The 144,179-nt window shown below is 39.5% G+C and overlaps 1 long non-coding RNA gene across 7 annotated transcripts; it reads right to left on the bottom strand.

Moving 5' to 3' along the window:
• Positions 1-49,812: 49,812 nt before the first annotated feature.
• LOC119534607 lies at positions 49,813-125,564 on the bottom strand. 7 transcript variants are annotated; one of them, XR_005217070.1, is made up of 10 exons: positions 125,504-125,564; positions 100,101-100,245; positions 97,858-97,966; positions 91,367-91,941; positions 89,561-89,662; positions 55,809-56,017; positions 55,070-55,171; positions 54,772-54,856; positions 50,970-51,065; positions 49,813-49,884 (listed from the first exon to the last, which is right to left on the bottom strand). It is a non-coding gene; the product is annotated as an uncharacterized LOC119534607 (long non-coding RNA). The 7 variants fall into 7 exon arrangements; XR_005217073.1 differs by lacking the exon at positions 49,813-49,884 and having other exon boundaries at positions 50,735-51,065; positions 55,809-55,877; positions 55,972-56,017; XR_005217072.1 differs by lacking the exon at positions 49,813-49,884 and having other exon boundaries at positions 50,735-51,065; positions 54,772-54,859.
• Positions 125,565-144,179: the final 18,615 nt, after the last annotated feature.

Here is a 144,179-nt window from a genome sequence, read left to right as displayed (position 1 = left end):
AAAGAGATGCTTACTCGCCCCACCTTGATTTAACAACATTCCAAAATAAAATTATAAATATTGGAAAGGAGAAGATAAATGCACTCTTACTCTCGGATAGTATGCTGTCTAGCTAGAAAAAAACATAATAGAAAAACCCAAAACAACCAAAGTAAACATTAGCCTGCATGTGATAGGTAAACAAGATGGCCAGTTATTTTGTCTGTTAGACTCTTTCAGGAAAAAGAAAGAACCTCACCACCACTGCCACCGTGTTCAGACCATGGCAATGATTTTAGTGGTTCAAAAGCTACTCTGCCAACTCAATGGCTCTTTCAGTGGATGCCTCCTCATAGGCTTTTAGCCAGTCTATGGATTTCTCTCTAACTCCTGGGTCAATGAACAGTATAGTCGGGGTGGGGCGGGGGTAGGGTGGGGAGGAGACAGTCTCAGTCTCATCGGTAATAGTAACAAAACATGGAAAACCAAAGCCTAAACTTGAGATATATGAAGGACTTTGATATTTAAAATTTCAGTAGATACAGAGAAATGTTTTATTCTAACAGGGGGCTTTCTTATTTGGAGAAAACAAATGTAAGAAAACACAGAACATTTTGGAATGCAACAATGTAAGTAACTGAGTTCTTAAGTACTGAAATCAGGTCTTTTCATCTGAGATCTTGACAAATGGAACACACAATGAGATTACCACTTCTGAAAATGACATGCAGCTCATACCTTGTGTCAAGGCTGCAATGGATACACTAGACAGCTATGTGGGTAGAACGAGAGGGGAAGATAAGCTTTAAGATGGGCAAATGGAAAGAAATGCATTTAGAGAAAAGTCTTCTAAACATGGCTCAAATACTGGATACCAAACTATCCGTTACAAAGCTGGGAAAGATTATAAGAAAAATTGACATATTTCCTAAATTCCCGGGCTTGTGTTTTGAAGCCACCCACAAATCAGCACAATTTTGGGCATCACCAGAAGGCACAGGAAATAAACAGAAAGTGCTCATAAATAAACAGAAATAGTCATTCAGCAAACACCTAGTGAATGTCTATTCTCTACAATTTAGCAATCAATAGAGACAGGCCATTAGAGTAAGAAACTGTAATAAAAGGGACACCAAAACAAATTAGGACTAGTGAGGGAGAAAGCCTGTAAATAAAATAAATGTGTTGCATGCTTTGTGAGAAGGTGTTAAATGCTAAGGAGAAAAAAGAAAAAAAGCAAGGAAAGGAAAGGGGGTAAAAGAGGGGAAGATATGAAGAGATCAAATTCTGGGATCTTTTAAAAAGCAGACTCAAAGAGGAGTGCTGAGGCTTTTGATGTAGGATGTTAAAAAAAAAAAGAGAGGAATCAAGAATAGCTAAACATTTTGGCCTAAGGAAGTGAAGAATGGAGTTGTCTTCTATTGGCATGGCTAGGTCTAAGGAAAGAGAAGGTTTGGGAGAGGATCAGGAGTTCACTTTGGGATATGTTGAGTTTAAAATGTCATTAAATAACCAGAGAAGATGTCAGGTGGGCAGTTGCATATGAATCTAGAATTCAGGAGAGAGGTCTGGGCCAAAAATATAAATTTTGGAGTAATCAACACCTAGGTGATATTACAGAGTGTGGGTACATGTACAGAAGTATAGAATAGAAGCTGGGAAGATGAGGAGCCAGCAAAGACTTGGAAGAGGGGACCAGAGAGGGAGAGAAAAACCAGACAAATGCTGTATTTTGGAAGCCAAGCACACAGAATTTCAAGTAGAGTGATCAACTGTGTCAAATGCTGCTTATAGTTCAGGTAAGATAGGGATGGTACAGGTCCAGTGATTGGATTTAACAAAGTAGAAGTTATCGCTCACCTTGATAAGAGAAGTTTCACAGAAGCCACTGGGGTGACAGTCTGATTGGACCAGGTTTAAAAGATGATAGGAGAGAAATTGGAGACAGCAGTAGAACATTCTTTCAAGGAGTTTCTCTGTGAAAGAGAGAAAATGGGGCAGTCAATGGAGGTTGAAGTGGGGTCAAGAGAGCATTTTTCTTAAGATGTAGAGAAATTCCAGCTTGTTTGTATGCTCTGGAATAGTCTGGTAGAGAGGGAACATTTACTGATGCAGGAAGAGACAGGAGAAAAATGCCAAAGAAGTTCCTCTGAGTATAGGAGAGAGAATAGTTCCCAGTGCACAAATGGGGAGGATGGTCTAATTCAGGAACATGGATGGTTCATCTGTGGAAACAGGAGGGGAATGGAGAATAAGGTTACAAATACTGTAGGTGAGCAGATATGGAGGGGGGTGGAGCTCGTAGAAGTTCTCTCCCCATTGTTTCTATTTCCCCAGTGAAGTAGAAAGCAAGGTTGTCAGCTAAGAGTGAAGACAGAGGAGGACGGTTTAGAAGTTTGAGGTGAGAGGAGAAATTGCAAAATGGTAGTCTAGCAGAGTGGGGAAGTCAGTGTTCTTGGGAGTGTGGTATGAGAGGCAGGAAGTTATGTCTTCACTTGGGGTTCATGGTCATAAAATACAGATGAGACCCAATGCCATGGCTATGTGCTACTCATGCTGCTCAGAATGCCATAATGTCTCCATTGCCTTCAGAAAACTACGAATGGTCTGCAATATGATTGGCAAGCTTCTTTAAGACCAGACTCTTCAATATCGTCTCCCAAACTCAACAGCTCACAGCCGTTAATCTCCAGCAGTTTCCTCAATTGCTGCTGCTTCAGCACCTGCAGTTCTTTCTCCCTGGATCACCCTTCTCCCTTAACTACTTCAAGATTTGGTTATGGTGTTGCCTCCTCAGGGAGCCGTTTCTAGAAAGCCCTAAAAGGCATCCATTGTATACATTTAGTAATCATGCTGAATTCCTCCACCTTAACATTTGTCACACAGAGACCCTATGAGATAGGTTATCATCATCATCCTTAGTCTATGGAAGAGAACAGGAGGGACAGAGGCACCGAATACCTCGCTGGGCTCCTCGGAGTAGCCACGGTCAATTGAGTGACAAGAGGTCAGGTCCACGTCTTAACCAGATGACTATCTCTTTATATCAGTTTAGATCAGATAAAGAGACTATTATTGCAATAAAATGAGACTGAGTTGGCTGAATCTATAATTCATAGCTAATGCAGATGATCTACAAAATATTCTGAATATTATGGGTCTAAATGACAACACCAATACATTTGGGACTCTTCCATGTTTTTTTTTAGATTGTGAGTGTCGCCCTCCCTGAAGGTAATCAGGCCCATGAGATCTTAATTTAAGATCTATTCTATTTAAAACCAAGAATTTTGCTGTTAATATCCTATTGTGATGTGGGACATGACTCCTGGGGATGAGACTGGACATGGCATCGTGGGAGTGAGAACATCTTCTTGACCAAAAGGGGGAAGAGAAATGAAACAAAATAAAGTTTCAGTGGCTGAGAGATCTCAAATGGAGTTGAGAAGTCATTCTGGAGGGTATTTTTATGTGTTATATAGATATCCTTTTTTAGTTTTTGGTGTATTAGAATAGCTAGAAGGAAATACCTGAAACTATTAAACTGCAACTCAGTAGTCTTGATTCTTGAAGATGATTGTATAACTACATAGCTTACACTGTGTGACCATGTGTTTGTGAAAACCTTGTGGCTCACACTCCCTTTATCCAGTGTATGGATGGATGAGTAGAATAATGGGGACAAACAAGTAAATGAATAATAGGGTGAGATGGGGGGATGGGTTGTTTTGGGTGTTCTTTCTTACTTTCATTTTTATTCTTATTTTTAATTTTTATTATTTTTTGGAGTAATGAAAATGTCCAAAAATTTACTGTGGTAACTAATGCACAACTCTAAGATGATACTATGAACAATTGATTGTACACTTTGGATGATTATATGGTATGTGACTATATCTCAATAAAATTGCAAGGAAAAAATAGCCTATTGTGAGGGCAGTAAAGAAATATATATTCCGTCTCCATGCTTTAACCAAGAAATAAATATTTGAAGCCTGAATTTTTAATATTTTCCCCATGAAAATTCTTGCGGCTGGATATTCAAAGTCCTTCTGCCAGCAGCTGCCTCATTTCCTAAGCTTTCAGAGAAAGAAAAACTTTAAGGGCAAATAATATTGTCTCATACTTAGTTAAAATAACTGCATACAAAAGATCCAGCATATTTGACACTAGTGCTTACAGGGTTTGCTTTCTGGAAAGGAATAAGCTTTTCTTAAAAGCTTTATCCAAAGACATGTCTGAGGACAGCGAATATAAAATATTTGGCTTCCTTAGGCAATTTATTCTTTACATATTACCTAATGACATCCAACTCTGTCTGCCCAGCCCCTGTATTCTCAGCACAGTAAAAGCTGTATACACCATTAACTTGTTTTTCACAGCTGTGTCCTATTAGTCTGTTCACCTACAGAACTGCCATGTCTCCCCACAAGCCACAAGCCCACTAGAACATGTGTGAATCTAAAGTCACCAGGATCCCAAGGATGTGAAACCAAAGGAATCAAAGGACTGACTTCTAATTGAAGCCACCAGAAAGAGAAGAGCCTGATGTTTGAATCCATATGGCTGCTGCGTGGGAGAGGAGGGGTAGGCAAGCGCCAATGCCGTGTGTTTTTTAGACACCATTTCTTTGTTTGCTTCTTGCCCTATCCTGGGCTCAGCACTTTACATCTATTATTCCATTTAAACTTCACATCAAGATGCAACCTCAGAGATTCAGTCTAAGAAATACATACTGAAATCAAATACATCCAAATGCTCTGCTCTGAGCTGGAATGGATATGAACCCCAGGAAAATGTGGCCCCTACTTTCACAATGCTTACAGTCTAGATGGGGTGTAGAGTGTATTTTGTCAAGGAATGCCTAATAGAGAGAAGTCTTGAAGGACCAGAATTGGTGGTGCGTAGAATAGAGAAACAGTAAGGAATCCTGAATGTAGCTCTCAGGGAAGAAAATATATAAGATTAGTCAATGACAACTGAAAAAAAAAAAAAAAAAAGGCATAAAAAGAAGAAAAGGAAAGGAGACAAAATTCAAAAAATAGACATCTAGTGATGCCAACGTCAGGTTGAAAGTCGAGAAAGCCAGAAGGTGACCATGCCACACATCGCAGATGAGCTCCTGGTGATATTCTGGTTGACCGGGTTAGATCCAATGGGGTTTTCTGTCCTTGGGATACTGAATATTCAGACTTGTTCTAGAAATGAGTGAACAGACCACCTTGTTGTGTGACCAAAATAGGTCTTGAAGAGAACCAAAGTCAGTTCTTCAGTGGAGTCCAACAGAGTGCTGCTCCTGGAATCTCAGGGCTATGTGAATCTCCAGGTTTTGTAAATAAGTGTGATGAATACATCTGATAAACCTGAGTATCTGGGTAGGTGGTATATTGGTATAATTCTCCATATTGATTTTGTATTATTTTTGCAACTCATCCAAAAGTTTGAAATTATTTCAAACTAAAAAGTTAAAAATTAAAAAAAAGGCTGGGCCACTTTATACAGTGTGTCCTTAATGTTTGATGTGTGTGTTATATACTATTTTCTGTCAACTGAATCTCTTCATGTTAACTTGGTGGAAGGTATACTTATTCCACATTTCAGATATTCCCAGATATGCTGGGAAAAGGGAACAAGTCACCCAGTGATATTACTTTTAAGTGCTTGCTATTCTAACAACATATGCAAAGGGGACACAGATAGGCAAGGTTGCAGTCTGATGTGGATATAAGTAGCAAAATAATAAAAATAAGGCATCACGAAGTGTTCACAGACATGGGGGCTGGTGGTTTGATGGGCTGGGCCCTCTACCATGGGACTTACCCTTGGCTAGACTGTTGCTGCAAAGGAGAAGCTAGGCCTGCCTATAATTGTGCCTAAGAGCCTCCTCCCGAATGCCTCTTTGTTGCTCAGATGTGGCCCTCTCTCTCTAGCTAAGCCAACTTGAAAGGTGAAATCACTGCCTTCCCCGCTACGTGGGATCTGACACCCAGGGGAGTAAATATCCCTGGCAATGTGGAATATGACTCCAGGGAGGAATCTAGACCCGGCATCGTGGGATGGAGAACATCTTCTTGACCAAAAGGGCAATGTGAAAGGAAATGAAATAAGCTTCAGTGGCAGAGAGATTCCAAAAGGAGCCGAGAGGTCACTCTGGTGGGCACTCTTACGCACAATATAGACAACCCTTTTTAGGTTCTAATGAATTGGAATAGCTATCAGTAAATACCTGAAACTATCAAACTACAACCCAGAACCCATGAATCTTGAAGACGATTGTTTAAAAATGTAGCTTATGAGGGGTGACAATTGGATTGGGAAAGCCATATGGACCACACTCCCCTTTGTCTCATATATGGATGGATGAGTAGAAAAACAGGGGAAGAAAAAAAAAAGGCACCCAGTGTTCTTTTTAACTTTAACTGTTTTTTTTTTTCACTTTAATTTTTATTCTTATTATTTTTGTGTGTGTGGTAATGAAAATGTCAGAAATTAATTTTGGTGATGAATGCACAACTATATGGTACTGTGAACAATTGAATGTACGCTTTGTATGACTGCATGGTAAGTGAATATATCTCAATAAAAATGAAATAATAAAAAAAGCTAAAACAAAAACAAAACAACAACAACAACAAAAAACAAAAACAAACAAAAAATAAGTCATCAAATTTAGGTTGGGATCATATAAAAGAGGGCCCTGAAAGTCAGTTTAATGGTTTTGTCCTTCATTCAGTGGGTTGGTGCAGTAGGGATGAGCTACTGAAAGTTTATGAGAAAGGGAAAGCCATGATTGGAGGGAGTAGCCCTCTAGGAAGATTAACTCAACACATGCCATGATTACAAGAGAATTGGAGACAGGACACCAGTGAGAGCTGTGCAGGTGGAAGGATTGAGGGTCTGAATTAGGTTTGTGACAATGAGAATGAAAAGGAGGAGATGGAAATGAGAGATTCTGCACAGTCTTGGAACTTACCCCACTCACTGAGTTCACATGTTCTCATCTTTAAAGGGAGGTGGTTAGACTAGACCATTTTATGGTTGCTTCTCTGATTCTGTGGTCCCATGAGTTATATTCTACATGAAGATACCTTTCAGGATTAGAGGGAGTTTTATGTGTGATCTTGTCTGTCTGCACTTTCAAATGTCCAAGCTCCTTGGTACCGTCCCTGGCAGGGTGGCTGTCTGCCTCCAGTGTACCCTTTGGGTATCGGGGACACAGTCTTCCTGGGGAGCTGGCCCCGTCTCGGTCCAGCCCTCTGTAGCTGGTTTCACTTACACAAAGCTGGAATGTGTGTGTGTGTTGACTCTCAAACTTCAGCGCTTAGCGTGCCTGAGATATTGTTGTCTGATCTTCAAGGATTTATGATCTCAGCAAACTTTCCCCCATGGTTTTAAATGAAAAAAATAATAACTTCTGGACAAGTTCTGGGAAGACTGGCCTGGAGGGAACAGTTGAGGACTAACCTGAGGGAGGGGGGGTTTAAGTTTTTTCAGTGATGGACCACATGAACAGAAAACAGTGATGAAAGGGCCATGTCAATAGGTTATTAACAAAAAGGATAAGCTAAGAAAGCCATGCTGGTGTCAGAATATTGAATGGGTCAAGACATATATGTGTAATTCTTTTAACTTTTGTGGCTATCCTTTATAATAGTCCAATTTCATGATGTGATTTATGTGTTTATTTCTTATTATAAGGCAAGAGGAGCTCAATATAGAAACTTCAGAAAATATAGACTATTAAAAAGTAGAAAATTTACTTATATCCTTCAAAACAGGGATAGCTACTTGAGAGTATACTCTTCTATTCATTTGTCTCCCTCTTTGTGTATGAGTATGTGTGTGTGTGAGAATGTGTGTGCATGTGCAAGAATATATATGTGTATCTGTGTGTGTGGTTTTTATTTAAATGGCCCAATTCCATAGATGCTAAGTAAATATATGTATATTTACTTATTTTTAATGATGGTCTTGAATTCCTTCTTATAACTATATCACAATATACATGTATGGTATATAACAACATACATTCTATTCTCCTGATTTTAGTGGAGTTAATTTTAAGTGGCACATATTACATAAAGACTACACTTTGGCTTCAGTTTCAGCTGCTTGATCAAGCCTATCTGCAAAGACCCTCCTAACCACAACCGAGTAGTGGGCAGTCCCTCCCGACCTTGTCCATGTGAACCAGACAATTGACATCCTCATGTTTTGCTGGATCATCTCAGGTGAGCCACAATGGACCCACAGATGTCATGTTGGCTGCATGCAGTGTGTTATGCAATTTCCCCTGGGCATTGAACAAGGGTGGTGCTGGCCGAGTTTAGCTTTATTCCAACTGCCCGTGTCAACAGAGATGGACTTCCTGACATTACTTGATCCCAGGACACGTGGACTATAGCAGTTCTTTGGATTCCTAATAGTAACAAGCTTTTGTCCAAATCAAGCAGCTTAAACCTGTCTTTTTGTTTTTGTGAATCATAGTCATGCAAACTCTAAAACCACAGGACAAGACCTCTGCATGAACAGTTCCACTCGGAGCTGAGGGAAAGTTGAGCTCTTTTAATTCCAAAGAACCACTCGTGGGCTTCTCTACACATGCATTTATGGCTCCTGCCTCTCCAGCTGAGCCAGGGATTCTAGATCATAACCACCTTTGCATGTTTTGAACATCTCATGACCAGTATGGGGCTCCAGCCCTTATGGAGAAGCTCTTTGTGTTTAACCGTTTCAAAAGCATGCTTGTAAACCTTTCCATTACAACCAGGCCAGACTCGCTGACATCTTGCTGAAGAGTACATACCTGGCTAAAAAACATTTTTAATAACTTTAACTAAACTGTAGTAATATAAACAATGGCCAGCTGTAAGTACCACATCATACGGAAAGAGAGTAAGGCCAAGCAGAGCCATCTTGGCACTGGTCTGGACCATTTACAAGAAGCAAGTGTGTTTTGCTCACCATCTCCCATATCCATTGAGCTACAGAGCCCTATGGATTCTCCCTCTACAACAAACTCATTCTTGTCCGTTTTATCTCCATTGCTACAACCCTAATCCAAGCTACTACCTTATCTTGTCTATGTTATTTTTATAGCCCCCAAATTGATCTCTCTGAATTTCCTTCTGCGGTCTTTAGCCTTCCTATCCATTCCCCAAGCAACAGTCAGGGCAAATTTTTTTTTTTTTTTAAACAGTTTTATTATGTTTTCAATAGGTATATATTTTTTCATCATCCGTTTATTTACTTTTAAATGTTTAAGCCCTTAGGAGTTTATTTTATATTTTCACCCAGCTTCCCTTATGTTAAAATTATACATAACCACAGAACAATTTTCAATACTAGGAAATTAACTTTGATAAAATACTGTTAACTAACCTACAGAATTTAATCAGATTTTAACCAGTTTTTGTTTTTGTTTTCAGATCCAGGACCTAATCTAGTATTCTCTACTTTAAAGTTACAGTTTTTTCCCTTTATAATTACTATTTGGGAGAGATACATTTGATACAATGCAGTGTCCTGTTTCTGCTTACATTTTCACCCACTAATTTTGGCATCCATTGATCTTTGTTTATTCAGATATGTGCATGGGTGTATGCATTTTTTTAATTTTAAATTTAGTTTTATTGAGATATATTCACATACCATGCAATCATCCATGGTGTACAATCAACTGTTCACAGTACCATCATATAGTTGTGCATTTATCACCCCAATCTACTTTTGAACATTTTCCTTGTACCAGAAAGAATCAGAATCAGAATAAAAAATAAAAATAAAAAAGAACACACAAATCATCTCCCCATCCCACCCTATTTTTCATTTATTTTTTGTCCCCATTTGTGTACTCATCCATCCATACACTGGATAAAGGGAGTGCGATCCACAAGGTTTTCACAATCGCACTGTCACAGGGCAATCTTTTAAAAATGTAAATCTTATTATATCACAACACATATTTATAAGGAATATTTCTATAGCATTCCTGAAAAGGAGGTGGATTCATTACAAACAAAAAAGTTTTGTAAGTAGCTATGTTGGGACTGGAATGGAAGGAAGCATTTTCTCCAATCCCCTTCTCTGCCACATATCCTAAGTTAAATATGCTGCTTAAATTCTTCTATTATGCTGTACTTCTCTTTTTATAGCTTTTATCAGAATTACACTTAAAGAATATTTTGTGATTATCTCCTTTCCCAATAGACTAGAAACTTCAATAGGGTAGGGATCACATTTGTTTTGCTCAGAAACAATGAATGAATGAATGAATGAATGAATGAAGTGACTCTTTTCAAGCAGCTAAAAGAAAAGGGGCTGGAAGATTTCAGCCTGGAAAGCAGAAGGCTAAGAGGTTATGTGGCAGGTCTCATAGGCTTCTGTTCTTGTTTTATCCTCAAGGCAGGAAAAAAAAAATTAGTGATTAAGAAGAGTCTAAAAATGGCCTTTCTCATTGAGAAGTATTAGAGCTGTAGCTTCTGGGAGAAGCAACAAAATTTGCTACCATGACCTCTTCCCCAAATTGCTGAGATTCCCATGTGCTGGGTCTTGCTTGCATGAAAATGGGGACACCCTTGCAAGAGTAATTAATCCCCAGCCCTGAGCTGCTGTTCTTTTGAGGTTGAGGAGAGACTAAATAATTACAAGAGTCTTCACTTGTATTTTTACAAACTCTTCAGAATTTATTGGACAACATTTAAGAATCTGATATAGGAACTAGAATCAAAAACTGAACTGAAATCAAAGAAAAGCTGGGTTCCCCTTGCATGAAAATAAGACATACTCCTTTGGAGGTTTTTCCACTGATCTTGGGCTGGTTGGGGGAAATTTTGTTTTTTGCTTTTTTTTCCTAATTGTTCAATTTTTACTCTAATATCAGGATGAAAGTGTTTGCATTCTACACTACTGACTGCCAGATGGTAGAAACTTATGAGGAAGAAAGTATTTGTGAATAATCATGCAGTCTTTTGATTGCCAGCTTTCATAGTTACCAACTAAACTTCTTGCCTAAACTTCTTGCCTTCCTCCCCACCTACCACAGCATGGCTGTTGTCACTAGTGGGAGGGATACAGGAACTGCAGTCAGTGGTGGAATTCTCCCTCCATGGAAATTTGCCCAGGCCAGGATGGGCTGCAATGCAAAGTATAGGATCATTTTCAGGTGGTTGAAAACACAAAATTGAGGAGGACGGGGCCTATGCAATTTTCTTAGCAAGGAACTGCCACAGAATCCTCAAGCACCATTAGCTAGAGTGGATTATGCTGACATTTTCCTTTCCACTGTTTTCATGAGTTTTGAATATTGAAACAGATTTTGCTGGGGATAATGGAAAGCAGACTTGGGAAACAGTAAAAAAAAAACTAGATCAGATCTAGCTTTTGATGTAGTACTAACAACAGGAATATAATGAAACAGGTAAGTGGGATTATACAAATTGGTTTTGTTGACAGTATGTAAAAACATTTTCACTTCAAACCATTTCCTTAAATATAATGTTTTCCTTTTAAAGGTATAGCCTCTGCCAAATGTTTCCCAATAAAGAGTGTGCCCATTATTTACAGTATGGTTGCATTTTGATTTTTTGGTCATTTGAAAAATGCTGCATGGAGATCTATTGTGTGCTCATTTTTGTTATTGCAACCACATATCTGAACAAAATGAACAAGAATCACTGGAATGATAGTCAGACTTCGGTAAAAAAGTGTGTTCAGGTTACTTAAACCAGAAAAGTGTCCTAGTTCAGAAAGAAAGACCATGGGAATAAAAGCAATATCTAATATTTATTGAGCACTTATTGTTTGCCGGGAATTGTTCTCAGCACTCTATATCTGCCAACCCAGTTAACTGGAGCAACAACTCTCTGAAGCAGGGGCTATTATTATCAATCACATTTTAAAGATGAGGAAATTGAGGCTCATTGGTTAAGTAACTTGGTCTGGGTTCTATAACTACCAAGAGGTTGAGCTGAGATTTGAAACCAGGCAGCCTCAACCCAGAATTCCCATCCTTAACCCCTGCCCCATACCATTTGCCTGATCACATATCCCAAAATATACACCAGAAGCACAATTTTCTTCAGAGGAATACTAAATGATGGAGTGATTTCCTATCTTTATGCTCTTCCTCAAATCTCTTACCTTGGAAACACAAGAATACTAGTTATCCTCTATGTGATTTATGTGAGCATTTTAAATCTAAATGCCTCCAGTTTCTCATTTATGAAATGAAGTTAATGCAGTAATAATTTTCATGGACCCCTCTGACTTTATGCTGCCATTTGTTTGATGTGCACCTGCCTAAAGTGTGGGCATATGTGGTGGAGGTATGTGCTACACTAGGAGGGTGGGCATGGAATGAAGAGGATGCTTGAAGAACAGAGTTTTCAAAGAAAGGAAAAATGGAATCTACTAACATTAAAATGCCTCTTAAAACACATATACATCCCTTGTGTGCAGTGGGTCCTTCATAACTTATATAAGGCTTCGTCATTTGTAAGTTTTACGCCATATATTTACCAGTGGGAATCATGTATTATACCCTTGACCATTAGCGAGTGGTTTGGAAACATGAATGTTTTTTTTCACCTCATCAGACCTACAGATGGAAGTAATTAGAGTCTTTTAGTCACAAGAAATCCTGTTTGATATCATCATCTAGTATTTTCCCAAGATGATTGCAGAGGCTAATCTGCTTCCTACAGGAAATAAAGGTATCTTGAAAACTGCAGACACCCACTCTCTATCAGGATACCTAGAGATGATTTTCACATGTGTTAGGGATTGAATCATGTCCCCCACAAAATGCATATTCAGATCCCAACGCCTGGTCCTGTGAGTGTGAACCCATTTGTAAATAGAAGATTTACAATAGAACATCTTTGAAGATGTTATTAGTTAAGGTGTCCCCAAACCAAATGAGGGTGGACCTGAATCCAATATGGGCTGAAGTCTGTGTAAGAAAAAACAATTGGACCAGGAAGAGAAGCCATGGGAGCAGCCAGAAGCTGGAAGTCAACAGAACCTGGAAAAGGAAGGTGAAGATACCACCATGTGCATTTCCAAGAGAGCGAAAAGTCAAGGAACCTCAAAGATTGCAGGTCAGACAGAAGACAGTGGCCCCCGGGGGAAGCAAGCCTTCGAAACTCTGAAACCATGAGCCGATAAATTCCTGTTGTTAAGCCAACCCATGGTGTAGTATTTGTTTTAGCAGCTGTTCAAACTAAAACGCTCTAAATCTGCCAACCCAGTTAACTGGAGCAACAACTTTGAAGTTTGATAAATGACAACGACAGCAACAGTATTATTTGGTAGGACACTGACTGAACACCAGCCCATGTGCTACACATTTCATATAAGTCGTTATAATCATTTCAACAGCCATACAATGATAAAATTGTTAGCTCAGTTACAGATAAGAAAAATGAGAAGCTCTAAGCTAGGAAATGGCAGAAACAGGATTCCAACACTGCTCTAAGTGGCTTCAACTACATACCTCACAACACATGTTCACTCCACAAAAACATAACAAACTGCTAAACTAGGAAAACAAACTATTATCACTGCTAGTAATACTGAGGTTTTCATTCTCCCGTCCTTTCAAATTTTCCTCCCTTTCCACTGACATTGTTAATTTAAGAGCATTCCAGGTTCTGCAACAATGATCTAAATTCTAGCCATGTGAAATGTCCAAGGGCCAGTGGCATGGGAAGCTTATTAGAAATGCAGAGCTTTGGCTCCACCCAGAGCTACTGAATCAGAATTTGCATTTTAACAATATCTCCAGGTGACTCATAAGTACATTATAACTTGAGAATCAGTGGTTTGAATCCTTCCACCAAGGCTGATATTTGGTAGAGCTCCTTCAGGTTAACCTTTTGTAATTTAGGCCATGTCTCATCTTCCAACCTTTATTATTTCCCAACATCAGTGTGTCCCTTTAGTTGAAGAAACCTCTGCTCACACTTAAGACTGCTTTTGCAAAAGTGGCTTTTCTCTTGCTGTTTCACCCTGCCTGATGTTCCCTACAACTCTTTGTTACCTATACAAATCCTGATCTTCAAGGACTGTGTCATGATCCAAAATAAATCCCAACATTGTAACTCTTCTGATACATATTGTCTGCACCACACACTGATACTTGTTTGGTGTTTTTCACTAGTGGCCTCTCTTGTGCAAATTTTGCTTCACAAATATAGTTGCCACTTCACCAAGGAAAGGCAATTTAAGACCTTAAGCACTGACAAGAATGCTTTGAAAACTACCAGATGAATTTCTCTCTGTTGGTCTTTTCCCCCTGTTAGAGTTTATGAGTCTACATTTGAAATTCACCCATCCTCTAATCATTTATCTGTCTTGTAATAATCACTATCCTGTACTTCATTGTGCTTAGTGTGTTGTAGAATAAATCAGATTAGAACTGTGTTTTTAATGAAAGTAGCAATTTAATGAACAAAAACTTACATGCACCCCCTTCCCCAAATCTCCACCACTATTTTAAATGTCTGTCTTAACTGAGGGTCAAAAAGCAAGTAGCAGTAGATCCTGGAAAACTGAGAATATTTGAAAATGTGGTTTAAAGGAAAGGTGTAGAAAATGGCAGGAGGGATTAAACCACTTAATTATCATTGTAACTAATTTAATACACTTTATACAATTCAACTTATTTCACCAATTACTTGATAATGAGTTATAGCAGTGGGATTCTAGTTCAGGAAACAGTAGGTATCAAGGAATTTTGTACTTTTGATTGGTCTTTGTTACACAATTTTCCTTATTTACAAAACACAAAAACAGAAACTGAACACATGAAAATGAGAACAGGTTTAACACACACATACTTCTCCACTGTTTATTTATGATTGATTTTTAATTCCCCCCAAATCTCATAAAGCTGCTAACCGAAAAAAAATGCAAAAACTCAAGTTTTTCCAGAATGAACAATTTCATGAGTGAACAATTTCACATCAAGTGGGCTGTAAATTTCTTTATACCAATCCAGAATTTCTAAAATCATAATCTAGATGCTGTATTTAATTGCAATGTATTTAGCAGTAAGTAATGGACTATTCAATTAAACATGGCTTAAATAATATAGGATTTGCCATTTCACCTGGGCAAGATGTCTAGAGGTAGTTTAGTTGCAGGATTGGTACATTCAGAATCTCAGCAAAGTCAAGGCTCCAAATTGGCTTCTCTGTTCTTTTCATGGTTGCGTGATGCTACAGCAGGTCCAAGAACCTTGTCTTCGTAGGCAACGTCCAAAGGCAAGAAGAGTTGCATGCTTGTAATGGATCATTTCTTTAAGAGTGAAGAAAATGCTGCTAGAAGCCCCTCATGAGCCTGTCAAGGAGAACTCGCAGGTCAGAAGATCACAGGCCCATGCTGAAGGGAATCAGGAGCAAGAGGAAGGGCATATCCATACTTCATTAGCCTAACAAATACCCCTGAGGCTGGCCTGGACTGTTAGGAAGGAAGAATGGGGGCTACCAGGTAGGCAGTCAACATAACCTGCTCCAGAGATCACTGGTAAAATGCAACTTTATAGTTATACAATAAAAAATTATGCATACAAAACTCTCACAATAGCTCTTACTAAAGAGCATGCTGAAGATCTGTGTGGATGACATGAGAGGCACAGATATTAAATTTCCCCTAGAGTGTATGGGGGTTTAGATTGGGGGTGGGGTGGGGATGTTCTTGGGAAAACATGTTCTGAGTTTTACCAAACCCAAATTTGGGGGGTGGGGGAAGGGAGTTATCTCAGACAGTTGACAACAAACAACAGAGTGAGAGTTAACCGTCCAGAATTCATCCCAAGGAGGGTTTGTTGAAAGTTCTGAAACCCCTGTGGTATGGCTGGGAATGAGTCAATGCTTCTGGCCACCTACAGCTTATTGAGATTGCATTAACCTATAACAAGATCTCAGAAAGGTAAAGCCAGTTTGCAAAAGGATTAGGTGAGCTCAAGTTGATTTACCAAGTAATTAACCCATGCATCCATTCATCCATACAATAAACATTTATTGCTCTCCTCACGTGTAGCAGGCACTGTATTGTGTGCTCCATGGCAAAGATAACAAGTCAGAGCCCTTGCCCTTGAGAAGCCAGTGTTTCTTGGAGTAAAAAAAAAGCAAACCAGTTAATTGTGTAAGCAATAAACAGATTGCTATAATGAAGTATCTCCAGGCATAATGGAAGCTGAGGAGAACCTGGTGCACTGTTTAAAACTATAATTCAAACACACAAGACTGGATAAAACCCCAAATGCAGGATTCCAAGACATTTTCCCCTTTAAAATTTGAACCCATTTGTATGTGAAAGAAAATTTAATCCATATGTTTCTGAATCGTTCTTACTTAAATCATCATAATTTGTTTTGTAAGAGTTGTTAAGGTCCAAGAAGCCTTTGGGGATTTTGATTTTATTTATTTATTTTTATTTTTTTGTCAACAAGAAGTTGAACAAGAGGGGGTGACCTCCAGTAGCAAAAGAGTCACCGAAGGTTAGATACTATGAATCCATGAAATACAAATGCCTTCTGAGTTTGGCAAACCCTGTACAAACTCAAACACATTGACTCTGTGAAATCGCATGCCCCTCCTTTCTAGGTTACGGTCCTTCATCAAAAATTGTGCCAGGAGGTATCTGGATGATGTAGGCCCCAATTCCAACCTCTTTGTGTACTCAGATGATGCAAGAGTCCAAAGTCCAAAGGAACCAAAATGCAAGTTCAATGAGGCCTTTTTGAAGAGTGAAAAATGGTCTTTCCCTGCTTATAAACTTTACCCCTAATACCCCCAAACAACTGTTACACAGTTTTCTTTGGGATTTAACTAAGATTCCTGGGGATTTAAGATACTGGCTGCCAGACTGTTAAAATGCATTATTGTTTATAGTGATTATGATTACGAGAACTAATAATAAATACTTGCATATACCTGGAATGAAGCCCAGTTCCTACTGTTTCACAAGAAAGACAGTATAAAACCACGGGTCTTCAGAAAGCTGTATGCAGGAAAATCTGAGACCAATGTAGACCCACAGAGTAACTCACTGCTGGCAAATGCCAGAAGCAGGCTAATCAAAATCTCCCCAAACCTCATCTATGGTAAGAATGCTTTATAAAATTGAAAAAGAAAAATGGCTCTCTCAATTGTGTCTTTTCATTACTACTAATTTGAATAGGCTGACAGTAGAAAGATATTGGATTTCCGATTACATCAAGCCCAGTATAAGTAAAATGAATAATTATAGTCAGAAATCTTCTATAAATGCTACTGTTAATGGCACGATGAATTCTTATCTGCTATTATTATTCATAAAGGTTGAGATTTAGTCAGTCTCATCACTCTTTAGTCTGTCCATAGATGGTTAGCTCAAGGGCTTAAAGCCTCTTCTTCCTGGCGAATAAGGCCAAGGCCCAAGTTCTGATTCATTGTGGTACAGTTAGCTCTCGTACGTAAACCACAGCAGTCATATCCCCGAGTGGGGTCACCAGTCAAGGTCACAAGGAGCCAATTCTAGGTGTATCGTTCTAATTGTGAGCCAGTTGCACTATTGTAATGAGCAAGGAGCAGCGTGATCACCATTTTAATTCCAGAGCTTTCCTATCACTCTTGAACCCAATAGCACATAACACTCATCTACCCAGGCAACAGCAGAGGATGCTGATTTCTTTGTGTCCAGTAAGGGGGAAAAATGTTTTCACACCTTCTGATAGCAATCTTAATACTCAGGTACCATTTAGGGTATCATTTTTCCTTTCATGGTGATGGAAAAGGCTTTCATTGTAAAATATATCTCACCAGGGTAGATGATAAGGAGAGCGAAAATCACATGAAAAAAGGAAAACATATTTTTCAGATTCAGCAGAGGGTAAAAATCAAACTCACCCTAAGGAAACATTTGATATACTTTAAACAAAGAAGATTAACAACTGAGAAACTGATGAACTTTTAAAGCTATTCTAATCTCGGTGGTGTTATATGTCCTTTTATTGTGTGTTTCTTTTATGGGACAAAGGAGTAATCTCTACTCCATGCATAATATCAGGGACTATATAAGGCAAATGTTTACAAACTGTACTGGGTTGTTTAATCCAAAATGTTTCCCTCCTGTCTCAGGATTGTGTGTCTACATGAAATTTAAAAGGCGTTTAAAGATAAGGAAGGCCAGCAAACACTTCAGAGCCAATGAGGAGGCTTTTTGCTCGTTCACCTGATATGGACTGATTTACTGATAGCCAATCCACAGCTTGAAAAGGGATGAAAGAAACTCCAGTAGTGCAAAAGTGCCAGTGCAACCCCAGAAAAGCCCATTGGCAGTAGGATAAAGAAAGAGCCTACTTTATAATTTTATAGTGTATCTACCACTTACAAACCGTTTTTAGAGAAGCCAGCCTCTCACTGGTCTTGGAGTCAGAAGATCTTGTTCAGAGTTTGGGCACTTAATGGCCGAGTAACGTGGGGCAGGCCTCCCCCATTCTCTGGTTTTCACTTATTTGTATGAGTCTTGTGTGGCCTACTTCAGTCCTGGGGATGGCCAACTGTTCTTGGGTAAGATTTCTTCACAAACCCTTATATCGGATTTGCCTCTGAAGCGGATAGAATATTGTTTTGCTTTGTTTTTATTTATTTGTATTGTTTAAAAGCTTTATTTGAGGTTCACATTTAAAGTGAGCAATTTCACAAGTTTTAACATGCATATTCACCTGTGAAACTATCACCATGATTAAGATAAGGAACACATACATCACTCTCCAAAAAGTTGTCTCACTGCGTTTATTATATGCTCCCTTCCCACCTCTCCTGGCCACCCTCTCCTCTAGGCTACCATGGATCTGTTTTCTGTCACTACAGATAAGTTTGTGTTTTCTAGAATTTTATACAAATGGATTCATACAGTATATGCTACTTTTTGTCTGGCATCTTTTGCTGGGTATGATTAATTTAAGACTCATTCCCACTCTTGTATGTATCAGTAGTTCATTCCTTTTTAGTGCTGAGTAGTATTCCCTTGAATGGACATACCACAATTTGTTTATCCATTCATCTGTGGATGAACATTTGGGTTATTTTCAGTTTTGGGCTATCTCAGATAAAGCTGCTGTAAACATTCATGCACAAGTTTTTGAAGAGGCATATGCTTTCATTTCTCTTGACTAAATTCCTGGGAGTTGAATAATAGGTGTATGCCTAACTTTAAAAACAAAACAAAACAAAAAAACAGTTTTATTCACGAACTGTACACTCTATCCAAATGTCTACCTTTTTAAGCAATATCCAAACCACATCTTCCCAACTGGATTGGTTAGTCTTTTTAATTTTAGCCATTCTAATAAGTATGTAGCAGCATCTCATTTTGCTTTACATTTGCATTTCCTAAATGAATAGTGATGTTGAGCTTTTATCATGTGCTTATTTGCTATTGTGTAGGCTTTTTGGTGACATATCTGTTCAAATCTTTTGCTCATTTTTTGATTGTTTCTCATTATTGATAAAAGTCCCTTATCAGATATTTGATTTTCAAATATTTTCTGCCAGTCTGTGGCTTGTTTTTTTCATTCTCATAACAGAGAATGCTCTTTTGAAGAGCAGATGTTTTTAATTTTAATGAAGTTCAATTTACCGATTTTTTCTTTTATGAATTGTGATTTTGGTATTATAGCTAAGAAACCTTTGCCTAACTCAAGGTCACAAAGATTTTCTCCTATTTTTTCTTGTAGAATTTTAATAGTTTTATGTTTCGGGTCTATGATCCAGTTTGAATGAATTTTTTAATGTGATGGAAAGTATGAATTGAAGTTTTTCTTTCTTTCTTATGGATATATGCAAATAGAGTTTTTAAACCAGAGGGATGCAGTTTTTAAACCAGCTGGACATACCTAAGATGTATGCTTCCAAAGTGATTTTGGGATTTATAAATACTTTAATTAATTGGCTGTAATTTGTAACACAAGTCAAGGACTAGTTATATCAATGCTAAAAAATTCAGCAAGTCAGATCCTATTAGAAGTGTTGGCTTTCATTGAATCAGAGTGTGGGTGACAAATGGGGGAAAGAAAATTCTAAGAGATGGTTTGAATCACAAGTGAAAAAAAGTGCTATTTCAGGAAAGAAGAGTGTCCAAAGCCTGGGACAAGACATCACTTCTGATAGTACTTGTAGTTTGGGGTATTGAATCAGCAGTAAGACCCTGATCTAGCCCTTGCAAAGTATAAGATTCAAAAGAGCAAAAGAGGCCCTTGGAAACATATAAGGAGCTCCAGAGCAGGCAGAACAGGGCCTCCCCTATTGTTTGGACACTGCCCTTCCCAGGGAGGAAAGGAGCAGGGCAAATTTTGACAAAGACAAAATCAAAGCTTTGTCTTTGAAGACAATATGATTTGTTTAAGGCTAACCAACAAATAAAATCACCCAATAGCATATGACTGATATTAAGTACTGCAAGGCATTATAATAGGGCTCAATTTGCTCTCCTGCCTGAAGATCCACAAAGGGTCCTTAGAATGCTCTCTGACTTGAACTTTGTTATATCACTTCTGCAACAAAATAATGAAGTTTTTTTTCCTTTCCTTTTAGCTTCAGGTTTTTATTTATCTCTCGGGTTGAACATGGGAAAATACAAAAGAGCAGAGGAAAAAAGCCTCAGAGTAAGCCATTCTTGAGCCTCTCGCCCCTGGTCTTCATTCTGTTCTTGGGTGGGGTGTGCTACTGCCTAATTGTAGAGTTTGGGGAAGATGGTACTCATTCTAAATTTGAGCACATGTGCTTACCTTGTTTGTGTTTGCGTGTGTGTGCGTTTGTGTGTGTCTGTGTACAGAAGGGCACAAAAATGGCTAATATATGACAAATTGATCAAAGCTAGAAATCTCTTGGGTCAGAGCTTGCCACTTTGCAAGTATATCTTGAATTTCTCCTGGGGATGGAAAGGAACCAACAATTGTTGAGGACCTAAATCCACTAGTATTTTTCCAGGCTGTTCATTTATGTCATCTCTATTCTTCCTAACAGCCTGGGGTGCAGGTGATATTAATAGTCTCATTTTACAGAGAAATCCACAGAAATGCCAAGCAATTAAATAACTCAATCAAGATCACATCATTTACAAATGACAGAGCAGAGGTTTGGATCCAGGATTGCCTGACTTCAAAGCACTGACTTTCAAGCATAAATACTGTTTTCCAGAGCCCAGTACAAGCCAAATTCGACAATTCACATCACAGGCAGTTCACACTACTTTAGAGTAATGGAACTAAGTACATTTTTAACATTATGCAAACTACATTGACAAATGAGAATATTTTTATTATACAAAAATGCATCTATGTTATTTCATTTTATAAGGATTAAGAGCTGTTCATAAAAGAAGCAAAAAGCCAAAGAGAAAAAGAAGTCCCAAAGATATTAAAACAAAATCTACCAATTTAACAATCCAAACATAGATATAAAAAATTATGATTGTAACAAAGGAGCTGTTACATCCAAACCTGAGAATGAGATTGATCAATTATGGGCTAGTATTTAGGCATTTAAAAAATTCCTTGTGTACAGATTATTGGAAAGAATGTAGAACTATGACTCAAGAGACCATGGTTCTTTGCTCCGCCCCAACTCTCCATAACTTCTTATGGGTCACTTGTCATCTGTGGGGTTCTATTTCCCATCCGTAAAATGGGGGTTATAACTCTCTGATTTTTAGAATCCTTTCTGGCTAGGACATTCCATAACCAGGGACAGGCTCATGTTTATGTCTACTATCTGTGGTTTATTGTTTGTATCTTTGCAGGAGGAAGGAGAAATTTTGCACGTAGTTTCCCAACCCCCAACAACATAAGAGCTAATTCAAACGCTCTAAAGAAAGAAAAGGCTGTACCTGAAGGGCTCATTTATCCTCACCTACAGATGTCTGGTTTCCCAGAGAGCCTCAGCTGACACTTTCAAGATGCCTGACTTTGCTTCTTTGCAGCAAGTCCCTTTCGCATACATGGAGAAGTCAAAGGATGCTTACGTTGAAGGCCAAAGCACTTGGCAGGACTAAGACACAGAAATAGTGGTCAGTGGTCAGTGCTTGAATCTTTGCTGACAAATCTCAACTTAAAAAGAGGATCGCCTGTGGCAGGCCCAGTTTATCTTTATAATAGCATTTTTGTTTAGCAACGGTAGATTCATTTATCTGGTGCATTATATTGAAAGAGTATTGTGAAAGGACATTTATTTATTTTCCTCTGCCCATTTCAATGATGGTTTCATTAGAAAGGCAATGCTGAACGTATTGACTGCCCTAACGACACTCTGGGAGGCCACCCCTGGCTCAGCAGCACACACACTGCCCGACAGTTCAGGGAGATAAATACACATATTAACCTTAATCCCTCCCTTGGCACTGGTACTGGGCTTTACTTGTCAGATGCATGCATGTATATCTAACAGAAAAAATTAGAGCAACTAAAGGTACATTGAGAATTAAGCAACATGACATTTACATAACAACTGTATATGACTTTGGGGATATAAAACAATGGAGAAGATTCTCAGCACAGGGCTGAGGTTTCCACTCCAGGATTCCCAGGATCATTAATGAGAATCGTTTGGCCGAATCCTGTCACATCTGCTGAGAACTTAGCCTGAAGTGTTTCCATTATGCACCCTTTGGAAGCCCACGGTGGATTGAGTTGGCATGCTTTTCTCTAGGTGCTGTAGGGTTGTCCATTTTCTTTTAGTCCCATCCATTCCTGCATGCATTTTTCCTTTTTCCTTTGCTTTTTTCTCCTCAGGATCTTGCTGGGCCACACGTGGGACGAGCAAGGGGCAGGAAGGAAAATGAGTTAATGATGATTATCAGCTTCATCGGATCCATTGCCTCTTGTATGATGTCTTTCGTAGGAAGCCCCATTTAAATCAGGCCTCACCTGGTATCACATGGTTAAATTGGTATCATATTCAGAGTCTGAACTAGATTGGTCAGAAGAACACAGTCCATGTCAAAGAGTTCATCCTAAGGAGGTGTCCCGGGGAGTTCAGGGGTGTGGCTCTATGCCCAGGATAAACCACACTACCTACCTCTGAGTCTTTGCTCGCAGTTTGGGGACAAAGCATTGAACTGTTCGTTCCTCTGCCAAGGCCCAGAGAAAGCCTATAGGATAATGCTTATAAAATAGCTTATCTTGGTACCATGTGCTCTGAAAACAAAGAACACCTTTTAGCTCTTTCTCCTTCCCTTGAAGTCGGTATCTCTCATCGTTCCGATGCCTCATGTTGCATTTCTCAGGTGGGCACACCCAGGTGAGTAACAATGGGGAAAGGCCCTGCTCAATAGCACACCAAGTTTCAGAGAATTTAATCGGATCGCTGATGCTGAGACCTGGCTCAAAAATAGTGTCTGAAGTGCTTTTCTTTGCCCCATCAAGTTCACCTCGGTTTCAGAAGTTATAGCCAAGGTTTTCTTTGGTTTTGTTTAGTTTTTAGCATAAGTTCAGTTAATGGTAAGAAGACACATTATTCAAATGCAAAAATGCCCTGTGATATAGAGCTCAGTTTGTTTCCAAACCCATCGTTCTGGGTCAGATGCATGAAATTTGATTAAGAAATAAAAGGTCCAGTTGCTACTTCCTTCTTCTCTGTAAAAATTTCTCCAATTCACAATCTATCTCAAAAAGAAAAAAAAAAAAAAAAAAAAAAAATAGCACATGTAGGAAAGATCCAAGGTTCCAAAAAAGAATAAATGACAGGCCAAAATTTAAAAGAAATCCTTTTAAACTGCCCTAGGGACACAATGAAACTTATGACTCGCTCAGTAAAGTGAGTCATGAGAATTAAATCTCAGGTTCCAGAACTTTATCTCTAACTTTCTAGGGAAGGGTTTTCTAAATGCCCAGCTGGTGGTTCACAGTATTAAAAAATAAAATAAAAGATTCGATTAGATTAGATTAGATTTTAAAGGTGGATCTACTAGACATATAGTAGCAAAGGTCCTTAATTTTTTCCTTTAAAAATTTCCATTTTAACCATTATTAAGTGTTCAACTCAGCGGCACTGATTATATCACGATGTGCTACATTCACCACCACCCAGTACCAAAATTTTTTCATCATCCCAAGGTCCTTATTATTTAAAACCTCCAGGAAGCTATTTGAATATAATTTCTTAATTGGTGTTTTATTGCAGTGGAAAAGAATTGAAAGAAATGGATTCTTACCTTTACTTGATGAGGGTTTGGTTCTTCTTATTTTTTTAGTAATAGAACATTCAGTTCACTTGCCAGTGGTACCATGTTCTTTGAAAACAAATGCCATGTATTGCTGGAATATCTGATGTAAGTAAGGGAAACATAATTCAGATTTACATCAGGCTCCTAACTGCTCAGCTACCTACTATCTCCCTCCTGTTTCATCCTTCACAACCCTCCTAGAGACACTCTTCTATAGTAAAAATCCTGATCTGGCCGCTTTTCTGAATAACTATCTCTACTGCTCCTTCTCGATTTATAATCCTTAATGTAGCAGACATTCTTCACTCTTGGACCTCCTGTGACTTCTCTTTCATAGCCCTCTGCTCTAACTGCACTGACGCTGTCACTACTTCTGGAGACAAGCATCCCTCCTGTGCCTCTACATGTGCTCTTTCCACAGAGCACAATACTCATTCTCATTGCCCCACCTGGAAAAATGCCTTCTTTCCTATCTGAGCCCAGACTAATTCCCTCTGTAAAGCCTATCTTGATTCCCTAAGCAGAATTAGCCACTCTTTCCTCCATATTGTAGTGAAGTTCCCATCTTAATAGGAATTATCATTATGTATTTTCTTTTTAAAAAATTTTCCTTTGGAATATATGCCCTCCAATTTTGGGAACCATGACTTCATCTGGTATCTCTGGTCTAGCAAATAGTAAGTGCTCAATAATATTTGTTGACATAGTAAATGAATGAATGGACATCAGTATTTTGGAACCCTAAATGCTGAGGGCAGAATTAACCATTTATCATGCTTGTAACCCTTTATTAATACCTTTAAATAGTCTTCTAAATCATGATTTTAATGAATTGTAGTAGGCATGGTGTAACTCTTTCAGCACAGCTGTCTCAATGAATTACAGTCATTTTTAGAAGTAAGGAGAAGGAGATGGATAATTTTCATTTAAGTGAGGTTTTTCTTGACTCTGAACCTAGAAGCTGCTATATTCCTGTCATGATGACTAGTGGAATGAACCCTGGCACAAGCATATAAAAATAAGAGTTTTACTCTGCAAGGTTTTAGAAATACCAAGGCCATTGGAACATGGTGCCTCGTAACTGTGTGAACAGCTATAAAATATTTTCACTGATAAATGAACTGGTATGCATTTACATAAGAAGTAACTTGCAAAATTATTAATGAATTCACATTATTTTAAATGGAGAAACTACCTACCAGGCCTCAGCAGGGAGCAAGACTTACAAGAGTCCAAAGCATGTGGTATTGGATCCAGCAGGAGACTGTGCTAAGTGTGTGGTTCCTCTTGGTGGTGGTTTAGGCAAGTTAACAAACTAAACTATGGTTCCTCCTTTTTTTTTCCCCCTTCTTCAGCAAAATGATGAGAACAACTTGTAGCATATGGAAGCATTTCCACTCTGCAAGTTCTTCTGAGGGGGAAAAATGTGATTTGCAAATTCTGTCAAATGAAACAGGCATTTCCAAATGCTACTATGATGTTCAAACACATCCTTATGTGTCAAAAGTGTCCTGCAGATGTTAAAAAAAAAACAAAAAACAAAAATCTCCATGGCCACAAATGTGAAGGATGAAAAAAAGTGCAAGAAGCTGTTCCCAGAGTCCTTGCTCCAGACAGATGGGAAAGCCTTTTTCAGCTGTTGCTTCTGTATCATCAGCCTCATCACAAAGGGTTGCTCAATTATCCTGAAATAACCACATGTTGCAAGCAGCTGTATACAAGGGAAAAAGGACTGTGATAACTACATTTGTCAACAAGATGATACCTGAAGATCAGGACAAAACAAACGACTTCTTGCATGTGTTCCTGCTTTCTTGGGTTCATCCTTGTCGAGGCTGCCAGGGCAGGCTCACAGGGAGCATTTCAGAAATGAGGCAAGGAAGCAGTATTCCCATGGAGCATTTTGAGTGGGTCTCTTTGAGTTTTTGAACATTAGTGGGTGGTTATTTAGTAATAATAAGAATAAAAAAAGCATCGTTGTAAATGTCAGATTTATGGTTAGCGTGAAAATGTTGCAAAGGAACAGAATTACAAAATGTATAACTCATTTTTTTAATAGAAGAATTAAAAAGGGCAGGGAAAACCCATTACAGGGTATATTTTTCCTCCAACAGAAGATGGAGAGCAGAAAAACTCTGGGTTTTTTTCTGATGGTGGAGGAGAATTAAGTCACATAGGAGACAGTAGTGGACAGGGAACCATATGTTATTGTAAATCAATAGAGTATTCTCCAGGATATTACAGGGGGCTTGTTCCCAATGGAGCTACAGAACAGGGAAAGATGAAATCTATTCATGTCTTAACAGCTATTGCCTTTCTGAAGCAATAAAAGTATAATACAAAACTACAACGAATGAAAGTAAAATGACGTCTATCATCAGAACATCAGATAGTCCTCTTTAGGTGACATTCTTTAGTAATGAACCTAATAAAATGAACTGGTCATTTTGACTGCCTGTTTGATTCTTTGAAACTTAAACTATATTTTAATTTATGAGTGAAGAAGTAACTGAGGCAAAAGATTTTATTAATAACTGGCAAGAAATTTGCTGCGAGCTATCTTACGCTGCTAAATAGATGCAAAAGCAGACATGTAATGAAAGATAACATTTTTCTACACTTAGTTGATTGCAAAGGAAGATTTAAAGACTACATTGGAAACATTATTTCTATGTTACAGAACAGAGTTACCAGGTCTGGAATTGAACACAATCTGGTGTTCTCCTGAGCACATAACTACAGCCAAAAAAAATGTGTCAGGCTCTGTGCCAGGGGTTTACGTGGCTTATCTCAATTAATTCTCATAACAGCCCTATGTAATATGCATGGTATGGTATTCTTATTTGACAGTCGAGGAAACTGTGGCTTAGAAAGATTAAAATCACAAAGCCGAGAGGTAAGGGGTACAGAATTTTTACCCAGGCTGCCAGAATCCAGGCCCCCCCACTCTTAGCCAGCATCCCATGACAATTAAAGACTTGGGCTCCCCAAACTCAGTGGTGAGTTATGCCCAACCAAGCTTCTTGGTTCTCCCAGCTGATGGATTCCTTCATTTCTTATAGCAGATAACAGAACTTATCTATGTCTAGAAATATTCACAACAAACTAAGAAATAAGCTAACATAGAGATGAGAACGAATATCTAAGTGAACATCGCCTTTTCAGCAAGTTTATAAAAATGAAGCATCAGAAGAAACAGGCACTGATGATAGTGATTGCTGAACAATACTCATTAGACAAAGTTCCACATGTCCTAAGTTTTATTAGTCTGGTTCTTTGTTAACCTTCCTTTTTTATCCTAGATTTTTTTTTTCTGAAACCCAGTGAATTCTGTATCTGCTTGAAAGAGTGAGGAACACAAAAACCAGAAAACAAAATAATTTTCCTTGTGTTACTAATAATGTGGATAGTTTGTTCTGTTCAATGTATGTCTGTTTTCCATAAACTGGTTTAGAAGAAATGAGTCTAGCAGCATGCATGTCCATTTGTAAAACAATAAAAAGCATATAAAATCAAATTAATGGAGTGTATTTTAAAATAGCTTCTGAATAAAAAAAATGCTTTCAGATGTGACATGCAACAAATGATCATTTATAAGCAAACTAAGTCATGTCATCTACACTGTTTTACTAAAATAAAAGAGTGAGTTCAAATTTACAGAGCTCCTAGTTTTATCCAATTACACATGGTGTTATAGTCTCCTACTTTTTATAATTTAAAAATTTCTAGAATTTAATTTTTATCTTTAATTAAAATCTTACATCTAGCTTATCAAGTTAGGGGCTTGGGGAGTTTTTCTTTCATTCATATTCCATCTTGATTCTCCACTTTATTCTCCTTCTTCAGCCAGTTTCTACAGGGCTCTCTCTTCCCTATTAATGCAAGTCCCAATGATCCTACCTTACCATTGTACTGGAAGTAAAATCAAACTTCCCTTCCCAGACCTTTCAGTATACTTCCTAACATCAACTTTTAACTTAAGCCATGCCAGTATCCTCATTGTTGCCTAAACAAACCTTTTTAGGGTGTTTTTCAATGTTGTGATTCCCCACCTAAGATACATTTTTTTTCTTTCTCTGTTGGCAAACTCTACTCATTCTGTACCACTCCCCAGTCGAAGCCTGCTTTCTCCTGAAAAATGTTTCCAACAACTCTTACCCATTGTCACTTCCCCTCTTCCTGACATTTGTTGCAGTATTTGTTGTTTATGCTGGCATTTCTCTTTGGCTGATTGGTAGACCAGAAGGCCAGATCTTTACTGACTCACATTAACAGCTCTGTCTCTTACCCCAAGGACAGTAATTAAGGCTTATCTCATCTCTCTCTACATCTCTTGCCTTCACCTTCACATTATGATTTTATGGTCAAGAATTTAGATATTTTACCAATCTCTTGTGAAATTTAAGTGGTAAATGTTTATAGCACATATTTTGTAATAAATTATATACTAATTTGTAGTAATTTCATATTTTATTTATGAGTGATAGATATGTCATCTCAAAGATCCTTGATGGCTGGGACTTCATTTGATATTCACCAAGAAGGACTTGCTGGTTCAATGAAAGCTATGTTGTAAGAGAGAGCTGTTTTCTTTCTCAGGCAATTTCTGATGGCTCTTAAAGAGGCATAGCTTGTTCTTTTGACTATCAGAATTTGGAAGAAATCATTCATCTGTATTTCTGCTTTTAAAAATAAGAATAAGGGTTGGCAGAGTTCAGGAAAGTGATACTTTATCTATAAATCCTGTGGGAAACCATAAAAATCAAAGTGAGAAAGGAAAACATACATAAAATTATGAATTCCTTTCAATGTGATTATCTATTATTTAATAGCTTTGAGGGCTTTATTCAATCAACATGTAACACATATTTATTGTGCATGTATTATGTGTTCCATACTGTCTTCTGGGCAGTGGGTATGATAGTGTGATAGTTAATTTCATGTGTCAACTTGGCTAAGTTATGGCATCCAGTTGTTTGGCCAAACAAGCACAAGCCTGACTGTTACCATGAGGGTATTTTGTAGATGGATTTAAATTATTAGTCAGTTGATTGCATCTAGGGCTGATTACATCTACAAAGGAGATTGTCTTCAGCAATTAGAGGAGTCTCCTCACCCAACTAAGTGGAGGTCTTAAAGGGAGAAGTGATGTTTCAGCAGTCAGAAAGATTTTCTGGGTCTACTTCAGCCAGCCAACTTCTTCTGGGGAATTCAAAGGAAGCCAATGTCACCTTCATCTAACTAGTGGTCTACCCTATGGAATTCAGACTTTTCAGACTTGCCAATCCCCACTTTCGCATGAGCCAATTCCTATCATAAATCTTTTTATACACATATAAGTATATATCCTGTTAGTTTTGTTTCTCTGGAGAACCCTGAATACTACACTGGTTTTTAGAGCAATGAAAAGAAACAACCAAAAACCCCTTTCCACATGGAGTTTATATTCTAGAGAGTGCAAATACATAATAAACACATCCGATGGTGATAAGTGCCATAGAGAAAAAGCAGGGAAGGGGGATGATATTGGGGGAAGAAGCTTATATTTTTAAAAAGAATGGTCAGGAAAGACTCCACTGGGAAGGTAACACTGAATGAAGGCCCAAAGGAAGTGAAGAAGCAAAGTCAACTTTGGGAGAAGAGCTTTTCAGCAGGAAGGCAAGGGGAGTGCCAACACCATCATGCAGGTGTGTGTTTACTGAGCAAGGAGTGGCAATGAGACCTGTATGGCTGAAGCGGAAACAGTGATAGGTAGATGAGTACAAAATGAAAACAGTTAAGAGGGGCCAAAATACGGAAGGCTTAATAAGCCATTGACGGACTTCAGCTTTCACCAGAAAGAGATGGCATGCCATTAGAATGTTAGTAGAGGGAGGACATAACTTAGCTTAGGTTTTATCAACAGCAATCATCCTACCTACTGTACTTAGAATATTAAAGACCACATTGCGGAAAGCAATGGGGGAGGGATTGGGGGAAGAAAACCTATTGTAAGGGATTGAGGAATGAATGGAAAGGGAGCAGAAACCAACAAATTGTGCCCATATCCTAAGTATACAAATGGGCATTCACCTCTACCCCTCCTTCCCAAAATGTTATTGTACTGGTCAAACCAGGAATTAGATTGCTTAGAACCCTGGATACTTAAAATATGATGCAGACTGGATTGGTTTAAGTATATATTTTACCCTTTGCTCTTTGGTTAAGCATAGAAGGGTTTACAGAGCTTAAAAATTGTTTATCTCAGTTTCATTAAATCTCTAATGTCAACATTCAGCTTACAGGTATAAATTTGGGAATTGTTCTTTTGAAAAATGTTAAGATTTAAAATAAAAACAAAGTGATTAGTTTTATCCCAGTATGTGATGGGAGATATAACTACAAAATAATTGAAGAATGGACCAAACAACCATTTCTCTCCTCTATCAGTCATAGATTTTTAAAAAATCTGTTTCATAGACTACAAGTTAATTATACTACAGCAAGGCCTCTTTAGTAAAGGGATCAATCATTTAAAAAGAAACCAAAGAGAATACAAACTCACCAGTCTAGAAATTCTAAAGAAGAGGTTTTGGCAAAATTATCACTAATCCATGCATTTAAAACCTCTGAAAATTTGATGCGAGTTACCACATATAAAGGTGGCTGAGTCAGTTTAGGGGTTTAGCAAGTTAAATAAAGGTGTTTGCAGACTTATTATGACTTAAGGGTTGTGGTGCCAGCTAGCTCACTAACTCCCCCTCAAACCTCCATCAACATATCCATGAAACCAATGGGTAGATGCAGAGTTGCCAAAGTAAAGACTCTGAGAAAATTCATTTACAATTTTCCTTCATCTGAAAGAAATATGCGGACTTTCATGAGTCGGATAGCATTGAGAAACTTTCTGAAGCTTCCACATGTTCCTTTTGAAAGAGAGAACATAAGAAGACATGATGTGGGACAGAAGGGGGGCACACATCCCTTATCCCTACATGTCCTCATCTCTTGGACATGAATCATGGCCCAACCCAAGAGCCACAGAAACACAATCGTGAGTGAGCTGCTTTCTGAAGTAGCCAGTGACAAATCCCTCTTCCCAGTCCACATCCACCAGTACATTTCCATTCCTTCCCATTATCCACCAGTGCCAGATGGCAGAAGGAAGGGCATAAGCAACTGCACATCGATGCTTAGATGAGATCACTGGGTGGTAGGTGGAAACTGGAAGAGCCAGAGAGAAACGCACTGAGGAGATTGCAGGTTTTATCTGCCTTTTATAGCAAAGGCTCTTGCACGACTCCTGGTATGAAGGGATAAATTCCTTTAATCAAAGTGAGAAGGCCAGGCTGTAGGAGCAGAGGAATATTGTTATTTTATAGAGTCACATGGAGCATGACTTTATAGCTTTTAAATCAGAGCAGGGGAGGGGAGGAAACAGGTTGCTTAATAAGGAATCAACACCAGGTTTGCCTTGGACTGTCCCACAGTATCGATTTTCAAGAAGTTATGGGGAAGGGTCTGTAGAGTTGAGGGGGGGGGAGGGGAAAAAGGTTTTATTTTTTAAATTAAAATATAATCATCATAATAGTATAATTAATAACAGTTTTAACATCTTGAGTAGAATTACCTACTATTCAGAAAACAATGAAAATAAAAGCTTGCAAATTGGATGAAGAAAACAATGAATAAAAATAAATTAATATAACAGATAATAGGAAAACAGATGACTGATAAATCTAAGAACTAGCTCTTCAAAAGAGGAAAGCAAAAAAGCCCCACTTCATACTATTTTAATGGAGGAAAAAGAAAGAAAGAAACTTAAGCATCCATAACATAGTATCAAAAAGAGTATGTTACAATAACTTTGAAAACTTTATTGAAAAGATAATTTTCTGGGAATATGTAAATCACCAAACAGAACATGAAAAAAGAGGACATCTAATAGGGCCAATAATCATGGATGGTGGTGACAGTGAAAGAGCTTGCCATGAAATTATCTCCAACAATAATTCTAGATCCAGAAGGTTTTATAGGGATATTCTATCTGACTTCCAAGGAAGAGAGGATTCTCACACTTTTTAATTGTTCCATGAAAAAATGTGAAGATGCTTTACAATTCTTTATGAGCTTAACTTATACTGAAAGCTGAGAATACCCACATCCCAAAAATAACAGAACAACTTCAACATGAATATAGATAACAGAATTTTAGAAAATGATAAGAAATAAAATTTAGTAAGAAAATAAATGAGTAACCCCATATAATCAAGTGGGGTTTACGCCAGAATGTTTGGGTATCATTTAATCAATTAATAAAATGTATTGCATTAAGAGGTTGTTCCAGTTTGCTAATGCTGCCATTTCACAAACCACCAGAAATGGACTGGCTTTTATAAAGGGGGTTTATTTGGTTACAAAGTTACAGTCTTAAGGTCATAAAGTATCCAAGGTAAGTTATCAACAATAGGGTACCTTCACTGGAGAAAGGCCATTGGCATCCGGAAAACCTCTGTTAGCTGGCAAGGCACATGGCTGGTGTCTGCTTGCTCCCAGGTTGCATTTCAAAATGGCGTTTTCCAAAATATCTCTGTCAGCTTCCAATGGCCATATTCAAAATGTCTCTGTAAGCTACAGCACTTTCTTCTGTCTGTGAATACTTTTATTGGACTCCAGTGATTAAATTAAGACCCACCCTGAATGGGTGGGGAAACACCTCCATGGAAATTATGCAATCAAGTTCTTGCCCACAGTTGATTGAGTCATGTCACCATGGAAACACTCAATCAAAGGATTCCAACCTAATCAACACTAATACATCTGCCCCCATAAGACTGCATCAAAGAACTTGGTGTTTTGGGGGACATAATACATCCAAACTGGTACAGAGGTCAAAGGGAAAAACCTCATAATCATTTCAATAAAGGCTATCAAAATCATACATATATATTCAACAAGAGAGATTAAATATGTTAATAGCACTTGAAGGTGACAGAGAGGTGCTGATCAAGAATTTCAAGACTTTGCTTGTTAGGGTAATAAGCTTAAGTCAAATCCACTAATAATAGATTTGGCCAGCACTTTGAGGAAGTAAATCAAGAGATTATCTTCAAAGATGTGAATAAAGGTTGTGATGACATCACTGACCCTCAATGGTCAATGTAAAGGATTTTTTCCAGAGGGGATCAAGGGGATCCTACGGGACTCCTCCACTGTCTTATTTTTGAGCCCACTGATTCCATTACTAGACAGGAGAGAGGTACCTACCTCTGGAAGGAATGCAGACCTTTTTTTTTTTTTTTTTTTAAATGGAACTTTCAATATTTTAAAGCCATTTGGAATACAGTTTGCATGAACAATTTTTTACAATGTACAGATCTATGAAGAGATGATGACCCCAGAGAATTTGCACTGACAGCCTTGGGAGGAAGGCATGCAGGAGTAACTTTTAATTGCATATTTAATTGACCTTGGAATGCAGACCTTTTAAGAGGCTGAGTGAATGACATGGATAAAATCCAGTGGTTTTGCGACTGTATTTCACAGCTATAGAATTCCTCACAGTGCTACCTGGCAAGCATGAGGGAGGTGAGGGGGAAAAGACATAGAATTTGGGGAGGGGAGTCAAAAGGATTGTGGTACCAGATCCCCATCCCCCTACCCTCCTCCAGGATGGTGGTGCAGCTTTATCTGTTTTATATATTGGGACACAATTTAAGATTTTGATTAAAAATTGAGGTCTCAATGCCAATATCAAACAAGCAACTTTGAAACTCCTCAACTAACTCAGTACAAACATCAGAAAAAGAAGAAAATAAGAACAACAACCTCTCTTTACAGCATTTGGAAAGAATACAAGCTTTTGAGGATATTAGCAATAACACATCCTTAAAAAAAACAAAAATGTTAAACATACGAATTATTTTGGTGACTCTCATTTCAACTGTCCATAGTCTCAGTTTGTCTCTCTCTTTGTGTGTCTATTGCTTAGTCTTATTCTCACACACACACAGACTGACATAATCTCAAATTGTCTGTGAAACACCACGCTCTCCACCAGGACATCTGCAATAATATTAAGAATTAATGAGTTGTTGACTGCAAATAGTCATGAGGGAAGTTTTGGGGGTGATGGAAATGTTCTGAAACTGGATTGTGGTAACTGCTGCACAACTGTGTAAATTTACTATTCATTGAACTGTACATATAAGACAGTTGAACTTTACGGTATATAAATTATACCTCATATAGCTACTAAAAAATAGAATTGATGAACATATAACAGTGCTCCAAAAATGATGTGTAATGAAATATTTTTGCAAACCTTTCATGCTCTCTAAGTGACATGAAAACTTAATAGAACCTTCTCATCTCTTCCTCTTTCTAAGATATTTTATAGCACTCAATGGATACTTTGAACATTTGATGGGATGATATAGCCTCTCGGAAGTACATAGATGATTTCAAAGACTTAAAAGTCTTCTCAGGTAATCCCACATTTGAACTAGACACAGAAATCTGACAAAACCAAGCTACCAGGCTTCAACAAACTCTCTCTTTCCATCAGACCTTTCTAGTAGTCTTTCTAAATGCAAATCCTATTTTATCTTCCCTGATCTTCAATGGCTTTCTACTGCTTAAAATTGTCTTCTATTCAAAGTCTTCAATAGCTTTTTCTTGCTTAAATGTATAACATAAGCCATTTTATTCTGTCCCCCATTTACATGTTTAGCCTTTATTTTGTTTTTACTACTCCATTTATTTATCTTATGTTCTGCATAAACTAAATAATTTACAATTTCCTTTACAAGTCCTGCACACTAAGAGAGATCTTAGAAAGAAACACAGAATCTTAAAAGTCAGAAGCAACAATTAGGACCAATTAGCCCAATTTCGGTGGAATGCAAGATCCTTAACACCCTCAGCTCTTCTGGAGAATGCTTTTGGTTACATGGAGCTCACTGCTTTTCAGGGAATCCATGGGCCTACCCTTGTAAAAGTCAAGGAAAGGCAGGCAGATGAAATGGAGTAAAATATTGGTGCCTCACTATCAAATGAAAGAACCAATTCTCCTACTTGCCCAATGCAGCATTTGCAAACTGGAAGGTGGGATTTAAAAATCTCTCAAAAATCTGGGAGTGGGCAAAGCATCAAGTGGTAAAATGCCATGTAAAGAGTAAATTCTACTGTTCCTGATAAGTCCATTGAGTTTACCCTCAAGTAATAATAATCTAAAGCTTAATACATATATGAATCAAGGGGTCACCGATGCTTTCATTATTTCATCCAAAACCATGGCCTTAAATGATTATGATGGCGTTTTCTATTGAATATAAGAAGGTAGTTAGGCAATGTGGTGAGATCGTGTTGGGTACAGATCACTGGCAGACACGAATTAAATTCTTGTTCTACTCAATTATATAATGTAAATTTTCTGAGCCTCAGTTTCCCCATCTGAGAAGTGGGAGTTGCCATTTCACCTGTGGCGAGGATTGGTGATGATCTATGGAAAGCATCTCCCACAATGCCTGGTTCACTCGCATCCAATGGTTAATGGCTATTATTGTAGACAACGCAGCCCCTGCGTGGCTGTTCTACCTAAACTCACACTTCTTGCATGCCGTTCTCCTGTTCAGGAAACTATGATTTTCATGGCCCTCTGTCACCTGGAAATCCCTAACCCAGGCAGCGTGATTTCTTGCATCTTCTCAAGTTGAACCCCAGGTTCCCGTATGGCAAAGGTCTCCATTCCAAGACAACTCTGCCTTCTTTGTACATATGTTACACAGTGCAGCTTCAAAGCACACCAGAATGTCCTCCTACCAAGCTCTTTCCTTCTTCCAAGGTCCACTTCAGGTGGCTCCCCCTGAGCAGATATCTACACACTCTTAGAATAATAGGAGCTCAGAATGGGTGCAACAAGCAGAAGTCTGAGGTGGGGGTGGGAGCCAGCCTTCACCCATCCATTCATTCAACACATCTTTGCTGAACCTTTGCTATTTTCCAAACTGCTACAGGCAATACAAAAGTGGGGAAAACAGGCAATAAACCCTGGAATTATGGAATTACTTTCTTTATCTACTATTCTATTGTGAGGAGAACAACAAAAGAATGAGATCACAAAGTAAGATACATACTTTTCCAATGGTTATGACCAACAAGAGAAATAAGGTTATGAAGGAGTATAGGGAATAGTGAGGGTGGCAGTGCAATTTTTTGTTAGGGGAGTCAGGAAAGATCTTATTGAGAAGGTGATGCTTGAATAAAGATTTAAAGGAGATGAGGAAGGAAGTCATAGAAATATCTGGAAGTAAAGTGCAGAGAAAACATCAAGAAGAAAGCCCCAGAGGCAGTGCCTGGACAATTTTAGAGAGGGCAAGAGTGCAGTGAAGGCTAGAGAAGAGTGAGAGAGAAGAGTGGGAAGTCACAAGGCCAGGGAGGTAAGGGGGGCAGGGGTGGGTCAAAGAGGTTTTGGAGGACATCATTAAGAATTTGGTTTTTTCTCTGAGTGACATGAGAGGCCATTGGAGAGCACTGAGCACTATTGAGTGTAGAGCCGACTGTAGGTGTAGGTGTGCTCTCTAAAACCCAACGATGGCCCCAATGAACGTGTTCCCTCAATATTTATATCCTTTCATTGTCTCCTCCCACACTGAACCTGCCTATCTCTGTGACTGGTTTTAACCCAAGAATTTGGTGAAAGAACTCTTGTGCATAGGAAGGCCTGGTTGTTTTCACTTTCGCAGTTTTAGGCTCCCTGAGCTTCTTATGTGAGGTTTGGCTACCTGTTTGAGAGATCATATGAAGAGTCCATGTAAAGAGGGAGGGGCTCTGAGATTATATGAAGAGAAACAGAGGCCTAGATATCCCAGCTGAGCCCTGCTCAGCCCAGACGAGCTGAGCCTGCTGGGGAGCCACATGTATGAGTGAAGCCGTCTTGGCTGTTCCTTCCTGACCTGCCTGTGAGGCAGCCACCTGAAAGGCCTGAACAGAGGCCAACAGGGAAACCATCCAGCTGAGCACCAGTCAACTCCACAGACTCATGAGAGGTTATAAAATGGCTGCAGCTTTAAGCTAGAACAGGGTTCAGAGCCTCCGTAACAATGGAGAAAATGTCTCAGATTCCCATACATTTTGAAGGCAGAGACTCTTCTGAAGGATTGGATGTGCAGTGTAAAAGAGGAGTCGAGGATGACGGGAAGGCATCCATAAAAGGGAACCTTAGGGCCTGACAGCCCTCAGACAGGCCCCCAGGCAGAGGGCATGGGCAGGGAAGCAGTATCCTGGTACAGTGCACCCAGAGGTTAAGAAAAAGATCAGAGAATAAAGCAGAATGTGGGAGTCAAATTCTGCAGGAATTCTCTGAGCCAAAAAAGTCAGGGTTCCAGACTTTTATAAGACACAGGCCTGGAAGGAGCCCTGAAAGCTACCACCTCCTACTCTCACCTTTGTATCAGCTCCCAGTTTAAAACACAAACTTTTATTTATGCCCTTTCTAGAAGCCTAATCTCTTTAAGCATGGCCAGGGGGCCTTTGCTTTTTCTTTAAATCTGTACAATACTTACAAGGCCGTGTGTATGTAAAAGGGGTTAAACACGTTCTTCTCCAATTTATACACAATATCTTTTTACCACAAAAGCTTTGTGGATCCCTGGTGATTTTTCCTTTCATAGATTCATGGATTGTTGAGAGATAAAAGACACCATTTTTTAGGTGTGAAAAACCGCCTGACTAAATGTCCCACTTCCTCGGGAAGCAGTGCATTATTTTCTCCATCTGGCATATGCTAAATGGTTGTGAAAATACAGGAAGTTCCTGTGAATTTCCTCAAAAAATCTTGACAGCCTTCACACTATTTTGGAGTATTCTGATTAGTATTATGACATTCAAAATGCAATAAAATAATAAAATAAAAGTAAAACCTGGTCATGCAGTATGATGGTTTCTTTACCTTTCTGTAGTAACAAGTGGGAACTTTTAGATAAACTGGAAAAAAAACCATGAAAAAAAAAGTGAGGAAAGATCTTGTTTTTGAAATGCATGGAGTGGAAATTAGCACAGACAATTTAAGCTGTTTTATCAACATTTTAAGAACATTTGCTAAAATATTTCATTTTTTATATCATAGAATCATAGAGTATCTGAACTGTAAGGAAACTTAGCATTATTCTAGTCCAGTCTCGGATTTTTACAGGGGAAGAAACAAAGCCCAAAGAGGTTATGATTTTCCAAAGGTCATACTGCTGGTTGGAGGCAGAGTAGATGCTAGGATTCAATTTTCATAATTCTTAATCCATTTTCTTCCTTGAGTATTCCTGAAATATTTCTGATGTAAGTGTTTACACATTTGTACTTAAAAAGCTGCACCTTCCAGCCAATAAGGGAAGAGAGCCCAGTGAGGAGGTAATGAGGACGTGGGGTACAGTGTCCAGGCAAAGCATTTTGGGGAAAAGATGACAACAATTAGCTGGGGTGGGGAATTGAAACAACAGTGTCAGGAGAGAAGTTTGAAAGTTTTACCTCCTGGGCTTAGTTGTCCCTCGTCCCTTCAACCAAACCTGGCACTTTACTAGGACAAGGTATTGGTTAAGCACCCATACTGCACGGCTCCTTTCCTGGTTCTACCAATTAGAGCTGTGTGACCTTCAGCAAGTTACATACCTCTCTGTTTTTCCATCTCCTCATTTGTAAAATGAGAATAATATTAACACCTATCCCACAGAGATGCTGTGATGATTAAGGTTAATATTTTTAAGATCTTAAATTCAGGAAACAATGAGTCGGATCTTATAGTAATTATATCCATCTTCCTTGCAAATTTCCTATCATTTTTGGACTCTTCCTAAGACAGCTTCTATCTGTGAGCTTCTTTTTCTTGGCCAGCGCTACTCTCTCACCACACTGTGATAAACTGCACAATCGGAACAAATAGGGTAGGACACGTAGAATGGCAAGACAGTGGTTCTGTAGCTGCCACTGCTATCACCACCATTGTCCCTGGAGTCCGAGGCTTCGAGGGAGATTCAGTGGCCCTCCCAAATGCAGTGGCTTCCTACATGGCCTGGAATCCCATGGCTTCCAGGTCAGAAGACTGCCAAGGGTGCAGCACCTGCAGAGCACAGAGTCCTATCAGCCACACCTATTAGCATTAGCATCTTTACTCTGCATTGCTCTTGTTTTAGGGATCTATGGAAAAGTCCTTTACTCTCCATTATTAGGCTTCTTTTTTTTTTTTTACTTAGAATCTTTTTCCACCCTTGAGTTGCTTGGCTCCTTTCTACTGGATCTCTAGGAAGCATCAGAAATAGCATGATGATTTGATTATTTTTTTTTTATTCTGACTCCTGGTAGTATTAGAGAATGAAGACATTTTGTTGTTTGATGGATCTGTGTATGTATAGAGATATAGATAAATCGACTTACCCTAAAGGAATAAAAGTCCTTTTCATTCCTGGATTCAGTCAATACTAATTAATATCCATTGATTACTTTCTGCGTCTTAAACACTGCATTCTTTCATTGGCTTAAATTTATTATGCTAACTAGTAGGATCTCAGAGTAGGATATAAGCCATGGTTGGAAATGGAATGCCTCCAAGGGCCAGAAAAGCGGGGTCAATGAGAAGAGGTGTAAAGAGTCGGGGCTTCCTTTTCTCATCAAGTCGACACCCCTTTTCAACATGAACAGGGTAGGGTGGTCACTGCCTAGACATCACTGAAGACTGGGAAATTGATTGAACTAGAGGAAGCGTAGGCAACAGACAAGACGGAATTTAACAAAGGATTATGAATAATGAATCTGTATATAATTTTCTTTTTAGTTGCTAGGGTATTAGAAACATTAGAAGGAAAGAACTGAAATGGTGAAATTGTAACCCATAGCATCCTTTGAAATTTGTTCTATAGCTACTCGTTAAACTGCAATTTGAAAGCTAAACTTTTTGTATATATGTTATATTTCACAATAAGAAAATAACTGAAACTATGGTACTATAACTCATAACAACTTTGGAAATTTCCTATATATCAACTTGCCAAATCATATTTTGAAAGATATTACCTTTTTGTATATATGTTATATTTCATAATAAGGAAATAACTGAAACTGTGGAACTTAACCTATAATATTCTTTGAAATATTTAGAGTTTTTAGAGAACACTTGTTAACTGCACTTGGAAAGTTATTACTTCTATGTATATATGTTATATTCCACAACTAAAAAATACGATTAAAAAAAAAAGAACAGGGGCTAGTGGCTCCTGTGCCAAACTGGCGAGGCATAGCTCAGCTAATTCAGATACAATGGAAAGACATTCAAAAATACTTTATTTAATTAAAAAAAAAAAAACATTATTCGTGCCTAAGAAAATATGTTGGGTGGACACAATTCAGACGGGGAGCCAGTCTGAGTTGTCTATGTTCTGACCGTCTATATTTAGGTCTAATCTGTGTAGATCTGTCAACCATCCTCATGGGGAAGACTAATTGGTGCTCACATACAGGGGAAATAGCAGCTCTGATCTCTCACAGCATTCCTAAAAGGGAAGAATCTTACCCGCAATAAAGAGAGGTTCAGTGGTTGACTATGGGAGGGAAGAGACAATTAGATGCTGCAGAACACAGTGAAAGGTTGATTGACTTCCATGCCTGCTCTGTAAAAAGACCAAGTCTCCACGAAATAGTTTCAGTGGCTGAGAGATTTCAAGTGGAGTCGAGAGGTCACTCTGGTGGACATTCTTATGCACTATATAGATAACACCTCTTAGGCTTTAATGTATTGGAATAGCTAGAAGTAAATACCTGAAACTACCAAACTTCAACCCAGTGGTCTGGACTCCTGAAGATGATTATATAATAATGTAGATTACAAGGGGTGACAGTGTGATTGTGAAGACCTTGTGGATCACACTCCCTTTATCTAGTGTATGGATGGATGAGTAGAAAAATGGGGATAAAAACTAAATGACAAATAGAGTGGGATGGGGGAGATGGTTTGGGTGTTCTTTTTTTTTACTTTTATTTTTTATTCTTATTCTGCTTTTCTGATGTAAGGAAAATGTTCAGAAATAGATTGTGGTGATGAATGCATAAGTATATGATCGTACTGTGAACAGTTGATTGTATACCATGGATGAGTGCATGGTATGTGAATATATTTCAATAAAACGGAATTAAAAGAAAAAAAAAAGACCAAGTCTCTGTACAAAAGGGAAATGGGGTGGGAGGTGGGGGCAGAAAACTCTACCATTTTGTATTGCTACTAGAGCACATTATAGCAGCAAGGTTCTTCCCCATTTCATGGTTGTGGCATTTGTAGCAGAGCAAAATAGCAGCTCCACCAAAGGCACAGAAGAAATGGGATGAATTCATCCTCAGAGAGCCCCAAGACCCCAGAATCCCAAGGGAATGATAAATCAGATGCCACAAAGGACGGATCTGAAGAGGCCCTGAGCTAAAGAACTTCTGCTGGAGGAGACTGAGCTTCTGTAACCCGACCCTGACTTTTGCACCCCAGGGCATGGAAAAGCTCAGGCTAGAAGTGTGTCTGCTTGGGAGAAGGCTGCAGAGGAGCCCATTTGGTCTTGTGTCTCAGTTTCAGGTCAGCTTTGATTTTAAAATATTCACACCTGTAACATAAGGTTGAAAAAGACTAGACATTTTCTAACGTAGCATGAGGGTTCTTCCTCTTGCAGCCTGATAGCTCATGCAGAAGCCAATGGCACAAAGGGGAATTTTAAGGGGAGTCCCTGGGTGTCCCAGCTATAGCATACGCTTCATAGTTTCAGTATGACATTTCTATAAATGTAAGTAGGCATGAAATCAGATATTTCTAACCATGACATTTGTTGATTTATGATTTCCACAGGGTCCCCCCCTTCAGACAAGAACATGCTTAAGAACATCAGAACGTGGCCTAAAGGCCCTTCTGCCTACCCTTGTAAAGAACCAGATAATTGGTTATTTTTCTCAATGAGACACAACTGGTTTAGATTTCACTGCAGATTGGGAATGGGTTTTGTCATCTGACTGATGATTGGCTCCTCTTTCACATTTCTCTCTTTTATCAGTGGGCACTTGTCCCTCTTGGTTGCCATCTCTTCTGCAAAATTTTCAGGCATACCCATTTGTAGGTCTCCCACGTGCCATGTACTCCCACTGAAAGCCCCCAGTGATGGCAGCCACTGCATCTAACAGGGAGCACTACCACAGAGTCAGTGTCCCCCCTCACTCAGCTATCTTTACATGAAAAAAAGAAAAGGGAAATTCAGAGAAAACAGAATAAACTGATTTCTTTTTTAGAATAAACTGATTTTTAAAAATGAGAGAAACATACAGATGCCCACAAAACTTCGACCTCCCACTCTAAATCATTCCCCAAAGTATATTAAATAAGTGTGCATTGTGCTGAAGAACTGGGCATTCCATTTTTGTGCATTGACTAGCTCTCCCTTCAAGATCTTTTCAATTTTTAGAAGCTATGATTCCATGACTTTTAATTTTCATGAACCCTTTTGGGTTGCAACCCTTGAAAAGGCAAAAAAAAAAGAGAAGATTATATTTCAAATTTTGAGCATTTGGTTTTATGGGCAATTGAATCCCACCAAAGAGGTGAGATAAATGGAGAGAGAGGCAGAGTGCTGAAGAGATTACTCTAAATTGTCAATATAGGATGGTCCTCCTCTCTTCAACTCAAGGCCTCTGCTTTTGAACTCTCTATCCCTGCCAGTTCATTTCCCCAGGCACTATTACCTCTTTTACCTCGGGGCCTTTGCACATGCTGTTCCCTCTGCCTGGAACTCCACCCCAATGTCTGACTAACATCTACCTGCTCATTTTTTCATGGGTAGCTGTGATAACCAATATCTTCCAGGAAGTATTTTCCAGGAGCTCCCACCTGAGTTATTGGCCCTTTCTATGTGGACCTCAAGCACTTTATGCTAATCTCCAAGGCATCAATTGTCACATAATATGTAATGCTTTGTTTACTAATCTAACGAAGCTGTGTGTTTCTAGAGGGCAGTGGCTAGATCATGTTCACCGTGGCAGCTACTATCCGACTAAGCCCATGACATTGGAGGAGAATAGTATTTGTTTGATGAATGAATGAGTGAACAAGTGAGTGAGGAAATTAAATGGTCCCTTTGGAACTACATAGAATGAACTTATAAGTTTTTCCATCTTGAATGTTTGAAGATGATTTTATGCTTGTGTATTTTTAAGGATGAAGAATTTATTACCTCCTGGTGCAATCAGTTTCATTTGGGGCAGAGAAATATCTTACCCTGATTTGAGAAGAGTGCTGAGGATGGCCCCTTCTGTTGGGAGTTAATCATCCAGGTGGGAAGGAAAATACCCTGCCTGGGTGGAGTGTCTCAACAGCAATAACTCAGAAATAAGAGATCCAGGAGTAAGATTCTAAAAAAATCTAGCCAGATATGTACTCTCAGTGAAATCATCTTGTAGACTTTTCATAGGTCTGGATTAGCGTGAGATGAAAGTCAAGGTGAGAATTCCATGTTGGAAAGATGTGCCAGATTCAAATAAAGACAAACATGCATCATTATGAGACCATATTACAGGTGACACCTACAGGAGGCAAGGGATTGCATAGTTCTTATACAGATACAAGATTGGCACAGAGGAGAGGGAGAGTAGGGATACAGAACCTCCCTCTCAGGATCAGTCATGGGAAAGTATGGCATCCAGTATTTCTGGCTGTCTTTGCTCTTGTTTGTCCCTTCTAGAGGTGGAACTGCTCCCTGGAACCCAGAGAGGTGGCGTTGCAAAGTGAAACAGATGGGAACTGAGAAAAAGCATCCATGAGTTCTGGAAATTTTGATAACCATGGAGGAAAGGATTGGACATGTACTTCAGGTTGTAGAAAGAAGATGATAAAGCAAAATAGAGAAAAAAAGACTCCATGGTACGTGGCAGAAAGTGGCAGCTACTCAGTTGTCAGAGCTAACATTTATCAGAGGTTTATTTAATGCCAGGCATTGTGCTGAGTCTTCCACAAGGATTACCTCATTCAGCAGTTACAAGCCTATGATGTATCTGCCATATTTTATGATTCTGGTAATGTAGAGTCTTAAGAGAGATTAAGCAACTTGGGAAAAATCACCCAGGTGGTAAGTGGCAGGGCTGGGATTTAAATCCAGGCAGTCTGACTCCAGAGTTTGTGGTCCTAACTACTTTACCCTAAGCACTTCAACCTTACCAGGGTGCCCTCAAAAACATTATTCTGACTGTCTGATTACAAGTGATCTCAACGAAGAAGAAATATGAGAAGTCTTTGTAGTGTTGCAAGAATCTGGGCTCTGGTATCAAATTGGAACAAAATTTTTAACAGCCTGATTCATTGATTTCCTGATTTGGATATTGGAGAAGATAATCATTATCTTACAAGTTATAAAACAATCTTGCAAGTTATAAAACAATCTAAATGAAACATTGTGCAAAATGACACAAACAGCGTCTTCATAAAATATTGATGTTATGTGGAAAAAAAATTAGTTTTCTTACCATGGAATCTAATATAAAGAAAAACGTGTAAGATATCTGTTTCGATTTTCCTGAAAATTAGCACTAGATCCATGGAATCAGTAATAAATAATTGATCATGCTTGATAAAGCAGCTTTTTTCCATGGGTACTTGTGAACATGATCTGATATTTCTTACACATGATATTTAATGTGTACTATAGTCAAACTGTCTTTGACTGGCATTATGGACTTAAATATTTCATGGTGACATGCAAAGAACAAAACTTGTCAGCTTCTCTGCTCCCTAAATATGCCAAAAACAGGTGATGCATAAAAATTCTTGTAAATAATGAAATTTTTGAACATGTTTCTTGTTATTATTACCCCCAAGAAACCAGTGCTGTTGAATATGAATTCAGATATTAGGGAATTTTGTTCTATGAAAAGTTTGTTATTTCATGGAGCAGCTCATTTTGGTTTTGAACTGGTAATTCCTTGTTTTTGTTACCCTATCCTAAAGGTTATCTATGTGGAACACACAACATACAGAAGCCGTAACATTTGAAAAGACCCAGCCAGGCTGGCTTCTTCTGTTAAAATTTCTTTCACAATTTTGGCACCCACTCTCTGGTATCCATTGTGCCCAGGCTACATCCTGGCTGCCCAGAACAACGTCATCCTACATGCCTTCTACCCAAAACGTAATCCAAGCTCCTAAGATTTCCACACCTAGCCTGCTATCAAAAATTAACTATGCCAATGCTTTCTTTATTTGGGATTTCTTTCATCAGTTAAATGAGTGCTCATAAATCTACTATTCTAATCTGAACTAATCTAATACACTAATCTAATATACTAATCTGAGCAAATATGCTATGGATTACCCTTTTCAGTGTTTTTTTTTTTTTTTTTTTTTTTCATATTACCAGAACTCCCATAGAATAATGGTGCATTCAAATCCCTCCAAAACCCTCAAATCACACCAAATGCACTCATTAACCAAAAGCAAGGCCAATTTCATCTATCTTCTCTTCAAACCCCATGATGTCATTGGCCCTATTTGTGGTCCATTATTCATTTCCATTTGGTTGGCATGACTTCTGCCAAGCCGGGGCAGACTGACCGTATCAGAACAGTGCTCATGGTTTCTATATATATATTCAACAAGACTCTTTCTTTTCTTTTTCCCCTGGAAAATGATCATGATGCTTTGATTTAATTCTTGAATGAATTTCACTTGTATACATGACAACTGATGAGAAGAAAAAACAAGAGATGGGATTGGAGCTGTGACCCAGTAATTCCATATGGATAGAGTCTATGTAAGACAAGTTAGAGATAGTATTAAGTAATAGTTAAGAAGAGAGCATGCAACAGAATTGCTGGGCACGTGTAAGATGTTTCAAAAATAGACACTTCTTGAGCAGAATGATGACTTAGGTTCTAAGAATCTAGGCTCTATTGTCTGAGGGCAGTCACGATGTTCCCACCAGTGGTTATACTTTGCTTTCCAGAAACTGGGAAAGAGACATGTAAGAAGTCTCTCTCAGATGTATGATTCTACCTTGTTCCAGTGCAAGATACAAGTGTGGGGCTTAAAAGTGATTACTTTTGCTGCTCAAAAGGATTTGTTTAGAAGGTTCAAGGGAAATTTGACTTGGCCATTCTCCCTCAATCTGTTTGCCCTGATTCTCTTGTGGCTGTTATGACTATTCTTGATTTTCTGGGTGTCACCAATTTCTCTTGAGCTTATGATCAGAATTTGGCTTTGTTTCCCGTGATTTCATCATATTTTATTTGAATCCTTTTCTCTGTATATATTTTAAAGGAATAAAATATTTTTAAATAAAGACTTTTATCTTATCCAAGCCCAAAAATGAATGAATAAATGAATGAATAATTGAATAAATAAATAAATAAATAAATAAATAAATAAATAAATAATTTGTTAAGCCTGAGATTAAGAACACTCGTTTTAAACCTCTATACTGTCCCCATAATTAGGATTCCAGAATGCGTTGGGAGTTGATGCAACTTGCCTTTCTCTTCATCCCTTCACGCCCTTGGGTACCACTTGCAGCCAACTCTGCTGAGCCAGGATCCTTATGACCCACTTGCCACTCTTCCACTGCCTCGACCTCTCCCCACCCCTGCCTCAAAACCGGATTCCAGGATAGGGTCTGGAATGCTCAGCTAATGCAAATGCAGAATATTTGCCTTATCTCAACTTTGACAGGATGCTCACTTCCTACAGAACAGAACAGATGAGGTCCGACAGGGAATCTACCTCGGACAGAGATTCTCAGTTGCAGTGGGGCATTGCACCACAAGGGAATTCATCAGATTCTGCATTTTTGGGGAAGGGGGATAAATAGTTCTTTTGGAGGAGGATTAAGAATGCTGAGTTTTAGAAAGGATATTCAACATTATAATTGCCAACCACAGCATTTACTTTATGCAGCAATTTCACATGACATGAAGGGAGAACATGAGATATTTATGTTATGGAAAGGGAACGTGGATTTAATCAGTTAGATAAACATGGTTCTCAATTCACTTATATGTACAGGAACTGACTCGCTTACTCTTGCTGGAGCGAGTGCTGTTTCCAATGGTTATGATGATTTCAAGCCCCAGGAAAGCACCTGTGGATAGTAGGTGCTTGGTAAATATCTGCTTAATGCATTATGGATGGCGGAGGAGCAGTCGGCCACATTATCTGCTCTTATCAACTTAGCTGGGTGTTCTGACTCCAGGCTTCCCGCACTCTGCAATCACAAGAAGCACCAGGGAGCGGCCATAACCACACAGGTTCCAGGGGCTTTTCACAGACTTACTGAATCAGAGTCTCCAGGGAGGGCCCTAGAAATGTCCCAGGTATATCGCACAAAAAAAGAATTAATGTTATGGCTGTTAACACAAAACACCATATTCTATAGCTGGGGCTATTTTAATTTAATCAACAGATCCAGTTTCCTTAATGCTGCAGGAAAACAATTCATTCCTTTATTTAACATGTTTGTTGAGCTCCTACCATGTGTTGATATCTGGATGATGGAGTTAAAAAAATAAGAGGCAAAAAAAAAAAATGATGCCTGCCACTAAAAACTTGCATTCTAATGAAGAGACTGGCATATAGGACAAAAAAAAAAAAAAAAAAAAATGTAGTCTGCTCCTTATGTGCAAAAATTAAGAAAAAAATGTGGCTTCCTTTGGTGAGACTGAAGAACAAAGTGAGGCTGAGGTTGTCCAGAGGGCAGCACAACTAATTCTGCCCGGGTAATTGAGTGAGGCTTCAGAGAAGAGGAAGAAGTGTTGGGAGTTTTCCAGTAGAGATGGTGCTGGAAGGAAAGCAAATGTGCAAAGAAACCGATCTGTGCAAAGGCCTGTCCTGGCATTGCTGAGCAATGGTGCAATTCGGCAATATAAGGAACATAAAGGGAGAGACAGATGATGAAGGGCCGTTAGTTGGGAAATTTGGATTCCATCTGCAAAGCAATAGAGTCAATCAGATTTCATCCTATTGGTGAGCAGGGGGGTTAAATGACAAATTTGTTTTTTGAGAGGTTAATACTAGTGACAGAGTTGAGAATGCACAGGGTACTAGTGGCAAGGAAAGCCATCAGGAAACTGTGATTAGCAGGGGGCAGTGGATCCTGTAGGACCTGAGCACCTGTCAGCTTCCTGCTTCTAAATGATCATTTCTCCTCAGCAGAATCTTGGAGCCAACTCAAAAGCTGCAAAGTTCCTCTTTACAGGGTGTATAGAAATATTTCCTTACTTAGGTTCCCCAGAGGGAAAAAAAAATGGGTCTTCACAAAAATCCAAAACAAAGTGCTTGGTACTTTGGGTCTAGGTAAAAATAAAACAAAACAAACGAATAAACAAAGGCAGTACAATTTGAGATGCTAAGCAATATCTTCAACGTCCCACTGTTTTAGGTGGTCAGTCCAATTTCTTTCTGCTTAATCTATTGAGAAAAATTACACAAGCATACCTCTATGCAATTTATTTCCAGTGTGGTGATGCAGCCTGGTTAGATCACATGCACTGTGCATACACTATAAAAGTTATAATGTACATTATTTTTCAAGACATTCTTTTCCATTTTTGGTTCATTTAGATGGTGGTGTAAGACTACCATGGTAGCTGTATTGTCCTTGATTTTGCCACCTCCCACAGGTGTGAATCCCATCCTACTTTGATAAAAAGTGATAACGGTTTAGCTTAAACAAGTGGAGATATGCAGGGATAACTAGCCTCTTAAACAAAGAAATATCCTAATAACGCAGAGACTTCCTCAGTCAAGGACAGAAGCCACGTCATAACACACATATACTTTTTTTTTCCCAGAAAGAAAACATGGCACAGCTAACATTTGGAGTCCATAAACCATATCTGAAAAAAAAAAAAAAACCCTGCTTACTTTATAATCACAACTTTTACATTTGCATCTCTCACACACTGTTCTCAGAGAGAGATACAAAGTGAGGCAAGTTACTATAAGAGTGCCCTTTTTATTTACATGAGGAAAAATGCCTTTGAAAATATAAAATAAACAGAGACTTTAAACTGCCTTTGTGATTTAAATACTCCATTATGTTGTTTTTCAATTACTGAGTGCCCCTGGCCTGCCTCTGTGTAAGGACCGTTAAGAATAGAAGCATATCTGAACACGAATAGCTACAGGGGTTCTGTATATGACTGTCTCTATCTATAACACATCATTTATCTATCTACATATCTCTCTATATATACACCCTGCATGTTCTTATGTAGGGTTTGCCCTGTCCTGTGGACTCGTGCAAAATGACTGCCACTCTGCGTGTGGATTATAACAAAAGATCTCTGTCACCAAACAAGAAGACCCCTTAGTTCCTCCTGAGAAAGCATGTGGAGAGTCTCAGGGCTGATCATTGATCCTCATTCCCAGGAGGTGAAAAGCAGTACACCCCTCCACATCACTGCCTCCCTCACTCCCATTCCCTGATAAATGAGTTTACCTGGACGAGTGCAAAGGTCCACAGGGCTTTCTGCCTACCCTCCTGTCCTCCCAGACTAAATAAACCAGGTTGGCCAGGGAGGGGCCTCGGCCACCTCCAGTAGATTCTCATTTTACCTCTCGAGTGGCTCAGTTCTCAGCAATGACCTCTGCTGACTGTGATGCTCCACACTGCCCTGTGCACCCTGGACACCTGCTGCCTGGCGAGGGAAGGTTTTTGCAGACGTGGCCTGTATCAATAGGGTACAGACTCAACAGAGGCCCCAGGGGTGACCTTAGCAAACCAAGTTCCAAGAGTCATTGTCTCTCTAAAGAGCAAGAGATACCACCAGATGCTGAGTGGAAAACATGCAGTTGCACAAAAAGTATGAATCAAAAGTCTTCACATACGTACATGCACACATGATCACACTCATGCCATCACACACACATGCACATGCACACACGTGTCCATGCACACACACGTATGCATACACACATCCAAAAACCTGAAACACTGAAGGATTTGATTTATAGCCTCCAACATAGAGCAGCTGAGTTGCCGGTTCATAAATCCATTTTACTATTTTTAAAAGTTCATAACATCCACTGCTTGTGAGCAATGGTAAGGAGAATTAGTTTTCATATACACTGATGGTGGGAATGTAGTTTGGGGCATCCTATTTGGACAGCAGTTTGACAATACTTGCCCAAATTTGAAATGTGCTTATGTTTTGACTCACCATTTCCACTTTCAGAAATTTACCCTGTGGAATCCTTGTATTTGTACCCAAAGATATGTGTTTAAGTACATCTTTTGCAACTTTGTATGAAGTGGCAAAAAATTAGGCACAAGCATTTATCCATTAAAAAGACCCTGTTAAAATAGAGTATGACATACTATTTAGCACTTTGCATTATATTTGGGCATAGAAAAACTGCCAAGATACACGCTAAAATTAAAAAAAAAAATGCTCACAGAACAGTAACTTTGTGTAATCTGATTTCATTATATAACAAATAGCAAACAAATAAAAGATGTGTTTATGAAATCACACATATAAGCCCCCACACACCTGCTAACTGGAAGGATGCACCAAGCCAGTTTTCTATCTTTGGCAAGTGGAGTGGAATTAGGAGATATGAAGGAAACTTCCAGTTATTATTCAATATATTTCTGTGCTGTTTGAATTTTATAATTAGCTATGTTCATAGACTGATTTCACAACTGAAAAACTAGCAACAACAGCCCCCATCGCATATATTTTAAGATCAGTTGGGAGAGAGACATACAGAGAAATAAGTACACAGAATAGGGGATTGTTATCTCACTAACATCCATGTTTCCACAGAAAGGCAGTTGTCTGATGTGCTTTGTAGACACGGTATCCTGTAAATGCATTTCTTTCCGTCATTTATTTCTCTTCTTTTCCTTTTTTGGTATTAGAAATAGAATGCAAATAGTTAGAGAATGCGAAATACCACTTCTCTAGGATCCCCAAAGTACTGAAAGTCAGGGAAGAATTCAAGGTGGACGCACTATCTGAGATAAATCTTGAAGAATGAGAAGGAGTTTGTCAGTGAAGAAGGAGAAGTCTGCACTCCAGGCAGACAGAATGGCATGTACGTGAGCAGAAATACTAAGAGGTGCCCCCTGCCCACCCCCCCACACTCTTTTAGGGACAAGGCTGAGGGAGATGACATACAGAAGGAGGGGAAGCCCTAGGGGCAGATCAGAACTGGCACTCGAGTCCAGCAAAAGGCCGCTGGTCCTTCCAAGGAGGCCTGCTAGGAGAACAGCTGCATTTTTGTATGATTAGAATATCGTGGTGAGGTAAAGGTAGATGGTGAAAGTTTGGTTAGAGGGAGAAGGTAAAAGCCTTCCCTGTGAGTCCAACTCTAGGAGTTGGATGTTTTTCTGTAACATAGGGAGCAGCACTGACAGTTTTGAACTTGCAAGTGAAACAAGCACATCCGATTTGTATTTAAGATACATCTCCCGAACTTTGCATTATTCATAAAACTGTCTGTATCTCAGCCCGGGACCCTGGAAGGAAAGTGCAGGAATAAGCTTGGCTTCTGGCCCTAGGGCTCAGCCAGTTGAAGCAGTCTTCCTTGTGATCTGAGATTTAATTTTAAATTCTTTACTTAGAACCATATTCTTACAGAATACCTAGTTGTGGTCAATGATTTCCTACACTTTGACTTCTTCAAAATTATTTGAATTTAATTTTCCTTAGATCCCAATTTTCTACTTGTCACCAATTTTATCTAGTTTTTCTTCCATCCTTGAGTCCTGTAAAACCTCCCCTTCCACTTGGGTGGATTGAATTGTAGCATGTCTAATAAGCACATCCTTTTCAGCACACTTTTTTTTTTTAATATAAATAATGTAAGTCCAGTGTTATGATGGGAAAATGTTTAAGAAGTGCATCCCCAGGGGCAAAAAAAAGCAAAGACAAATGCCCTCATTTGTAGCATTTGCCAATTTCTGTGATATAAATATTTCCACCATGGCCAAGTCTAAGTTACCAACTTGATGTCACTGAATGCAGAGCTGAGAAGAAAAGCATATAGTCAGCTCTTGGTTCTGGACACCACTGGGAAGCCTTCATCAATACTAGGGTCAAACTAATAGTTTTTTCAGGAAAGCCTTAGCCACTTTGTTCTGGTTTGCTGATGCTGCCATTTGCAAAACACCAGAAATGGACTGGCTTTTATAAAGGGGGTTTATTTGGTTACAATCTTAAGGCCATAAAGTGTCTAAGGTAAGGCATCAACCGTAGGGTACCTTCACTAAAGGATGGCCATTGGTGTCTGGAAAACCTCTGTTAGTTCGGAAGGCACGTGGCTGGCGTCCACTTGCTCCCAGGTTGCGTTTCAAAATGGCGTTCTCCAAAATGTTGCTCCTGGGGTGTTTTGTTCTCTCTTAGCTGCAGCAACTCTTCAAAATGTCACTCTAAGTTGCTCCGCTCCTTCTGTTTGTCAGTTCATTTATATGGCTCCAGTGATTTAATTGAGACCACCCTGAATGGATGTGATAACACCTCCATGGAAATTATCCAATCAAAGTCATCACTCAGTTGGGCAGGTCATATCTCCATGGAAACATCCAATCAAAAGGTTCCAACCCAATCAATATTAATACATCAGCCCCTACAAGTTTGCATCAAAGATCATGGTGTTTTGGGGGACATGTGCCAGTCTGAATGTATTATGTCCCCCCAAATGCCACTATCTTTGATGTAATCTTGTGTGGGCAGACCTATCAGTGTTAATTAGATTGTAATTCTTTGAGTGTTTCCATGGAGATGCGCCCCAACCAACTATGGGAGATGACTCTGATTGGATAATTTCCATGGAGGTGTTGGCCCGCCCATTCAGGGTGGGTCTGAATTAAATCACTGGAGCCATATAAATAAGCTGACAACCAGAAGGAGCAAGTTGCTACAGCCAAGAGGGATACTTTGAAGAAAGCACAGGAGCTGCAGATGAGAGACAGTTTGAAGACGGCTGTTGAAAGCAAACTCTTTTTTTTTCTTTTTAATTTTTATTGGGATTGTTCAGATACCATACAATTATCCAAAGATCCAAAGTGTAAAATCAGTTGTCCCTAATATCCTCATACAGCTGTGCATCCATCACTGCACTTAATTTTTGTTCAATTTTTAGAAACTTTTCATTACTCCAGACAAGAAATAAAGTGAAAGATGAAAAAAAAAAAAAAGAAAAGGAAACTCAAATCCTCCCATATCCCTAACCAACCCCCCTCAATTGTTGGTATAGTACATTTGTTACTGTTTATGAAAGAATGTTGAAATACTACTAACAGTAGTATACAGTTTGCAATAGGTACATATTTCTTCCCTATATGCCTCTCTATTATTATCTTCTAGTTGTATTGTCATACATTTGTTCTGGTTCATGGAAGAGTTTTCTAATATTTGTACAGTTAATCATGGACATTGCCCACCACAGGATTCAGTTTTATACATTCCCATCTTTTGACCTCCAACTTTCCTTCTGGTGACATATATGACTCTGAGCTTCCCCTTTCCACCTCATTCACACACCATTCGGCACTGTTAGTGATTCTCACATCTTGCTACCAACACCTCTGTTCATTTCCAAACATTTAAGTTCATCCTAGTTGAACATTCTGCTCATACTAAGCAACCACTCCCCATTCTTAAGCCTCGTCCTATATTTTGGTACCTTATATTTCATGTCTATGAGTTTACATATTATAATTAGTTCTTATCAGTGAGACCCTGCAATATTTGTCCTTATGTCTGGCTTATTTGAAAGCAGACTCTTGCTCCAGAGAAGCTAAGAGAGGACAAATACCCCAAGTGCAACTAAGAGTGACATTTTTGAGGAACTGCAGCCTAGAGAGGAACGTCCTGGAAGAAAGCCATTTTGAAACCAGAACTTTGGAGCAGACACCAGCCACGTGCCTTCCCAGCTAACAGAGGTTTTCCGGACACCATTGGCCATCCTCCAGTGAAGGTACCCAATTTGCTGATGTGTTACCTTGGACACTTTACAGCCTTAAGACTGTAAATGTGTAACTAAATAAACCCCCTTTTATGAAAGCCAATCCATCTCTGGTGTTTTCCATTCCAGCAGCATTAGCAAACTAGAACAGGACACAATGCATCCAAGCCAGCACACACTTCAGCCTCATTCAAGTATTGATTTCTCAGATATTTATTGAGTGTCTACTACATAGCACATGCTGTTTTTAGCAATAAAAATTTGGCAGTGAAACAACGTTCTTGTCCTCATGTAACTTATATCCTATGGAGCGGGGGAAGTAATTAAAAATCAATTTTTAAAATTGATCATATGTCATTTGGTGATAAAACCCCATACAGAAAAATAAAGAATGGTAAGATGGCTAGAGAGTCTGGTGGGGGAAGGACAGGGGTGAAGTTTCTGTTTCTTGCAGGGGGTTTGCCAAGGTCCACATGAAGAAGTGACTGAGAGAAAAAAAAGAAAGTAAGGCAGAAGTCTTGGGCAAGAGCTTTGCAGGCCGAAGAAACATGGTATGCTAAGGTCCTGAGGCAGAAGTATGCTTGGCATGTTAGAGGAACAGCAAGGGGGTCAGTGGAGCTGAAGCAAAATGGTTTACAAACCTCCCAATTTGGAAATCCATTGACACATCCTCTACAAATTTGCTCATCGCTTCTCTGTTTCTTTCCAACAGCATCAAAAATGTTTCTGCTTAAAAGAACGGTGGAGATTATTACTTTTCATTTTGCTGAGAGAGGAAATGAAGTAGAGAGAGATTAAATCAAAGGCCTAATTACAGATGCAAAATTATGATTGGTCTCTGTTTTATATATACACTGTAACTAAACCCATGCTGGGCAAGTTCCTGCCTGACCTCTCACATGGTCCAGGAACCACATGTTGGCTGCCTCAAGTATTTACCTCAACATCTGTAGTTCTCCAGAAAGGAAAATGTTCTCCGGCATCCATTGGTAGACTGTCTTTAAGTTGTGTGGTATGGTTTTCATTAAAAGGCCATTTTTTCTGCAGCGAAATTATAGTATCACTTTAGTTATGTTTTAATTCACCCAACAAATATTTATTGAACAAAAACTATGCTCTATAAATGGTCAAGGATACAGCAATGGACAAACCACATTTGCCTCCTACCCTAATGGTGATTAAAATTTAGTAGAACAAGCAAACGTGCAACAAACACTTAGATGAATAATTATAGAATTCTTATTGTGATGTAAAGTACTATAAAAAGATAGTGCCTATTAGAATAGAAATGTTATTGATACATGAGAAATGAATAAATATTAGACAAAAGAGGACTTTAATGAAAAATATACACTTGGATACACAATACAATTAATTGAGTTAGAGTTCAGGGGTAATCTGCTGGAACTGAATTTGAATGTTCTGGTTTTCTGTAGTGAGAAGAGTTGCCACTTACGTGGCAAAGTGGGGACAGGAATTCATCTGGGGGGTGGCAATCTCAGAATTTGAATAAAAGAGAAAATTAGTTCTGAAACCTGGTTGGAAGAGGGAGGGCAGCTAGAAGCTGCATTTGCAAGCACTTCCTGTAAGATGGAAAAAGGTGTCAGTTGCACATATCAAAGAATGTGGGGGCCACTGAGGGAAGGGCAAATCCCCCAGATTCCTGACCGCAGCTTACCTGGGCATCACCAAGGGTTGTTTTCCTTTCTTTTGAAATCCCAGCTGGTGGCCTCCCTTCAAATCTTAACTGTAGGGGTCAAGCAATGTACTTCTTGAGAAGGAAAAGTAACTCCACACAGGAGGGGAATCTAGAGGTGGCAGCTTCCTGAATCAGTCCTGACCTGGCACTTCTGGACACTTCTGGGCACTTCTGGGGAGGGTTTGCACCTGGGAAGAGATTGTGGATTAGAAAGTAAAAGCTCTGCCATGGTTTGGGCTCAGCCCAAGGAGCACATGGAGGCTCAGGGGTTATGAGCTGAGAAAGGTTTCTGCCCTGCCATTAGTGTAAAAACATAAAGCACAGGACCCCCTTCGGAATGTCAGGAACTCGCCTTTCCCTGCTCAGCCCAGTCCCTGCCACCACCTGTCCGGGTGCCTCATGGCTGTAAGTTGGCGCATGCAACTTGCCAAGGTCCTTTGGAGAAGCAAGACTGTGGAGCTCACCACCGCCTGAAGCCAGGGTTACCATGGAGAATGGGAAGTCTTTCCATCCCAGAGCCCTGCCCTTTTGGCTGGATCCCCTCTACTGGGAGGGGCAGCCCACCCTGGAGTTCCCAGCCCTAGGAAGGAGCTCTAGCACCCACTGCAGGGGGGAGATGGCTGGGAGTGGACAGCTACTAGGGAAGAGTGGTAGGGAGAGGTAAGGGTGCTCAGAGTTGGCAAACTTGGATTGATGGGAAGAGTTGTCCCTTCATGACATCAGAGACTAACCTGATTAAAAGAAATCAGAACCATCGAGTCTGTCTCAAACTATTAGGATATTTGATGAATCTTTGTTAACAGCTAACCCTGAAGCCAAGATAGGTATATTTTGACTTCTTTTCATAAAAATGACAATTGCTCATGAAATAAGAATAACGAGAGAGAGAGAGAGAGAGAGAGAGAGAGAGAGAGAGAGAGAGAGAGAGAGAGATGGAGAGAGAAGGGAGGGAGGAGGGAGGGAGGAAGGAAGGAAGGAAGGAAGGAAGGAAGGAAAAGAAAGGAAAAGAAAAGAAAGAAAGAAAGAGAGAAAGAAAGAAAGAATTAAAGAAAGGAAGGAAGGAAGGAAGGAAGAAAGGAAGGAAGGAAAGAAAGAGTGAGAGAGAAAGGGAGCAGGATGACTATGTGTATGCAGCCTGAGATTCTTGTAATCAGAAGTGTGGGATGTAGAAAGGTTTCCTTGCCAAGAAAGGAACATTTCTGAAATGATGCAGAGTGAATAAACCACAGACCCCCAATTAACAGCAATGTGGGACACTGGGAGGCCACACACACAGAAGGAGGATTCTCTGGACAATGTTAAAGGAAGTGGAGAATTGGAAAGTCTCAGAAAATAGATAGAGGTAGGAATGTGGGGAGGAAATTTGAGAAAGGACATTTCCAATCATCTTAATGTATCTGGACCAGATGGGATAGTATGACTTCTATAACACAGCCACTTGAGACAAAGCACATGTCGACACCACAACAAACATTTTGGTAGGGAATAAACCAGGGCACCTGTCTGGGGAAGCAGTGTTAGTGTAACCTATGATCTCACACGGGCATGCAGGATGTTCTCACAGCAGCCATAGATCCTGCTGGAGAAGCCTGGCCGTCAGAGACGTGGACCATTTCAGAGATGCTGCCCCCTGGTAAGTGGGTGTATTTAGTCAAGGGTGACCAATCATCCTGGTTTGCTCTGGACAAAGGAAGGTTCCTATTACATGGGAGATTCAGAGCTCAAGCCTGGAAAATCCCAGGCAAACCAAGGATGTTGATTGTCCTATTTTAAACTCCCTGGTTTGGGGGCATTAGTGGATTCATATCAGTGTCTTTTCCCCCACACTTGTTTAGCCAAGATCTCAGCCTAGCAGATGGCATCTGTTCCCCAGGCCAGAGATATGAACTTGGCCTCAGCCTCATGGACCATTGCTGCAGACAGAGGCTGAGGGAGATGTTTTAACACCAAGGACTGGATGTAAACAATTAAGGGCCAAAGTGACAGAGTGAGGTTTTGGGGAGGGGGAAAAAGAAAGTTTTCTTTCTATTCAGGAGGAGCCATTTGGTCTTTCCTGGTCTGGAGCTCTGGGAGCTTCGGCAGACAATAGCATGGGCCATGTTTTCATCCTCAAAGGGCTGGGCAGCAGGGGTGATGGCCAGGGGCTGCCCACAGTGGCTTTGAGGGCCCTGGAAATTGCTTCTGGGAGCAGGCATTACACATCCAGGTCTGCTGGTGAGTACACATGAGACACTCCACGACTCCTGGAGAGCAGAGGGAGGGAGTGAGGGAAGAAACAGTGGGGAGGCCGAGATGAACTGCAAAGGGGGTGGGGCCAGGATTCTGTGAGATTTTATATTATTATTATTATGGTTAATGTGGCCCCTTAATAATTATAAACCGCAGAGGTGTAAAGAAACCTGGATTGCACATGGGCCTGGGACATCTGAATGGTAGGGTTAGTGAGAGGAGAATAACGATTCCTATGTCAGATATGATGCTAAGAGTACTTGAGTGTGATTTTATTTGAACCTCATTGCAACTTTATAAGGTAAGTACTAGTAGTATCCATCCTCGTTTTAAAATAAGGCACAGAGAGGGTGAGTGTCTTGCCCAAGGTCACATAGGCCTTGTGATTTCTCTCTCAGTGTTTACGCAAAGGCTAATGTAGCAAAGAGGTGAAGCCATGTGCCTGGGGGCAAGACTTGTTGGAAAAGAGCCCAGGATTCACTTAGGCTTGTTGTGACTATTCAAGGAGGTAAACCTAGAACAGGGCCTGGCACACAGAAAGTGATAAATAAATGTTGGCTCTTGACTAGTTGTTTTTATTACATACATCACTGGAAGCCTCCCGAGGAGAAGCTGGGATTAGAAACTTGGTCTGACTCCATAGTCTGAGCTCTTACCTTCCTCTCATGGATAAATGCTGATTCTGACAGCCATTGCCTCCACGGTCTCGCATGCTGGATGCCCCCACAGGGGATTAGGCTAAGCCAGTTATATGATCAATAGCTGGTACTTTTTCTTCCTACCTTTTTCTCTGGGAACTTTCTATACTCCCAGAGTCTTAATTGGTTAAATGGTAGGTTGCAGGAATATTTAGTTACAGGGTGGTTTTGCTGTTCCTGTTGTTCTATGTCTTAGGGGAGATTTCTTGTCTTGTAGCTTCCTGTTACCATTTTACAGACTACTTGGAATAGAAGTATTTCAGAGTTTATTTCCCCAATGTTCATTATATTAGAAGGGATTTCTAGAAATAACCCTCGTTGAACATCTCTACAGAGAAGTACTGATCTTGTCTATTTCCTTATATATACGTGTGTGTGTGTGTGTGTGTGTGTGTATTTAATTGCAAGGATTTTATTCAGACTTATGATTCAGGAAGCAGGAGTGAGACCAAGAAGTGAGGAGCAGGAAGGAATGAGAACCAATACAAAGTTAAGCCATCTAGGAGGCCACTTAGTGCTAAGGATGCTACTTGCTCGACCTTTTGAGATCAGTTGAGGAACTGTATGATTCTCTGTCCAGGGAAGAAAGGTGGAAGCATTTATCCCATCAGCTCCTCTCACTTACTGGTCAAAGTTTTGCTTCTCAGGCCATTAAATCCCCCACAGTTCTGAGATGCACACACATGAGTTTTGAACTAGTTCCCAAGGTGTACTTCACCATGATGTCAAGATTAAATCTCTGGGGCAGCAAGTCTAAGGAATGCAAAAATAGGGCTGAAGTGAGACTAGGTCAGGCCTGGTTCACTCTGTGAACCAGGTAAGAATCCACATAGAACTGATTATCACAGAAGTGGGACAAATGAAAAGTTAAACCTATAGAACAAAATGGCATAAGAGATGTCAAAGAAAGTCCATGTTTTGCACTTCTCGGAATTTCTCCTGCCATTCCAGAGCTCTTTCAGGGATGTAGCTGGGTGTAATCTCATAAAGACTTAATGTATTATGGTTATTGAAATAAATACAATAACCATTGTATTTGGTCTTCAGTTGGTCCCAGGAGGCACAAATGATATCCAAAATCTTACTTCATTTCCTCTTCTGGACTTGACTGATTCTCAGTCAATACTTCGTATTTCCTAATATTTAACATATAATCTACTTAAATATAAAGAGGCTGCTTTTTTGGCATTCTGATTTATCTGTAAGAAAGGAATCTTCAGTTCTGTAGCATTTGACACAACACCATATGCCTTTTCCAGAATTTCCTAGCGTTGGACTGCTGTTCAGTTGTTGTCTTTCCCACGAGCTAAGTGCTAATCTTGAAGTAATAGATTTTCTAAAAATGTTGCTGCTTTTTCTCTTATAGAAACAGTGTTGTTTCACAATAATTTCCTTGTATGCATCTAAGATGAAAATGCTAGAATGTAATTTTTATTTTCTGGGCCAACTGGATACTAGCAGAATCCAGTAGCTGACTCTCCAGTTCCTGCCCTCTTGGAAAAAAACAGCTAATCCCAATGGTGGCTAATTGTAAGAAAAAAAATTGACTTTTTTTCATCAGAATTTCAAAGACATTTCCGGGATATTTAGTGTTATAATAAAATTTATATTTTTCAGCATTTTATTCATTAATTGGTTATTACTGATTGGATATTATGAGATTTCAGAAATCTTTTTTGGAACCCATACTAATATATTTTAGAAACATTTTAATTAACCAAACTCATCTTTCATTTTCTTCTTTTTGGACAAGGTCTTAATTTACATGGTTTGTAGACATGGCCCAGGCTGAAAACACATATTTAAATTCACTTAAAACCATTTGTTTTCCTTCCATACAATCTTTTCATTTTAAATATTTTTCTTACAAGTTCTAATAATGTCAAATGAATGACCCCTTTAATGAATGACATATTATTGCAAAATTGCCCATTTCATTTTGTAAGTTCCTTGAATTTTCAAATTGAAATTAATCAGGCCTTAGCAACTTAGGGCTAACCAACTAAAATGGAGTCTAATTTTGGGTTTCATCTTGTAAGAGGATGGAAACAGGATCTATTCAAGCACATTTCTATGAGATTTCATTGATGTTCCCACTAAGGTACCAGAATAATCATTATAAATTTTGGTTAGGTTCAAGTACCTCTTACCAATTCCTGAGCAAGGGGCTAGGAACTTACAATTTAGCTGAGAGTAACTGAAGCACATTATGGAATGAAATAAATACCACTGACAAAAGACACAACCCTGCTCACTGACCCAGAAAAGTAATGTGAAACCTTATCTCTGCCAAGTGTGACATTGTCTCTATGGGTGTGAAAGTCCAAATTTTCATTTTCTGTCTAATTTAGAAAAAATTCATATAAAAACTCATCCTGGACAAGTGCTACTTTTGGAGTCCTTTGATGTAACAGATGCAAAACTCTGTAACACCAGTTCCACCCTGCACTATGCACACACACGCACACACACACACATTCATGCAGAAGATGAACTCAGAAAAACACTGGAAACTACACAAAGAAATAATCTACAGAAGGAGGAGCTAACAGACATAGCATAGAAGAGGATTAGAAGCCCAAGAACCTGAGATAGAATAACCCAAAAGAGACTGCATTTTAAATTGATTTAAGAAATACGAAGAAAAAATATGACTCTATAAGAAAGGAAAAGGCAATTTTATAAAGAAACAGAATTTCTAGGATTCAAAAAGTGAAATAAAGTAAAACAAGAATTCTAGTCACTGAAATTAAAAACTTAGTTGGGCAGGTTAAATAACAGATTAAACGCAGCTACAGAGAGAAAGATCCAAGTAAACTATAATAGGGAATAATAGCAGAGGGTTAAAAATATTCATTTCTATATGTCTTTGTGGGATATCTTAAGTATTTTATTCCCTACATCCCAACAATGATTACACAATACTAAGGGAGCTAATACCATTCCTAGTAACTTTTGGGTCTACTCCTTTTTAAAGGTGGACAGAATTCCTGGGCCATATTCCTATCGATTTTTCTGTTATGGATGGAAGACAATTTATTCCTGTAGATAAGCTGCTTGCCTAGGCACTGACTTCCCATTCTTCCTTCTCCAAGTGTATGTATGTGACACAAAGTTTAAAATCAACACCAAGGAATGTTAGCCAAATCACTTCCTTTCTCTTATCACTAACATGAAGCTGCAAGAAGAAAGTGATAACCCTTAAAATTCATTAGCATCCAATTCAATAAAATAAGCAAACATCTAGCACAATGCACAAAGTGCTATAAACAATGGCTTATGGCAAACTCTGGCTTCATATATGATCTAAGCTGAAAGGCATCCAGAGATACACAGGGTCCGTGCCGGTGATGTGCAAACAGGACCAGGGATGGCTGCATGATGAGTTAGCCCTGGGCTCAACAACAGCTAGTCAGCCACGATAAGTCATTGTAAGAGCTCTCAGGAATTTTAAGTAAGGGAAAGAAACTCAGTTTGTCACCAGTGGGAAAGAGCAGTTACGAAGGAGCTGGCTGTGCCCCTTGTACCTAAATCCATTCCCTCCCTTTCCTCTCTTCTTCCTTTCTTAACTCATGCAATTCATTTACATGGATAATTGAAATATTAACTAAGTAGCAGCACAGTTTGGACATACAGATGGTAAAAATCAAGAAAGTGATTTAATGACTAAAGTTCAGAGATCACTGATTTACTGGTCTCCTCCAAAATTTGTAAATAGAGTATTATTCAAAGTATAATAAAATATTGGAGATATATATATATATGTAACTGGCTAATTGAATCTAAGTTAAACTCAGATTAATAATGAGACAAAAATATTTTTTGTTGCTAGTTTTTAAAAAGCATTGTGGTGAAATTTCTCTAGGAAGTATTATAGTTGATTAAAATAGCGTATGCATATCTATGATCATAGTATAAATTACAGGAAGGATCACCAATCAAAGAAAAAGATGAATAATTTAATAATCATGAAGGGAAATGGGTAATTTTTGGAAGAAACAGAAAAAGAGTAGTTTCATACACATCAAGCCAAAAGAGATCCCAAATAGATTAACCCTAACCTTTAAAAAAAGAAGAAAATTTAGATTCATATGTAAATCAAATTTTTGATCATTCACAGAACATTTTCAATATGATTTCTTGGGGGGAGCAGGGATTGATAAGGTGGGGGGTATTGGAATCAAGAAGAGAGTGTTGTGCTATATAACAAGTGGGCAAAGATAAAAAAATTTGGTAAAGGGCCTGACTATGCAATACCTCAAATTTGGTATTTACTTATTTATGTCCCATTTGATTCTGAAATTAGACTTGATATGGCTTTCAAAGTTACAGGTGATGTAACAAAATAAAATAATTTAAAAATTAATAAAAGAGCAAAAGGAAATAAATATACAATAACGTAGATGGGTTTGGCAGTGACAACAGTGCAATAAATTCATGCCGTGAATGTTGAGATGCTTTCTAAAGGCATATTGTAAATGTGGCTTTAAGTTTTCCAGAAGCCAATAGAAAGGCTGAACATGGTCATCCATAAATTTCTTATCATCTTCAAATCTAGACTTTTCTTATAGACTAAAAACAACATACTAGAGGCCATAATCACCATAGTTTTAATGGTAATCACAATTGTAAGAGTGACAAAAATTACTGTTGGTAATTTTTTCCCTAAGAATCACAATATTCAAATACTGTGCAATGCACACTCTCATAAATGGATGTTAAATTACAAACAGGTCTGTACATTTTGGAATGTATTTTGATAGTAAATGACAAGAGCTTTAAATAAGTTCATATTCTGTCACAGAATTCCACTTCTAGGAAACTATCATAAGGAGATAATTGTAGATGCAAAGATTTACATTCAAGGCAAATTACAACATTATTTATTCTAGTAAGAAATTGGGGAGAAAAAATATGTTCAATGAAAGAAGAACTGTTAAAATGTTACACCAATTCCATAGACTGCTGTACAAACATTAGAATACTAGAGTTTTTAAAAGATAAATGTTATGTTTAAAAAACATTACATGCCGTATTAGCTCAACTAAATAAACTACACAAAGACAAAATTAAAGGTAATAAATTGTTGTATTTGGTTATGAACTTAGTGAATATTTTTTCTTCTTTAAATTTTCTGATGTTTCCATTTTGTTCTATGTAAGGGGATGTATAGATTTAAATTAAGAGTGAAAAATTTCTTCTGTTTCAAAGAACTATACTGTTCATAGGAAAGGAGCTATGGATCAAATGAGGTGCTTTTTTGTTTGTTTGGGGGATGTGCTTGTGTGTGTATGTTTAGATAAGAAAGAGGAACTAAAAGAGGAGAAAATTCTAAAAATATGACAGAATGAAATTAATGAAAAGATATTCTGAAATTATAGCAGATGGAAAGGGATGAAATTAGTCTCAATGCTAAAAAGAATATTCTTGAAGAAAGAAAAATAAGAGGATTCTCACAGTCATGGGAACTTTAAGGTAAAGGGATAAAATGCTTAGAATGTGCTTGCCTAATAGCTCAGTAAAGCAACAGCCAGAGAGATGGGAAAGTTGAGCACAAAGCTTTCAAGGGAGTGGTTGAAACTGTCAAACTGCCAATGCCCAGAATGGGAGATGGAACTGATTAGAGATTGCCAAAAGGTACAGAAGACGACTGTTTCACCGCATCACTCCAGGGTCTTAAGCTTCTCTCCCAGATATTTGCGGGGAACCGTGTAAAGCTGAGAAAGTCAGCGTGATTCCAGTTTGGTGGCTTGCTGGTGTGGGCAGTGAAGGATTCATAATATGCTGAGGAGGTTCAGAGTGCTGGCAGAGAAGCCAGTAGAGTGATGCCCCACAAGTTTAGGCCAGCTAGAAAAGAAGTGAAATCATGATGGGAAGTGATGGGAGTGGATAACGGGGGAAATTAGAAGAATAGGTCTCAGACTCTAATGGCCGTAAGAATCCAGCAGAAGAGCTTGTTAAAATGAAGACTCCTGGGTCCCATCCCTAGAAATGTTTATTTATCATTGGACTGAATTGGTGGGAAAGTGAAATGAGCCAGGTAATCTAGGGGCCATGCTTAGTTTGGATATTTTAAGATTCAAAGTTGAGAGTAAATGGGTGAGAAACGTAGAAGAATAAGAGGCTCCGATCAGAAATTGGAATTGAAACTGAAGACAGAAGAAGTTAAGACGGTCCCAGAAGGTGGCAAAGTCAAGACCATGGCTATCGTTTTTCCTGGCTGAGGTTGACCGTACATGAGCATTTTGGCGATCATGATGCTAAGGACTCTAGGGTTTGCTTCTTGGCTGAGTCTTCCATGCGGCTTGTCAACAAACATTCTCTACATGCTAAGACAGTGTTTCCCAAACTCACGTTACATAGAACAAGGCTCTGCAGTAATTATGAGAAATACCAAGGGACAACCACAACAACAAAGATGGTTTAAAAAAAAAAAAAAGAAAAGGTCAGGATGATTTATTTGTTTATTCCGTTTCCCAAAGTTTTCTATATGCTATTATGTTTCATGAATATCCAATCAAGAGAAGTTCACATGCTACTCTTCCCAAATGCATTTAACAAAGGGAAATTTTTGTTTCTTAAAAGTATATTTCAGCATCTCCTGGAATTAAAGTACTGGGGGGGTGGGGGTGGGGATGGGGGTGGGGGTCGGGTGAGGTGGGCTGGGGCAAGATGAGGACTCTGAAACTCGCATCAGCCAAGGTGAATAGCTGCTTCAGTCTTCCTCCTTGCTTGGCCCCTTTGCTTTCCCTCTCTCTGCCTATCCCTCTTGACACTTGATTTCTGGAGTCACGGCACAGGTCTTGTACAGGTAGTGGCAGTAACTCTCGGACACGCTGCACATTTCCTTGGTGTCTGGAAATCCCCATCAATTCTACTTTTATAAGAAGTTTTTAATCATAAATTGCTCCAATACCATATAATGGAATAATCTTACCTTTCTTTACTTTTCGCCAGTGGTTTTGGTATACAGTATACCCTTTTTCAAAGTTATGTATGTTTTAAAAAATCTTACATTATTGAACTTTACAAATACTTTTTTATTGGTATTTATTGAGGTAACAATTTTCCATTTAATCTGAATTACAATGACAGATTTTCTTATGGATTTTCACTGCATTCCTTGGCAAACTAGTTGGCGATGATTTTTTAAATATATACCAATGGATTAGTTTTGCAAATTTTTCAATTAGGAGATTTTCCTCTATGCTGATTAACTAGATTTACTTTCTTGTGTTGTTGTTGTCCAATTTGTTAACAGGGTCATGCTAACCATAACAACTGAAGAGAGTGGCTTATTATTTTCTGTGTTTTGGAATTTTAAAAAAATTATCACTTGGGGATTATGAGTCCCTGAAGGTTGGTATAGCTTCCGCAAACTGTTGAGCTTGGTGCTTATTGACAGCATTTTACTTTCTTCTATACTGGTTTATTTAGGCCTTCTCCATGTTCAGGCAAATTTGTAACTTTTATTTTTCTAGATAACTCTTTATCCAAGCCTATTTTTTTTTGTCTTTTTTTTTTTATCTTCATTTTATTGAGATATATTCACATACCACGCAGTCATACAAAACAAATCATACTTTCGATTGTTCACAGTACCATTACATAGTTGTACATTCATCACCTAAATCAATCCCTGACACCTTCATTAGCACACACACAAAAATAACAAGAATAATAATTAGAGTGAAAAAGAGCAATTGAAGTAAAAAAGAACACTGGGTACCTTTGTCTGTTTGTTTCCTTCCCCTATTTTTCTACTCTTCCATCCATAAACTAGACAAAGTGGAGTGTGGTCCTTATGGCTTTCCCAATCCCATTGTCACCCCTCATAAGCTACATTTTTATACAACTGTCTTCGAGATTCATGGGTTCTGGGTTGTAGTTTGATAGTTTCAGGTATCTACCACCAGCTACCCCAATTCTTTAGAACCTAAAAAGCGTTGTCTAAAGTGTGCGTAAGAGTGCCCACCAGAGTGACCTCTCGGCTCCTTTTGGAATCTCTCTGCTACTGAAGCTTATTTCATTTCCTTTCACATCCCCCTTTTGGTCAAGAAGATCTTCTCCGTCCCACGATGCCAGGTCTACATGCCTCCCCGGGAGTCATATTCCACGTTGCCAGGGAGATTCACTCTCCTGGGTGTCTGATCCCACGTAGGGGGGAGGGCAGTGATTTCACCTTTCAAGTTGGCTTAGCCAGAGAGAGAGAGCCACATCTGAGCAACAACAAGCCTATTTTTAAATGCATTAAAATAAAGTTATAAGTTATTTTAAAATTTCAAAAATGTTTATTTGTTATTTTGGAAAGGTAATATATGTCCGTGGTAAGAATTAAATAGTTTTTAAAAGGTGGTATACAGTAAATAGTAAGCCTCCCTCCTTCTTCCATTGACTGTCCTCAGTTTCTCTACTAACCACTTACAGGCTATCATTTTTACAGGTTTCTTGATTCATCCCTTTGCAGGGATATTTTATGCATATACAAATGTGTGTGTATGTTTTATGTACTGGAAATACTTGTGGATAAAAAGAATCTTTTTAAAATCCAAAAGTTGCACATGATATCCACTGCTATGCACCTTTATGGCATTCACATACTATTACTATTTGAAGATGCTTACATATCAATTTGTACAGAAGTGCACTTTTTAATGCAATAAAGTATGGTATTCTACTGATATATCATAATTTATCCAACCTATCCCTTTTCATGAAAATGTAGGGTATTTCCAATCTCTGGTTCTCCAATTAATATCCTTGCACAAATATCTTCATGAACGTGTGTGAGTACTGCTGTAGCATGCATTTCTAAATGTTGAATGACTAAGTCAAAGGGTATACACTCATTTTTACTTTTTATAGTTATTTCAGGTAAAAAGATATTTTATATTCCATGAACAAAGTATGAGAGTTTCCCCTATAAAAGGTATATTATTAAACTTTTTAACTTTTTTTGCCAATCTGATGGATGAAAAATACTTTGTAATTAATTTATTATAAGTGAAATTGAACATTTTTTTCACTTGGATTAAAGTCATTTGTGTTTCTTTCAGAGCGTATTCTCAGCTTATTGCCTTTTGCTCTTCTTTCTAATTGACTGTTGCTCTTTTTTCACTAGTTTGAAGGAATCCTTCAAACATTTACCACTAGCCCTTTGTTTGATGTATGTGTTATAGGCACTCACTCCAGTGTGTCACTTTCCCCACTCCATCCTTATTATTTTGGTTTTGAACATGGTATTTTTGTCATGAGATGTTTTTAACTCTATATAATTGTATCTATCAATTTGAGTTTTATATTTGCCTCCCATTTTCCTACAACATGCAAGAAAATTCTCTGAATCCATAGTTTTCCACGCTTTTTCAATCCTACTGTGCTCATTTGTAACTTCTCCATTTTCTTCTTGATTATACTTGCCAAACATTTATTTCAATTTGTTTTCTATTTTAATGCTATTAATTTCAGTTGAAATTTTATTCACTTTTCCTGTCTACATTCTCTAGATCTCTTTTGTTGCTTTTTTAAATTCAGTTTTATTGAGCTATAACTACATACCATACACTCATCCCCAGTGTAAAATCAGCTGTTCACATACCGCCACATAGTTGTGCATTCATCACCACAATCAATTTTTGAACATTTTCCATACTCCAAAAAGAATAAAAATAAGAATATAAAAGTAAAAAAGAACACTCAATGCACTCCATCCCTCCCCTCATCCCACCCCATTTTTCATTTAGTTTTTGTCCCCATTTTTCTACTCATCTGTGTATATACTGGATAAAGAGAGTGCGAGCCACCAGGTTTTCACAATCATACAGTCACACCATGTAAGCTACATACTTATGTAATCGTCTTCAAGAATCAAAGCTACTGGGTTGCATTTCCAGTTTCAGGTATTTCCTTCTAGCTATTCCAATACACTAAAAACTAAAAAGGGATATCTATATATTGCATAGCTATACCCTCCAGAGTGACCGCTCAACTCCATTTGAAATCTCTCAGCCACTGATTGAAACTTTATTTTGTTTCATTTCACTTCCCCTTTTTGGTTAAGAAGATTTTCTCAGTCCTACGATGCCGGGTCCAGGCTCATTCCCGGGAGTCATGTGCCGCGTTGCCAGGGGTATTTACACCCCTGATAGTCATGTCCCACATAGTGGGGACATAGTGGGGAGGGCAGTGAGTTCACATGCTGAGTGGGCTTAGAGAGAGGCTCCATCTGAGCAACAAAGAGATACTCTGGGGGAGACTCTTAGGCACAATTAGAAGGAGGTTTGGCCTCTTCTTTGCAGTAACAAGTTTCATAAGGGCAAGCCCCAAGATTGAGGGCTCGACCTACTAAATTGTAAGTCCTCAATGTTTGTAAGAATATCAGTAATAACCCAGATGGGGACGTCCAACATTTCTGCATTTTCCCCCAGTTCCTCAGGCGGGGCCTGCCAATATATTTTTATTCTCTGCCCAAATTACTTTGGGATGTATTGGGATTTCACACTAACCTGTACAAACCTACCAGATCTCACTTCTTATTGAAAGTTCCATGTAATTATGGTGTTTGAAGAAACTGACCATACAAATTAAATTATTTAGTGTGCTGCAGAAAATACAGATCCTGCACTAAATAAACATTTCTTCCCTTGTTCTCACACAGAAGTTGAAGTTCTAAAACACAGTCAATAACGTCTTTTACTCTTTGGACTGATTTGCCTTAGTCCTAACCAGATCTTCTTCATCCATATCTCTAACTGAAGTCTGCACTCTTTTTCAGCTTTTTTTAACAGTTGCTGTATGATGTAATACTGATATTTATAGCTGCTGAGCTCTAGCTCTGAGTTTCAGGTATCACAACAGGTACCCAAAGTTCTAGAAACTGACCAGCTTATACACAAAGAGCTCAGCATCTCAGAATTTGGAGGTAACCATTACAACTCAGGAGTATATGTGACTGCTGTAAGAGCTTGCCATCTGGGAACCATTACAATAAGCATTTCCCTGGTAAGCTGTGCTCTGCGATTCAATTCTCAGAGTTTATACATTATAGTTACTCCATATTAGTGAGGCATTAAAATATTTGTCCTTTCATTTCTGGCATACTTCACTCAAAATGATGTCCTCAAGATCTGTTCACCTAGTTGCATGGTCTTATGGATTCATTCCTTCTTGCAGCTGCTCAATATTCTATCTTATGCATACATCACAGTTCACCAGTTGATGAACCCTTAGACCACCTACATCTATTGCAAATTGTGAATACTGCAGCCATAAACACCAGTATGCAAATGTCCATTCCTGTCCCTGCTCTCAGATCTTCCAAATATAAACCCTGTAATGAGGTTGCAGGACCTTATGGTCCCCACATACTTAGCTTCTTGTGGAACCACCACACTATACTCCAGATAGGCTACACTATTCTACTTCTCCACCAATAGTTAATACACATACATCATTTTCTCCATGTTTTCTCCAGCACTTGTATTTATATGTTTGTGAGCCATATATTTCTGCTTCAGAAAAGTGTCTATCCATGTCTTTTGCCCATTTTTTAAATTGGGTTGTTTGTCTTTCTGTTGTTGAATTGTAGGATCTCTTTATATATTCTGGATAGTAAACCCTAATCTGATATATGGTTTCCAAATATTGTCTCCCATTGCATAGGCTGCCTTTTTACTTTTCTGACAAAGTCCTTTGATGTACAAAAGTGTTTAATTTTGAGGAGATCCCATTTCTCTATTTCTTCTTTAATTGCTCACGCTTTGGGTGTAAGGTCTAGGAAACCGCCTCCTATCACAAATCTTTAAGGTATTTCCCTACATTTTCTTCTAAAAGTCTTATGGTCTTAGTGCTAATGTTTAGGTCTTTGATCCATTTCGAGTTAATTTTTGTATAAGGTGTGAGACAGGAGTCCTCTTTCATTCTTTTGGATATGGATATCCAATTCTCCAAACACCATTTATTGAAGAGGCTGCTTTGTCCCAATTGCATTGTCGTGACTGCCTTATCAAAGATCAATTGTCCATCGATGCAAGGGTTTATTTTTGAACACTCAATTCAGTTCCATTGGTTAGTGTATCTATCTTTATGCCAGTACCATGCTGTTTTGACCACTGTAGCTTTGTACTATTCTTTAGAGTCAGGTAGTGTGAGACCTCTCACTTCGTTCTTCTTTCTCAAGATAATTTTGGCTATTTGGGGCACCCTGCCCTTCCATGTAAATTTGGTTATTGGTTTTTCTATTTCTGCAAATAAGTGTTGGGATTATTGGTGTTGCGTTGAATCTATAAATCAATTTAGGTAGAATTGACTTCTTAACTACATTTAGTCTTCCAAACCATGAACACGGTATGTTCTTCCATTTTTTTAGGACCTGTTTGATTTCTTTTAGCATTTTCTTTTAGTTTTCTGTGTACAGGTCTTTTGTGGCCTTGGTTAAGTCTATTCCTAAACACTTGATTTTTTTGGTTGCTATTGTATTTAAATGGAATTTTTTTCTTGATTTCCTCCTCCTGTTGCTCATTACTTGTGTATAGGAACACTACTGATTTTTGTGTGTTGATCTTGTAGACTGCCACTTTGCTCTATTCATTGATTAGCTCTAGTAGCTTTCCTGTAGATTTTTTCTGGATTTTTTACATATAGGATCATGTCATCTGCAAACAGTGAAAGTTTTACTTCTTCTTCTCCAATTTATATGAGTTTTATTTCTTTTTCTTGCCTAACTACTCTAGCTAGAACTTCCAGCACAATGTTGAATAACAATGGTGACAGTGGGCGTCCTTGTCTTGTTCCTGATCTTAGAGGGAAAGCTTTCAGTGCTTCCCCATTGAAGCACACCCTAAATACAATGATGTTAGCTGTGGGTTTTTCATATATTGCTTTATCATATTGAGAAAGTTCCCTTCTATTCCTATCCTTTGAAGTGTTTTCATCAAGAAAGGATGTTGAATTTTGTCAAATGCCTTTTCTGCATCAATTGAGATGATCATGTCTTTCTTCCACTTTGATTTATTAATGTGGTATACTACAATAATTGATTTTCTTGTCTTGAACCAGTCTTGCATACCTGGAATAAATCCTACCTTGTCATGGTGTATAATTCTTTTAATGTGCTGCTGGACTAGATTTGCGAGTATTTTGTTGAGGATTTTTGCATATATATTCATTAAAGAGATTGGTCTATAATTTTTTTTTTTTTTTGTAGTATCTTTGTCTGACTTTGGTATTAGGGTGATGTTGGCTTCATAGAATGAGTTAGGTAGCTTTCCCTCCTCCTCAATTTTTTTTGAAGGCTTTGAGCAGGGTTGGTACTAATTCTTTCTTGAATACTTGGTAGAATTCACATGTGAAGCCATCTGGTCCTGGACTTTTCTTTTTTGGGAGCTTTTTGATGACTGACTCAATCACATAAATTACTTTTTCTTCTTGCTGAAGCACACCCTAAAATAATTCTTCCAGAAATAGTTTATGTCTGGTACACTTTTTGAATTCCTCATATCAATAAAATGAAGTGTTGCATTCACACCTATAGTCTCCTACAGGAAATGTGTGGGAATGTTTACTAAATACAAAAAATATAACCTATTGGAACAACTCAAATGTCCTTTATCACGGAATTGATTGAATGAATTATAATAAAGCCACAAAGAAGAATAGTATGTATCCATTAAAAGAATGAAACAGCTATATAAGCATTGAAATGATTTCCAAGATATATCATGAAACAAGCAAAGTGCAGAAGAAAGTATACCTGTTATGAAAAAAGAAAATATAATGCTTATAAAATCTTTGGAAAGATATATAGGAAACCGATAATGATTGCTTCTGGGGCAAGAAACTCAGTAGATGGGAGTCAGAGATGGAAGGAGTATTTACTTTTCACTAGATAACTTCTTATCTTTGGAATTTTGCAGTATTTACATAAATTAGCCCTTCAGATATCATGTTGTGATTCCCTCGTGGAGGACAAAATTGGTTTAGATGTTGAGACAGATGATGCCACACACACACCAAGAGGGTATGAAGAAAATTATTATTCACATAATGGGACTTTTGGGGGAGAGCGTGATAGGCACCCAAGCTCAAATGACTTGAGTAAAGGAAGGGGCAAGTGGTTTTGGTTTTTATTGAGTCTGTGGGTGGACCTGGGTTGAGGGCTCCTGTGAGCTGTTGGGTGGGGGCTGGGAGTTGGGTGGGTTGTTGCATGGCCCCCATGTCAAGGGAGAGAGCACCTGGCTTCCTGATGATTCTGTCCAGATGTGGTACAACAGGGAAAGGGGTGGGAGTGGGGCTTAAAAGTTGTCAATTGCCCAATATCAAACATAGAGTCAGCTTTTACAAGCATAAATGCAGTAATCTATAAAAATTAAAGCAAAGCACAATAATTAAAAAAAGCATTACCTGCAGTTGAAATAAAACCTTAAATTTAACTGTTTATTTCCACAATATAATATGAAAATTAAAGTACATTATAGGCTCAGGGGGAACCTCAGGCCCTCAAATAGAACCGAGAAGGCTGATAATTGGTTTTTCAATCTACAGGAGATTAGAAAGGAATTATTTCCAGAGAGGAGCAGCAGGCAGTGACCACCCAACAATTAGAAAGAATAAGGGCTCTCTGAAATTGAAAATGGGGCTTTCCAGTGAAGGGCAGCTACATGTTCCTCAATGGTTCCTGAGTTTATTTTTCCTTAAAACGCACTTACTGAGACCCAATATTTTCTATTTAGCAGGTACTGTGCTCAGCATCAGAGACACAAAAACAAATATTAAGAATTTATTCAATTATGTTTAGCACAGTAAGAAAACACACAATGCATTTGAGAGATTATGCCATCAAAATGGCAAATTTTATTTAAATGATATTTCAAGGAGTAGGGGTAAGTTTCTGTTGCCTGGGAAGTTCACTTATGTAGACTCTTATTCCCGATTTATGTTAACAAAAAGTTGTTGCAAAATAAGAATAGACAACTGGTGTCAGGTGAATGCATTTCATAGGCTAAAGAGGAAGTGGGCCTCCCGGAAAGGATACCCCAGGAGCATGGAGTAACATGGGCACAGGGCAGAAATTGACCACAGAAGATCCCAGGCATATCCCACACATAGGAGGAACTAAACTACTATACTTGTAGAATGAGTGAACCTACCAAAGAGACAAACTGCTGTAATGGAATTAGTTGGACTATGGAGTCACCTTCTGACTTATACTCAGCAAGACCACCAGCCTTGCTGCTCATGATGAGTTCACCAAGCACGTGTGTCATGAGTGCCCGTTCTGTGCCAGGCACTGCACCAGGCTTTGCAGATGGCATGGAAAAGAGCAAATACTCTACTCCTCTGTACTTCAGACCCAGGCCTCATGGTTTTAGCATTATTATGCACTGATCTGTGTTCTCTACTGTAGATTTCAGGAATAAGGGGTCAGATTTGGAGATGGGACTAAGGTGAGAGAATATTTTTCCATTGTTTGACTCTCTGGTGGTTGAAATACACACTGCTTTAACTAAAACACAGTTGATAACATCATCAAAGCCTTCTGTAGTTTTACTGGAAGATGATGTACAGTTTTTGATTTTTGGTTACTTAAATGTCTTTCCTCTATGCAGTAGTAGGTGTGCCTACTGGCTGGCATGCACCATGCAGAGTGTTGTAGTGGAGTAGAACTTTTTAGGGGTGCTAGTGAAGGTAGAAGTGGAAAAATTCACCCAACTGCGACCTCGATCCTTGCTGGTCTGTAATCAAACCAAAGAAGATGTTTCTGTTACTCTGCCTCATCTTCTTGCAAGTAAAAATCATACATTAACTGTATTTTGCTTTATTTACTACTCTACATGCATCTGGATTACTGTGCTTGGTAATCTGGAAAAGAGTTCACATTCTGAATAATTCCAGATTATTTAATGTTACATAGTTACATACAACTCACACAAAGATTAGGATTTTTTGAATGTTATAAATTATTATGTGTATTGCCCAGACAAAATGAGTATGTGGTTCTTTGAACATTTTCTACATTGATTTTAAAATTCACAATTTATCATTTTTTCTGATTCATTTTCACTTAAATTACCAAAATATAATCATTTAATAGCCATTTGGTTCCAGGATACTTTTAAAATTTTAGAGTCTTTTCTTTAAAGAGCAGGCAGCTGCCTTTTGTCAGTGGCAAGGAAACTAAAACACCAAAGAATTTAGATTTGATTCTGGAATTTGAGCTGCAAACTAAAATTAGCTAAATAAGTTCTCCCATCCTTTCTGGAAGAATGCTTACTTCCCTTCTAACTAAATGAGGTTTTCTATTATTTTTAATTGAACAGTGCCCCAGTAATGTTTCCAATCCCACAATGGGTAAACAGTGAAAGAAGCGGACTCCACCCTTTTACAGAATGGTTTTGCCTCACACCACAAATGCTGTGTGCTTCAGGATGTTTGAACAGCATCTGTTTAGGAACCCCAGGGTGCTAACAAATAAATATTTTAGACTGTTTCTTTGGTATCTCCTCAAAACGACATACGTGCATCAGGTTTCTCTCCTTCCATCTTGGCTCAGTCTAGACTGCTGAGAAAATCTCCCTGTCCCAGAGATTAAATGAACACAGAAATGGCAAATAATTTCACTAAATATATAACATTCCATTCCAAGCACAATAAGCAACTGGAACATTTTTTGTGTACTCTAAAATCTTCCAAGGGACCCAAAACACAAACAACATTTTCAGTCATTAAATACCATGATTTTGCATTATCTCTAAGTGCAAAAGCACAAGTAGAGAATGTGGCAAGAAAGAGGAGAGAGAAAGAAAGAGAAGGAGGAAGGAAGGAAAGGAGGGAGGGAAAGATAAAAAGGGAGAGGGAGAGAGATAGAAAAATTAAGAAAGAAAAATTACAGAATGACTAAATCATACTTCTGTTATGATCCTAGATCATGTGATAAAGGTACAAGCAAGGTGAGATTTATATCTAGACACCAGTGTCTTTGAGAATCTTAGATTATGATTTCTGGAATCCAAAGGGATGTGCTCACCCAAATTAAAGTAAATATAAACCATTGTCCTCTCATGTAGGCCCTAGAAGGGGTATTGGGTTCTCTTGGTTTGAATCCAGCTGTTATCAAGTGTGTTTCGATGCTTCCAAGCTCTGTTTTATAAGTAGAGCTTTAAGAAGTACTAAGAGGTGGTTGTTATCAAAGAAATATTGCCTAAATTATCACAACAGATAGAGCTCTGTAGAAATGCATGACAGTTGATTTCCCCATTAGCATCTCACTATCAAATTTAATATGAAGTAATATGCATGCACACATTTAGTTAATTCTTTAAACACCCTTTAAAAACAAAGATAGCAATTGAAAAACTCTGAGGCAGAAAGGTGAACTTTTCTATAAGGATTTTCCTTAAATCAAGCAATTATACAAGCAATCATTTTTTCCACCTATTTCTCCTCTTAGTCCTCTCCAAAACTATTTCTCTCTTTCATCCAATAGACCCGTGACTTAACAAGATGTGAAAGGGCTTTCAGCAGCCAAAAAACTTTGGGTCCATAGGATGGATTTCCTTTTTTGCCTATGGATAACTGTTTTCCTGAGTTCAGTGAAAGTCAGACCCTTAGACTTCTGCTCCCTGGTGCTAAGGGAGGGCAACAGAATCTCTAATTCCATCAGACAGTATCTTACAATGTAAAGAGGGCTCCATGGTGACCATGAGCTTATTTGATTTATTTCCCAAAGACTACAGCTCAGTGAGCATGGCCAACAAATAGTTTCTAGACTCCTCCTAATTTTGCTAATTCAAACCCATAATTGTAGGATAAAATCATAAATAGCCCCTCGACAGTATCAAGTAGAACGTGTGTGTATATTAGCAATAGAGTTGTTATTTTGGGTCGTGGGCCCTCTCGTTGACTTTATTTTTCCTATTTTAACATTGTTTTAATTATCACACACTAAGGATTTTTTATTTTCCTTTCTCTCCTATACCTCCCCCACCCTCATCAATTCTGGTTACATTTAAAGCCTGACTGATTTATGGTGCTTTTATTTTACTGTTTGTTTGTGTTGTTTAGTTGAGGTGTAGATAGTTGTCCTCTTTTATTGGTTTATTTAATTGGTTGTTTCCATGGTAACATTTTTAGTACATTTTTTCAGAAGGTCGAAGGATGCTTTGAGGCTTTTGTGTGGTGGTCTGTTAATCTTCAACAGACTCTAATAGGATTCCTTTGTGCCTTTTTCTCCCTTATTTTTGAGTGACTTGACTTCCTTAACCCTTCCGAGGCTTTAAGAAGCATTGCTTCTGAGCACCGCATCTTTAGGCAACGGTTGTTTGACAGGTGTGACTACAGAATCATTACCATGGGAGATTCAAAACCTATGCTGTGAAAAGGCATCTAAATTTGCATGCTATAGTTATGAAGTTTACATAACATAGTGTCGCTGTTTATTTTATATTTGGTTGTCACTCAAAGGAAGTGTAGATTTGTATTTTTTTTTAAATACTTTTTTTTTTACTTAATTGCTGCTGAGCGGCTGTTCTTGGTCAACAGTTGTTGGGCTTTGACGTGTTTTGGGAGGACTCAACTGAGACCTCTGTGTTTAAAGGATTTTGTGAGATAGGAGAAATTGAATCATTCATGAAACATATTTGGATGTTTGTGCACTTAAACATTCCACTCTACAAATGACAACTCTGGAATCTGAAAATGAGTATAATGACTTTTAAAAAATGCAAGTTTCAGACATTAAGGTTGTTCAAATATGAAGTTTGGTCTCACAATATGTTTTAGGTATATTGTTGAAATAATGATATGGAAGAATTTTTGCTTTTGTTATTTTTAATGACAACCAAAATCTAAAATATATACTGCACCCATCTTAGCTTCAAAAAGAACTTTCCATGGATTCTTTATTAATCCTGATGCTCTTAGAGATAAGAAGGATCACATGTAATTCAGGATTCAAATGTGACGATCATGCAACATACTCTATCCTCTACCTCTTTTTCTCCTTGAAAAGTAAGAAAGGGGCTTAAAATACTGACCCACCAAGGGAGAGTACCTATGCCATCAAATATTTATATTTAATATTAATATAATTGTAATGCTGTGAAATGGAAAATATTCCAAACCAATCATCAAAATTATCCTTTCTTAGATATCATGAAATAATCTAAATACATAAGCAAAAGGAGACATGTTAAATTATGCAATGTCTTAGGCAATTTCAGTAGTGGGACTAGTCCATTCAGGTATTTTTCTTTCTGGTTGGCCAAAATTCCTTACAATAGATTACAGGATCTCCAAATGGCTTTATAGAGATTGATTTTAATCTAATAATTATATTATTACAAATCATATATCAAATTTACAGGATGTGGAAGTGAAGTGGGGCTGATACCTGGCTTGTATAAATATTTAAGAAGTGATAAAGCTTCAGAGCCATGTCCTGAACAAGATGAGAGAGTGAGAAGCTTCAGGATTCTGTCCCCACACAGAAGCTTTGAACAACTAGCAAGAACTGGCAGAAACATCTCTCTCAAAGTTCCAGAAAACAGTTAAAGATTGCAGTAACAGGCAAGCATCAAACCAAAAAAAAGGACACTTAAAAGCAGTAGGATCTCCTGGATCCCTGACAAGCCCTCCCCTCACATCTCACTGGGTGTCAAGGTGGGCACTGAGCGAGCCTACACTCCTGGTGGTGTCCCAGTTCCAGAAGGAGCAGAGTAACCCTCCTGCACTTACTGGGAGCATGTGTTTCTGGCCCAGGTGGTGGCCTGGGGGATCTGCCATCCCAGAACTTGCCCTGCATAGGAGGGTGGCTTACAGAGCTCTCCAAAAGAACATTGTGGGAGAGCAAAGTGGCTGCCTGGGACAAGGGATTGCTGGCTGCGGGATATATAGTGAAGTGGCTGGGCCCAGGAGGAAACTGTTTAGTAGGGAAGAGGGGACATTCTTATGTAAATGGAGAATCCCCAGTGCCAAATGTGCATGCCCAAAACAATATACATGCACAGAAAGGACCAGGGAGGCCTCTATTCTTTGGCCTGAAACTATTCTCTAAATCCATTGTGGTGGTTTAGAACTGTATGTATCCTAGAAAATCATGTTCTTAAAGCTGAGCCATTCCTGTCGGTGTAAACCTATTATAAATAGGACCTTTTGATGAGGTTACTTCAGTTAAGGTGTGGCCCAGAGTGGGTCTTAATCCTGTTACTAGTGTCTTTTATAAGAAAATGACATTCTCTTACAAAGAGAGAGAAAGCCACAGAAATAAGCTGAAAGCAATGAAACATGGAAGAGAAGGGAGAGACCAGGAGATGCCACCACGTGCCTTGTCATGTGGCAGAAGACCTAAGAATCACTGGCAGCCAACCTTTGGGAAGAAAGCATCACCTTGATGATGACTTGATTTGCACAATTTTCTCAACCTCAAAACTGTAAGCTAATAAATTCCTATTGTTAAAGACCAACCCATTTTATGGTATCTTCTTTCAGCAGCCCAGGAAAATTAAAACACTCATTAGGTGGATAAGTTCTTAAGGACAGCACTCAGACAGGTAAATCTGCAAAGAATGGGAAAGCTATTTTTTTCCCTTCTTATTTATTTTTTGTTGTTGTTGCTCTTGGCATTCAAGGTAAGCTCTGTCATCACATTAGCTGTATGCAAGCTTAAGGAACAGGCACTTCAGAGTCTAAATTCAAATGATAATACCTTAAAATATCAAAATGTCCAGGTTTCAAAAAAAGATTACAATAATTACGAAGAAAGAGGAAGCAACGACCCAGGCAAAGGAGAAGATTAGAACATTAGAAACCATCAATGAGGAGGATCAGATCTAGGACATTCCAGATAAAGACTTTTTTTCCCCAGGTAAAGACTTTTCAAAAAGGTTCTAAATATTCTTCAAGAGCTAAAAGAAAACATTCTAAGAACTGAAGGAAATCAGGACAGTTATAGATGAAAATAAAGGAAATATCAATAGAGAGATGAAAATTGTGAAAATGAACCAAACAGAGCTGCAGACCACAGTAATAGAGATTAAAAATTCTCAAGAGGTGTTCAATAGCAGATTGGAACTGGCAGAAGATCATGAAGGAAAACAACTGAAATCACCCAGTCTGAAGAGCAGAAAGGAAACCATGAAGAAAAAGGAACAGAGCCTGGGGAGCCTGTGAGACATCATCAAGCATATCAAATGCACATCGTGGAAGTCCCAGAAGGAGAAGAAGGACAGAAAGGGGCAGAGAGAATATTCAAAGGAATAATGGCTGAAAACTTCTCAAATTTTACAAAGACATGAATACACACATCCAAGATGCTCAATGAACTCCAAACAGGATGAACCCAAATAGACCCACACCACACCACGTTATAATGAAATTGCTGAATGCCAAAGATAAAGAGAATTCTGAAAGCTGCAAGAGAGAAGCAACGTGTACATACAAGGGATAAGAAGTTTTGATTTCTCATGGGAAATCATGGAAGCAAGAAGGCAGTGGGATGATATATTTAAAGTGCTGAGAGCAAAAAACAAACAAACAAATAAGAATTCTAATTCCATATCTGGCAAAACAGTCTTTCAAAAATGAGGGAGTGATTAAGACATTCTCAGACAAACAAAAGCTGAAGGACTTTGCCACCACTAGACCAACCTTACAAGAAATACTAAAGAGAATTCTGCAGGTTGAAAGGAAAGGACACTAGACAACTGACTGAAGTCACATGAAGAAATAAAGATCTCCAGTAAAGACACTGACATGGGTAAATATAAATACCACTGATATTGTAATTTTTATATGTAACTCCACTTTTTACTTCCTACAGGATCTATACGGCAAATGCATAAAATGTAACAAAAAATCAATGGTTCTGGATTCATAATGTATAAATATGCAATTTGTGACAAGAACTACATAAAGGTGGGAGGCAGTGGAAGGGTATAGGAATATAGTTTATACAGGCTATTAAAGTTAAATTGGTATCAAAGCAAAGGAGATTCTTATAGATAAGGACATCAAATTTAACCCCCATGGTAACCATGAAGAAAATATCAGAGAAGATGCAAGCTCAAAGAGACACAAAGTAGAGTACAGGAAACCAGGGGTTGGGGGCAGGGCAATAGGAGTTAATGCCCAATGAATGTAGGGTTTCTGTTTGGGATGAAGAGAAAGTTCTAGTAATTGATGATGGTGGGTGTACTGCAACATTGTGAATGTGATTAATTCCACTGAATTGTATGTTTTGGATGGGTCGGGATGGGAAGATATATGTTGTACATATGCTTCCATGATAAAATAAGAAAGAGTAACTAAAGAGATAAGGATAAATGTAATACACAATATTGGATGGAATCTAAGAATGGATGAAAAAAGGCACAAAAGGACATTATTGGGACATAAGAAAAGATTGGAATGTAGACTGTAAGTTTTATATCAATGTTAAATTTCTTAAACTTGATACCTGCTCCTAAGGTGATGACATCAGTGAATACCCTGGTTCATAGGAAATGTACATGGAAGTATTGTGTATTCAAGGAGTATGATAGGTGCAACTGTTCTCAAATGTTCAGAAAATGGATGGAAGAAGGGATAGATAGATACATAGATAGATAGACAGAAAGATATCGCAAAGGTGGCAAAATGTTAAAATAGGTGGATCTGTGTAACTGGGAGGGAGGTTTTGTTGGAGTTCTCTATATTGGGTTTGTATTATTTTTACAACTGTTTTGAGTTTGGAATATATCAAAATAAAAAGTTTTTTAAAAAGAAATGAATAGAAATGTTCTGAAAACCGTGAAAGGAGGATTCTCACCCTTTTCCTCCACGTTCCTTAGGCATGAGACACTCCATTTGCTTAGATTGATCAGAGCTTGTTGTGTTCTTGTGTGCCAGAGACTGTGCTGAGTATTTTACATGCATTATGGCTTTTAAGATGGAGAGGAAGTCAGCAGATTAGCGAAAAACATGGACTTCGGATTCAGACAGCCCTGAGGTTGACTCTGCCTCTCATCATAGCCATCCATGCCCCCTTGGGCAAATGACATAGCCATGTGCACCTCAGTTTCCTCATCTTTTAAGTTGGGGTTTAAAAAAGTATCTACCTCACAGGATTCTTGTGAGGATTAAATGAGATCAGTGTGATTTCAGAAAGTTGTATTTGACTCTTTCCTGGTGAAAAAGGATTAGTATTTCTGAGGTTCATGGTGGCAAGGAAAAAATAAAAAGCAGTAGTAGCTGGATGGCAGGATGAAAAGAAGTACAGGTGGTGCACAATAAGGTGACTTCTCTGTGAAAAAGTACTTCTATGAATGGGGATGAGAGAAATGATCAACTGACCAGGATTTTTAAGTTAGAAAACTGATTATAACTATAATAAAATTTAGGGAGAAAATCCCTAGGACCAAAAATACAAGTCTGCTCCAGAGAACCCTACTTAATATAGCATTTTAACTGGTCACTAATTCACTGATGGTATATTCTTGCAGGGTATGGATTCCTAGTGCTTGTTCCTATCACTGGAGATTAAAGCCTGTATCATTAATACAAAGTGGTCCCAATAGATGGAAATCTGACTTACTCAAGAGATGATGCCATCTGATGAGAAGGCTTCATATTGCATTCTTGGATCACAGAAAGGTGAAGTTAATAGCATATAGTTAATACTCAGTAGAAGCTAGGAAAGGTGAAAAGCTTAGCATTTGGTATAGAGATCTGGACAAGTTTATAAAATCGGGGAATGTTTGTACTTGAGCTCTTAGAAAAATGCACAAGTGTCCTAGACTAAGAATTTTGTCCTGGAAATCTCTTTTGCAATTCGCTTTTTAATATCAACACCATAAGTGTGTTCAAATATGAAAAAAAATATATTACAAAAGTATATTACGTGCACACTGCAGGGAATTTATAAAATATATACATTAAAAATTTTATCCTTAATACCTTAATTATGTTTTCTGTTCTTTTAGCCTTTATTTAGGTTCCACCAAAAATCATGTGGTAATTCACTTATGAAATTTACATTTTGCACTCAGTATACTGCAAAAATTCTTGTTATCACTATGTACTGTTCTAACACCATATTATAAATGGTTGCATTTTACTGCTTTTTATGAAACATTCATTGATTCAGTCCCCTAATTTTTATATTGGGTGAGTTCTCCACATTATTTCAAATTTACCACTATTAGAAACCAAACTTCTGCAGCTAAATGTATGAATCTACCATTACTCCCTTTGCATAAATTTTTGCAAGTTATCTTGGTTGGTCAAAGGGTATGCAGAGTCAATTGACTTTTGCTATATGGTGTTATATTTGCAAATATTCAATTTATAAATTGTTCACAATTTGATAGCTTATTCTCTCTTTAGTACTACTACTAATACTTTGCTTACAAGTTTTGGTTGGCATAAACCATTCACATGGGAAAAAATGCTCATTAACTTTCAGCACCATAAAGTGGTATTCCCTGAAGAGCAAAGGGCTCCAAATAAGACACCCAGCATTGCTGTGGGAAACTACAAGAGAAAACCCAGGGTGAAACTCTCTGGTGGCATTTGTTTACAAAATTGAATGCCTGGTTGCTTACACACAAAGGAAAGGGTCAGAGCAGTTAACACTCTCCAAATAATCACTTTCCCCAAAAGCACACTTTTCTCAACATTTAAGGAAATAATTTAGAGACAGCAAGGGTCTGCATGATATTTTGCTCTCCACTTACCAGTGCCTCCCAGGCATAATTGTAGAGACCCAGAGAACTGAGTGATGCTGAGTTTAGAATCCATATTCAGTATTGGATACCTGAAGCCTGTGTATGACACTGTGTCCTTGGAGTGCCCAGGGACAGGAGAGGCAGCAGGGATGGCCACATGATGTGTGATGTGTGCACTGCGATGAATATGAGATGAGGGGATTGTAAATAGCCTTTGAATGGTATCACTTATTTTGGCTAAAAAATTGCTAACAAAAAGGGTCATAACTTCATGAACTTCTATGACCATGAAAAAGCATCATCTTTTAACTACCTGGTATCTGAATTCTGCACAGGCATGTGCACACACCCATATTTTGAGAAAAACTGTTATGTGTGGGCTGAGCTGAGGATTTAAGAAACCCCACATAGTCAGGTTAAAAATCATCCACTCCCAGAGCAATTTAACTTTAAAAAATTTTTTCTTTCCTTACTGAGGGACAGAGCAAGAAGAAACGGGTAGGGAGACCAACTTTAAATGCCTTATAAAAGGAACCCAGAAAAGACTTTTTGGACATTAAAAAGCTCTTACAAAACAGGCTTTTAATGATTTAAGTGTAAATGAATCAAAACCACATGGATAATGTTTTTCTTTTAAAATACCATTGGGTTTAAAAATTAAGGGGACAAGCAAATGGCAGAGAATGTTTTAGATTTGGTGGAGCAGCAAAATCTTTCAGAAAATAGCTTGTGAAGTTTGAGACAGTCCAGTTGCATGTGGGGTTGCCCATGCTCACTGCAGGCTGGGACGATGACGGAAGGTCTCTACATGCGGAGCCCTGTGTTTCAGCTAACCGCATGCACGCACGGGATGACCAGTAGATCCTATGACTGCCCATCACACAATATGTGTTTGATGCTGGCTCTGTGGGGGTAGTTTAGTGGGGGTGGGGGGGCTGTTAGGGAGAGAACATGGTTGTTTTCAGACCTCCGTCTGTTTGGAAATTCAACATCCAACTGCAAGCTACCACAGGGGTGGGGGAAGTAGATGCCCTGTCATCTACCTAGTGGAGAAATGGGGCTTACTTGAGGTCCTGATCTCATAGGTATGTGGCATCTCCCATATTCCATTTGATTTGCAAACTCTTACCACCTGGATGCAAAATAATGTGTCATGCATTTTGTTTTCTGTTCTAGGTCATTTATTTATGCTCTACCCACAGTGCATAAGGCAGCAAACCAAAGTAAATATGTCATCTGAAGTTTGAATGATTAATACATGGTAAATATACATTGATGCTATTTATTGTCCTCATGTCTTTGGAGACATTACATACCAAAGTCTGGAAACTTGTGAAAGCAAACCAGAAGGACTTTCCTATTATCACAGTATTGCTTTTTCTACTTCTGTGCACAGGGTTCAAGGCACAGCAACAGTCTGGCATCATCTCCAAAGAAGTGGTGAGCCTCATCTCTTAGGATAATCAATCCCTCAAATGTGTGGTCAGTATTGAGTAGTCATGATTATATCCACAGACTGTGATCACCTATCCAAAAGGACTCTCCTTCCCAAGTTTAAGTTTAATAAAACCCCCTTTTCTTGCCCATGCAGGTGGTTACCAGAGGGAGGCACATGTGCTCTTGTAGAAACCTACAGACTTATGGTCCTGTATTTAAGTTATTGGGAGAACAAAAGGATAAATACATCCACTTTAGAATCAGTCCTCAGCTAGCATAGTTTGTTGCCTAAAAATTCAGCACTTGAAACCAGCAGTAGACAATAGAATAATCAGCACCACCTTTTATTAGTTCCACAACCATCTTTGCTCTTTAGTTGATTTCCAACTCAATTTGATAGAGTTTCAGCAATATTTATGGAATCACATGAAATACTAGGACTGGAGCATCTGGTTTCTTTTGAAGCCCATCATAAGCATTTGATGTTCTTTTACTCCCACTATATTATTCACCGTCTCATAGAGAACCTCAATCGGTCTATCTCTCTTTTCTCATGACCACTGTCTAGTCTTCTTTCTTTCCCAACTCAGCCCAGATGAAATGTTGGCATCCAGAACTAGTATTTAAAATGTTCAACTTTCCCACCCTTTGTTCCAATCCTCCTCTCAGTTCCTGATATGTCTTCCAGAAAAATCTCAGTCCCACGCTTTATTTTCTATTCTTAGTTGCTGTATACTGCTGAAGAGAGTCATGTAATGGGGAAGACGGCCACCACACCTTGTTAATGGTCTTCAGCCTCAGCTGTGCCACCTTCATCTCTGTTCACTAATCCCTGAACTTGGCCTGAGCTGGCTCCCGTTCCTATTTTCCCAGGGCCTTCACCACTCCTGACTCTCTTATTAGAATCCTCAGCCTCACTCCAGCACATTATTTACTGGTCAAATTCAATCACCAGATGTGAACTACTTCTATCTGTGTCCCTTCTCTCTGCACAGACATTAATCTCCATCTGTCCCTTCCCTGTCTGCATAGCTGGAGGATAAGATGCCCTGTCTCCTGTTCAATGCCAACATCTTTGGTATTGCCCTCGAGCCCATTGCATTCTTTCAAGACCACGATCAATCAAATACAATACTTCCTGCTTTATCTTCAATGATCCCTTCTGTCTTGGCTTCTTTCTCTTGGCCTAAATAAATATTCAAGTCTTTGCACCCTTAAAAACAAAACAGCAGTAGCATGAACACCTCCCATGAATCGTGTCTTCTGTAAGCCTTCTGACAACCTTCTTTTGTAGTGAAACTTCTTGTTAATGTCATGGCAAGTGTATTAGCCAGGGTTCTTCAGAAAGGCAGAATTGACAGTATATATGTACGTAAATATTAAGAAATTTATTATAGGAATTGGCTAACGTGACTAGGGGGTTGGCAAATCCTAATTCCATGAGGCAGGTTGCAAGGTGGGAATTCGATGGTGATGATGAATTCCCCAGAAGCTGGCTGTTTGGAATAGAGATAAAAAATTCTTTTTTTTTCTGCTGATATCTCCAGTTCTCCCTTTAAAGTCTTCAGTTGATTGGATGAGGAGGCTTCTCTCACTGCTGAAGGCAGTCTCCTTTGTTGACAGTAGATGTAATCATCCATAGATGCAATCAACTGATTAATAATTTAAATCCATGAAATACCTTCACAGTAACAATAGGCCAGTGCCTGCTTGACCAAAGAACTGGACACTATAACCTAGCCAGGTTGACATATGAAATTAATGATCACAGCAGGCTCCTAAACTTCACTGATTTCCATTCTCTCTCTCCACAAGCCCCTCAAACAGGCTTCAGCCTATAGCCCTTACTACTTTTGGAAAAGTCACCAAAGATCTTTGCATTTCTAAATTCAACAATACTGCATCAGCATCATAGGATCTACTGGCCACATTTTATGCTATGGACATTCATTTTGCTTTGGACCACTTAGCTGCCTTGGCTTCCTTGAAATTACTCTTTTAGTCCTCAGTGACCTATTCCTCCTCTTTCCATGAGATTCTTCAGCTTTGCCATATAAAGTTGATTCTCTTTATTTGTTGTAGTTATGTTCCATAAAGTTGGTGTGAACACTGAATTAGCAAATACTGAATCACTGCCCTTAGGGGAAATACAGGGTAAGTTTCCTGTAAGCCTCTGGTAACTATTTTCATCAACCTTGGGTAACAACATTTTCATCCATATTTATACAACATTATTTTACATGTGTTTCTGTTTTAAAGACATCTCATTCAATATACATCATTGATTCCTTGAAATTGAACTCACAGCCAACAGCACCTAATTCACGCCTGTGTGAAGCTAATCTAACACTTATATCTTCTTCATAAGGCATATCACAACCTTCTTGCACTCAAGAATACTAGACAGCTCTTCATTACTGAAATCCAAAAAACTAAAAGCATAAAAATCCAAGAAACATAGCACTAAATATACCATGAAAAGGACACTTGTTCACTCTCTGAAAACTGAAACAAGATGGCAGATTCTTGCTTCATTCATCCTCAGGTGGAAATGTGTGCATCAGGCAACCCAAATTTCTTGCCACTCTGTTCATGTGTGTAAATGACTGTAAAAGTGCCATGAATATTGATTTTGGGGTAACAAATAAATTTTAGTGAGTAGGTAAATTCTTAAATACAGAATCTGTGAATGATGGGGGGGGGGGAGCTGTATATGGTTGTTCACTGTTTCTCTCTAGATAGAAGCTCCTTGTCCTGTCATCCATCGGGAGTTAACCACCACCTGTTTCCTGACAACATCCAATTCCATGTTTTCTGATCCATCCAACTTTATTCTCACATATCCATGCTATTGCCCATTTCTCTGCCTCTCTTCATGCTATTTTCTCTTCTCCTGTTTAACCCTAAATCATTCTTTAGATTGAGATCAGGCATTTTCTCTGCTAGGAAGCTTTTCTGAAACACCAGGCTTGCCAGGAACCCTCTCCCATGCTCCTTACTCCATCTTTCAATTGGTGTACTTCTCTCTCTGCTTTCCCCATGTCAGAAGGAAAGTTTTTGGTTTGCGTCTCCTTTCTCACTCCTTGATGCACCCCTGGAGGGTAGAAACTGTCTTAGGAATCCTCATAATTCTACCACATGGTGCACATGGGTACCTAGTAGACATGCAGTAATTTGGGGGGAAATACCTGTTTATTTCCTTAGTTAATAAAGATTTATATCACATATAAATTTTTATGAGTGCAAAGACTAAAACAGGGAATGAACAAATAGCTTAAAATTTGTCTTTTTGACTGTATTTTCTGTGTAAATGACTTACATATCCATCCTTACAGGCACTCTTTCACAAGTACTTCTTAATTTCTGTAAGTGATTCAATTGGGGGGATTATTTCCTTTTGTTGAAGCTGATTTCTTCCCTTTCCTCTTTCAAAATGTCATTTCCTCTGAGAAGCCTCCCAAGACCACCCTAACACAGTCCTACCACATTTGTGCCCTAATTCTTATCCTAACCCTATCCTTAAATTTATAATGTAATGCTATCCATTTATCCATTTAATAGTTACCCTGTGTGCTGGTTTGGAACTGTTATGTACCTCCAGAAAATGCCATGTTCTTTTAATCCATTCTTGCGGGTGCAGACTTATTGTGGGTGGGAACTTTTGGATAGGTTGTATCATTTGGGAAGTGACCCACCCAATTCAATGTAGGTCTTAATCTTTTACAGAGCCCTTTATGAGAGGATAAAAGGCAGAAGCAGAGAAAGAGAGGACAGAGACATAAGAAATGCCGAGAGAAGCAAGAAGAACCCACAGAATGTGAGAGAGAGCCACTGAAACCAAAACCCAGGAGAAAAGGACCAATATACATTGCCAAGTGCCTTCCCGTGTTACAGAGGAGCCCCAGATGCCTTTCTTCAGAGGAGGTATCCTCTTTTTGATGCCTTAACTTGTACATTTTCACAGCCTTAGAATTTTAACTGGTAACTTAATACGTCTCCATTTTTAAAAGCCAACACATTTCTGGTATATTGCATTCCAGCAGCTTTACCAAACCAAAATACCCCTTTATGTAGCTTTCTGCAAATATATATTCTTATGACTATTTGAACTTGTAATTTTTATTTTATTCCTTTTGATTTTTTTCTCTCCTACCTCATGGAGGCAAGTACTTATCTATTTTGTTCTTCACTGAATCCTTAATACATACCATTATGGCCGGCACATTGAAGGGGCTTAGATATAGACTAAATGAATAAAACTATTGAACGGGTGAAGGGAGGATATTTTAGTGGGGGACTAAGATCATCCAAGGTGAAAATGCAACACAGTGAGAGAAGGCCAAAAAGTCACTAGGCTTGGAAATTGACCTAACTGTAAGAAAAGATAAACAAAACATTTTGGCCCAGTTGTGCTTCTTGGATCAGCAAAGAGCTTAAGTGGGCTTTGTGGTGTTTACAAGAAACAGAGCCAAAAGGAGTTCAACTTTTTTCCAGTTTTCAAACTTTCTCTTTTTTATTATACATAACTGTGCTGCACCCCCACTCCCCAATGATGTTTAAAACAAAAAGAATTAAAGCCCTGCACTAGCTAATGGTGCGGGCATGCAGGAGAGTTGTTAGTTAAGCTATGTTTCCTAAGGGTTTGGCCCATATATTTATAGGATCTTACCTTTGGCCTCTTCCTCTTTTTGCCTTGCACTTTGCTGGGTGATGTAAAAGAGCTGAATTTTAACAGGCCAGTCTGGCTATGGTGGAAATTTCATAGAGGAGCCTGAAGAAAGAATTTGAGGGCACTTTGAGGAAAGTTTTCAATGCCAGGCTAACATGTTTGTATGTTCTTTTTTAGGAGATAATGTTTAGAAACATGTTAGAGTTATATATCAACTCTTATTTTTAGGAAACATTGCTCTGATTATAGACTGAAAATTGAATTGGCATTTTACAGAAATCAAAGATAAAGAAACCAATTGAGAGACTGTAGCTCTAATTCTTGCTTTAGGTAATAAAAGTTTGAATTAGTCCATTTATCTCTATCCTTATTCCACAGTGGACTATTAAATACAACATACACACATACGTACATACATACATACATAAAGTGAAATGGAAAAAGAGATATAAATAATCAGGATCAAGTGGTTAGAGATAGAAAAATCACATGAGGAACAGAAGACATGTTCATTATATATAATTCTTACAAGCTGATTGTAATTTAGCCATAAATTTGTTTTGGAGCTTCCTGGAAGCCAGAGTAAAATGGGAAACATAACCACTTACATAATGTACATTGCACATATAATAACAACAGCTAATATTTATGGTGCTTTAACTTTGTAACAGACACTGTTTATACATACAATCATCGTCTCATATTCTTCAGAGACAAATCTATTGGCTAAATCAGCTGATAAAAAGATCTTCCACAATGAGGAAGTGAAAATTTATGCTGAAAAAGCCTCCCCTTTTTTTCTATAGAGAATAACCAACCTAAATTAAACTTTTAAATTCTTGATTTAAGACAGCCAGACTGTTTCAACAGAGTTGCCAAATATTCTTAACCGAAAGGAAGCATTGTAAAATATGAAAAACAGGAAAGCTAAACAAAAGTCAACAGTGTTGCAAATCATACATTTATGGGAGGAAACACTCCAGCCCTACAGCCAAGCCTGGAGCTTAAACCTGCAAGACAGACAAATGTGAATAAGAACTAGGCAAGATGCTGCATGCTGTTGCCTATTGCCAGGCCAGTAGGATTTGGGCCTGGGCATGCAAGCAGTCAGCGAGTACAGGAACCTGTCATGGAGGTCTTCAGGGAGTGAGTGAGAATGCTAGCCTGTTAGCTGTGTTGTCACAGGCTCACAAAACTTGGAGAACACTGCACATGTCCTTGACATGAAATTCAAATGATGCCAACAGAGTGCCAAATGTGACCCCTGGAAATTAGTGATGAGGTGACAACATCCTCACCATCCTCGGATGAATCAAAGGTCATTTTTCATTGTTCTTTCTCAGCATACACACTGGTATGTATCTAAATAATCCCTGCTCCAGTGACAAAACCTAGACTACCGTGGGTGTCAGCCATTCAGCTGCTTGAGGGGCCAAGTTAGTAACAAAAATGAAGTGAATCATCGCAATTTAGGAATGCGGGTCCAGTGACATGGGACTTCCGCCTGCTCCCACCCCCAAAGAAAGCAGAAATCCAGGCCAATGCAATTCAAGCCAATGCGATTCTCTATGAACTGACATGCTCAATTTAGAACTGTACTCAGACGAAAGCAATTTCAGAACCCTCTGAGTGTGAACATCTATGAATTGAATTCTCTTAATACAGCTTTTATTAAAGTTGGACAGCAAACCAGTAAGAGTAAAGATTACAGGTTCCTGTAGCTGATTAAGGATGGACAGATGATCACTCACACTGACAACACATTTGACATCCTTTCGTGAAAACCAAAGTGGTGCCAGGACTTACCTGAACCAAGATCAACCATCTCCAAATGAAGCCAAGTACAGAGAACATCTGCAGGTCAGGCCTGGGTTTTTCTTCACCTAACACAGGTCTCGTGCCAGCAAGTGAATAAGTAAATATATATGAGTCGGGAATTAGAACCACCTTAATGTTAATGGGATAAGGGGTTTTTATAGGAAGTGGACCTTAAATAATTGTGGTAGGAACAGAGGGAGGGAAGGCATGCAGGGGGCTGTTGAAAGACCAGAGGGAAAGTCCCTGCCAGTCTGCTGGAAGCATTGGCATGGGGAGACAGTTGGATCTCTCAGGGAAATCTAACAAGCTAGGCACATCCGTTGAGAGGTCAGGGAAGCTGTGGTGTATAAGAAGCTGCTGCTATTGTGAGCCCACAGGCAAGCTCATGGAGGGCCTGGGCCCCTGTTGGTCAGTCTGAAGTCAGGAAGAACTGTCCGTGGATTGGAGGGAAGCAAGGTCAAGTCAGAACCTCCCACCTCTGCTTCTCTCTACACTATATCTGACCCCATAAAGTCCTTCAGAATGCAGTGGCTCCTGCTTCATTTCTTCTGGCCAGCCCTAAACTGGAACAATAGAAGGAAGGGGGTTTAGGAACGAACCAGCACAGTGGGAATCAAGACTTCAATTTCTACCAAATAGGCCAACCTCATTTCAGCCTGGAACACTTGCAAAGAGCCATTATGATTTCTGGGTTACAGAGGAAGTCAGAGAATAAGAAGGGGATGGCAAGGAAGTTAAATAGATTTGGTTAGATAGACTTGCTAATTTATAGCCTTAGGGAAGACACTCTGATTTGCATTTTTTCCGTTCATAAAGTGGGACTAGTTATGCCAATCTTAAAGCCTTATGGTAAGGATTGACATAATGTTGGGAAATTATGTGGTGCGAGAACATGAGTGGTCCATGGGACCCCAGACCATGTTCAGTTTATTCATTGTTGCAATGTCTTGGATTAAGCAAGGTGTCTGACATTGGTATGTATCTAAATACATGATATTCAAAAAGTCATATTATTATTATTATTTTTTGATAAAAGCAAGTGGATCCCTGGAACACACATGAGTTTAAGAGGATGGATGGACTGAATAGCCAATGGTTTTTTTTGCTGATCCTTTTGAAGTTTGACAAAAATAAATTCTCTCAAAGGCATGTTATACACTAGGACACTTTTAGAACAAATTGGCTTTTAGTCTCATAATTAAAAAGCCTAGGAGGCAGTATAATGACTCTGTAAGAAAGCATTCATTGTCTAAAAGCATGGAGTCATGTAATCTCTCCCAAGGTACATCATCATTTTCACCATCATTTAGTATCCCATTTCTGAGCAGAATCCAGTTTATGTCCAGCAAGTGGGAAAGCAAGCACTCTGACCACACACACTGTATCCTTTTCCTTGAACACATACACATACTGGCCTCTGGTAAGAGGCAGGGCATGAAGAGGAAAAAACAGAGATACATTCCAAAAAGACATTAGCTAAACAAAAGTCAAGTCCGCCAGGCAAAGCCATCAGAAAATCGGTTAACATATTTTCCCCCATTCAACAAAAGATAGCAGGCACTTGTCTCAATATCTCCTTTCATCCCTGAAAGCTTTAAAATTGATTCATGGTTTCATAACTACAACAAAGTAACCTTGGACAGATTAAAATCAAGGCTTTTTAGAATTTGGATATCAACAGTAAGAATCCCACCCAGGTCTTGCTAAAAACGGCTTTGGCTGACGTTATGAAATGCTTCCTCAAGCTCTTCTTCAGCCAAATGAGAAGTCGTCTGGAAAGGATTCATCCTTTTTAGTGTACACAGAAGATCTTCTTCTTGGATCTATAAACTAAGTCTTTAAATTCCACTGTAATTACTCCGAAGACATAAATAGAGCTGATACTATTTTTGGCATCCTAGCCGGCCCTTTAGACAAGGTACACAGCATTTTCAAATAAAGCTTCCGCAAAGTGTGTAGGTATTCTAGCAACAGAAAGATGTCTGGAAATTCTAAAATGTAGTGTCTAAAAAGAATGGCTTCCAAAAATGCTAGTGTGTAAAATGGCCCCTTTCTTCATCTTAATTCTTGTACCGGTTGTTAGGATTGAGTTTCTTAGTAGGGACCCATTTGCAACCACTAACCTGGCTCTCTTTGAAAGTTCTGTATACTAAAACAATTCATTAAACTACGCATACATAAACTTTTATTAAGGGGATGTTATTGCTCTCAGACTCGCTCTATAGTTACTAACCAGTGCAATTTAAAAGTTTCATCTCAAAAGTCAGAACCTCACAGAAACATCTTAGTGTTAGTGTTGATTAGAACCACAATCATTTTCATTTTAAACATGAGCACCATCCACATCTGGAGTACTTCTCAGATTTGGACATGAACAGTTTTCTCTTGTTCTTTGTGGATATGTTTCGCTCTCATTTAGGAGCAAACTTTTAGAATCCCGGGTCATCCCATGCATTCATTTCCTTTTCAATGTTTCTTATCACATTTGTTTGCCCTCTGAAACTTACTGAAATTTGAATTCAGGTTACAAAGATCATTGTTACAAAAATCAACTGGATTAATTTCCAAAACCTGTAATTGTATGTACTTCTTGATTTAATAATAATTAAAAAAAGACCTGAGAATCAGCAGTTTGTTTCTCTTTTATTGTTTAACTGTGAACATGTATCAATTGTTCCGTGCCTTAGTTTCTTTATCCATAAAGTGATTTGGGGCAGCCATTGTCTGACAGTCTAATTTGGAAGGGATAGGTTCTGGATGAATATGTGTGTTAGTCATTAGTGGACTAACTAGTCCCAGCTTTCTGCCTTCTAGGCTGTGGTAGGATTGTACCTTCTGGCCCCCTTGTGGTTGGGTGGGTCCAAGTGACTAGTTATAACTAATGAGTCATGAACATAAATAACATGTGTCACTTCTATGGTGATCCATTCACAGCCGGCAAAGACCCTCCAGAGCTCTCTTTGCCTCTGCCACAGTGGCCAGCAGGATTCCAGCTAGAGGATGCTCCACGCTGAAGAGCAGGGAGGAGGGAGAGTGACAAGGATGAGGAGGAGAGCCTCCACTGACCCTCAAGTTGCATATTGTGTGAGCAAGAAATAAACTTTTGATTTTAAGCCATTGGGAGTTTGGAGTTGTTTGACTCTATGGCATGACCTCGTCTATCCTGACTGACATAATTCATGGCTTGCCTGGAACTTCCCAAATAAAAGCCAAATTATTATTTATTTCCTAAAGACTGATGAAGTCATGGGAGCTGGATGAGTGTTGAGTCCCTCTGATATCTCATTCTGTCCTATTTCTATTTAGAGGTAGAAAACTTTAGGGATAGATCAGGTATAGACTACAACCTTTGATTAACAAGGATGATGCTCTTAATACTTTAACTGTATATGATAAAAATTCATTTGGAGTAATGTTGACAAATGTCTACAGACTTTGTGCATCTTCTTGCTAGATCTTTGTCCCTTTGAGTATGACACCTGGGCACAAGGAAGAAGCAATCCTGTGGATTCAAAACCTGTGAGCCAGTCCATAGAAAGGTTCATCCCATCCTTCTGTGCTTGCCCTAATTTAAAGACCTAGCACACGTGAGGGCATTTCCATCTAGATTTCAGGATGCTGTAGTAATGAGATGATGGTGGCATCCAAGAAAGGGCCAGTTAGCCTCACTGCCTAGCATACTGATTAAAAAGACAAGCTTAGATGTCATCCAGACATGATTCAAATCAGAGCTCCTAGTGTCTATGTACTTAACCTTCATGAACTCCACTTGCCTCTTCTATAAGATGGTACGGGCTATTACTGACTACTCTACATTCATAGACTATACCTGCTCACAATTGAGCCTCTGCTTACAAGGAAAACCAAACATAGTACAATTCCACCTCAGATAGAGGAGAAAATAAGTAAGCATGCCATGGCAGACAGACCCTAATATGAGCCCCATTATTCCCACCTCCTGGTGTTCACCTCTATACAGTCCTTTCCCCTTGAATTCAGATGGGCCCTTTGACTTGCTTCTAACCAGTACAATATGCCAAAGGTGATGGGCTACTCACTCCTGTGATTAGGCTATGTTATTTAAGACTCTGTCTTAACAGAGTGGAGCTAGAGACTCTCCTTGCCGGCTAGATGAAGTAAGCGGCCATGTTGGAGAAATCCACATGGCAAGGTGCTGCCACACAACCTCCAGGAACTACAGGAGGTCTCCAGGAACTGGGGGCAGCCTTTTGCCAATAGCCAGCAAAAACCTGGGACCCTTCTACAACCATAAGAATGCAAATTCTACCAACAACTTGAATGAGTTTGGTCATGAATTCTTCCCCAGTTATGCCTCAAAAAGAGAACACAGCCTGACTGACTCTTTGGTTGCAGCCTTGTAAGACCCTGAGCAATGGACCCAGCTGGGAGCTATGGCCAGACAGCTGACCCGTGCAAAGTGTGAGATAATAGGTGTGTGCTGTTTCAAGCTACAGTTTGTGGTAATGTGTTAGGCAGCAGTACAAAACTAATACACATGTCGAACTAGAAAATTTGTCTATCTTGTCACATAAATAACATTATTTGCATCTTTATTTAAATGATCAGTTATGAGATTATCCTCCTTTCTTGTATCATTTCCTTCTTGAATCATATGAATTTCTTGGGATTTCAGAAGTGTCACTTACAATCACAAGGTTATACAAGAAGATAGCCCTTCAAGCTTAGTTTGGATATTATCTATCAGGTTTTTGTTTACCAGTTTATTCATACTTGACCAAATAATGAGCCCAGTTTAAGGAATAAACTTGTTCTTTGTAAAATACTTCTGCAAGGAAATTTTAAAATTGAAAATCCCTTGTTGTGAAAAGGACTTTTTATGCTAAGAAGGGAAGAAGTAAACAGTCATTTAGTCATTGGCCTGGTCCAGCTGATCATTAAAGACCCATCTTAATGTCATGTACTTTTGAGTACATTTTTTACATCCTTCCCAGGTGTAATTCTTTCCTTTGGGATCCACAGAGCACCATATCTATAAAACTTTTTACCTAAGTTATAATTGTCTATTCTGTAGCTCCCTCTATCATTAGTCAAGGAGCTGGCAAACTATAGCCCATGGGCCAAATCCTGCTCACTGGCTATTTTTGTAGATAAAGCCTTATTGGAACAAAGCCATGCCCAATCATTTGCATATTGTCTATGGCTGTTTTTGTGGTACAGCAGCAGAGTTCAGTGGTTGCAACAGAGACTTCATGGCCCACAAGTCTAAACTATTTACTCTCTGACCCTTAATAGGAATTTCTACTGACTTCTGCACCATGAACTTCATGAGATGATACAGTGTCTTGTCCATTTCTGTAGCTTCAATGAGCCCATAGCAGAAACTAAATTTTTAATTTAGTGAATACGAAGAGCATCAAACAGCAAATCTATCCATTTACCTGAAATTCAAGCCAACATTAGAATTTACCTTCCCTCCAAATTAGACCTGCCCTACAGCACTTGTAGATTTTTGTTAAGACTGTAGACTGTCCTAGAGATATAGTCTGTCCTCATACATAATATTACCCTGAAAGGTGAAAGAAGAATGCATAGAGCTGGCTATTAGAGGACACTCCTAGCCTTCCTAAGAAGGTTGCATGTAGACCAAATTGCCATTTATTAAACAGTTTTCACATTAGTTACCAAGCCTATGTGCATTTCTGGGAATAGTCATTCTGTTTTCAGATTCACTTAGAACCAAATCACAAAAATACTGCTGCTCTATTTGTTGTCTATTAATTTTGGTTTATAAACTTCTTTTGATGCTGCTTCCTTGTCAAAAATAGGAAGCCATTATTTACCAGCAGTAAACAAGTTCAAAATCAAGCTAGCCATGCCACTCTCCAAATGAAGAATGTGCTTTGTCTATATGAAAAATCACTTTTCAAATCTTCACTGAATGTATTAAAATTCTCAAGGGAAAATCAAGAGCCTTAAAATTTTGTGGGAATCAAAGAATTTGAAGATTCCCCCCCTCAGTTTGATTCTTCTCCAAACTCAGTGGAACCCTTCAAGTCTCTTGTGATTCACTCCTTCTCTATTTCAGGCCCCTGAGATCAGTCTGAATGCTTTTTCATTCATTCATCCACCCACAATCTCTCTAGCTCCCATATGGGATGCATACAGTAACACTAACCATGAAGAACAAACCAGAACAAGATGTCTGCTGTAGATATCAAGTCTCAAAAGAGGTAATGAAATTGATACAAATCCATCATTGCTTTCCATAATCACCACAGACTGCTATATTTTAGAATATCAAATAAACTACCGTAAAGTACTACCTAAAGATTTTATAAGCAAATAGTACTGAAGTCATAGCAAAAGTGTAATGAGTAAAAAAAGTGTTTTCTTTTTGTGTCATCATGATGCACAGAAAATTCTTCCAAGTCACCTGATGAACATTCCACAGAAGAAGGGACCCCCAACTCCTACTGATGACATAAACAATGACTCACTCCTTTTCCTGCTCCTTGACTCTGCCCTGGGATTGGCCCCATGCCTTCATCACCACTGGCATCTCCTAATCAACTACTCATCCTCAGCCAGGATAATGTTCCCAACAATCTGTAGCAAATTAGAAAAAAAAAAAAAAAAAAAAAAAGAGAGCGAGAGAGAGAATTGTTACTTAAGAAGCTTCATCTATATTTAATTACATACCTATATACCAAATATAATCTGTTAGCTGCCATTTTATTTTAAAATAAGTTTTCCTACTTAATTTGGTGAGGAAGTGTTAAAATGTCCTTTATTTAATAAATATCAGTGATCATAGACTGCATTTTTAATGTCTTTACTTGATAAAAGATAAAGTTGCTATTCTTATATCAGTTCTCCTAAGTTTTAAAATGGATTCACTCAAAGTTTTGGATCTACTGAATTAGAATACTGAATTAGAATACATTGATTTGAGAATATGGGGGAAGCATTTATGGCTCACAGAAGGTGAATGACTTGTCCAAGGTCACTCAGCTGGTTAGTGGCAGGGAATGACAGGGCCTACAACCCATATCTTTGGTTCTTCAATCAGGGATTGAAATGTCCTGGCTGCTCCCTGCAGATCTACCACGGCCAGCTCCTTTAAGACTCAATCAAACCACATCCATTACTAAACCTTTTCTGATTAACCCTATCGTTTTTAGCTATTCCTTTATTTTACAGCTTTTATAAATTTGCATATGTAGGCATTGCCAAAATCATTTGAAAATTAATTGTGCCTTGCTCTGCAATTGAACTGTTATCACATGAACTGTTTTTTTTTTTTTTTTTTTTTTTGGAGGACAGTTGTCATGTAAAGACCAGTGATAGGAGCTAGAAGGAAGAAGGTACAAGATGGCCGTGGAAGCTCAGAGAGAAGTACCATGAAAATTGGCCTGCCAGTGTGGGAGGCTGGGAGAAGAGAAGGCAGCAGTGGTAAGAGAAAACAGAAGGTAAAGAACGGGCAGCATTCGGCAAAAGAAGAGGGAGGCCAAAGAAAGCGTTGCACTTTCCGGCATGGCAATCACTGGGCCCAGAGATGAGGTTGGAAAGAACGTGGCTTTTCAAGGAGTGATTTGGAAGTTCATGAGACCTCGTATTTCCCAGAGAGTATTCTAAAGAACCATAAACCCATGAAACATTCTGGAAAAGGGCTGGGGGTGGGGTGGTGGTGACTGAAAAGCACATAGGTTTGGAGCACAGTTTATTCATATCATAAACACCAGTGATATCTACAAGGATATGAGTGCTGGCTCTCCTAGATGCCTCCAGAGGCTACAGCAGTGCAAATGTTAATATTCATTTTAAGCCCTTGAGAATATGGAGAGATAGCTTCCTACGGGGCTACATAATTGACATAACAGCCAAATTATTTGTAAATGCCATTTGTATTCTTCAACAGTAAATACTTGTGGGTATGTATCTATTTCTCCCAAATAACCAAGTTACTAAAGTACTTGTGGAGCCATATAAAATGCCGGTGGCTCGGCTCTACACTGCAGCCACTGAATCAGGATCCCCAAGGTTGTGTCCCAAACTTTCAAATAAGCTTCCCAGATGTGTCCCCTATTCGCAGGTTGGAGACCCACTGACTATTCCTGTAGGGCCCTGGCAGGGGGCATTCTGATGGCCGTGGCCCCTGTGCAGCCATAATGACCTTTACAACCCATCCCTCCCATGACTACTCTGGCCACAAGCTCGTTGTCACGGACGTGCTCCTCCCACCAGAACAGTGCCAGGGACCAGATTTATGCTTACATCTCTTGGACTTGTCTGTTTGCCTCCATTCCCAGTGGATTTCCTCCTAAGGCACTGGAGCATCGTGCTGGCATCCTGCCACAGCCTCTGCAACTGTACCTGCCATTCCTGTGCCCCCTGTGCTTTCTCCATCCTCCTACAGCCATGGGCTCTTTTTGTTTCCATGTCTTGGGTCAGGAGACCTGCACTTGCTGAGGTGAGTTTATCTTATTCTTCCCTTCATGCTTCGCCATCATCGCCAGTCTGTGCATGACCCTCCTTGGTTTATTGTATTAGGGTCCCTCTTTATTCCTCAGCCACTTCCACTGCCCCACCCACAGCCTCTTGCTAAGGCACCCTCCCTGGTGCATTATGTTCACGTCCTGAGTACTTGTGTGTATTCCTGAAATACATAGGGTTCTTTTTCACCTACCTATTATTAATGTTCATAAATGGTATCATGTATAAATCTTAATCTGTTTCTTACCTTTTCATGGATTACTATGTTTTTAAGCTTATTCCACAGTGCTGTGTGTACATCCATTCATTCTCCCGCTTCACCTGCATTGATTCATCTGTTCCTGAGGCTGTCTCTTCAGGCTGCCTCTGATTCCTTCCTGGTGACACTAAGGCTGTGAAGACAGATTGGTAGATTGAATTATGTATCCCTATTTAGACATGTTATTAATCTTACTCCACATTCCTGTGGGTGTGAACCCACTGTAAATAGGACATCTTGAAGATGTTATTTTTAGTGAAGGTGTGGCCCGACTGAATGAGGGTGGATCTTAAGGCTATTACTGGAAGCCTTCTAAAGAGAACCCAGAAGTCACAGAGGTAAGAAGGAGAGGACATGGCCGTGTGACCAGAGGAAGGCAGTAGTCAAGGAAACCCAAGGATTATGAGCAGCCAGCACCAAAATGCTATAGAATTCAGGGAGCGAGCACGGTTGTGCCACTGCCTTGATTCTGGACTCCTTCTAGCCTCAAAACTGTGAGCCAATAAATTTCCATTGTTTAAGCCAACCCATCGTGTGTTTTTTGTCATAGCAGCTCAGGCAAACAAAGACAGTGGACCTCATACAAGGATCCTGTGGAGCTCTGTGAACAGATCTCTAGAGTATAGAACCAGGACTGAGTGTCCTTAGTCATCTGAGTTCCAAGACTGGAGTTTGTCATTTCTGAGCTGGATGAAAGGGGAAGAAGAGCTAATTGGATATGACATTGAGATGCAATGGAACAGTTTTCTTACTACCTGAATTATGTTTGAAAATAACCAGAAAATGAGGATCTGTTTGAGATATTATCAAGGGACCAGAAAGGGAGATTACAAGATTATATCTGAAGGCAGAAGGGGGAGAGAAATAAAGCCACTTCCTGATGGTGGCCTGCCAAGTTCAGCCTATTCACTCACCAAATTATAGTCCCTAATGATCTAGCTGTGTGCACCACGGCCAATACACACCTTTTATTTATTGCTTGGACATTACAGTATCTCTTAATAACTGGAAGGAGGCAACACCTTTTCTTTTCTTTGTTTTCAATTATTCATAGACCTTATTTTTCCACATGAACTTTTAAATTAGCTTGTCAAGCTCCCTTCACATTTTGCCAACATCCTGCTAGAAGTGTGTTTTGGAAAGTTATTGGATTTATAAAATAATTTTGTTTATAGATCAATTAATGTTTTTATAAAGGATTAAAGTATATCTTGGTAGGTTAATTCCTAGATATTTTACAGATATTGATCTTATTTTAAGTGTTATATTATTTTCTATTTGAATCCTGGTTAGGCACACTTTCATCTCTGCCTCTTCTTTCCCTAGACTGGGTGAAATATTTCACTCCTTACAAAACTCCATTGTAACAGAGATCTCATAGTACAGTACATGCTCATTGTCTAAATTGCCTACATGCCTTACTGGATTGTGAATCCTTTGAGGGCAGGGATAATCTCTTATTCATTTTTGTATCCTCAACAAAAAGCACAGATATACTGTTTTTCAATGTTTTGGGAATGAATATAAAAATGCATACAACTATTATGTAACAGTAATATGATTAAAAATATCTGAGAATGGAGGCAACCAGATGAAGACTCATCTCTGAAACCAGGTTCAGATAGTCAGTTCTGAGTTGGCATTATAATCCAACTCTAGTAGTTTCTGTTTTGTCTTTGGTTTTTTGTTTTTTTGTTTTTGTTTTTTATTTTCCATTTGAAGAGTTCTGTTGGGACAATTCTCCCTATTGCCTTGGTCTATGAACTACTAGGATTGGGGTAAATTAGTCAGTCACTCTCGGTCTCTCTCTTTCTCATCCTCCAGCCCCACACCAGGGACAAGTCCTGAAGATGCTTTCTGACGGATAAAAAAAGGCATCAGGCTATGATAGAAAAGGTCAAAGCTCTCTTCTAGTTTTAAGGACTATCATAAAAATTCATATATTTATATTCTCTGCTTTAAGGATTCCCTCTATTTAGTCTCTTAATTGTCTAAATCTAGGTAGAGCTATTTCCCCAACAGTAGACCCAAATCAAGAAACGAGGGTTATAGGTAGCCATTGGTTAAAAACCCATTTTGCAGATGTTAACTAATGTTGCTAACTGCACACCCATCTGGTCATCTGTTTCTCATTATAATCTTGCTTTGCATATCATAACTTCAAGTCTGATGATGCACCAAGACTCTGCATGGCATTAATTGGGACTTTACAGAGTAAGAAGGCAGAAAGCAAATGAGCAAAGGGGAAAAGGAAAGGGCATTACTGTAGCTGAGGAGTCCAAGACGCTGATTTAATAAGGCCTAACTTCAAATCTCAGCTCTCCTAGGAATTCTCCTGCCTGCCATTATTCTAATGTCACCATCACCCTTTAGGATAAACCCAGCTGGGACCAGGAGTAAAAAATTTAAAAAGAAGAAGAAAAAAAAGAAGAAGAAGAAGCATCAGCAGCAAACAACAACAACAAAATAGTTCCCTGGGGACAAACATTGACAGTGATAAGAGTAGGAAGTACCCCTGTCTGTTCACCCCACTCTACCAAAAGAAGCCTCTAATAATTACCTCTCCCTTTGGCCACTGTCTCTGATCCTTCCGTAACTGGTAGAGAAACAAGCAAATAGAAAAGAATTCAAACATCTGGAAATGTTTTAGTTATCACAAGTTTTAGTAACTTTTCAAAGAGAAACATAAAATTGAGTGAAAAGTCAAACAAAGATTTTGGTTCACTAAAGGGGTAAGAACCTTCCTTTTATGACCCTTTTCGCCTCTTGTTTGATGGGATTACTCAGGAAATGTATTGCTATTTTGATTTTAAATTGCTCTAAAATATGTGATTACATAAATGCAATCCAGAATGAGTCTCTGCAGAAAAAATGCTGGGAAGTATGACTATTTTTATTGCATTTATTCCATTCTCTTTTTGTTCCTTGTCTATGTCATGAAAATCCATCAATCTGTATTACCATTTTAAGGAAACATCCCTGAAAATGCTATTTGAAGTATACAGAAAGCCCTGGGTAATCTGGCTGTCAGATGTTGGCTCAATGACTGAAAATGTATAAAAACAAACCAAATACTAATGTCATCCAATCAGTCTAATTTTTGCTGAAATTACTAAAATAGATAGAGTGTTTACACTATGTTCTTTTCTGTAACTTAATATATAATTTGGTACAATTTTCTGGGTTTTAAGCTTATTTTCCTAGCCCCCAACAAGCCTAGCACACTAGCACACTGCCTTGCAAACAGAAGGTTCTCGAATATACAGGCTGGCGGTCCAGCCGACCCTAACTAGCTGGCTGACCCTGGCCTAGTAACTTACATTGCCTGAACTTCAGTTTTCTTTTCTCCAAAATACAGGTAACTAAAAAAAGTGATCCTTAATTACTAGGTTTATTGTGCACAGTAAATGAGATAAAACTTGAAAAGCCATCAACACAGTGCCTACATTTGACATAATAGTTGCTAGAACTGAATGGAATTTTCAAAAAGCATTTAGTTCAGTGGCGATAGCTTGCCTTTTGAGGGGGAGGTTCCATAAATGATTCTCAAAGAGTGTGTGACTCGAAAAACTTCCTAGCCATCAATCAATCAATCAATCTTATTGAATTACTTATATCCTTAATTTATTGGCTAAGAAGAAAATATGGGTTCCAAGGGTAGAAGTGATAGCCTGAAATAACACATTAAGATCAATGGATTGCTTAGTCTGTAGAATAAAAACTAGAGGCCAAATGCTCCAGTGCTATGGCCAATACTCCTTCTATTCTAATATGCTAATTGTTTTCTGAAAGTATCAAATAGAGAATGAAGAGGTTAAAGCATTTAATGTGCACTGACAGTAAGCAGAACAAAGTAAATGTCCCTGCTCTGTTCTGAAGGATCATTTGAACTAATTTCAGTAACAGGAATAAAATAAAATGTAAAGAAAATACCCAAATAGTAAAAGTCATTGTCCCATATTGATATTAACCATAATAAAACCCAAATCAATCCAATAAAATGAGCATCGTTTGGCTCCACAAAATGGGTATAGCCACTTCCTGGATCTTCAGGAATCTATTGTCAGACAAACAAGAGCAACACTATCCAGAGGTTCACAGGTTGAAGGGAAAGTAGGAAAAGAAAACATTCATTCCTATTGAAGAGGTGAGCTTTTTTCATGGATTTGTGTGGTAGAGAGAGAAACATCTTTACATTTATCATCTTGGCCACTGGATCATTCGTGCAAACTGCCTTCCCAGTGCCGTAAGTGTCTGATTTAGGGTTAGGAAAGAAAAGCTCAGGGACAAAATCCTCATTGTTTTGTCATTTCCCCCAGTGCTCTTTCCCATTGGCACAGAAAGCTAAGTGTACTTGTCTTTGTCTACATGTGGTCTCGGCTTCTCCCTCAATTCCTTTTGGCCTTGAAATTAGTCTTCAGGGAAAACCTATACAGCATTGAGAATCATGCCTCTTTTGCAGGTCCTCAAAGTTTCTCAGGCTTTTGAGAAATGTCCCAGCACATATCACACTATAAGCTTATATAATAAGGTTGAGATCATGATCCATAAATTTGATGTTAAAAGTGCTACGATAAATGGCTATGAAGATTACATTTATGTCAAAGTAATTATCATAGTAAATATAAGAAAAATGCTAAAGGAAGAAATGCCATACCCACAAAGCACCTATCAGCTTTTTTGCATTGTCTTCACACTGTGTCTGCAAATAGGGCCTGCCTCCCGTCTCCCAGCAGAGCTGACCTGGCTGCATCTTCAAATAACATCACTATCAAACTCCTCAATGGACCAGTGGCATAGACAAACCCCCAGGGAAGGTGGGAGATTTAAAAAGATACCAGCTATTTACTGAACATTAAATTTGAAACTGCAACTTGTGATTATTATGTGAATTCTTTACTAACTTCCCTGATAATGAAAGTCATTAAGTGATTTCCTTGCTGAAACTTTATGGATAGTTTTTCCATTTCAGAACAACAAATCAAAGATTCCCAGTCCTCTACAAAGATTTCTTGAAAGATCTCTTGGTCAGTGCCTTTCCAGGATATAGATAAGCAGCCTTTCTCAGACCTTCCTGATGCACCAAGCAGAGATCTGGCTGGAATTCAGAAGTCAGGGGTTCTCATGCCACACTGCTCCCAACTGACTTCATGAACCCAGAAGATGGAATTCCTTTACTGGGCCTCAGGGTCCTCATCTGTAAAATGAGGAGATGGAGTGGGAAGTCTCTTTAGTTCTAAAAGACAATGAGTTGGTGAAAGTTAGCCTCATAGCTAATGTACAATCTCTTTTTCTTAAATTTCTATTGAGTTGTCCTGAATTTTCTCCAGAGAGTTTTACTGATATGTGAAAACCAGGTAAAGTAGGTAGAATATTGACCCCCACTCCCCATCCTCCAAAGACATCATGTCCTAATCCCCTGTAGCTGTGAATATGTTACCTGACAAGGCAGAATGGACTTTGCAGATATGATTGAGTGAAAGATTTTAGATGGGGAGATTATCTGGGATCATCCAGGTGGGCTCAATGCAATCCCAAGTTTCCTTATAAGAGGAAAGCAAGAGAGTTGGAGAAGGAGCTGTGACAGCAGAAGAAGAGGTGAGAGGGATGCATTGCAGAATGACACATTGGAAGGAGACCACAGGCCAAGGAATGTGGACAGCTTCTAGAAGCTGGAAAACTAGGGAATTCACCTATTTTTCTTTCATTGACTATTTGACATCTTATTAGCAGTAAAATCAGCACCCTCAAAAAGGAAACTATTCCTAAAATGTACTACTCAAAACATGTGTGTGTGTATGGGTGTGCTTAATGATAGCCTTGTGCAATCAGTTTTCTTAGTTTACCTGTAACATGAGAATACTATATTAGGTTTAGCTCAGGGCATAGCAAAATAAGTACTCAAACTACAGTCACTGTAGCTAATGATAAGGATGTGGGTGAAGAGGATGATGCAGGAGGTAAAGAAGTTGGTTCCAACATTGGAGGAAACCACCATTCACTGTTTTCCCTCAGGTTCTACCTTGAGGAAAAAGCAAAACTCTTCTCTCAAAGGGAATCCCAGTGTGACTGTGGGCAAGGATCCGGAATCGACCAGGATATGTCAGTTCTCTTGAAGAAGGCCTAGGAGTCATTCTATTATTTTTCCTGGCTCCTGTTTAAAGATGATATCTTCAGGGTGATTCCACGTCCTCCTTCATCCTTACCTCTGTGAAGAAAGGCCTAGGGTTCGAATGCTCTTAAAGGGAAAAAAAGATAACCTCAGGCTTCTGAGTAATTATATTCTGTGGGTCAGGCCCCTCCCACCCCCCTTGCCCTCCACCATGCCAGGCAAGACCAGAGTAATCCTTAAAGCATTTTATAATGAAAACAAGTCCCTTGTTAAAGGGACTGAGAGTGATGTAAGTCATTTGGTCTGTACTAACCCTTGGTAAAAAGTGAACGAGCTGTGCTTACACTGAAGATTAGGTACAGCGGTTTCTTCCTCCATGCCAAACAGTAAGTGTCGAGGACCTGTCTACTGGGCAGTTTTTTTTTTGTACACTCAGTTTTTTTTGCAAAGAACACTCAGTTTTTTTGCAAAGAACAGAACTGCGCCTGACAACTATCTTCCAATATGCCTGATGCTCACGTGACTACTCTGAGTGCCTCTACCCAGCAAAGCAGAGACAGCTTTCTTGTTAGTTTGTTTTTCTTTACCATGGTTATTGAAGAAAGCATGCTATAAACTGGAAAAGACTATAAAATAGGAATAAGTAGTAAAAACAATTGTAAAACACATTGCAAACATGAAGTGCCACGCAAACGCTTTAAGTAGTAAGTACCCCCTGGCTAGTGTACCATGTGGTTTATAAACCCAGTGGTAAGAAACAGCCACGAGGCAAGATTACAGAATGCAGAGAGCCAGAGGACAGGAAGGGCTTGGAGCTTAGGAGTTAGGCAGACCTGGGTTCAAATCCCAGCCAGCTCGGCCTCCCCTTAGCCATTTAACCTTGAAGATGTTGCTTAACCCCTCTGAGCCTCAGTTTTCTTATGTGTAAAATGGGACTAAACAATGTCTATCTTATAGGGTTTCTGTGAATCTTAAATTAACCAGTAAATAATAATATTACTAGTAATAATCTCTAAAACAACACTCTGAGCCAAGCCCTCTTCTGGATAGTTGGTTCTGCTGGTTCTTAGAAGGAACCCTGGAACTTACGTTATTTCCTCCTCTCCCACAAGGCTACACAACAAAAATTACTCCCCAAGAGCACTTGAGAAGGAAATTTAAGGACAAAAATGTCAAAGAAAAAGCAAGCAGAATGGGGAAAATAAGTAAGAAATTCATGCAAAGCCCATGGTCACATGTGGACACTAAAGGAGTAAGTTCTTAAGACGTTGACCTTACCTAAGGTAGAGTTAGGCTCTCATATCTGCTAGATATGACTTTCCTTTCCCTTGAATATGATCTAATTGGGCTTTAAAAGGGACTTGAGGCACAGTCATCTTCCCTGTGAATGAGATGCCCACCCAGTGTAAGAGAGCTGTCATGATCTCTTCACGACCTCCCACCCTGTTGGTAAACCCTGAATAAAAGTTCATGTATCAGACGACGTCCAGTGTCTTCTCTGGCCTCTGGACTGGCAAAGCCCTCACGGGCCATGACAATATTGCATTTTAAAATACAATACAATTTTCAAAAGTTAAAAAAAAGTAACACTGATGTCACTTGATGGTAACACTAGTAAAATTTGAATAAACTCTGGATTGTTCCAATGTCAAAAAAGAAAAAAAATAAAAAGGGGCTTCACCCAAATGGCCACAGTATGCCAAGCCCTAACCAACAGAAGTCCCAAAATACCTAGGTCTCTATCTGAGACTCAGTAAGTTTCACTAGGTTTACTTTTCAGAAACTTAAACCCCCCAGAGTGTTCCTATGCCAGCTAAGTCCCCAAACCCAGAGGCAACACCCTCTCCAAGAACATCAACCAGATGCACCCCTTTTCCCCATAATGTCAACACCCTTTTTCAATATGAACAATATGCGTTTCAATATGTCTAGGTGGTCACTGACTTCCCTAGACATTATTAGGCATCCCCGAAGACCAAGAAAGTGATTAAACAAGAGGAAGGGGTAGCAACAGACAAGATAGGATTTAAACAAAGGATTATGAAAACTGAATCTTTATATAAATATATATCTATATATATATTTTAGATACTAGGGTATGAAAATAGCTAGAAGAAAATAACGGAAATGGTGGAACTGTAACCCATAGCATTCTTTGAAATTTGCTCTAAAGCTACTTGTTAAATTGTACTTTGAAAGTTATCATCTTTCAGTATATATGTTATATTTCACAATAAGGAAATAATTAAAGCTATGGAACTGTAACCCATAACATTCTTTGAAATTACCTATATAACTACTTGTTAAATACTACTTTGAAAGTTATCATCTTTCTGTATGTATATTTCACAATAAGGAAATAACTATATTTGTGGAACTGATTACAGTTCCGTAAAATTCTTTGAAATTTGCTCTCTAACTACTTGTTAAATTGTACTTTGAAAGTTATCACTGTCTGTATATTTGTTACTTATTTCACAATAAAAACTGTAAAAAACAAAAGGGCTTGACAAGTTTGATCTCAAAGTTTTATTGAAGGGCAAGGGCCAAGGATAGCCAAAATAATTTTGAGAAAAAAATAATAATAAAGGAGAACTCACCATTTAGAAATTAAGATTTTTATTAAACTAAGATTGTATCAGTGTAGGAATAGACGAGTAGATCAATGGAAATAACATATGTGCTCTCCGATCGCTACCCAAATGTATTTTCTTTCTTTTTGCTTCAAAATTTTTATCAAAAAAACAAAAAAATGCTTTGAAGTATCCCCCAATCGTTCTTCCCACCTCAGAGAAAACTACCATCCCGAAGTTGGCATGTACCATCTTATGGTCTTATAATTTCATTACAAAATTTGTGCTCATACATAATCAATTACAAAAAAAAAAAAAAACCTTATGTAAACTGTCTACTGTGAGTAGCCTATCACAACTTCTTGTTCATGTAACATAGTTTCAAGATTTATTCAGATTGATAAAGACAGCTTTAGATTTTTCATTTCAAATTTTATAGATCAGCTTTCTGAATATGTCACAGTTTATTTTTTTCCCATGCTTCTATGGGTGCATATTTAGTTGTTTCTGATTTTTTCCTGTTGCATACAATGTTGCACAAGATTGTCCTTGCACATGTCCTTTTTGCATATGTGCCAGAACTTCCTGGGAAGTGGAACTCTGAGTAGTGTGATAACACATCTGTAATGTTACCAGATGATGTCAAATGACCATCTGAAAAAGATGACAGCACCTTACACTTCCGGTGTACACATCCTCATCTACATTTGGAGACTTTTAGAGGTTTGCCATTTGGATGGGTGAGAATTCATTACTATTTTACTTTGAAGTTACCTGAATACAAATGATGCTCAGTGTCTTTTCATATATTTGGGGGGCATTTGGGTTTCCTCTCCTGTAAAATGCCTATTCACATACTTTGTCAATTTTTCTTATTCTTCAATCTGGAAAGCAATCATAAATTAATTCTGCTAGTTTGTCCTTTATTTTAATTCTGCTTATGGAGTCTTTTCTAATATATATGTTTCTATTTTTTAATATTGTGGAATTTCTCAATATTTCTGCTATAGTTTGCATGCTTTATTTCTTTTATTAAGAATTATATCCCAACCAAAAATAGCAAAGATATTCTTCTGTTTCTTCTGTATTTTTTTCGAAAGTTTTAAGGATTTGCTATTTTTAATTGAGTCTTTAAACCATTTTGAAATATTTTTGCATATGTTTTCAGGTTGAGACCTAATTTATGTTCTTCCATATGGATAGCTAATTTTCCAAGTATTGTTTACTGAATCTTTCATTTTTTTTCCATAGTGATACGTAATGTTGCCTGTCATAAAAAACAAGTTTCTATATATATGGTGGCTTATTTTTTGGCTTTCTATCCTTTCCATTGGTCTATTTGTTTATTCCTACACCAGTTCTACACTAGCTTTATAAAAATCTTGATTCATGCATAGTGAGTCCCCCTTATTACTGTCTTTCAAAACTCTCTTGGGTATTCTTGGCCATTTACCCTTCCATATAAATTTGAGATTGAATTTTTCAAGTCCTTTTAAAATCCTTATTAGAACATTGAGTAGAATTTATTCTGTTTTCTCCTAATTTAGAGATGATTGACATCTTTATAGTATTAAGTCTTCCTATCCCTGAAAATGGTATATTATGCAATTCATTTTCTTCTGTAAGTTACTTAATGAAGTTTTATATATATGTATTTTTCCCCTATTGGTCTTACACAACTATTGCTAGATCTATTGTGGCTAATTGAAAATAGCAACTTTTATAAATTCCTTCTTCTCATTGGTTGTTACTGGTATCTATGGAAGTTATTGATTTTGTATATTGATATTATATCCGAAAAGCTTACTGGAGTCTTTTATTTGTTTAATAGTTTATTTGTAGTTTTGTAAAAAATATTTTCTGGCATTCATTCCAAGTGATTTTCTTAGTGGAGTAATCTATAACGCAATTACAGAATGCAGAGAGACAGAGGATAGGAAAGTGCTTGGAGCTTAACAGTTAGACAGATTTGGGTTCAAATCCCAGGGAGCCCTGCCTCCGATTGGCTATTTAATCTTGACGATGTTGCTTAACCTCTCTGAGCCTCAGTTTTGGTGGGGAGGGAGGGATGCTGGGGGATTAATATTCAGAAAATGATCCACACTCAGGCTTTCTAACCCTACCTTAGCCTTGCCTGGCCCCAGGCACTGTCTCGAAATCCTCTTTTGTACTTGGAGGAGTTGTTCAACCATCAAGCCCAATGAGAACAGACCTGAATTTCATATCACAGTGGAAACTCTCTGGATATCAGATGAAATCACTGGAACTAAAAGGAGGCACAGTGTTGTCCCAAGGGGCTTGCAATTTAACTGTGGAGGGAATCCCTACCTTAATATCTATTATTAGTGAGTGAAGAGTTACAAAGGGAGATGAGCGTAGTAGGGGTTGTCCCAAGTAAAAACATTTCTGAATATCAAAAGGAATGCCAACAATCTAAGTTTGGGAAAAGGATAGTGTGGGAAACTGAGCCTTCATGCTGCCTGAGGCATATCTAGGGTGGTGGCTGAAAATGCTGAGCCGCAGGCCTGCATAGAATGCCATGCAGGCCCGCCCTGTAAAGATGTAAGCCTTGTGACTATGATAACGATATACACCTGATGTATGTGTCTTGTGACTATGATATACACCTGATGTAACTTGTGACTATGACGTTCCTGATGTAAACAAGAGGTACGCACCTGATGTAAATGCATCTGATGTAAATGTAGGTATCTGGTGGGCTCTCCCGAGCCCGAGGATCTTTAGCATATGCACGTGATCTGCTCTAATAAATAGCTGGAGCAAAGATGCATTAGCGTCCATTCACCCTAGAGGTGAGTGGGCCCCCTGCTCCCTTAACTCTTAGCTTTGTGTCCGTGTCTCATTCCTGCGTCGCCCTGTCAGCAATAGGATAGATGGTCAGGAGACATCAATAATGTATTTATAGTATATTTATAGTAACAATGACCTTGTAGAAAGTAAAACTGACCATATATCGCCTCTACTGAATCAACCCTACCTCTGGAGCCCTGTTTTGTGGGTCAAGAGATTCTTCTCTTGCCCTCCTTATGCTGGGTTGAATTAAGTCTTCTGTTATCACATCCTAAAGAATCCTCACAAATAGAACAAAAATATTTTCTTTCAGGAGAGCCACCCTTACTTTTAGGATGAGAAATATATGCAGGGTTCTGTGTAGTTTGGGAAGATTCAGAAAGTCTCCCTTTGCTGACACATTCTGAAGATGGTCCCTGATGCTCTTGCACTGGAGGCTGTGTGGATGTGGCCCACCCCAAGGATGAGCTAGCCACTCTCCTATGATAGGGGCCATGAAGCTGACCTAGAACAAGATGCAAAATTTCAATTGGGCTTTGAAAACAGATTCTATTATCACAAGAAGACCATGTGGGACAGTGAAAAGTCGCAGGTTTTACAGTTGAACAATTCTGAACTGGAATCCAGCTCTGCTACTTGTTGGCTGTGCTGTGTGCCTGGCAATGGGTAAGTTACTAACCTCTTAGAGCCTCAGTTTCCAAATACATATAATGGGGACTCTCTTCACTGTTTCTCATAGTGAGAGTGAGAATGAGATCAGTAACACATGTACAGGAGGAAGAGAAGATGGCCTGTGTATGTGGATTCTCCACGCCTGGTGACTGCTGACCCCAGAGCACCCTCATGGGAGAAGCAGCAGAGGTGATAATGGGAGACGGAGGTGCTGAGTGGGATTTAGCATTCATTGAGTGCCTTCCAGCAGTGTGGTTTCTGTCCTTTAAAACTCTGAAGAAGGAAGCAGTATCTGTATTCCATAGAGGAGAATACAAAAACTCCCAAACATTATGTAACATCCCCAGTTCACCCAGGTAGTGAGTGGCTGGGCTGGAATTTGAACCCAGGTTGGTCTGACTTCAAAGTCCATGCTGTTTATTTTACTCCGCCCTCTCTCTTAAAACCTAAGGAGAAGGACAGTGGGACCAGAGAAAACAATGCCAACACCAACCGGAGTAACCACCAACCCTTGCGTAATGTTAATTAAGAGCCAGGAGCTTTGCTCAACGCTTTTAAAAAATTGCCTTTGAATATTTAGAAAAACAGCTAACGTTTATTGAATACATGATCTATGTCAGGCTGTGCGGTGGGAGATTTGAACACAGCATTTTATTTAATCCTTCAAATAAGGAAAGGGTGGTCCAGACAGGTTAAATAACTTGCATGTGCTAGTAAGGAGCAGGATTTGGACACAAGTGGTTGGCTCCAAAGCTGTACTCTATGGGTGCAGGACAGTATGTCAGGGGTCTTTGGACCCCACAAATCACAGTTGCACCCACCCCAGGAGGGAGCAGCCTGCACAGGCTGAGCATTAGGAAAGGCACACTATCCCTTTCCTGACGACTCCCAGGCTGCAGACCCTCTTTTCTGCTGCTTGTCAAGCGGGACTGGAAGTCTCTACCTGCCACCATCTAAGAATGGGGGGAGGAAGGTAAAAGAGCCTCATGTGCTAAGGGTTGGGGGATGTTTGATTGTGGTTATTCTAACAGGGGAACCTACAAAATGTTCAGTCAATAAGTCCCTTTCAATATGAAGGGCCCCGTGTGATTTTTAGAAGGAAGCCTCTCAGCACTTTTGAAGTTATCAAACTTCATTACTCCAGACTTGAACCACACTACGTCTTTCTTGAATATCAGTTTAAAGCATCCAAACAAGGCATTTAATCAAAATTTTGTTCTTAAACTCCAAGCAAGAGGACTGAGCTAAAAATTCCATAGTGATAACATCCTTTAGCCACAGCTTCTTTATCTACACAGTGGTTGAATAATACTCATCTTTGGGATCTGTTGTGAGTAAAAAACAGAAAAAACACTTGCAAAGAGTATACGGGAATCTCTGGCCAAAAAAAAAAAAAAAAAAACAGACTTGTTGCTACTATTAATTCTATTATGGGTACTCAAATTGTGATCATAGTTTTGATATTAAGACAACCCATTCACAGGGTGAAATATTGTCCCAATGTGAGGACCGATCTTGTTTATTCTTACTTCTGAGTCCAGGCCTTCCTTGCACCTGCCTCAGGTCACAGGCTGGTCATAAGTCCAGTGACTATGAGTTGAGGTTGGGTGTTAGAAGTGAGGCTCCACCCGCACAGCACGGCTCTGAAGCACCACACGCTTTGCTGGTGGGCTGCACTTTGCTCTATGGCCCTGCCAGGCTGCTCTGGTTCCTCTGCTTTTGGCTCCTCGTTAGATTCTATTGGATTTAACACACACACACACACACACACACAATTTACAGGGCTTACACTTCTTTTTGGAGAGCCCTAGAAAAACTCTCAAAACAGTCTTCTTTCACTCATTTTGCCTTAAGTGAAAACACAAAATAAGATGCGTATTGTCACTCTAACAAAATAGGTACAAACAATGCCTTATAGTATCAGAGTGGGATTTAAACTGATGCAAAGAGTTGGAGTTTTGAGGGTCGGGTACCATTTTTGCTCTGTTTTAAATAAAGTGTGATTTTCTAAAGTAAGAATAAGGAAATGAAAAGAATGCTGAGATTATCTTCAAACTCCATTATTTTTTATTTTTTATTTTTTGATGTGTAAATGTAGACCACAATTTTGAGAAGCCATGGAAGTAAGTATTCTGGTTGATATGGAATATGTGTGCTGAGTTGTAGGTTAACAACTGAGGAATTTGTTTCACCTATGTTGATAGACATAAATTTAGAGATAGTCAGGATCCAACCGAAGGTTTGAGTTCTTAAAATGGTTAGCCGTTGGGAGTGATGATTCAAGGTCAGTTGATAACTGGCCCAAGAAGGGAATCCTGCAGGCCTGGGGCAAAGAGAACCGGATGAATTCCTTATGTGACCTTGGGCAAGTCTCTTTGCATCTCCAAGACTCAGGTGCCTCTGCACTGTCATTGCTCAAGACAACCACTGATGTGAACTTTTACGATCTAATTTTATTCTCAGTTTGATCATGTGCTTCCTCAGAATGATGTGGCTTAATATTAACCTTCAAACAGCATGGGGACAAAGGAAGCCATTTCTCTATTTCTGCCCACTTTCACAGTTGTGTACTTTACACCCTTCTTTCATTAAGAATAGCTATTTTAGGAATTCAGGAGGTTAACTAGGACATCCTCCTTTGTGTGGGGAGAGGGATCCATCACCTTCCTTTCCTATAAAGTTCCTGTAGGGCATTGTTCAGCGTTTTGCTCAATAAATGTTAAAGATTGATGATGGTTATCGCTTAGTGATAAACCTTATCTGCAAAAACTTCTGCTCCCTTACAAACCCCCCTGGGTCACCTCATTAACATGCACAATTCCCGGGGCTTCTCCCAAACTACTGTGCTTCACATTTATGCCTCTTAAAAGCCTTATTCAAGACACAATCATCTCTGGTTTAAAAGGGTTACTTTTAAATTTCCAATTTAGTCTTGCCTTAGAGTCCCTTTTACAATTGTTTTCAGGGTGAGTCAGACCTCCGTAATAAGTCACTGAAGAGCTCTTTGGGTCTTCTTGGGATAATATTTCTAGAATGGCAAGGGAGAAGTATGGTGGAGAAATCCTCAGGCATTGGTATCATTTATTTAAATGAACTGTTTTTAAAAAGTAAGGTAAGGTGATGAATATAGCTTGTCACCGGGAGGTCAAAAAACGCAGATGGTGTTCAAAAGTGATGGCAGAGGATTTACATTGAGAAGATTGATCAAGTCTATATAATTTATGTCCTACCATGGAGTCACAAATCCGAACAGCAAAACCTAGTGTAGTATTTTTTTAAGATCAAATTTGGACACTTTAGTTAAGAATGCAGAATGTTCTACTGGAATGTGCATTTCTTGATCAACCAATGTTTCTGCAACTGCCTATTCTCTTGTATCTGCCCCAATGAATGCATTTCAATTCCCTGTCTGGGCCCAACGGGACTTGTTTGCTGACCCCTTGACTGATGGCTGAGATTAGATAGGAAAATGACCTTACAAAGCGATTCTGCTTATTTTATTATTTAAACCAGAGTATTATTCACATGGAAAAAAAGAAGAGAAATGGTCCCATTAGGAATTAATTTCATGACTTGTGGTGGGACTTATAGGTTGTCCCTTAAGGTTATGGCTCAGACTCCAAAGAACGCTTTGGGAACATGGCGGGGAACAAAACTGAGTTGTGTGGGTCGGTTATTTTATGGGCCCAGGGGTTGCGGACTTGTAAAACAGCTTCGGAGAAGTTTCGGGGTGGGCTGCAAAGACCTACTGTTAGAGGCTGGTTGAAAATGTTCTACTTGGAAGAAACAATGACAGAGGCAGAGGGATGACACTGGTTCAACTCACAGGAGAGAAGAGCTAGAAAGCATTGTTTGATCCAGCACAGTGAGTTATGTCATCATTATAGGTTGTGCTCACCAAGACGGGTTACAGGCTCTGAACTGAAATACTGGCTTACACATAACTGGGGGAATATGCCTGGGTTTGGGCCGCCCTGGATCCTAGCTCTTTTCTTGCAAAATTACTTGCAAGCTCACCTAGTTGCATGGCATCACAAACTAGAAAGATCTGCTGGTAATAACTACAGAAGTCATTTAGGTTAAGACCATCAGACACAATTCAGGTCCTTACTGCCCAACTATCCTGTAACGCCTTTTAATTCTCTCATACACACTAATTCATGGTAGTTGATTTCTCTAAGTCAGAAGTCACCCTGCAAGATCTGATCCCCTGCTACCCTCATCCCTTCTTCTCTTCCCATTTTCTGCTTTACATTTCTCGTTCCAGCAACATCACAGTATGGGAAATTCCCTACGTGAACTACGTCACTCCTCGTCCCCTGACCTTTGCTCATGCTATCTATCTGGTCCTCTTGACTCAGCTCCTCTCTCTCATTAATCCCGTAGGAACAACAACAGATTCCACCTTTTCCACGAAGTCTTCTGGATCTCCCCTTAACCCCAGGCTGAGTTACAGACTTCAACTCCTCTGTCCCTACAGTACCCTGTGCTAATCTCTGTCACTCATGGTAGTTATAGTATTACATGATAGGACCCAGTTTATGTCTGTCTTTCTCAGAATTCTGACAACAATTAGGACAAGGATTGTGTCTTTTGCATCTTTGTACCTTAGCATCTAGCACAAAACCCACCACATAGTAATCATCTGTTAAATGATTGCTAAGTGAAGGAGTAAAAAAGGAGATGAGAACCAACAGTTAGTCCCCATCTGCTACATGCAAGACAATGTATCAGAAGTCTTATTATATAATCCTCACAAAATATGGAAAGCAGGCATTGTTATTCAAATTTGTCAAATGAGGAAAATAAGACTCATAGAGAGGGAATACCTTTCCTTGGTATAATTAGTAAGAGACAACAGCATCTTTTGAATCAAATCCTCTATGACTTCTAAGTTGGAGCTCTCTTCACTATGTCACTACCTCCTCTCCAATAGCCATAATCTGCCCGGGCTGAGGATGGCATGGTTGGGTGGGAGGAACCCAGCATGGCAGGCTGACCCAGTGCCTAATAAGACCTGTTTTGGATAGGCCCTTTTGATGACCCAGGTTTGACCACTGCATGAGTTCTGTTGTGGGAATTAGGACTTTATCAATACCCAATCTGCTTGGAACACTAGCCCAGGGACCAGCTTCCCCTTTTCACCCCAGTATGACCTCTGGTTCTTGCCTCAAAATTTTTTATTACTTAACTTCCTACAGATAGCATTTAGCTTTTATAAAACCCACCCGATTCGTTATCTGCTCACATTTCTCCAGATGTTTCACCTCCCACTCCTGTCTTTTTTAATGACTCTAGGGGGTTGATTACCAGCAGGGTTAAACCTGTCAAATTATTCTTGGCTCTGTTCCATTTCTTTAAAAAAAATAATCCATCTCCAAAGTTCTATTCAAATTCTTCACCAGTGAATCAATAATCATTTTTTGTGTGCTTTGTTTTCGTTTGTGTTTTAGTCGAATCATAATACTAGAACAATGCAATGGAGAATATTTTCATTTTCCTATGATTCTACTCATCCTGAAAATTTTGCTGTTGACCTTGCTTTTATGCTCACACCCATCGTTTCTGCTGCACACACCTAATCAGAGAGCTAGAAAGGCAAGAGGAGGCTGATATGGCTGCAGAAGGACTCACACATTCAGGGACGTTCTTCACACCATGTGTCAGTCTAGATTTGTTTAGTTAAGGCTTCTGTTGTGGGAGAGAGAAAGGAATATCACTGAGGTCCTGCGGAAATCAGGAAATTGATACCTGCTGACCGTAGAGTGGAGAGTGGAGACAAATATTATTCATGCAATAGATTTACTGGGGCTGCCAGATTTTCCGCGTTTTAGATGCCGAAGTCTATCCAAGGAGCTATATGTGAATATGGCAACTGGAACCAGCCTGGTGGCTCACAGAATCGTCACAAGAACTCCACTAAATCACAGAGACTGGGTGCTCCCTTCCCCAGCTGGGGTCAACAGCTCCTACCTCTGGGGTGAATCCTGAATTTCAAAATCCAGTTTTACTAATACAACACTGACAAGGGGAAGCAGAAGACACTGCTTTCTATCAGCTTAGATTTTATTGTCACTAATGCTCTGGATCCTTCTTAGAAATAAGAGATTTCTTGATTGATAGTAGCAGCAAAAGGAACACTGAAGCAAATCTCAATTCTGAGATCATAGGAAAGTGCTCCAGTTCTTCCCCTGTTAAATTATAATGTGACTTATGCAACTTCCTCCTCCATTCAGGGACTCAGAATCTTGGAGTAATAGCCCTGCAGCACAGTATTTAGCTATAAAAATAACAATAATTTAATGTGTGTGTTGCACATAAGATTTTTAAAGCACATTTTAATATTCCTTTTGTGCAACTGGAAGAAGGCTGTATTAAGAAAGAACAAGGGTTACAACATATGCAGAGGCTGAATATTGCACTTCCTTTTCGATAGCATTACTCCATTTTACAGTCATAAAGTCAGAGACCAACATATGAACTGTGGATTCACAGAATAAGTTTTGAGATACAACTCAATCTTTTTCTTTTTCTTTTTTTTAATTTTAAATACCTTTCAACTTCATCTCAAGTGATTCTTGCTGTCCACACACTCCACCTTAAGGCTGAAATTATCCAAATGAAATTGATTATTTTGTTTTTAACCTACAGTGAGCAACTATTACTGCTTTTCATACACAGCAGCTACACACACACACACACACACACACACAGAGCAATAATATGATCCCTGGGATCAGTTTTATAAGATTAAAAATTCCCTCTTTCTTATAAACAGGATGGAATGAATACAGACAGGCACACATTAGATGAGATTTAAAAATAAAAATTTGTTTTCCAGCAAAGGGTTGCAATGAAAGCTTTTTCAGGATTAACTCACTGTACATTGGACAGCTTTAGGCTCATGTTTTAAAGTCTACTACAGTGCTTTGGCAGGCCAGCCATGTTTGTCAAAAAGGTATTTTTTATGTCAACAGTGCCTCATAGGCTGATAGGTTCTTTATACATTAATTTTTTAATCCAAATATTCAAATCCAAATATTGAATATACTTAATTGGATTTGACTGTATCTGTTTATTTGGCTAGAATGTTATCAGAGTAGATGAAACCAGATAACACTGCTAATCTCGGACCACAACTTGTCATCCTTGATCACTCATTTTAGTCTGTATATAACAAGCTGGAGCACACTGATATTTCTCATTGTTTACATGACATATTTCACCAATACCCTTGCTCAAATGTTATCCTTGCCTTTTCAGTAGAAATATTAAACATACTGTACTTTAGGTGCCCCTTTGCACAGAGAAGTGTTTTTAATCAAAGTCGTCTATGCATTCTCCAAGTATCCAGATTATTAATTACTTTGGCCAAAAGACCTCAATTAAGTAGAGGGCATAATATCCAATAGTCACATTAGCTACCTAATGCCACAGAGACCAAACTGGGCCTTGTGCCCCCAACCTCACCCCCTTCTAGAGCATTCTCTTCCAGGGGGATAGAGTTTAGGCTCACTTAATCTGTGCCTACAACAGTGAGGCAAGCTCTTGAGAGAGTCACAGTAAAATTGGCCTTTCTTCTTTCAAAGGGAGCTTCCTGGCCACCTAATAGGTAGACTCACACTCCTCTGAAGGAAATGAAATCTTAAGATGACCTTCTCTCACCAAATGCAAGCGCTCCCAATAATTCTTTCTGGGCATTAGGGAACATTTCATGGTGGTAAAATAACCACGAAATTCCATGCAAGAGTAAAAACAGTTCACCAAAGTGCGTAACTCAGTACCAGTGGGATGAGTGTGGGGTACTTCTAAACCTTTGAAACACAAGATACCTCTCTGCCTATCCCCTATACCAAGTCTCTGAAGGGCAGGGATTTTAGTCTTTTAGTTTTGTAGCTGCACCTCAATGTCTAGGGTTCAGTAAATCTGTGCTCAGTAATTAAATTCACTTTCCTTGGTGATTTTTTTTTCACCTAAGGTCTTTGCCACACACTTAACATATTCATTCATTTTATTCATATTTATCTTTTCTGTATCTGCCTTACCTAGAATGTAGGCATTGAAGATTTGGGTATTATCTTATATTTCTTTATATCTCAGCACCTGATTCTTTCCCCACAGCATGACAGCTGCCAGTCTTTACTCATTACTCATTGACTCAATAAAAATCACATTGCAATTCCCAAGACCTAAAAATCTTTCTTTATGGCTAAATGGTGATAATTTTTGAAGCTGTGTGATGGACATTTCAATTTTTGTGTATTTTTGAAAAGTTACATAATAGTTTAAAAAGTAGAAATAAAATACAATACGACACTATGTATTTGAGGGTATTCTAATTTGTCTTAAAATTACTTTTTAAATATCCAGTTTATGCTAAATATTTCCAATATCCTCCCAGCATTCACTGGTAAACTTCTGAGTGAAATATAGTTATTTATTTAGTACCAGCAAACTTCATTTCCTCACAGAAGTTTTGATAGACTAACAAAGTTAGTGGACACTGAGGGATTCTTTTTTACTGAGTTGTGCTAAGTAACTCCAGGGAACAAATTATTATCCTTGATTTTAAAAAAGACTGTGTGCAAAAGAATAAGTGGCAATGTGAAAAGGGACATATATCTGAGCTTATGCTCACATATACGCAGTAGAAAACAAAGGCAGACTGCTGTAAGCATGTGTTAAAGCCTCCACCCTCTCCCCATCCCCTTAGAACTAGAGGACAGACAGCCAGAAAGAAGAAAATATCTAGACCCGCTCTTGAAGGGATGGGAGAACCCAGTGATGCTTCAAATGGCCTGACAAAACATCTTGAACTGCTTTTTAAACCTTTAGGACTAGACAAAATTCAAAACATGTTTTACCAGGCACTTTTTCCTTTAATTTTTAAGCCCCTGTGTATTTCAGGGGAAATTTAATCCGTATGTTTCTGATTCATTTACACTTAACTCATCAAAATGCTGTTTTGTAAGAGCTGTTTGATGTCTAAGATGCCATACGAGTATTTTGTACGTCTTTTGTTTTTTTAATTTTTTTTCCAAGCCATGAAGTTGCTTTTTGCTAGCAGTGATCAGAGCTTCCACCACTGGAGACTTAATCTCAGTTTTCAACTAAGGACCCACCCAATGCCAACATCTTTCAACTTTTCAAACATTTTCTTTTGCTGCTACACAATAGTGCATGGAGTGTCAGAGAGGACTATAACTAGCCATTGAAGGAACATACAAGGGATACAACAATCTTCCTTGAAACACTGATGCTATTTTCAGTTAAATGATATCTTCTCTGCAAGATCTTTTACAATCTTCCACAGGTAAATCAGCACAGCCTGCATATTCTTAGAACTTTTTGGATCTGCCTGTTTTTGCACTGATTAAACATGCCACTGCAGTGATTTATGTATGTGTTTGTCTTCTCTCTTAGACTGGGTGTTTATTAGGATTTTGGTGGCAAACAACAGGAGCCAATTCTCACAAAGTAAAATGAAAAAAAAGGATTTGTTGAGGGTATATTAAGCAGGATCCAGAATAGATAGAAGATTAGAGAACCATGATGAGAACCTGGGCAGCTCTAGGCATCCAGGCACTACCACGGGAAATGAAGGGCTCCAGCTCTTTTCCATTCCTGTGTCATTAGCCTCAAGACTCAGAGCAAGAGGAGTCCAACTGGCTCAATATGTTCATGTGCCACCATCTTGCTAGAGGAGGGCAGAGCATCTAATTTTCTATCCCAGGCAAACCGCCTACAGTGGGGAAAAGCTGAATTCCCAGAAGCAAATAGTGAAGGGGAGCTGAATATTGCAAGATGCTTCAAGATATATTTTTCATCTATTTATCTCTATGGTCTCTAGAATAAGGCTTGGTATATGATACATCATTTAAAGCCATTTCTCAAAAGAAGGACAATGCAAAGCACTTTAGTATGCATGTATGACTGGTAAATGCATTAAAAGAGAATTGGGGGACCAAGGTAAGAAGGAGCAAGCAAACTCCACCCTGCCTCTCCCTAGACTTAAAACATAAAGCTGCTATTTGAGGACTCTGAAAATTCAATATTAGCAGGCAAACTGGGAAGAAGACCAGAATTGAAAATACCAAAAAAAGCAGTGATAGCACCAGAATTTTTATATCCTCCAGTATACCCAGGCTGGAACTTAACATACCGGAAATGCTTACCAGGTTGCGGACAGAGAGAGTTCCAGGAGAAACTGTCTAGTTCTGACTCAAGAAGAGGAAAGGAAAATCCTAACACAAGGAGCATGCTGAAATCCACTCTTGTGGAGAAGAATGGAGAAGTACAAAAATCTACCCTTGTTTGTTTGTTTGTTTGTTTTAATCTCTCTCTTTTCATTGTTCGATGCCTCAGCCCCCAGGCAATCCTGTGGTGGCGGCTGCAGCACGTAGCAATGCAAGTTCTGCAGAAGCCAGAGATCTGACAGACAGGCAGCTTTCTAGCCATGCAGTGTGTTGTGGTTCAAGAGGGTGGGGTCAACTGGCATTGCTTTCATTCTCTCTCTATCCTCCCACCACTTGGTCTTGGATGTGGGCTCAGTCAATGGCAGAACTGCACAGCAGAGCAGGGTAACTAAAGCCCTATTTTTCTGGTTGGAGGACCAAAAAAGAGGAGCCTGGGGGAAACAAAAGCAGTAGTGGGAAGATTGCAGAGAGCAGGAACTCACTAAAGTGACACCCCAAGTCGTTTAACGACCTCCTGGGCTCACTCCCTGAGCTGTATGTGCGTGGATCTGATCTGAGTCAGCACACCAAAAACTTTGAGAACTGAGCTGATAGCCAGAATACAGCCCAGGTCCCCAATTGGCTACCGGATGGCACACACACAAGACAGAATTGGCCTCGACAATTGAATCGACATTGGAACCACAGCCCACAGAAGGCATGTGGGAACTTGCAGCCTGGACCTACAACATTTTCCATAGGATATAAACAATAACCAGAGTTTCATAATATTCAAAATGACCAAGATACAATTCAAAGTTTCTCGTCATGCAAAGAACCAGGGAACTTTCAACTTGCTTGGGAAATGAAAATCAACAGATGCTACTGCTGTGATGGCACAGATACTGGAATTGCCAATCAAGGACTTTAAAGCATCTTTTATTAAAATGCTGCTGCAAACACTTTTAAAAACCAATGGAAAACTAAAATGGCTCAGCAAAGAAAAGAAATATAAAGAATAAACAGAAAAAATGTAGAGCTGGAAAAAATTTAAAAACTCACTGGATGGGTCCAACTGCAGAAAGGGATACAAGAGGAAAGAATCACTAAACTTGAAGAAAGATCAATAGAAATTATCCAATTTGAACAACAGAGACAAAAGATTTTTTTGTAATGAACAGAGCAACAGGGACCTATAGGTCAGTAACAAAAAGCCTAGAATTTGTATCATTGAAAAGGAAAGGATAACGAATACAAAGATTATATATATATATTTGAAGAAACAGTGCTGAAAATTTCCCATTTTTGGTGACATTTACTGATTAAAGAAGCCGTGTGACACCCCCAAAAGGATAAACTCAGTGAAATTCTATGTAAAGTTTTGTCATAATCAAACTGCTGAAAACTAATGACAAAGAAATGTCTTGCAAACATCCAGAGAAAATTTACACATTACCTATAACGGAATAGTGATTTGAATAACTATGAATTTCTCATCAGTAATCCTGGGGGATTTTCAAGTGTTGCAAGAAAAGACTGCCAACCAAAATTCTATATTCAGGAAAACTCCTCCAGGAATGAAGGTGAAGTAATGTCATTCTCTGAGGAAGAAAAACTGAAAGAATTCATTGCTGTCAGATCTGCTTTTAAAGAATTGCTAAAAGAAGATCTTCAGACAGAAGGGAAATTAATGATATGAGAAAGTAACTTGGAATTTCAGTAATGGGGAAGCAATAAAAATGGTAAATATCAGGTTAAATTACAACAGATTATTCTTCTCTTGAGTTATTTAAAGCATGTTTGACAGTCAAAGCAAAAATTACATTGCCTGATAGGATTTTTCAGTGTACATAAACGCAATACATAACAAATACAAGGAGGGAGGGTAAATTGATCATTATGGTTGTAAGCTTTCTACATTCCACTTGAAGTGGTAAATACTGATATAAGTAAACTGTGAAAGTTACATAGGTATATATTAATTTCTAGAGTAACCACTAAAAACCACAAACTATATGAAGGTATATACTAAAAAACACAACAGATAAGTTAAACTGAAATCCTAAAAAAATGCTGAAACAACCCAAAAGAAGGCAGGAAACATGAAAGACAGAAACAAGAAAACAGAAAGAGTAAACAGAAAACAAGTTAAATAGTAGAACTAAGTCCAAGTATATCAATAATTTCATTAATTGCAAATGGCCTAAACATATTAATTAAAAACAGATTAAAAGAATGGATTAAAAATAAAATGTCTACAAGAAATTCATTCCAAATAGGCCTAGGTAGGTTAAAAACAAACAAATGCATAAAAATAATCTATGCACTACACCAGACACTAATAAAAAAAGTAGTAGGAGTGGCTATATTACAGCAGACATTTGCTCTAATAGACCTCAGAGCAAAGAAAATTACCAAGGATAAAAAGGAACATTACATAATGATAAGGAAGAACAATTCACCAAGTAGATATAAAATCTTAAATGTGATGCAGTTAAGAACAGAGCTTCAAAACAAGTGGAAACCTGACAATTGAAAAGAGATATAGACAAAGCCACAAGTACTGCTGGAGACTTTAGCACTTTTCTCCTGTTAATAGACAGAAGCTTCAAAGGTAATTAGAAAATATTTTTAACTGAACAAAAATAAAATTACAATATATCAAAATATGTGGCATGCAACTAAAGCAGGACCTAGGGGAAACATTAGAGCAGTAAATGCTTATATTTGAAAAGAAGAAAGTTCTCATATAAATTATCTAAGCTTACACCTTAAGAAACTAGAAAAAGAAGAGCAAAATATATCCAAAGCAAGCAGAATGAAGAAAATAATAAAAAGCAGAAATCAATGAAATAGAAAACAGAAAAACAATAGAGAACATTAATGAAGGCAAAAGCTGGTTCTCTGAAAAGCTCAACAGAACTAATTAACATTTAGCAAGAATGACAAAGGGAAAAAAAAAAGACAGATGCGGTCGGGGTTACTGCTTCTAGGGGGAGTGGCGGCCGGTAGCCGAGCCCTCAGCTCCCGGGGCTGCTTAAAGGTTACCGGCGGCGGGGGCTCTTTCCCGGAGGCGAGGGCGAGGCGGAGGACGTTGGCCAGAGTCCTCGGCGAGAGGCGTGCAAGGAGGGCGGCGATAAGGACAAAAACACTCTTCATCCAGTAGGGGTATGCGCCAAAGAGATTTATTCAGGGGTGATTACAGGTTATATAGGTTGGTAAGAGGGGCAGGGCTGGAAAGGAGGTGAAGTAGCCTAAAATGGCAATATTGAAGGGAGAGGGGCTAGGATTGGTTCTGAGAGGATTCAGGAGCCGTTGCAGCGGGCGGGGGTTGTTTGGGCCACGGTGCATGCGCGCTGGCGGTGGCAGGAGTGGCCTTGGCACCAGGGAGCGAGTGGGTAAGATAAGGAAGTGGGGAAAGGGCAGTTGGGAGAAAGGCGGTTTCCTCCGGCAAGCCTCCCCTGCCAGTGGCATTTTGGGTGAGGAAAAGGGAGCTGCCTTGACCTCGCTCCTCAGGCTCGGGGGGGCTGCAGAGGGCACTCACGCCCGTACCTACTACCCTCCCCAGGGGGTGATCAGGTCCCCTGGCCCAGGCCTGGTAAGTCGAGGCACAAGCTCAGTCCCCGCAATTCCCCTTTCTTTTCTAATTAGAGGAAGAGGCTTTACCGGAGAGGTCCGCTAAGGGTGAGGGAAGGGGGAGGTCAGGGAAGGGAAAAAGGGGTTGACGGTGGCTCAGCGAGGCTGGAGCTCAGTGTTGGTGTGGTGCCCGGGCGCTTGACAATGGCTCCGCTGCAGCAGGCTGGGAGAAGGTGAGGGGTTTAAAGTTCAGGGGTTTAAAGTTCATGGGTTTAAAGTTCAGGGGTTTAAAGTTCATGGGTTTAAAGAAGCTGGAACTCGAGGCGAGAGCGATGTTCAGGTGATTGAGAAGGGCCTCGCGGTCGGCGGGTTGACCGGTGGCGTCGAGGTTGCGAAGGGTTGGTTGTCATCTTGGAGTGGGGGGCGTCAGAGGTGGCGAGTCGCTGATACTGGATTTGCACGAACGAGGAAAAAATGGCATCTGTTTGTTTTCTTACAAGCTGGACAATTTTGCGGATGAGGCAGGGTCCTAAGATGAGAGCTAGAATAATTATTAATAGGGGGCCAAGAAAAGGAAGGATGTATGGGAGGATGGGAGTGAAAAAACTGGACCAATAATTGGTGGCTTCACGATCTCTTTTTCGCTTTTCCAGTCCCTCTCGGACCCTTTTCAGGCTGTCCTCGACTAGACCTGTGGAATTGGCATAAACACAGCACTCTTCTCCTAGGGCGGCGCAGAGGCCTCCTTCTTTGAGGAGGAGAAGGTCAAGACCTCGGCGGTTTTGGAGCACTACCTCAGAGAGGGAATTGACAGAATTTTTTAGATGGTAAATAGCGTTTTGTAGGTGGCGAATGTCCTCGTCAACAGCCGCCCTGAGGTGAGTTAGGGCGGAGCCTTGACTGGCTAACGCAGCGATTCCGGTGCCAGCGCCGGCAAGACCTAGGAGGGAGGCAATTGTAAGGACGGTGATGGGCTCTCGCTTTTGCAGAAGGGCAGGAGCTGCAGTTCTTTCCAGACGGAGGAAGAAGTCTTCTTCGCTGTGGTATAAGACCCTAGGGATAAGGACAATTAGGAGGCAAGTTTCTTTATATTCGCTGATGATATTTGTGCTGAGACAGGGGGTAAGTCCTGTAGAGGAGCAGAGCCATTGGGAGGAGTTATGAGGAATGAGAAATTTTGCAGAGCTACTGGGAGATGAGTAGCTGGCACAGGCAGTGAGGTCGGGAGAGTTACTGGAGCGAGGGCGGACGCACTTTCCCGTATAGGAGACTGAATGAAAGGTCAGGGGGACGGCAGAGGTATTCCAACTGCACTCCGAGGGGCTGTCTTCTGTGCTTTCTGAAAAGGAGAGGTTGGAGGCAACGGGCTCGTACAGTGAGGAAGAGGTGGAGAGGCAGAGCCAGCAGGAGGAGGTAAAATTGGGGTTGGAGGAGTTCACTGAGGCAAAGGCGGCTTGGATGAGGCTGAGGAGGGGAGAGGAATAACGAGAAGGGGGCAGAGGAAGCTGGGGTGGTGGAGTCTGAGATGTAGTTGAAGTACGTTTAGTTGGAACTAAGGTGCGGCTGGAGAGCTGTGGAAAAAGGGGGTTAATGACTTTATTGGGACCAATGTTAAAGGGCTTTTTTATAACAGTATCTTTCTTTGGTTGGTTTAAAGCCTCGAGGTTTAGAAATTTGTCAGGGACAGAAGGTTTCCAGCCAGTGGCTAAAGTTTCACACCCCCAGTACGGGCAGTAATAATCCTTTGGGGATTTACAATATGATTTTCCAGGATTTGAAGCTGGACACATATAATAATCCTGAACATAATAATCTTGAATTTTTAGGCTGCCTGGATAACCAGGAGGTTTTGGATTAGGAGGGATAAACAGATCAATGGCATAAAAGACGAAGGAGGGAGATCCCGCTGTGGTGTTGGAAAAAATTACTGTGGAGTCTTTCCAACGCGCAAGAGTCCACTTCCAAGGCTGGTGGGGATCGCCCTGGGTAGAAGAGGCAAGAGCTAACATGACCATTAGAAGGGAGGTTATGCTTGGGTGAGGGTTGAGAGGGTGTATGACATTGGTTTTTGCTTGTTTATAGAGGCGTATAATTTTTCTAATTTCTCGCCGCTGCTGCGCTCTGCTCGGACTGGGGTCCAGGCCCAGGTATACTGTTGTCATCTGGTGCACCATGCTGCGGAGACGACGGCGTTCCCGTCTCGTTGGACGCGTGGTTGCTGGTGGCGGGCCGGATTGCCCTTCCTGGGATCCATATTGGTTGTGCTGCATCATCTGGAAAAACACAAGCAAACCCGCGCCCCTGGGCGAGAAGTGGGGAGGGACCTTTCCAGGTATTATTCTCCGGGTCCTTCCAGTAAACCATCGGGGCCTGGGTGGGCCTATACGAGGGCCCCCAATGTTTATGTAGGGGCGAAAGCCCTTCCTTATTGAATGTGAGTAGATTAAGGTGAATAAGGGCTGCTATAACAAGGTCCCCTGGAGTCGCCTGGGGGAGCATTGCCCTTTCTTTTTCAATTTGTATTTTTAAGCGGCGATGGATTGCTTCTACAATGGCTTGTCCCTGTGGATTATAGGGGATGCCGAAATGATGGGTGATGTTATATAACTGAAGAAAAGCCGCAAAAGAGGCACTGCGATAGGCAGGCCCATTGTCTGTTTTTAGGTCCCAGGGGACTCCCATGAAGAGAATTCCTTGTCTCAGGGCCTTGATACAGTGTTTGGCCGTTTCCCCGGCGAGGGGGACTGCATAGCACATAGCTGAAAAGGTGTCAATCATTACATGCACATACTTGAGGCGCCCAAAGGACGGAACATGAGTTACATCCATTTGCCATCTAGAATTAGGTTTTAAGCCTCGTGGGTTGACTCCTTGAGGTTGTAAGGGGCCTAGTGGCGCAAAGGGCGCACAAGTTGCACAATTGCGGACAAGATGTTTACAGGTATCTAAGGGGAGGCCAAATAAATGATGTAACGACGTAGCCGAAAAGTGAAACCTGGAATGCAATAACTTGGCCTGGTTAACAGTATCCCCCGGAGGGGCTGCCGTGTGGGTTAGCATAGCTTGGGTATGTTGAGTTGAGACTGCTTGGTCTACTATACTATTGCCATTAGCCAGGGGCCCCGGAAGGCCTGAGTGACTACGAATGTGGCTAATGAACCAAGGATCCTGTCGATGTTCCAGGATGCTTCTGAGGTTAGAAAGTGCTTTATCAATGGCCGAGTTTCCGGGGAAAAAGGTGGAAAACGCGAGGACTCGGCAGACCTGATACGTGTAGAGGCTGTCTGTGAAAATGTTTACTGGGTGGTTACAGTGGGCGTTCAGTGCGTATGACACTGCCAGAATTTCCCCCACTTGGACTGAATGAAGGTTGACATAACTAAATAGGCGGGGTTCTGGATGGTCCTGTGAATAAGAGAGGAAGGCGAAACGGGTTTTGGAGGCGTCAGTAAAAACGGTGTTGGCACCCGGGATGGGTGCAGAGGAGGGGAAAGGATGGAAGGGGCTGCGGAAGGGAAGCTTGGCGAGTCCCTGTAACAGCCGATGGCTGGGATAATGACAGCTGAATTCCCCCTGAAATCCTTCTAAAAGGATTTGCATGTCCGGGTTGTCACGTATAAGCAGGCGGGTTTGGCCTGTGTCTAGGGGCCAAACAATTTTTTCTGGCGGCTCTCCGAATACATGAACGGCCAAGGTAACTAGATCTGAAGCCAGGCTGATCCAGAGCCGCACTGTAGGGCAAATCTTCCTAAGTCGACTTTTAGCGGGATGCGCCCAAAGTAGAGGGCCTTCCTGCCACAGGCAGCCCATAGGTGTGCCGGGCGTAGGGAGGATGAGTGCTATAAGATTGCCTTCCTTGGTGTTGAATCTGTTGAGACAGCAGGCAGCGAGTGCCTTGTTAATTGCGGCAATGGCTTCCTTTGCCTCTTGGGTAAGCTTAATGCGCCGGGAGATTGCTAGCGGCGGGGTTTCAGGGACACTCAACAGCGTAAAGAGTGGTTGTAGCTGTGCTGTGGTGATCGGCAACGCAGAGCGGAGCCAATTGATCTGACCGCAGAGCTGTTGAAGCTCAGAGATAGTGACCCGGTCCGGTATGTCCAGCTGAGGAGCGGACGGAGCAATGGTTTTATCAATACTAAATCCTAAGAAGGCTAATGGTGGCACAATTTGAACTTTATCGGGTTGAATCGTAAGGCCGAGGTCAGCTAAATTAGTGGTGAGGTCTTTAAGGAGTAGAGGAAGTGCCTCGGCGTCCTCAGAGGCCACCAGGATGTCATCCATGTAATGGATGAGCATGGCCCGCTTTCGCAGGGGGGCCACTGCGTGATTAACATACATTTGGCAGATGGCCGGACTGTTACGCATCCCTTGAGGGAGGACTTTCCATTGATACCTGCTAGCCGCGCCCGCGTGATTGGGGACAGGAACTGTAAAGGCAAAGCGCGGGCGGTCTTGTTCATGTAGCGGAATGGAAAAGAAACAGTCTTTGATGTCAATAGTGGCTACATGATAATGGGCCGGGATAGCCACCGGATGGGGGAGGCCAGGCTGCGGGGAACCCATGGGAAGAATATGCTTATTGATTTCCCGCAGATCATTGAGGAGCCTAAATTTCCCTGTGGCCTTTTTATGAATAACAAACACTGGCGAATTATAAGGACTAGTAGAAGGCTCTATGTGGCCAGCGTCCAATTGTTCTTGTACGAGGGCTTGGAGTACTACCAATTTATGCGTGGGAAGGGGCCACTGCTCCACCCATATAGGTTCCTCAGTATCCCACTGCAGAGGAACGGGCGTTGGAGGTGTTAAACGAGCAGTGGCGCACATTATTGGGGGGGCTGCGCGGTAAGCACTGCCCCAAAAGCGGCAAGGATATCACGGCCCCATAAAATTTGGTCTATGGTGTGCAGAAATAACGGGCGGAAGGTGCCTGAGTGGCCCTCTTCATCTTCCCACTTAATGGGTCTCATGGCTTGAAGAGAAGTAGAGGTACCGGTGGCTCCCACTACCGAGGGACCATCAAGAACCATGCACATGGTGGCATACTGAGCGGGCATGCAAGAGATTTCTGCCCCTGAATCGAGCGTGCCTGTGTACCATTGCCCTTCTATTCTTAACTTACGAGTAGGTTTTTCTGGAGTGATGGGGACTGTCCAGAGAAGCATTTTATTGTCGGAGCATTGATTAGTTTTATTGGAACCGGCCGGCATGCTGCCTCTTAGGGGCGGGGCTGAGGCTTGCCCCGCTTGGAGTTTAAAGCTTGCCCAGTGTTTTGGTGTTGACTACCGCCAGGGCACCAGGGATAGCAGAATTTTTTTAAATCTTTCTCGTTAAGGTCTCTGTGGCTGTTTTTGCAATCGCGCGCCCAGTGATAACCACGTTGGCAACGCGGACATGGAGTGGAAGGGGGGCGCCCATTGCGCTGCATGTGAGGCGGGCGTTTGACCTCCGCATTGGGGCACTCTCGGGCAAAATGACCGCTCTGCCCGCACTTAAAGCAACCGGTGGTGGCGGCTAAGGCAGCAGTGACAGCACCAGAGACAGCTTGGGCTAGGGACGCAGCAGCTGGGTCAAAGGCGCTGCAGGCGAGAACCCAGTCATTAAGTGTTTTTTCCCGCAAGGGGAGAATGGCTTGCTTACAGGGGGGGTTAGCCCCTTCTAGAATGAGTTCACGGGTGAGAGCTAGCTGGGCTTGAGGGTTAGTAACTTTTCTAGCACAGGCTTCTTCAACCCTGGAAACAAAGGTGGCGAAAGGTTCGTTTGGCTCCTGGAGGAGCTTGGTAAAGTTGTCAGGTCGACGGGCAGAGCAGTTGGCAAACGCGCGTAAGGCGATGCCTCTGAGGACAGTCCAGAAGGCAGCAGGGGCATTAATATAAGCAGACGCATTTAGAAACGCTCCAGTGCCCAAATAGGCTTCGGGGGGATGATAGACTCCAATGGCTGCATCTTGCTCACTTTGCTTAGCTGCTTCTGCCTGGAAGTGAGCACGCCAGTCAACAAACTGACCGGGGTTAAAAATTGAACGGGCAAGCGAGGCCCAGTCTTGGGGGATACAATAGTTCATGGCGAGATCCTGTAGTATTTGGGAAGCATATGGGCTACCTAACCCGTCCTCCTTGACGGCCTTGCGAAGCTGCTTGATAGTATCTAAGTCAATGGGATACCAGTCATGCGGCCTCTGTGGGGTGGGGGCAAGGTTAAGAGGAAAACAGCGAAAAGCACGAGAGAAAGGAGGACACGCTTGCAGAGGACTTGGCGCGGGAGTGGGGGTAGGGGGAGCGTTGCCCCAAGGGTTGCCTTGAGGTGCAGAAGGCAGCCAGGGGTTGTTAGTCGGCAGGGTGGGAGGAGCGGCGGCAGCTGCCGGTAGCGGCTCCGAAGGGGAGCTCGCCGGAGGGAGAGGCGGGAGTGGGAGGCCCCAAGCGTCGCAAAATGGCGGCGCGGTAGGCGTGGCTAAGACACAAGATGGTGGATCAGCCCCGCCCTGTGAAAGGGTGGGGCCCAAGGCATAAGATGGTGGACTAGCTCCGCCCTGTGGAAGGGCGGGGTAAAGCGTATGCGGTTTCCGGTCCAGCTTAGGGCTGATGTCATCACCGGAGCATTTCCTCCCCTCGATGGAAGAAGAAGGAGGAAGTTCGCCATCTTGGCGTGGCGCAGTGTTATTTTGCTTTTTGGGAGTCACCTCGAGCGCGTTGTTAATCTGCTCGACTAAGGACTCCGTGTCCGAGTCATGATTTGAATTAGTATCGCTATCTGAGTCTGTTGGCTGGGTTGATAGGGCCTCTTTGGATTTAACGGGGCCTCTATCAGGGGGGAGGGAGCCTTGAAGGCAGGAGCGGATGGTTATCAAGGTGGGGAGCAAGCCGGGAGGGAAACGCTTGCTCTCATGTTCCATGGCATTAGTGACTCGATCAATAAGGCGATCATAAGTAACAGGGTCCCAAAGATGGCAAGTGGTGAGCCATGGGTTAAAGGGCAGCAGGAGATCCCAGTATATCTGCAGCTGCCGGACAGACACTTTACAGCGATGCGTGTCTAGGAGACCAGCTAGAGCACGAACTTGAGGTGCCTGACATGTAGATATACGATTACCCATAGCTGAGGGGAGAGGAGGGGGAGTTGCTCCCGAGCCGGGCCGGCCGGCTGGCAGGGAGGAGACGGAGGAGTAGTTTACTGAGCAGAGAGAATGAGATAAACTGTGGCTGCAAGGCCGAAGGAGACGGCGAGAGCGGAAAGCAATGCCCTTTGGCAACGAGAGCAGTCAGGGGGGGCAGTTGCAAAGAGGCACACGGCACCAAATGAGGAAATAAAGATACAAAGAACTACAGCAAAGTAATGGAGGGGAAGAGGGAGAGTGTTAGGAGGAACGGGGGTCATAGAAGTGCGCATACAAGAGGACGAAGAGAGCGTGGGGGAAGGGAGGAGTTCCTACTGGATGAAGAGAGCGTGGGGGAAGGGAGGAGCGGCTTCGGAGCAAAGAACCTCACACGGCTCCGGAAGCGGCGAGGGAGAGGCGGCCCTACCTTGCAGGCGAGGAAACGGGAAGCTGGAGAGGCGTCCGGGCGAGCGAGTGACCTGCCAAACTGTCGTGTGGAGACGTTCCTCACACGGGGCACCAGTTGCGGTCGGGGTTACTGCTTCTAGGGGGAGTGGCGGCCGGTAGCCGAGCCCTCAGCTCCCGGGGCTGCTTAAAGGTTACCGGCGGCGGGGGCTCTTTCCCGGAGGCGAGGGCGAGGCGGAGGACGTTGGCCAGAGTCCTCGGCGAGAGGCGTGCAAGGAGGGCGGCGATAAGGACAAAAACACTCTTCATCCAGTAGGGGTATGCGCCAAAGAGATTTATTCAGGGGTGATTACAGGTTATATAGGTTGGTAAGAGGGGCAGGGCTGGAAAGGAGGTGAAGTAGCCTAAAATGGCAATATTGAAGGGAGAGGGGCTAGGATTGGTTCTGAGAGGATTCAGGAGCCGTTGCAGCGGGCGGGGGTTGTTTGGGCCACGGTGCATGCGCGCTGGCGGTGGCAGGAGTGGCCTTGGCACCAGGGAGCGAGTGGGTAAGATAAGGAAGTGGGGAAAGGGCAGTTGGGAGAAAGGCGGTTTCCTCCGGCAAGCCTCCCCTGCCAGTGGCATTTTGGGTGAGGAAAAGGGAGCTGCCTTGACCTCGCTCCTCAGGCTCGGGGGGGCTGCAGAGGGCACTCACGCCCGTACCTACTACCCTCCCCAGGGGGTGATCAGGTCCCCTGGCCCAGGCCTGGTAAGTCGAGGCACAAGCTCAGTCCCCGCAGACAGAAATTATCAATATCAGGAATGAAAGAGAGGATGCCACTACAGATCCAGTGGACACTAAAAGAGTAATAAGGAAGACTGAACACTTTTGTGCACATAAATTCAAATCTGAGATGAAATGGATCAATACATTGAAAATGAGAAACTACCCAAATGTGTCCAAAATGAGAGATAACCGAAATAGGCCTACAAGTCTATTTGCTTATGTCCATATACAAAATAATGAAACTTGATACATACTGCACACTTTATTAAAAAATTAACTCAAAATGGATTATAGATCCAAGTGTAAAACAGAAAGTTATAAAGCTTTTGGAAGAAAACATGTAAGAAAAATTTTGGGACCTGTAGTTATGCAGAGTTCTTAGACATGACACCAATAGCATAATCCATGAAAGAAAAAAAAAAAAGATAAATTGTACTGGAAAAAGACTGTGAAAAGAAAAAAAAAACAACTTACAGACTGGGAGAAACCATTTACAAATCAAATATTCAGCAAAGAACTTGTATCTAAAATATATAAAGAACTGTCAAAACTTAATAAGAAAATAAGCATCCCAAAGAAAAATGGGCAAAAGACTTGAACAGACACTTCATCAGAGATGTTGGCAAATAAGCACATGAAAAGATTTTCAGCATCATTATTCATTAGGAAAAGGTAAATCAATGCTATAGTAGGATACCTCTACACTCCTAGAAGGTGTAAAATTAAAAAGACCAAGTGTTGAACTGATGGCACAGAAAAGTGAAATGTCTTCAAGGAAATGGAATTTTGCTCTGATTGGTCAGAATGGCAGTAGTGTTGGTCTCAACAGGCAATGGGCACTCAGCAGAGAAATGAAATGGGTCACTGAGTCTCTTCCTTTGAATCCAGCTGGATGCTATACTGACACTGATTTAAGATAAATAGGAATTTAGAGACCGCTCATAGAAAAGCAACCCATCCAAATGTTTAAAACACAGAGCTTAAAGTTCATTGCATCCTATGTTTCAGCTAGGCATGGGTGCCTGAAAACAGTCTGGTGCATTGTATCCAGTTTCTAGCAGTTATCTCCATATATAAAGCCAATGTACTTCAACTGCACCTAGTTTTAAAGTGATGTGCTTGGGGAGGGGCAGTAGGGAAAGCAAGTCGTCAGGAAGAAAATTGTTGCAAGGATCATTATCCAACCATAAAGAAGAACTATATATGAACCTGCATAGATTTTAATCATATCCAAGTTTGAAGATAAACTAAGAATGTGAAAATGCAAAATACAACAACAACAAAAAAGCAAGGGCAAGAGTTTTGGGTATGTTTTGGGGAACAAATAAATTAATCCATAACATTAATCCATTTATATGAAAATATTTTGCCTCCACTAAGGAAGGCAAAATATGGCAAAAACTGACAAATAAATTAGCTGGTATAGAAGCTACAAATACCAAAATGCAATATGGCAAATTATTTAGTCACTCAGAGCACCAGCTTCTTTATCTGTAAAGCAGGATATTTAAAGTATCTACTTAATTTGGTTGTTGAGGGTTAAATGAGAAAATTCATGTGGAGTGCTTAAAATAACTGATACAGAGCGAAGATTGAAAAGATACTTATCCATTACTATTTTACCATCATCATTACAGAAGAGATACATTAATATCATTCCCAAATACAAGCAGTAAGAAAGGTACAAACTTGGCAAAATCCTCAGACCCTCTGAAAGGGTACATACGAATCTCTGATCTTTCAGTCAGTTTGAGCTGGCTGTCCAAGGAAAAGGATCCGTTTTTCATGTGATGTTGTATATGCAAAAATGTCCAGGCATTAGAGGCTTTGGATTTTGACTTGGCTTTGCTGGGTGACTTTAATGTAATCACTTCACCTTTCTGGCCTTTGGTCTATGCCTGTAAATTGTTGAGTTGGTCCCAGTCACCTCTCATGCCCTTGCTAGCTTTCACATTCTAGGAGCTCTGCTGTGATCTGCTGTGGGGTTTATGTGGTCATCCCATCAACTTCTAATCCATCCGTGATTATTATAGCCCAACCACACAAATAACTGAAAAAGAGTGGATTCTGCAGCTCCGGCAGACTCCGACTCTGTCTTCCTTAGTAAGAAAACAGAAGAAACCTGACATCTCGTGTCCCAGATTAATGAGACCCTGAGGGTTGTCTGAGTCCTCCAGGTGCTCCACCACTGGTCTTTTGTGTTGATAATGCTTTTAATATGTCTTTACTTTTGTTTCTGGCAAGAATTAATAAATTACTTATGTCATTTAATAAAGAACAGATGTTGTAGACCTGGCATCGTGGGACGGAGAACATCTTCTTGACCAAAAGGGGGATGTGAAAGGAAATGAAATAAGCTTCAGTGGCAGAGAGATTCCAAAAGGAGCCGAGAGGTCACTCTGGTGGGCACTCTTACGCACAATTTAGACAACCCTTTTTAGGTACTAATGAATTGGGGTAGCTGGTGGTGGATACCTGAAACTATCAAACTACAACCCAGAACCTGTGAATCTCGAAGACAGTTGTATAAAAATGTAGCTTATGAGGGGTGACAATGGGATTAGGAAAGCCATAAGGACCACACTCCCCTTTGTCTAGTTTATGGATGGATGAGTAGAAAAATAGGGGAAGGAAACAAACAGACAAAGGTACCCAGTGTTCTTTTTTACTTTAATTGTTTTCATTTTAATTATTATTCTTGTTATTTTTGTGTGTGTGCTAATGAAGGTGTCAGGGATTGATTTAGGTGATGAATGTACAACTATGTAATGGTACTGTGAACAATAGAATGTACGATTTGTTTTGTATGACTGCGTGGTATGTGAATATATCTCAATAAAATGAAGATAAAAAAAAAAAAGAAAAAAAAAAAGGAAAAAAAAAAAATAAAGAACAGATGCTCCCAATGAGAGTGGGGCCTGGTTGCCCATTAATTCTGGTTGAATTGTTCTTGCCGTAGTGAATAGAAGCAGACAGAGTAGGTGATCCACAAGATATTTTGCAAGACCGAAGTTGTCTGCAGACAGTAGAGCTGAGAACAATTGCTCTGTATAATTTGAAATGGATGGAGCAATGATACGATGTCTAAAATTAGAAAAAACATTTGGTTTGTATCATTAATAGCTAATGAGCCCTATGGCCCAGAAACTGTTCCAGATGCTATGAAGTTACTTTACATAACAAGGATGGTATAGTTAACAAGTCAATATTTATTGAAAAGCTGCTATGAACAAGACATATTTTAGGCTTACAGATGAGGCTCCATTGTTGTGTCAAGCACACATTCAAAACAAAAAACCCAGAGACCTCAACTCACAGATATTAAATAGTTTGTCACATACCTGGATCAGTTCAATTCTAGCATTTGAATTCTTATATGAGTTCAACAGCCTGTGGTTTTGTTTTGTTCTGTTAAACCTTAACTTTCAGGAATGTTATAATCTTTACAATTGCACCTAAAATTTTTCAAATAGCAGATGGTATGTATAGGACACTGTGGTAGATCAGATGATTATTTTTGAACAATAATCTCCTTACTGCCATGAAAGGAACATAATTCCCTGTCCCACTGACGTTTAGCCATGTGACATGCTTTAGACTCTTGGTGGGTGGAGCATACTTGACTCTGGGTTTAGCCCATGTGACCTAGCTTTAACAGGTATGAGACTGGCACAGAATTGAAAAGTGCTTGGGTGGTTGAGCTTGTCCTTGTGTGCCTCTGCTGTTGCCACAAGAAGGGCTTCCCCCAGGAGCTGCATTTCTTCAGCCTGGGCCCCAGAATGCACACACATGAGGCAGACTTGAGCCTAGCCTACAGTGAGGAGACAAAGCCAGCTGGACTTGCAGCTTGAAACAGAGCTGCCTAGCCTCACCCACGTGAGTGAGAACAAGTCATTGTGTTATAAAGTCAATATGTTTGGGTGGTTTGCTTCACAGTAATAGTTTTTCAGTCACCATGAGGGGATTCTTTGATATAACAGGAAATAAGGTTATTCTCTGCTCCAATGAGAAAAATCAACACATTGGAGTAGAGCAGAAATTTGTAAAGTTTCCCTAATGGAGTAAATGACTTTCAGAATATACCAGTACTTAACAAATGGAACTGGTCCTCTAAGAAAATCAGAAGGGGACTGGTTAAATGATAGTGCTAAGGAAACACTATCAGAGAGGCATGAGTTGGCAGGGTTCATCCCAACACAGTCGAGGGGAAAGAGATCCAACCCAGGGACTCCAATTTCTATGGAAAATGCATCTCTATTGGAAATGCATGCACAGAGACCTCACAGCCTGGAATGATTTGACAACTGAAATATGCTACCAACACCCCTTGCCCTGGTTCAGGGCTCACCAACCACCCTTCATCCTTCTGATTATGATGCAACTTCTCTTGAGTATCTGCCAATAAAGTCATGGCAGTTTGAGAATGCAGGTCTGAATGACAGTTATAGTTGTCAGTGTATATTCATGTATTCACATTTGGGGTTATAGATCAGTCTATGAATTTGGCCAATATGAGTCTGATTTTGAAAAAAAACGTATCTGTTACATATGCTGACAAAATCAGTTTCAAAGACAAAATAGCTGGTGACCAGACTATGCTTAAGATCCACCTGGACAGACCTATTGGTAGCTCCCACTATCCATAACAGAACTTTTACAGTCAGGTATACACACTTAATCCTACAACCCTTCCTTGAGAATTTAAGAAGAAATTAGGAAGTAATTTCACACAGATTACCTCACCTGATCCTTATGAGAAATACAATCAAGGAAAGCACAAATTCAATTATCTTCATTTTCAAGGTGAGAAACTCAAACATCAAAGGGGGTATATGGCTTAATCAAGGTTGCTCAGCAAACAGTAGCATGCTAGGGCAAGATCCTGAGAGCAGATTGTGCACATCTCATCCCACCTCAGTGTTCAGTGATGTCACATTGGTAGTTTAAGATTGGTTGCAGTGGGAATATTTACACATGGATATGGGCAAATGCTACAAATTCAGGACCCCCAACCCTCACCCTCCTGGAGAGCTTGTTCAACGTTTAACACCACACCACCAACTAAAACACAGATCTTGTAGATGGAGATTCCATTCAAAGGCCCACTCTGCCCCCCCAAATAGTTAGATTTACTAAAACTTCTCCTGATATTACAGCCTTTGCACTAACCCAAACCCCCGTATTCTCTCCCATAGGTGCATTTACAGGAGCCCACAAATATCTGAGCAGACACCTCTAGACATAACTCCAATACTTTGCAGAGGTTTAGTGTTAATACCTTTATGCTAATGATGTGACGATGGCCTTTTGGAGCAGGAAGGGGGGTGGGATTTAGCCATCAATAACGTAACAACAGTCTAATTTTTGTGTAGATGTAACTTTAAATCTTTGATTGGAATGAATCTGAACACAACTGGATCCTGGCTTTGATTACTAAATATTCCAGCCAGGAAAACAGACAAGCACAACACACTTGGATATTACGTACAATTTTAATCATTTAGTCTTTTAAAACTTATATGGAGGCCACTGCTATGAATATTTAAAATATTTAAAATTTATACTTAAAATATTATTATCAGATTACTACAAACCAATGTGTCTCAAATACATTTAAAGGCTTTACTTTTGCTCACATTATTTTAAAAATTGTAGAATAAATATGCTTTTTCAAAGTACTTAATGCAAATTTCATGTGGCTTAGCGATGGCATAAAAATGAACCAGTAAAGTCAAATTCTTATATTCTTCTGATTCCCTACCCCTCAACCTCTAATTGCCCATATCTATTCCTTCTACAAAGACCTTAGGTAGCCAAGAGGAATCAATGAAAACACCAGCAGTAGCAAAAATATGAAAGGAAGCCAGTAAGAAAAGCAGATTGCAGTAGGAATAGAAGGATCTGGAAGTCACAATAATTACATTTTCGCTTTAACTTAGCTGTTGCTGAAGAAAACAATTTTGCCTGGGCTGGCTGCAAAGCTTGCTGTATTTTACAGTGAAGTTGGAAGATGAAAGATTTCTTTTTTAAACATTTATCCAAGAATTATGCCATCAGGACAAGGACTAATTTAGTTCCACAAAAAAGGTTATGAGAAAAGAATAGTCAATTACATGTCCCTAGAAATAAGCTGATTCTATGCAAAAGAAGTATGGGGAAATGTATATGTAGCTGTTAAGTGAAAGTTCCCATAAGGCCTCATCTGACTCAGTACTTCTCTCATTGTGCCATTCTTGCCTCTTTCTTGCCTGTGGATGGGACTTCTAGAGGATTTTGTTACCTGTGAGCATATCCCCCATCCTAGAGGGCCATACTTTAAACCCTGAAGCCTGTACTATGCACAGTTATGAACAAATAAGGGTAAACCTCAGGGCTATTCTCCCAAGTTGAGGCCTAGGCACAGCCTCAAGATTCAGAAAATGGGCCAAGGAAATTTTCAACAAGCCTCCCAGGTAAGATGGAATTGAAGCTAGTTTTGGGTATCATCATCTAGATGACTTCATCAGGGGTGACTGCATTTCCCCCTGGGATGAGAAGTAGGACTAGATGGCTCCTTAGATATCTGTAGTCTTTAAAATTACCTTGATTGCCACTTGGGCAATACAGAAAACTTAGTATAACCATATCATCTCCCCAAGGGGAAAGTGCTGGTGGAGAAAGAAGTGAAGTAGAGGGAAAAGCAGGAGAGAAAGGAAGAAGAGAGGGGAACAAGGGAAGTTGTGTTATAAATTCACATTTACCCCCAAGAAAGGTGGAGCCAGCTCAGATGAGAGGGTTTTCTTCATTTACAAGACTAGCACGAGCACCCTAACCATGTGTATACTTTTTGACCACAGTTAAGCAGCATGTCACTAGAGAAATCATTACAATCATTGGCATCACCAGCAAGTAACTTTTGTTTAGTTCCCATAAGTGACATTGCATTGTTCTTGGGAATAAGAAGGTGGGTGAGAGGTGAGTCCCAGGAGAATCATCATTTAAATTCTGTGCAGAGGGTGATCTTAACAGGTTAGCTATAAACCTGGCCATGCTACAAAGCAGAAACAAGAGTATTCATGCATAAGCCAGAATCCTCTTCCACTGAGAAGAAATGACAGTCATTTTCAAACGTCAACGCTCGAGTTCAAAAGCGGGGAGGAAAAAACAAACAAGGAAGTTAGTTGAGCCCCAATGGAAAATTTAGCTCAAGGGCCATGAACAAAAACAAAAGGAAAAAATAAACTCTCTTTTGATGTAATAGCCTTAGTTAATTTTACTGTGCTAAATGATCTGTTTTCATATAAATTAGCTTGCTCTTTTAGCTAAAGCTCAGTAAAAATAAATAAATAAATAAAATGCAAGTTAACAAAATGTGCAACATTTATTGTGCATGTAGCACATCCACGATTCATGACTTGGAATTCCAAATCAGAACAAGGAATTTGGAACACACAATACAGAAAGTGTAACATGGCATTATGCAGAGCCTAGCAGCAAAAATGCACAGAAACCAAGCATATTTGGCACTTCATAGTTACAAATGGCACAGCATTTCAACAAAAAGCCAGCTTTTGTTGTTGTTGCTGCTGTTTCTAATGCATTTGAATCAATGTGGAAGGTTTCTGTTCATGATTCATAACTACTGCCACTGACAACTGTCCAGGTGCTCTAGTGTGTATCGAACAACCACAGGCTGGTGACACATTTCCCTGAGGAATATATAAACACACCTAGCATGGCCAGGAAAGGCAAGGTACTGTGATTGGGATGTGTATACAAACATATATACACACACATATATCCTCAATTTCATAAAGACATGGGTGCATGTGTATGTGTATGTATATAGATATATATATATACACACATGCACACAATAGTGTTGATTTGATTTTTATTTAATCAAAGAGGATATCTGGAACTTGTCCAATCTCCTCATTTGACAGGTGCCAACAGTGGGTCTGAGGAACATTTGGAAACTGAGCTGAATTTGCACAACCTTTGTGTGATTTTATTATATATGTATGTATGTACACATGTATGTATATATATGTATCAATCTATCTAATCTTTATTTCTCTATCACTTGATACAGATACCTCTCTTTACATATAAATGTAGGTATGCCTGTGCATACTATGCATATAGTTTTATAATGTATTATAATTCTAAAATGCAAAGAAGTATAAAAAACTAAAATTTAAGCAGCTTATAATCCCACTATACTGAGATACTACTCTTGATACTTTACTATTAATATAGTAATTGGTTTTCTATACATCTAGGTATAGAAAGAAATACATAGAGAATTATACCAACATACACTGATGTTTAATTCAACAGCACTCTGATGACTACTGTTTATAATCATATTTGAAATCATTGATAATTTGGCAGACCAAAATATTATCCTTTTTATTTTGCATTTATTTGTCTACAATGGAGGTTACAAGATTTTAAAAAATCTTTATTAACCACATCTGCTTTTTGGAGGACTTGTTTGTGGCCTTTGCCCTATTTTCTAGCTGGGTTACAAATGCTTGTCTCATAATAATTTGTTATATGAGAAAGATAGGCACAAAAGTTTCAGCTTTTTTTCAATCAAATGCATGATTTCTTCCACCACTTTTCACATTAGAAAGCTCTTGCCCATTTTGTGAGCATTCAAGTATTCTGTTACAGTTTCTTCAAAATCTATTTTAACTGTTAAATTTTAACCATTAATTCTCCAAGACTTTATTTTGGTGTGTGACATCAAGTGAGAAGCTAATTTGATTTTTTTCTAGTTATAATTGTATTTTGTCCAAGTTCATAAAACAAGCTAATGCTCTACCTGCAAATTGCATTTGTCAAGTTCCTTCCCTGAATTATTTCTGTTGCATTATTGACGTCTGCCAGGATTATGCAACGTCCCTTGATGCACTTCTCTTTAGCTTTTATAGGGAATGCAGCCTTTGAAGGGAGTAGCCTTTCAAAAGCAGTCTATTCCTTACAATTCTACTGAGTTTCATGGCTATGTTTTTTACTATTTTCTCTACTGAAATTCTCAAATTTGTTAGCAGAGAGGTAACAGCATGCTAGTCTCTTAAATACTATACTATTTTTCTAAAAATATCATCTGTATCTTTTGCTTATATGACATCTCACTTTGAATATTTTTCCATTTTATTTTCACTCTAATTCAAAATTAAAGTTACTAGAGGTGTGTCTTATTTTTCTTCCCCCTCCCACAGATATATTGATTTATGCTTTTCTTATTATTCCCCTTCCCTGATTTATTTAATTTCTTGTCATTTCTCCAAATTCTGGGATTGAAAACTTAGTTCATTTATTTTAATTCTTTCAGGTTTAAGTAAGCATAGTTAAGTCTATCAATTTGAGTCCAATATGCTCATAGGAAAGGTTTTTATTTTCATTATGTTTCTAAATAATCACTAGTCATTCATTAAACGACTATTCATTTAGCTCCTACTATATGTCAAGTATTGTCTTCTTTTACACAAAAACTAAAATTACAATAAAATTTTTAATTTTCTCTTAGAACAATAGGTTCTTAAGAAACTTTTCCCTTTTAGAGTGTTTAGGTTTTTTTGTTTGTTTTGACTGTTTACTTAAACTTGTATTGTTCATTTTATTGCATTACACTGAGAAAAATTTGCTTACAAATATTGGAAGCTTTTTGAGTTTTCCCTTTGTCATCTAATACATAACGAACTTCTGTAATTATTACATAGCGACTGAAAGGAGGGAAAGTCTCTGTGATGTTCATTCAACTTGATTATTTATAATAGTAATAATTTCTTAGTTTATTTTGCAAAGGCTGGGAGGTCTTTTAAAACAGTTAACAATTTTCAATCTGTCAAATGTGCAGTTTTAGATATTTGCTGCTATATTTTGATGCACAC

The sequence above is a fragment of the Choloepus didactylus genome, chromosome 5, assembly GCF_015220235.1.
Source record: "Choloepus didactylus isolate mChoDid1 chromosome 5, mChoDid1.pri, whole genome shotgun sequence".
In the NCBI taxonomy this organism is placed as follows: Eukaryota; Metazoa; Chordata; class Mammalia; order Pilosa; family Megalonychidae; genus Choloepus; species Choloepus didactylus.
The sequence above is the reverse complement of the archived record's forward strand: the minus strand, read 5'-3'. Positions and strand labels throughout refer to the sequence as shown.